Source organism: Urocampus carinirostris, chromosome 14 (assembly GCF_059441175.1).
Source record: "Urocampus carinirostris isolate Australia breed hairy pipefish chromosome 14, RoL_Ucar_1.0, whole genome shotgun sequence".
NCBI lineage: Eukaryota > Metazoa > Chordata > Actinopteri > Syngnathiformes > Syngnathidae > Urocampus > Urocampus carinirostris.
Genome location: NC_142362.1, coordinates 19,900,797 through 20,026,903, shown reverse-complemented (window position 1 = coordinate 20,026,903; position 126,107 = coordinate 19,900,797). Strand labels below are relative to the sequence as shown.

General features: G+C 39.3%; 4 protein-coding genes and 1 pseudogene across 6 annotated transcripts; 2 read left to right on the top strand and 3 right to left on the bottom strand.

Annotated features, from left to right (window-relative positions):
• The first annotated feature begins 20,092 nt into the window (after positions 1–20,092).
• On the top strand, positions 20,093–28,947 carry LOC148352919 (receptor activity-modifying protein 2). Of its 2 annotated transcripts, XM_088352907.1 has the most exons (5): positions 20,093–20,239; positions 25,133–25,195; positions 25,903–25,948; positions 26,009–26,144; positions 27,614–28,947. In XM_088352907.1, exons 1-5 carry the CDS (start codon positions 20,237–20,239, stop codon positions 27,867–27,869), a joined length of 504 nt encoding a protein of 167 aa, XP_088209033.1. In that variant the 5' UTR covers positions 20,093–20,236; the 3' UTR covers positions 27,870–28,947. The 2 variants fall into 2 exon arrangements, with proteins under 2 accessions (XP_088209033.1, XP_088209035.1); XM_088352909.1 differs by lacking the exon at positions 25,133–25,195.
• Positions 28,948–37,987: 9,040 nt separating this feature from the next.
• On the top strand, positions 37,988–38,136 carry LOC148352918 (U2 spliceosomal RNA; annotated as a pseudogene).
• Positions 38,137–43,842: 5,706 nt separating this feature from the next.
• On the bottom strand, positions 43,843–77,197 carry slc4a3 (solute carrier family 4 member 3). 2 transcript variants are annotated; one of them, XM_088353371.1, is made up of 23 exons: positions 77,099–77,197; positions 75,053–75,194; positions 70,392–70,566; positions 68,729–68,976; positions 66,372–66,523; positions 66,103–66,311; positions 60,495–60,640; positions 60,060–60,240; positions 59,840–59,975; positions 55,936–56,119; positions 54,055–54,160; positions 53,587–53,771; positions 53,297–53,516; positions 52,180–52,395; positions 50,194–50,342; positions 49,940–50,134; positions 49,698–49,877; positions 49,486–49,575; positions 49,067–49,233; positions 48,719–48,972; positions 48,457–48,626; positions 47,211–47,384; positions 43,843–44,199 (listed from the first exon to the last, which is right to left on the bottom strand). In XM_088353371.1, exons 2-23 carry the CDS (start codon positions 75,089–75,091, stop codon positions 44,122–44,124), a joined length of 3,654 nt encoding a protein of 1,217 aa, XP_088209497.1. In that variant the 5' UTR covers positions 75,092–75,194; positions 77,099–77,197; the 3' UTR covers positions 43,843–44,121. The 2 variants fall into 2 exon arrangements, with proteins under 2 accessions (XP_088209497.1, XP_088209498.1); XM_088353372.1 differs by lacking the exons at positions 66,103–66,311; positions 66,372–66,523; positions 68,729–68,976; ... (1 more) ...; positions 75,053–75,194; positions 77,099–77,197 and adding an exon at positions 63,063–63,466.
• Positions 77,198–80,715: 3,518 nt separating this feature from the next.
• On the bottom strand, positions 80,716–107,593 carry esyt3 (extended synaptotagmin-like protein 3). Its single transcript, XM_088353159.1, has 23 exons — positions 107,139–107,593; positions 102,798–102,839; positions 102,570–102,704; positions 101,289–101,365; positions 101,143–101,212; positions 99,811–99,900; positions 99,679–99,734; positions 99,483–99,603; positions 98,522–98,698; positions 98,369–98,451; positions 97,162–97,210; positions 97,007–97,096; positions 95,501–95,563; positions 94,445–94,501; positions 91,890–91,961; positions 87,633–87,719; positions 87,418–87,567; positions 85,183–85,478; positions 84,960–85,058; positions 84,758–84,889; positions 82,755–82,860; positions 82,608–82,657; positions 80,716–81,089 (listed from the first exon to the last, which is right to left on the bottom strand). The coding sequence occupies exons 1-23, from the start codon at positions 107,517–107,519 to the stop codon at positions 81,038–81,040; spliced, it is 2,535 nt and encodes an 844-aa protein (XP_088209285.1). The 5' UTR covers positions 107,520–107,593; the 3' UTR covers positions 80,716–81,037.
• A 4,864-nt stretch (positions 107,594–112,457) lies between these two features.
• On the bottom strand, positions 112,458–125,678 carry gjc4b (gap junction protein gamma 4b). The gene is made up of 4 exons (XM_088352599.1): positions 125,503–125,678; positions 119,139–119,411; positions 115,285–116,179; positions 112,458–113,408 (listed from the first exon to the last, which is right to left on the bottom strand). The coding sequence occupies exons 2-4, from the start codon at positions 119,376–119,378 to the stop codon at positions 113,395–113,397; spliced, it is 1,149 nt and encodes a 382-aa protein (XP_088208725.1). The 5' UTR covers positions 119,379–119,411; positions 125,503–125,678; the 3' UTR covers positions 112,458–113,394.
• Between the last annotated feature and the right edge of the window lie 429 nt (positions 125,679–126,107).

The window sequence follows — 126,107 nt, the reverse complement described above, 5'->3', positions numbered from 1 at the left end:
TGTATCACCGAGTCTTGAAGCATTTCTGCGGAATGGAATAAACAGAAAACCTAAAAACCTGAAAAGTATAAGTGAGCGCAAAAAAAACCACAAGGGAGACAAAACTCCTTGGTGTATTTGATCATAAATCGGACTTTGCGTTTATTAATGTCTTTCAGAACGACTTTGTTTTCTCTATTGTCTAACATTTGTTCCTGGGCTTGATTCAAAATAGGGTGATGAGATCATATCTAATTCCTTTTCATATGTTACCCGTATGACGGGTAGTCTTGTGGTTAAGTTTGAGTGCTTTAACGCCACTACCCAGGTTCCATATCTATCGCATCTAATGTCTAGCTAGTTATTTTGTTCATCGATGTTTTTTTGACTGATCAACTATTGCGCAAATGCTGAGGTGTACCGTAAAACCTCGTGCAGTATCACACACGACTTAACACTGTATGCATTTCCAATTTTTCCACGTGTAAGGCGCAGCGGGTAAAAGTAAGTCTGGAAAATATGGTTACAAAAAAGGAATTAAAAGCTATATTTAAAAAATGGGTCTTGAACACTTTCTTAAATATCAAGGGTCCCCACAGATCTGATGACCTGCAGCAGCAGACCGTTCTAAAGTGGCGGTTGTGTTGTTCCAGTGGATTTTAGTGATTCAAAAAATAATTCATATGCACTCTGTTAGGCCGTTTGTGTGGGTGACACTTGGAACCCTTGGTGAAGTTGCTTACAGTTGGGATTCCCCCTCCCCTAAATTCAGGCAGAATTTCCACCTGGGTCAACGGGCGAACAAACCAAAAGTGGCCCCGCCGGCCGTTTGTGAAGATGTCACACTTTGCAAGGAGGAAAGAAAAACATTTGAAACACGTTGGACAAAAAGAGGGAGGGGTAAAGCCACACAGCAGGACACTGGGGGCGTGGTAATTAAGCGTATGGCGGCTGGGGAAGTGGGTGTGTAAGGGTGGGCGGGGATGTGGATCGGGTGGGACCGGAATCAGCCAATCGCATGCCATCTGGAAGTCACGTCCCCCGTGTCATGCCGGAGAGTCCCCGCCAGACTAACCGTCCGGGCCTGACCCCTCGTCCAACTCGCCCCACTTGTACCCCGCCCATCCCCAGCTGAGCTGACATTGAGTCAGAAAACAGGTCGTGATGGAAGTGGACACAGTACGCCCGGGGTGGTCGGGGGGCTGGACTTGCCAAAAGAATGAAGGCACGCATGGGAGGGGGCGGATGGAAAAGACTTTCCTTTTTCTTCCTTGGATGAGAAAGAACAAAAAAGTGACAGTTACAGTAATGACCCCGTGGCATGAAGGGACCAGTTGAGAAGGTCTTGGGTCTTATTCCCTGGGAACAGCACGAACAATGCCGTTGTTTTGTGACCGGAGATGAAAACTAACAAGGGACGGAGAGGTCCGCTTTCACAGACATCCCTTCACATTTTATTTTCCAATCCACTATCCTTGCCAGAGAATACTGAAGAGATGAGCCCTGTTTCTGCCACAAAAAGACAAGGTACACGTAAACGAGAGCAGCGCTAACCTAAATTCTGCGACCAAAACATTGCAAAATAAATCTCATTTGAATGGAAAACTGCTCAACTTTAATGTATCTTTGCTTCATTGTTGCTTTAAACTTGATTTAATACAATCAATGAGACAATGTTTTTGACACCCTTATGACTAGCCACCAATCAAACCCAAGACAAGCTAATCGTGCATATGTCACCCAATGATAAAACAAAAACAGAGCAAGTTTCACATTCCATTTAGCTTTGTTTACCTCTGGATGGGGATATATTAAGGGGTCAGAGAAATAATCTATCCAGATTGAGGAGGACAGGCAGCTCTGTACGCATTGCTATACACATTGTCCAATGTTTTATTTACTGTAGCAGTGTTCTAGTTTGCCCGCGTCCCTGCGTCCTAGACGCATAATTTTTGCTGGTGACGCATAGTGTCAAATCAACGTGCGTCCCCGGGACGCAACATTTTTGCCACAAAATTGTCCTTATTACACGGTTAAATTTTTTTTTGACAAAGATTTACCGCACTCCAAACTTTTCGTCAGGCAGATCCGCCATTGTTGTTTTGGTCTCGCGGTTCGAGTTTTCGTCTGCATGCCGATCTCGGCAAACAAGATCTCGTTGCTTCGAGATTACGTCATTGTTGTGGTGGTTGTCGTCGAGTGAAGGTGAAGGTTAAGTATGCCTCCGAAAAAACAGTATTAGGTGAAAATTAACACAAAATTGGTAATTTCTTCAGTGTCAGTAATAAGTCGAAACATAATGCAGAATATCATAACAACGGCAGGTATGCTAACTTGCAAAGTACACGAGATTCTGAGCTGTTTAAAGAGAATGGCCTTGTGGGAGGGCATTCAGCCAATACTACATTATATCGGCATTTTCATGATGCCGAGATGCAAACCAATAGCAGACCAGCTTTTTATATGACGTTGTCGAATAGCATACAGGCATCTTAACGACGCAACTTGTAATACGTATGGACACCGCAAAACAATTAGTTGACAATTTGGTATACGGTGGAAATGCTGTAGGGAGATGCCAAAAAAATTCCACACCATAAAGTGAAAATGTCAAAAGACAGGGACACCATGTGTCAGGAGGAAACTGGCAGTTTTTAGCTACAAAATCATTTGGAGTGAATCTAGGTCAATTCATACATCTGACAGCGCTTGTTTTCGGCCAATCAGAACGCGAGGCAGACGACAGCCCGCGGCTGCCGATTTAGGTCGGCCATCTTTGTATCATAAACAATGCACATGTTATCCACACACTTGTACAGTGTTTTGTATTAAAATGGTTCAACTAATTGTCTGGGCCAATTGTAATGTAACTTGTAATGCTAGTTCCCTGTCAGGAATGGGCTTGAACCCAGGTCTCGCATCATCTATGATTGACAGGCTGTTGCCTTTAAAGTATTAGAAAATGACCCAAATCATTACTGATGTTATATGTTGTTGGGAATTAATTATTAAAATGTACCGTTTACCAAATTGTTCGAATTAGTTATCCGACTCCATTAACCAAACACAACCTACATTCACCCAAAAATTTATGCGAGCTTGTTTCTTGAGGGAAAAGATGAACAAGAAAGCCGACATTTTCACACAGGGGCAGATTTAATTTTATTAACAAATTAACTAAGTGTACTCCATCGAAAAACGGCCGAATTAGTGTCGTTGGAGTCTCTGTGAAGCCTTTTTCTGAAGTCCTTTAGCTCTCTCCTTATTGGCCCACGTCTCCCCGCTAGGTGGTGTGCCGGCTCCTCCCATGGGTGTGCCAGGGAAGCCCCACTGGTCTCCACCACCTCGCCGCAATGTCTGGAATGTTCAAAACAACACCAAGCGTTTCTACGTCATCAAGGCCCCTCTGCGTCTGGATGTGCTGATTATCTTATCTGCCCTTCGTCCCGTTCCTGCCGTGCCTGTAAACATCATTCTCCACTAGGTTGCACTGACCCCAGCCCATTAAATGTAATTTAAATTGCATTAATGTAATTTGTATTCGATCGTACAAAATCCTTTATAATCCAATGTATAAAATCCTTTAATGTTAAATCAACAATCGAGATGAATACCTATACAGCCTACATTCACAATAGGGTTGGGATGCTATGCTTTGGCCGATACTAATATGGCGGTTTGATTAACATCATAATTATCAGTAATTGCGATTCTACAAGTATTGCTATTCGAATAAATCGATGATTGCGATTTAATTTTCTCTCTTGAAAAACAAGCAATACAGGTCTGAAAAATCACATATATTTTTATAAATCAGTAAGTAAGACAATAAACCATTAGTGATTTTCTAACAATGCACATGAGTCTGTGTCAGTCACGTCAGGAAGCTGACCTTTATTTCAACTGAGATGAGAACATATGTGTACACTGCGCAACACGTTTACAGCAACAAAATGTTATTAACTGAAATGTCAACGTAACACAAATGTGGTCCTTTAATGATCCCATTTACTGTTAACACAGTAAGATGACTAAATGTAGAACTCATACCTGTCAACCTCCAGGGCTCTATGCCCAAACAAACTTTCGTATTTTCCCTTACAAAATACAAAATAACCTTACACCATTTATTTTTTTCAAACGTGTTTATTTACTGTATGTAGTTTAACATGTTATATTGTACATGTGTTTCGTTATTAATTCACATTTTGTTTCGAGATCTTGAGTTGCTCGACATGAATGAGGTTTATTATAAAAAAAGTTCAAAAATACATGCAAATATAATTAAGTAGAATAATACATTTTCTTATTCAAATTATTAATTCATTTTCTGCATTAAATTATTGTTGGTAATATACTGATTAAAGGGATAACCACAAACCTGTCTTTTTTCATTTTCTCCTTTTATGCTTCCTTTTCTTCTTAACTTCTTTATACAACATAATAATTCGTAATATAATGCATCAAAGCAAGTGAGCCGTTTGATAGCTGAATCTCTTTAATGAGTTGAGCCGAAAAAGAGATGGACTTCGTTTCACTACACAACTACCACATGAAATCCGATGTTGAATGATGCATGATGGGAAATCCCTAGGCGGCAGACGCATGTCATGAACCAGAACGGACACTCGGATCCAATTGCGTCAGTTTTTATTGAAAAGGATCGTTGGAACAGGCTTGGGGCGTCGGCTCTTGCTGGTCGAGAGCCTCTTCGGGCGGAACGGCAGCTCCGTGATGAAAAGCGTAAGGTGCAACGTAGCGGGTTGGCCGGGTAAGTCGTAATGTGAAAGTAATGGGTAAGTCGGTGGCCGGGGCGGGAGAGTAGATCGTAAAACTTGTAACAGAAATAGGTCAGGCAACGAGAGGCAGGCATGAATCAGGCAAGATAAATCGTGGGTACCTTGTATGTTGGAGTCACACTCAGAGATACGAGAACGTCCATCTCTGGGCGCTGACAGCTTAAGTGGAAAACACCATCCAATCAGGAAGCGCACCAGATGATTACCCCAGGTGGCTCCACTTAGGTAATCACGACAACGCATACGCACAGTAGCATCAAACCGCTTGCTTCGTTTGCAACGAAAAAAACGATATCCTGATAGAGGCTACCGCGGCGAAGTGGTTTGACCTGACTGATTTGCCGTTTCGTGGTAGTCAGTGTTTACCGAATGGTACACATAATTGACATATTTGCATTTTCCGTACAGATTTTCTTGTACGTCGTACACGTCTTAAAATGCATAATAAACGTACTTTGTACGGCAAAAACGTACAGGTTGACAGGCATGAGAATTACAGTACTGTGCTGTACTCAGATATTTTTTCACATCCCGCAAACTTTTTTCGTATGTATCGTTGTTTGTAAAACAAATGTTCGTAAATTAGGGAGCGTCTGTAGAGCAGCACGCTGTTGTTGTTTCGGCCGCCATATTATGATCCGCTTGTGATAGATGGATACCTTAACTATGGCAGGCGTGGCTTAGCGCTCGCTGCCAGATGTATGAATTGAATTTGATTCCATAACATACCCGTACTTCACATTATAAAATAAAATATAATATATTTTTTAAAAGTCTTAAAGAAATCACGAGAAATAAACTACATATACAGTAATACAATGCCTACTGTTCCAAAATAATCCGGTCTCAATTAGAAATCATGCCTGGGTTCAACAACATACAATAATGCAATTAAATGGCAGAGACAGAATTCATAATTTAAAACGTATAATTACATCACAATAATAACTTTCTTAATGTAAAACAATGAATTAAATCCAACCTGCTAGGTTGTATCCTTTTTTCCATTGCTGACTGGAAAAACAAGGAAATTAGTGTGTTCTTAGCTTACATTAGCGTCAACTAGTTTTCAAAAGTTAGTTTTTTGGGGGAAAATAAATCATTGAGAATATCTTTTAAAAATCAACATTTTACAAAATAGTATAAAATCTCATTTCATCTCATTAGCCGTATCGCTTATCCTCATTAGGGTCGCGGGGGGACTGGAGCCCATTCCAGCCATCTCCGGGCAGTGGGCAGGGGACACCCTGACCTGGTTGCCAGCCAATCGCAGGGCACACAGGGACAGACAACTCATTCGCTCATTCACACCTAGGGACAATTTGGACCGGCCAATTCACCTGAAATGCATGTTTTTGGAACGTGGGAGGAAACCGGAGTGCCCGGAGGAAACCCACGGAAGCTCGGGGAGAACATACAAACTCCGCACAGGAAGTCTGGAGCTGGATTTGAACCCACGACAGGTTCCCATGACATGAACTGTGCCGCACAAGCGCTAACCACTGCGCCGCCGTGCTGCCCAAAATAGTATAAAATAAAAAATAAAATAGAAAACATATACAAACCTAAGCCTTTTTCAGGGTAGAAAAAAGAGCGAACGGACTAGAAAATTCGTTTTTTGTTGTGCGAGCACTTCCGGAATAAGGGTGTCATGTGAAGAAAAATAACAATCAGCTGTCACTAACACAAAATAAGAAAATTCAGCGGTAAAATACCCACAAATGACGAATAAAAGTCAAAATAGCAGTGCCAACAACGGTAACAATGATACAAAAAGGAGATGTGGTCTGTTTTTAGCTAATTAGTATCCACAAGTAAGATAAAAAGAACTCAATAACTAGATTTCAAAAGTTCGTTTCTTCGGAAGAAGTTGATGCATTACAAATATAACAGAATCAACATTGCATTGCCCTTTTTTGTACTTCCTGAATAAACGTGTCATGTTACCAAGATTAACCAGTCACCTGTTAGCAACTGAAAGCAAGGAAATTTAGTGGATAAAAAATAAATCTCTTATAGAAAAATATGACCAATATTGTAGTTTTAAATACGATACAAGAAATAAAATAAGCACAATTTTAGCCACAATAGGATGAATACGTTAGCTAGAACAAAACAACTACCTTTCAAAAGTTCAATATTTGTTTTTCGTTTATTGTTGTTAAGGAAGTTAACCTATTCAAGACCATTAATAAAACTTTAAACTTACAGCTGAAACAGTTTACAGTGTTTAAAATGAAATGAAATGAAATGATCTGCATTTATATAGCGCTTTTCAAGTCAATGACTTCCCAAAGCGCTTTACATTGTGCTTCACATTTCCCAATAGCGGCCGTAATCTGTGCAGCCATGTAAGGCGCTAACCTGCTTATTGGGGTTTCAGTGTCTTACCCAAGGACACTTCGGCATGTAACTCGGACAAGCCGGAATTCGAACTGGGATCCCTTAATCCTAAAACGATCGCTCTACCTCCTGAGCTACTGCCGTTTAACAGTATAAGAGTGCAGTCAGCTTTAAAAAATAATTTGTTTTAATCCTGGCATTTCTTCAAACCTGTCATGTGACGAGACTGAACCAATCAGCGGTTCACAAGGATATTAAAATTAGCAATGACAAAAATGTAAAACCAAGATGCAAAAAAGTTCACGTTTTTTTGTGAGGGAAAATTAGATATTCCAAAAGATGACGAAATCATCATTAAACAACTCCAGTGCTTAATATTTAAACACTAGACGGCGCTGTATTGTCAAATGCAAACAAAAATCTGTGCCACTGGTACACAGGTAGGAATTCCACTGTGTAAAAGAAATACAAATTTAACAAACTATAGTTTTTATTTTAATTTTAATAAAAAAATTACTTTAGTATGACAGTTCAGGTATTTCTGCCTTGTATTCAAATCAATGTTTTTGTTTTTTACTAAACAAAAGTGTTTTGGTACCAGTAGGAGCGACTAAATATTAATCACTGTCCCTTTAAGCAATGAATTAAACTGTAAACATACTACCAGAGACGATACGATGAACAGTAACAAAAAATAACTTTAATTCTAGCACTTCCTGGATAAACATGCCATGTGAGCAAGCTAAACCAATCAACCATTAGCAACATGAATCATGGAAATCTAAAATTAAAACACGGTTTATAAAAGTAGAAATAGTTATCAAACGCAAACATTGAATGAAAAATTTGAATAAATAATGTGAATGAATGAATGCACAAAACTAATAGAGAAACAAAATTAACCACTTATTAACAAAACGAAACGATATATTTGCACACAAAAAACAGCTGAACAATACAATAACATTATACATAAACATAAGTGGCTGAAGGTGAAACTTTTAGGTGCCCACCCCTCTTTTTTTTTCCTTACAGGGAAGACATATTCAAAACCAAAACACGAAAACAGAACTTTACCCCAAAAAGGAAAATCAGAAAACAAGGAAATGACATTTCAAACTTAACTTGTGTCGCATGGGACCTTAAAATGTGATCCCCAAGTAAATCCTTTGAAAAAAAGTTTTCTAAAAAAATTCAAACAAATAATAATATCGCTAGTCACTCGTATTTTAACATTTTGACTAAATTATTCCAAAGTCAAGTTGAACACTTCTCTAGGAGACAAAATATTGAAAATATTGAAAAAATGTTCACCATACGATGGAGAACCTGTTGTAAAAATTTCAGTCTGGCTTCTGATCCCATCTCCGTCACAGCAACGTTTTTGGATCATGAACATGTTTGTATTTTACGTGTTAAAACGCGCCACGGATTTTTCAAGACAAAACTGGCGATATCCTCAGGTGGGTCGGAGCTCGCTAGCGCCTGGGGCTTGCATCGCCACCATCATCATCCTCATCAGGAGTTCGAGGAAAAACATCATGCAGACGTGTCATTTCAAGACAAAGAATTCCAAGTTGACCTTATTAATGGAAGCTGATGCAAGTCGCGACTGGTAATTGAGAAGTAATCATCGAGAACATTTGTAACGAGTCACGGGGAAAAAAGTTGCCGCTGTCATAGAGTCAGAAGTTGAAAGAATAGAATATACCTTTATTGTCATTGTTACAAAATGGGTAGAACAGATTGTGACAAGGAAATTGGGCGTGGCACTCTGGTTTCACATTTAACAGTGAGGATAAAAGACAACAAAGAAGATAAAGGAACAAAGAAGATAAGGTTATAATTTACACAATATTTACACAAGAAATGTGGGCATGTAGGATGTTACATACAGTTTTGGGATCGTATTAGTGCAATATGCGGTAGTGCAAAAATAGTCAACATTGTGCAAAAAATAGTCAACATTGTACAAAGTGAGCATAGGCATGAATACAATTTTACATCTGTAGGTAGTGTGTCTGCAAGAGTTTCAGTTTGTTGTGTCGTGTGTGTTAAGGGTGGTAATGGCTCTGGGGAAGAAACCTTCACTGTGTCTGTTTGTTTTTGTTTTGTGTGACCTATAGCGCTTGCCGGAAGGCAGCAGGTCAAAGAGGTGGTGGCTGGGGTGAGAAAGGTACCTGATGATGTTTTCTGCTCCGCTGAGGTAGCGAGAGCAGGCAATGTCCTCCAGACTGGGTAGAGCGCAACCAACTATTCTCTGGGCTGTGTTGATGACCCTCTGAAGCGTTTTCCTGTCTGCTGCCGTGCAAGGCCCCTATTGGGAAATGTGAAGCACACTGTAAAACGCTTTGGGAAGTCATTGACTTGAAAAGCGCTACATAAATGCAGATCATTTAATTTTCATTTAATTTCATTTTATGACACCAGCAGCTGCTGTTTCAGATGATTTTTCCTGAGCACTCTCAGGAAATGGAGTCGCTGATGGGCCTTCCCTAGCACCGCTCTGGTGTTTGCAGACCAGGAGAGGTCATCGGAGATATGCACACCCAGGAATTTGAAAGAGTGGACTCTCTCTACACAGTCTCCTTTTAAAATGAGTGGTGCTGGGTTCCTACCTTTCCTCCTGAAGTCCAGTAAGTACTTTTGTTTTTGTGGTGTTCAGTATGAGGTGGTTTTTCGAACACCACGTTGTCAGTGACTCCACCTCATCCCTGTACGCCGCCTCGTCCCTTTCAGAGATGAGGCCGATCAAGGTGGTATTGTTGGCGTACTTAACAATTGTGTTTGCAGAAGTGGTTTTGCTGTAGGTTGGGACTCTGATTTCACACCTGAAAGGACTCACTCGTTCAAATTAGAATTGTTTTTAGAATTGTCTGCTGCCTCAGCGGGAGCAGTGTTTAGATAGATAGATAGATAGATAGATAGATAGATAGATAGATAGATAGATAGATAGATAGATAGATAGATAGATAGATAGATAGATAGATAGATAGATAGATAGATAGATAGATAGATAGATAGATAGATAGATAGATAGATAGATAGATAGATAGATAGATAGATAGATAGATAGATAGATAGATAGATAGATAGATAGATAGATAGATAGATAGATAGATAGATAGATTAATCAGCCTTTGTAATTGGAAGCACCTGCAGTGGTCTTCTGATCTCAAACCTGAAACCTGTACATCATTTGAATTTACGAATTAATCTTCTTAATTGTAATTTTGTGCCGCGATAGTGCAGGCTGGCAATAATTTCCAAACTGGACATGGACCAACCAATAATTTTTTGGGGGCTGTGTTGATGACTCACTGTAAGGTTCTGCTGCAATAGCATGAGCTTGCAATTTCCTCAATACCAGGCAAAAATCAGCCAGTTATATGGGGGGTTGAATTGATGACTTTGCTGTAGGATTCTGCTGATATGAGGCAAGCCGCCAATGTCCTCCAGATATGGATAAAGTGCAGCCGGTGATTATTTGGGCAGTTTTGATGAGTCTCTGTCTACTACGGTAACTAAAATCAGTAATGTCATCCAGAATAGGCAGAAAGCAGCAGATCATTTTCTGAGCTGTGTTGATGACTTCTTGTAAGTTTATGCTGCGGTAGCTGGATACATCCTTCAGACTGAGCCAATATCCAGCTGCCCTTGATTTCCTGGGCTGTGGTAATGATCCTGCGTAAGGTTCTTTTTCAAACCCTAGAATTCTGAGTTGTGTCCAGTATTTTGGGAATTAGCATGCCGATGTCTGGTCTGCTTCAGATGAGACACAGTCAGAAACCTGAGAACAAACATTGCTACCATCAGAGCCATGACGAATGCTTAAAATGCTGACAAAGCAAACTAAGCGAACTGCCGCCAGCGTTTCTGACTTTGAGTGTCTATAATTTGGTTATAAATTGAAGGTGCCTCTGAGGGACAAGAGAGCGACGAATAAAATGTTCGGCGAAGCACGCCTACGCTTGCAGACAAAGTGGAAGTCGCACAACTTCAAATTGTCATCTTATTAAACTCGCAGATTGTAGGTTGCTGGATTTGGAATTCCGTTCCACCCCTAGAGGGCACCAAACTGGGGTAGTGGTTGGACAGCGCCCACCGGCGAAAAATCAGTGTCCACACCTGCACCTAAAAACGAATCTTATTTGGTTTCTTTTTGGCCTATTTCTCTCATCATAGTTTATCGTAACTTTTTTCCTTGGTCAATGAGTTTTTTTCTCAACCACTGAAATGTATTGTTTCTTGTTGCTACTGATCGAAACGTTTAGCTTGTTCAGATGACACGTTTATTCTGGAAATTATATATATATTTTAAATCATTTTCCAAAGGAAATACTTTTTGTTTTCTGTTAAAACCATGGAAACCGCTTCCTGTCACGGTTGTCCATGGCGCCCAATTGGCCCCGCCCGGTTGGCGCCAGCTGCGGCTCAGTGACTGACCCTCCTATTTAAGCTCAGTGCTCTCACCCACCCTTTGTCGGTCCGCCAACGAACTTCTGCAGCCGCAACAGGTGTGTTTTGACTCTGTCCTATTTCCTGCTTGTGTTTCATGTCCGGTATCGTTCCCGTCTATTTTGTTCTGTTTAATATCAAACTCCAGTATCATTCCTGTCTATTATGTCCTGTTTAATATCGATCTCCAGTATCGTTCCCGTCTATTTTGTTCTGTTTGATATCGATCTCCAGTGTCTGGTAGCGTTCCGGTGTAGTTTGTCCTGTTTAATATCGATCTCCAGTGTCTAGTATCGTTCCCGTCTATCTTGTCCTGCTTGTTATTGGACTCCAGTACCTGATACCAATCCTGTCTGTTCCGCCCTGTCCGGTATCGATCTTTCCGATATCTGCTCATGCAATTGGTATCGATCTCGTCGGCCTCTGGCTTTCTGTCGTTCCACAGCAGACTGCTGCCTTACGTCTTCCGCCCAACGATCGCCGAATCACTGGCATTTGGGTTAACGTGCATGACTGCCCCATCTCCCGTAAAATAAAGCTTGTGTGAGAAACGTCACGGATCTGGGTCCTCTTCCTGTTCCAGTTCTTCACACTTCCATTATAAGTTTTAAGGTTTTACTTAATGTTAAGACCTGTACAATGTTGAATCATCTTTTAAAAAATGTCTTTACCACAAAAAAACCCGAAATTTTTGCAAGCTAGGTTTCTGTGTGTGAGCAAACGTGTTGATGCTATTGAAGTTAAAGACCGACCTATTTTCTTTATTTTGGGTGTATCTTGGATAGCATTTTTGGCATAGCTATTTTTTCATTAGTCTTTTTGGGGTATTTTTTTTTTACCATTGGGCGGCAGTAGCTCAGGAGGTAGAGCGATCGTTTTAGGATTAAGGGATCCCAGTTCGAATCCCGGCTTGTCCGTGTTACATGCCGAAGTGTCCTTGGGTAAGACACCAATACCCCCAATAAGCAGGTTAGCGCCTTACATGGCTGCACAGATCACGGCCGCTATTGGGAAATGTAAAGCGCTTTGGGAAGTCATTGACTTGAGAAGCGCTATATAAATGCAGATCATTTCACCATTGAATGTCCTTGTTTTCTGTTTTTATCAGTTGATTGACTTAGCAGGGTCATGTGACACGTATATTTAGGAAGTGCTTGCAAGAAAAACAAAGCCTGAATTTTGGTAAATGGTCTGCATTTCTATAGCGCTTTTCAAGTCAATGAAGACCTCCCAAAGCGCTTTACAATGTGCTTCACTCTTACCCATTCACGCACACACTCACACACCAATAGGGAGTCAGCCATACAAGGCGCCTACCTGCTTTTTGGGGGCATTAGGGATTCAGTGTCTTGCCCAAGGACACTAGAACTCCCTGAAAACTACTACTACCCTTGAAACAGCTTTGGTAGCAAGTTTAAAGGGACAATGTGTAATATTTTGTGGTATAGAAAAAACTAAAGAAAATAAACAACAACATGGATTTGAATACTAGGCAAAAATACATGAACTTTCATACCGACGTTAATATTCTTTTAAGGATCTAGAAATAAGCATTTAATTTACATAGTGGAATCTATATTTTAGGTCGCAGCCATGTTTGTCTGTCATCTTGCTGCTTGGTTTTCGATTACATTAGACAAAAGTGCCACCTGGTGGTCAAATATTACACGCTAGGGCTTTAATATTTTATCTAAACTGTACAATGTTGATTTTGTCATCTTTCGAATCATATAATTTCCTCAAAAAAAACAAAGCAATTTTTTCTGTCCGCTGACGTGTTGATGCTGATGGGTTTGTTTCCTTTTTTTAGCAATATCACTCTTCACCCAAACAAAGAAGTATTTTGGATGGCACGTTGGCGTCTTCTGACGTCTTTCCAATTCGTTTTTTAAAGAGTTAAATTTACCTGACCTGTCCAAAAAACGATTCCAAGATAACTTTCACATAAAAACAAAATATGAGAAGTTTTGCTGGATGGAATTAAACGTGACCAATACCGCAGCGATTTGAACTCAAAGCACACAGCTCAGAAAAACCGTGTTTTGTCCCGCCGTCCCGCTTCAAAGCTAGAAAACCACCACATAAACCCGAGACTTCCTGCAGTTTTTGAGGCCAATAGCGTGTCGGCATTTACAGCCGACAGCGACCTCAAATTGTACATTATAACAGTACCTGCTAACCCGGCTAGCCAAATCAAACAAAGCTAACAGAAGACAAACCACACTTTTCTCTCGACTGATATTCGGTGCTCGTTTTCACCTTCTTCACGCAATTTTACAGAAATGTGTTTAACATGGGCGGCTACAGTAAGCTACGAGGTTAGCCCAGGTCGCAACCCTGGTTTCAGAACATGAACATATTGTACGCAACGATGTGGCTAAAGACAAACAAACATGAGACGGTTTACTCAATCCCAATCATAGCTTAAATAGTATCGTCAAAAATGAGTTGTAATTGTAGAACTTTTCTTTGTGGACCATATTTAGTCTAAATATAGTCGCTTTTATTGACAACCTACCTAATTTGGTGAAAATTCAATCTAATTGAATATAGTCGGTTTTGTTTGAAACCCGTTCAATTTGGTTCTTAATATAGTCGCTGTTTTTTATTAGCCGTCCAATTTAATCAAAATTTAGGTCAAATATAGTCGTTGTTTATAACCCGTCTAATTCGGTCCAAATTCAGTTCAAACATAGTCGCTCTTGTTCACAGCCAATCAGTTTTGGTCCAGAGTTTATTGAAATATAGACACTGTCATACGTGTCAACCTGTACGTTTTTGCCGTACAAAGTACGTTTATTATGCATTTTAAGACGTGTACGACGTACAAGAAAATCTGTACAGAAAAATGCAAATTTGTCAATTATGGGTACCATCCGGTATACACCGACTATCACAAAACGGCAAATCAATCAAGTCAAACGAGTTTGCCGCGGTAGCCTCTATCTCGGTATCGATTTTTTTCGTTGCAAACGAAGCGATCAGTTTGATGCTACTGTGTGCATGTATCTGCCGCCTCGGATTTCATGTGGTAGTTATGTAGTGAAAGAAAGTCCGTTTTTTAGACAACCGGCTTTTTCGGCTGAACTCATTAAAGAGAGCCGGCTCTCAAACGGCTCACTTGCTTTGATGCATTATATTACAAATCATTATTGTTGTATAAAAAAGTTAAGAAAAAAAAGGAAGTATAAAAGGAGAAAATGAAAAAAGACAGGTTTGTGGTTATCCCTTTAATCAGTATATTACCAACAGTAAGTTGATGCAGAAAATGAGTTCATAATTTGAATAAGAAAATGTATTATTCTACTTAATTGTATTTGCATGTATTTTTTTCCTTCTACGGTGAACGTCCAAGCTACTAAATTTTTGAACTTTCTTTATAATAAACCTCATTCATGTCGAGCAACTCAGTATCAAAATGTTAATTAACAATATATATGATATAACGAAACACATGTACAACATAACATGTTAAACTACGTGCATAAACACGTTTAAAAAAAATATGGTGTAAGATTATTCTGTATTTTGTAAGGGAAAATACAACATTTTGTAAGGGCATGGAGCCGTGGAGTTTGACAGGAATTGACTGTTGTTCAATTTGGCTCAAATGTAGTCCAAATAAAGTCGCTGCAGTTTATAACCATCCAATTTAGTCCAAAAGTAGTCGCAGTTGCTTTTAATCCATCCAATTTAGTCCAAATTTAATCCAAATAGAATAACTCTGTTTAAAACCCATCTATTTGTGTCCGAATTTATTTTAAATGTAGACTCTGTGATTTTTAACCACTCCATTATGATCCAAAATTAGTACAAATATAGTCGCCTGATGTTTATAACCCACCCAATTTGATCCAAATAAAATCAAAATAAAGTTGCTGTTGTTTTCAGCCCATCCAAAAACCTGACAGCTGAATAGGCGACATCAGGAATGAAGAATTTGTACTTTGTCAATTCCTACAACAGCACTTGAGTTTGTTACAATTGTGATTGTACTACAATCGGGTCCACATTTGTATAACATCCATCAAAAATTGGAAAATTCTGTGAGTGATCTTGTAGAAAATGTCACTGTGTTTTGGCTGCTCAACACCGGATAATATAACGTACCGAAAACACATTCATCCCATCACACAATCGGATGCATGCCAACAAGCATTATTTCAACTCACGCGTTCTCAAATCTTGCCTAAATTATAACTTATTGTATCTGGGCTTGTCCTCGTGCAAAATTTTAGGTCGTTTGAGGACGCAACCTACTCATACTCCCTTACAAGCCAATAAATGAGCTTGAGATTAAGCCAGGTTTCTATGAAAACCAGATGCTGAAATTAATGGACATCCACTTTATAGGAGGTGGGGATCAGACTATAAACTTTTAATTGAACAGGAAAAAAATGGTTGACTCTGTCAAATAGAGAACCGGTGTTTTGCAATGTTAAGTGTGGTAGATGTGGATTTAAGCACGGAAATCTATTGATTGTTGTTACTGCTAAACAATTAAGAAAGAAAAACAGTTACTACAATTGGTGTTGATGCAAAAAACAACATTTTAGGCCGCGAAACAGCCTTAAAGTAGCAAATAAAGTGAAAAATGCTCAAAAGATTGGAGTGGTGAAAACGAAGAACCCTTGGTCTGGTAGGGTAGGTCACTTCTGGCTGGGTGTCATTGCCTCTGGTTACCTACAAGTGCAAGGACAAAGTCTGGTTTAAAGGTTGGTGCTACCCTTGGTAGGACTTGGATCAAAAATGTAATGTCTGATACTCTTATACAGTATGTATTGCCCCAGCCAGTATATATATATATATATATATATATATATATATATATATATACTGGCTGGCAACCAGTTCAAGGTGTCCCCTGCCCACTGCCCGGAGATGGCTGGGATGGGCTCCAGCCCCCCCGCGACCCTAATGAGGATAAGCGGTACGGCTGATGAGATGAGATGGGAGATGAGATGAGATATATACTGTGTATATATATATCCAGGGTTGGGTAGGGTTACTTTAACTGGATTACTTTCCAATTATTTTTGGATTACTCCAATACCAAATATGCTAACAAAAGTCAAAGGAAACTAAATATGAATAAAATTATGACTCACAACACGTGGTAAGCGTTCTCTCCTGGCTTTGATCTCTTTGATCTCCGGCAAAACTAACGTAAAATGCGACAGAAACAAAATGAAAATAAATCCAAACAGCTTGCCAACATCATTTTTGCCGATCCATGTATTGCGTTACTCCCCAAGCCTGCACAAAATTTTGTAATTTGATTCATATTTAGTTTATTTTGTCTTTTATTAGCATATTTGGTATTGGAGTAATCCAGAAGTAATTGAAAGTAATCCAGTTAAAGTAACACTACCCAACCCTGTACATATATATATATATATATATATATATATATATATATATATATATATATATATATATATATATATATATATATATATATATATATATATATACAGTACCTCTGAAAAGTGATGGGTCCCAGGGACTCGCATGTTCAAAAATCTATGGGTCCCAACAGATATCTGTGGGTCCCCAAAATTTAGTGTTATATTGTAATCGGCGACAAATATATAATATAAATATAAAATATAATATAAATCAATATATTCATTCAGTTTTAATCATCACCGTTTATTGATAATAGAAATCAGTTATCACTTCAAGAGTTTTCAGTTCACAAAAATATTGTACATTACACAAAATGATATTGCTGAAACATTAGTCTATATATTCATGCAGTTTTAATCATCACAGTTAATTGGTAATACAAGGCAGTTATCGCTTCAGGTTTTCAGTTCATGTATTCTTTGTGGTTTGCTGTCCCGCCACAGTTGCCTTGTCAAGGTCCAATAGCAGCAACGGAATTTCCATAGCTAATTTGTGGTTTTCATCGTCGCGGTGCCGATCGAATGTGCTCTTCTGAAAGTTCGTATTGCGAAATGATTAATGCAATCCAGTTTTTTTGTCACGCTGGGTACACTCATCCCAGAGCATGTAGCCTCCATTATCATCCTCCTCATAGCATAACCAGGAATATAATTGAGTCAATTTTGGCAAAAAAGTCCTTCTCTTGCTAGGAGTATTCTTTTGTTTATTTTCGGTCGCTTCAACACACGTGCTTTCCTTGACGGAATTATTGCTGTTGTAAACACGCTGCATTATGTTTCGACTTATTACTGACACTGAAGAAATGACCAATTCTGTGTTGATTTTTACCTAATCGTGTTTTTTTGGAGCCATACTTAACCTTCACTCGACGACAAGCACCACAACAATGACGTCATCTCGAAGCAACGAGATCTCGTTTGCCGAGATAGGCGTGCAGACGAAATCTCGAACCGCGAAACCGAAACAACAATGGCGGATCAGCCTGACGAAAAGTTTGGAGTGCAAGAAATCTTTGTTAAAAAAAAAAAAGTAATCGGGTAATAATGACAACTTTGTGTCAAAAAAGTTGCGTTCTGAGGACGCATGTTGATTCGACACTATGCGTCCCCAGCAAAAATTATGCGTCTAGGACACGGGGACGCGGGCAAACGAGAACACTGTATATAAATATATAAATATATATATATATATATATATATATATATATATATATATATATATATTTATATATATATATGTGTGTGTGTTTGTGTGTGTGTGTGTGTGTAGTAGATACACCAGTTGGATTTAATTTACTTACCTTTTAACATTCCAATCTGGGAAGTCCTGGTCCAGACTTCTGCTTTGTTTGTAGGTCAACCTTCTTTATGTTTGTTGATCTAAAGTGTTTAAGTCCAGTACACAAAAACCATGCTTGAGCAAATTATGCTTGTCATCCACCAACTCCCGGGAGTTTCTTTACTTGACAGTTGATTCTTAATAACCTTTTAAGCTTTTACTTTTCAGATCTGGTTAGTCGGGTTCTTCTGTAATGTCTGGATCTGGTACACATATCATAATAGTTTCAAATAAGGAAATCATACAAGAGACATGTAGTTGATGGTAGGTAGGTCTACATTCTAACAGCTTCACAAACATTATTGACCTTTGCACTCATCGCACTCATTCTGTTTCCATTAAGTTGTACTTTCTAGGACAATTTTTCCTTTGCCGAGTCATGAACTTTCCCTTCCTTGGCGATCATTTGTGATATTCAAGAAGCCTCACAAACTTTTCTTCATAGAATCACAAAACAGAAAAACCACAGTCTTCTGAGGCTGTTTTAACAAGAACAACTACGAAAGCCTTGCTGCGATTTGTAGCAGTAGTTAAAAATATTGTTTTCACATAGACCGATGTATTTGACCAGAAACGCATGGAAAAACAAAGCCATTACGTTGTGGTTTTTCTTCGGGTTGGGACGAGAACGTGTTGACTTCCTGAATTCCCGATAGTGAGACATGAGATTTTTTTTTTATACTGGATTGTCTGTTTATTCTTCTTTACTTGCAATCAGAAAAGTTTCCTGGCATTTTGGGAACATATAAAATAATGGCAGCGTGTTAGTGCCGAAATTAGTTGTTACGATCCAGTGCAAATGTAAAAAGTTGGTTGAGTTCCTGGAAAGGGTAGAAAAAATATGTTTGGTTTTTTGGGTGTCAAAGGAGAACCAAAACAAGCTTCTTCAAAACCATGCTCTCGTGAAGAGGCATGACGATTTTATGACGTCCAAAAGTTGTCCCACATTGAACTTAAGATGGTACAGAAATGGTAAATGTTGGGGAGTTCAAAACTCTTTGTGGCGATTTACATTTTTATGAGAATACAATCAAGTGCCCAAAGACAACTTGGATAGGTTTTAGCACCCTAGCAACCCTCTTGGGAACAATTGTTTAGGAAAATGAACAGAATGACACAACCATCTAAGGACCCTGCAGGAAATGTCTGGATTGCTGTTTTGGATCTGTGCTAACTCCAAGGCCCATGTACCGGGCAAGGACCCTTCTGTGCCAGATTTCAGTGGCAAAGGATCCTTTGCTGTTTTCGTCCCTGGTTTCGAAGGTGAAGATCCCTCGGCCTCCTCTGTCCCATTTTGGGGGCAGAAGGCTTTGGACGATTGATTCCGTTTCGGTGGCGAAACAACAACCTGCTTTCTGCCTTCCGCTTTCCTGGGACTGTTTTCCTGTTTGTTTTTGGGCCGTCTGGCATCCGTCCCAAACAAGGCTAAGAATGTCTGAAGTGAAACCATCAAATGGGACCATGAGTCAATTGCAAATATCGTCCAAAAAGAAAAAACTTTCGTCCAAACTCTTTAATTCCAGACAAGCAGAGGATGTTTCATTTTGGACATTGGATTACCCAAACAAGAGCCAAGACACCAAGATCCAAACTTCAAAACTTCTGGCCCGTCTAATTTTGTACCCTATGGGAAAGAAACTGCGAATAGGCTGAAAATAATTCAATCGGCGAGAAGGGACACTGAGGTCCAGGGGTCAGCCTGGGGGTGGGAGGGGGTCTGCTTATAGAACATGACTTGATGTAGCATGGGAACAGTTTGGCCTGATCTGGGAAAGGAAGCAGGGGGACTAAAGAAGGCCTGTTGCGCAATCAAATTAGCTTAGCTGTGGAGATAACAGCAACAGAGGCGGCGACCCATCGGACATCTGCTGCTCTTCCAGGCTGACCAGTAGCGAACGACAACCACTGAAATGGTAGGTTGACATATTCTTCTCTGTTATTCGACTTGGTGATTTTACTCAGATTTAAACCTAATCTGATGTATTTAGTCTGATCCGGTACCTTTTAGACACGATTTAGTCCAAAATAGATGTAAAATAGGGTTGTGTTTAGCTAATTTGATCTAGACCAAATGTCTAAAAACAGTTGTTGTTGCGTTGAGTTCATCAATGGCTCTTCGAATTTTGCCCTGAAAAGTCTTTTATTTCATTTTCACTTGGACAAACCAAACATACACGTCTTTTGCATGTTAATTTTTGGCTAAATCTGCTCTCATCCATTTTAGATATGATTTAGTCCAAAAAGGGGACTAGTAGACTTAGTTATTGTCAGTCTATTATGGACCAAATTTAGTCCAAAAAAAGTCGTTTTCCTGCCAAATGTGGTCCAAATTTAGCCCTCAAAGAAGATTTTTTTTTGTTTCCATTAACTAAAAGACATAATTTGGGTGGTATCTGTTGAACGTTTTTTTATACAGTTTTTGCTGGCCGGGTTTATCCCTGTAAACTTGTCTATAAATAATTATTACCAATTTGTTCCAACTTTATTCCAAATCTACTCATAGTTGTTCGTATCCCATCCAATTCTATCCAAATATAGCTGTGGTTTATAATTAGTCCAATTTAGTCAAAATACAATCACTCTTGTTCATAATTCTTCCAATTTGGTCCTAATATATTAGCTGCTTTATATAACCTGTCTAATTTGGTCCAAATTCAGTTGCTGTTGTTCATATCTTGTCTTTGTTATCTCAAAAAAATAACTGCTGTAAATTTTAAGCCTTTGTATTTGGTACAAATAGAGTTGCTTTTGTTTATAACCTGTACAACTTTGTTCAAATATAGTCCAAAATAAGGTGCTGTTGTCTATTGACCATTTGCACACACGTGACCTAACCATGTGACGACACCAAGACGGATGGCAGTAAACCGTAATAAACATTACGGCCTGTGGGTGAGGCCATTAGACAGTAGACAACAACAACAATAATCTATACTTTTCAAATCCATTGGCAATGACTAGTCAAATGAATATTAGGCAGCTGTTGGGTGAGGTATGTCATCCTTTCGGAAAACACAAAGAGTGATATTGACAGAAATTGACGATAGCATTAGCATGACTAGCTACCGACAAATAACGTATTCCTCCTGACATATTTAAGCATCGAACCAAATCATCCAGTCTGCCTGAGTCTGTACTCACGATTTGTACCACTATATTGGAATTGGAGTATCCCCAAACACCAGCGCTGATCTAAAAGCTTATGGGAGTCTAGATGCCGGTTCTCCAAAAAGTGTCGGGATCCCCATCTATACAATGGACCATTTGAGTTAGATTTAATCTATTAAATTAACTTTATATTGTTTACCTCAGATTTTTATTTCATCATAATGTTTACTGTTTATTTTTTATTGCACTTTAAGCGCAGGATAAATCTGTTGCTGGTGAGGTGCAATAGTTATTAAATGTTCTATAACACAACTACCTGGCTGTTCTTCTCTATTCAGCAGCCTCAAATACTGCCCAGAAAATGTCCAATTATTTGACATAAAGTAACGGATATAGTTACTTTTTTTGGTAACTAGTTACTTTTGTTATAGAGTAACTCATTTACTAACTCAGTTACTTTTTGTAAGAAGTAGTGTGAAACAATAATTACCGTAAAATTCGAACTATAAGCCACGACTTTTTTCCTTAGCTTTCAACCCTGCGGCTTATGCAACGATTGTACCAATTTATGCTTTAGGGCGGATTCCTTTTTATCTGTCAGCATTACCGTGTGTTTTGGAGTAAATATTTTACAAGGTTGGATCATATGGATTGTCCTTTATGCAACAAAGCCAGTTTTGCAGACATTCAAAAAAGGTGAAGACAGCCTATGGGACATAGTTGTGAGTTACGCGGGCTTTATAGTTTTCGGGTATGTTATTTCGGACTGACCGTGATGTTCATCTGATGAGTATATTTTGAAATATCTTGAATTCCAAGAGTTTAAGCATTCCAATGATATGCTACATGATGTATTTCAGTGACTGGTGACATCGTACAGACACGTATTTGTTTATCAAAAGTCCGGTGGTCCATCGGAACATTAATGGGTTGAGGTACCGTATATTTTTAAAACTTTCTGAGTACCATCTGTCATAACCAGAACAGGAGGAGGACCCAGATGCGTAAAGTTTCTCACACAAGCTTTAATTTACGGGAAATTGGGGCAGTCATGGACGTTAACACAAACGCCAGTGATTCGGCAATCGCTGGGCGAAAGAAGTAAGGCAGCAGTCTGGCGTGAAACAACCGGAAGCCAGAGGCCAACAAGATTAATACCAGTTACACAAGCAGATACCGGACAGATGGGGTCGATACTGCGAGGACGGGACAGACAGGATTAATATCAGACACTGGAGACTGGAGTCCGATAACAAGCAGGACGAGATCGACGGGAACGATACCAGACACTGGAGATCGATATCAAACAGGACAAAATAGACGGGAACGATACCATACACTGGAGATCGATATCAAACAGGACAAAATAGACAGGAACGATACAGGACAGGAAACACAAGCAGGAAACCGGACAGAGTCAAAACACACGTCTTGCGGGTGAAGAGGTTCGTTGAGGGTGACAAAGGGTATGTGAGAACACTGAGCCTAAATAGGAGGGAAGCCAATCAGTCAACAAGCTGCAGCCGGCACCTAACGGGCGGGGCCAATTGGCAACCGTAACACCGTCATTCTTTGTAAATAGATCACGTTTCAATGTGGACACATGCGATATATAGTCTGGTGCAATTTATGTATGTACGAAAGGGTTTTATATATATATTATTGTATTATTTTATAATATTCTCACAGATGTATATAACCCATCCACTTCTGTCCAAAATATAGTTGCTGTTGTTTATAACCCGTAGAATGTGGTCAAAATTTAGACTAAAATTAGCTGCCCTCGTCTAAAACTTGTTCAATTTTGTCCAAATACAGTCAATGCTGTCCAATCACAAAAAGTTTTAGAGACTCAAAAAGTCAATGTATTTTTTTATTTTTTTTTTTTAGCAAAAGGGCTTGTTTTGGATGGATAGTCTCTGAGAGAATCATTTTATTTAGCAAATGAGTTTTTCTGTACATGACTTCCACTGCCCGAGTCACGAGATGTGAACGGGCCTCCCGAAAACCCATCTGTTGACTTTTGCTTACCAAGCGGAACCGCCGTCCCTGGGGAACGTGCATCTGCTGGCAATTTAAACAACACATGCATACATTTTTTTCACCACTCACATATGGTTTGACGTTCTGCGTCAGAGGAGATACGTTCTCAGGAAGCAGGTGGCCATCAAGTGTCTTGCTCTTCCACCTTACATCCGCAGAAGTCACGCTCGTGTCTGTTGTGATTACCAACCGTGTTTGAGTTTGATTCCCAGATGAGCTCGGTTTAAGAACGAAAAAACATGGAAAATCAGAGCTTGTTTCTCTCTGATGGAAACAATTTAAAAGTAAATCCACTCATCCATTCAACATAACTGGAACACCTTCCCTTGTGGGCCACTGCCTTCCACCCCTTCGGCTTATTTAGGGTCGGGTGGATGGGACTGCATCCTCAGCAGGAAAGGCCAGACCTTCCTGTCCCGAGCCACTTCGTTCAGCTCAACTGACAGAATCCCAAAGCGATCCCAGGCAAGCCTAGAGAAGTAGTCTCTCCAGTGTTTCCAGGATTGCATAAGGGCCTGGATGACCTCCCAAGGGAGGTGTCCAGAAAGATAACAGATACCCTAGCAACCTCAACTGTCTTTGGTCAACAAGGATGAGCAGTGGCTTCATATTAAATCCAGGATCCTGTTCTTTGGGTCACAAACCAAAGTTCTTGACCAGAGGTAAGGGTAGGAATGTACACTAGTAATTTAAGAGATTTGCTTTTTGGGTTCAAATGGTTCTACACCACGATGGACCGGTTCAGGGTACGAATGAGGCATTCACTAAATCAATCCGTCTGTCGACCCTGAGATGCTTGAGCTCATAGTCTTGGTAACAAAACCTGGATTTAATTCATTACTCTAAAAACGCATGACGCCCTTTTTTTTGGTCAGGGACCGTGATCTTCATCCCAGCCGCTGAGCACTCACCTGAAGACCATAATCTCAGATTTGGAGGTCATTATCTTTATCCAAGATGCTTTATACTTGCCTGAGGACCATGGTCTCAGACTTGAAGGTGCTGATCGTCATCCCGGCCACTTCAAACTCAGCTAAGGACCAGGCTAGAAGGTGCTTAACTTCCTGCCAGTCGTATCACACTCTTCTGAAGACCATGGTCTCAAACTTTGAGATGCTCATCTTTAATGCAGCCGCTTCACACTTGACTGAGGACCATGTTCTCAGACTTGGAGGTGCTTATCTTTATCCGAGCCGCTTCATACTTTGCTGCAAGCCAGTCCAGTGAGAGTAAAAGATCACAGCTTGAGGAATCCAACAGCACCACGACATCTACAGAAAGTTCAAATGCTATCCAAAAAGTTGTATCCATAAAGGTTATAAACAGAATTTCACGACATAGAATAAAGAATACCGTAAATTCCGGACTATAAGTCGCTACTTTATTCCCTAACTTTTAACCCTGCGGTTTATTCAGTGATGCGGCCAATTTATGTAATTTTTCTAACGGCCGTCAGCGGCGCTCGAGTGTTGCTACCATTAACTGCCCTGTCAAAGCTATATTATTATTATTAAAGATTTGAAAACTCTCTCAGTGTACCGTCTTTGTTTGTAAATATGTGTAACCCATGTATAATATGTATTTGTAACTGTATATTTTTGTTATGTATTTATTTTTATTGATTTTAGACACTTATTCTGATATGTTTTGCACAGGTGAACGAAAAAGGAGGGGCGGAACAAACGCGGGGTGCCGAGTTTAAGTGGGGACCATTAAAGGTGAGGGACAGACAAGAAAAGAAGAGGGGGTAAAAAGTTGGTTAAAGAAAAAGGAGTTGCGCGAGTAAATGTGTTCATCTCATATATCTTTCCCACCCTTACCTTTGGAAATATACACTTTTTTCCTTGGATTACTTTCAACGGGACCCGGACTCTGTCAGTCTGCATCAAACCTTAAGTACCGGTATCATTTTCCGTTCATTTTGCCGGCTGTGATTTTTGGACTGTGGACTTTAATGAAGGACATTTAGTTTCAATCCCGGGCTTGAAGTCGGGTTTGGGTGATTTTGTGTCTGTGTTACATGTTTAAATGTGGGCTCAGGCGGCTTATATACAGGTGCGGCTTGTGTATGTACAAAATCGGTTTTCCCCTTAAAATGTGGTGGGTGCGGCTTATAATCAGGTACGCTCTATAGTCTGGAATTTACTGTATACACTACTAGTTTGCTGTCGAGCAGAAATGACTGACTCTAGTCCTTGAGTGCCACAGCTTTGCACTTTTTAGAGCTTTATATTGGATAAAGCAGCTGACTCAAATCATCTACATTTTTTGGTGGGGGGAACTTGTTTATGGATCCAATATGTCCAGAATGAGAACCTTCTAATTGTTGTGTGTTAGGTAATCTAGAAAATCTTGTGAATACCTTCAAAACCAAAGCAAAAAAACAAAACAAAAAAAAAACAGATTATGTTTGTTCTCTCAACAGATAATTTTGACTTCCATCCTGCTGATGTTGGTCTTCTTCTGTCCAGGTAAGCCTAGGTGAACCTAAACCAAATTAAAACCATTTCTGATTGGATGTTGTACTTCAGCGTCGTCGAAAACAACAATGCGTTCGTGTGACAAGCTGAAGTTCGACACTAATGTCCACCCCTGCCGCTCGGCTTTCGACAAAAGCATGGAGAAAAGTGGCTACCAGACAGGATGCGCCTGGCCGGCTGTCAAACGGTAATGTGCTAAAACACTCATTGCTATGTATCTTCTCCTTTAGGGATAAAAATAACCAAATTTGTCAAATAATCACATTTTCGGGAGTCTTTTTGCGGGAGGGAATGCAGCCTCTCATACTTCTGGACAGACGACTTACATACAGTTGACTGAATTCTGTTGCCAAAATATTTAAAATCAACTTAACATAGCTTTTTTTGATAACAGTGGACCCTCGAATAGAGCGACCTGGTCTTATGACATTTTGACTTTACAGCATTTTCCCCGGTATACCAGATCAAGATTTTGTGCGGCCTAAAATTTATCATTTTTAGATGCCTGGCTGCTATTGGTCAAAATTGATGTGCTATTAACTGAAATACTTCCCAGAATGCCTTTCTTTTCATTCAGTTCAGAAACTTATGTGATTCATAAAGGTTTTGTGAGTGTACTGTATATATTCGCAATGAGTCATGTTAGGAATTTAAATATTAAAATGTACCGTTGACCAAATTGTTCGAATTAGTTATCTGACTCCATTAACCAAACAGAAGCTGCATTCTCCTAACAATGTGCGCTTGTTTCTTGATAAGAAAAGATGGACAAGAGACCGGCATTTCCACACGGGGGCAGATTTAATTTCTTAAATAATTTAGCTAAGTGAACTCCATCGAATTAGCCGAATTAGTGTCGCTCGAGTCTCCGTCCAGCCTCCTCTGCGGATCTTCTTTTCTTCTCTCAAACTGCGTCCCTCCGCAAGGTGGTGTGCCGGCTCCTCCCATGGGCGTGCCGGGAAAACCCCCACGTGGGGTCCAACTCCTTGCCTCGATGTCTGGAGAAACTCAAAAAAGGAGAGCGTTTCTACGTCATCGGGACCTTGTTCTCCAAACATTGCCTGCCGTCCCCCGTCAAGAGTCCTGTTATCGAAATTCCCTAGCCAAAACATTCCGCTTTCGGATCAGCGTGACTTGTCATTGAACTCCAGCCTACCCGGTGAAAATCTTCATTACACTAAATAAATGTAACTTGGCTTTAATCGTATAAAATATTTTATTGTAAAATGTATAAAATCCTTCAGTCCCAAGACTTGAAGTGCTGCCAAAGGGGAAAGCAAAAACATGATAACCATGGAAAAGCTTTCAATTACCAAGAAATGCAAAAAAGACCTCAGAGCAAAAATGTCTTCTAAGTGCATAACCATCCACGCAATTGTAAGTTTTAAAATAAGTTTGACTATGAACCCCCCCCCCCCCCCCTCTCTGCATCCACCCACTCACTCCACTTTACCAATTCAAGTCACATCGCACCAAAGCTAAATAAAGCCATTTGCTAATTGGCATGGGTTTCTTTCCCTCCCTATTGATCTATTTCAGACGCCGATCCCCAATTTAGAACAGATTCATGTCATTTCCTGGGGCTCTACTGTATGTTTTGATTTTTGGTAGTCTGTTTAGGGTTCGGTCTAACAACTAAAATCTCTTTATCCCCAGCTTCTACTACGACCTGAAGCTATGCGTGGACTACTGGGCCAACGTGTCTTTGTGTCGGGGCCAGCCAGTGGATGAGCTCTTCAAGGAAGTCCACATCTGGTACTTTGGTTCCTGCGGGCAGGTTCGGGACCCTCCGCTCGGTGTAGTGGTCCTCATGAGCGCCCCTTTGATCATGGCCTCGCTGCTCATGCCTGTGGTGTGCGGCAAGCTGGCTACGTGGAAGGCGGGGACCTGCCATGCCTTACGGAACTCCTAAATATTCGAGTCTTGTCAGAAGAGCCAACCTGGGGGGAGTGGCTAGAGAACGCCCGAATGTACCTAATCAGTCTCCCTACCTACTTTTTACTATTCCAGCAAATTCTGCTGTCGGTACGATCAATAAAATGTTAAGTTTTAAATATTAAAATGTACAGTTTACCAAAATGTTCTATTTAGTTATCTGAATCCATTCACCAAACACAACCTACATTCACCTAACAGTGCGCGCTCGTTTCTTGAAGGAAAAGATGGACAAGAGACCGGCATTTCCACACAGGGGCAGATTTAATCTCTTAAGCAATTTAACTAATTGTACTCCATCGAATATGGCCGAATTAGCCGAATTAGTGTTGCTCGAGTCTCTGTCAAGCCTCATCTCTCTCGTTCTCAGCCTTTCTTTTTCTCGTCCCACGTCTTTCCACAAACTGGTGTGCCGGCTCCTCCCATGGGCGTGCCAGGTAAGCTACCACGTGGGCCCCACCATCTCGGAGAAGAGCGTCCCGGTGTCTGGACCAACCAAAACAACTTCTCCAAACAATGCCGGCCGTCCTGCGTCAGAGTCCTGTCATTAACAGAACTAGACAAAAAATTACGCATTCGGATCAGCGTGACCTGTCATTGAACTTAAGCCTACTCGGTGAAAATCTTTATTGCACTCAATAAATGTAACTTGTATTCAATCGTATAAAATATTTTATAGTCAAATGTGTATATATAGATAAGACAATAAGAAGGTGAATTATAGAAGTACAGGCGTTTAAAACAATTAGGCGCAGGTGAGCGCTCTCAAGCCACACCCCCCATGTTGTTGCCCTCTAAGGGAGAACTGATGTGCCACACCCTGACACTACATTGTGCAAGTAACTCTTTTTAGGCCCAGGCCTTCAGTACTTGCGTGTTTTAACTGTACTGTTAAGTCATATAAATTATTCAATAAACATCAACGGAATTTATTGATTCGAAGAAATAGTTGTTCGTTATCGACTTTTTGATAATAAAAAGTAGTATTCCTTTTTAAATACTTATTTTTGCTTTCATTCATCACATCCTTTGGTCATTCATCACATTACAAAAAATATCTTAACTAATCGCCAGAAAACACTTCTCTCACCTTTAAATTTGAAAAACTTAAAGGGAGTGTGTGTCCTAAATGACAACAAATGGTCGTTGTGGATTAAAATGGTGCTGAAGCAATAGAAGAATACAGCCTTACAGAGGCCCAAAGGCAAAATTCTCAAACCTACTTCCTGATTTTGTGAATCAAGCACAACTGTGTGCGGTAAGTGGCCAATAAGTGTCATGATTGCCGATTGAGCGCAGCTGCAGCGACTTAATTGGCGCCAACAGCCCGGACAGCTGATTGGTGGACACTCTCTTTTTAAATCCCCGGCTTCCTCCTGGAAGCCGTCAGATCGTTACGCGAACTGTTGCCTTCAGCTCAGTAAGCCTTTTCGTCCGACTCCGTTCCTCTCCTGCTTTTTCTGCCTGATCTTTGTTGCCAACCTGTTTCCGGACCTGATTACGCCCCGTTCTGCCTGCCTTTTACCTGACCTGTTTTGTCCCGTTACCTGCCTGCCTTTGATCTCCAGCCCCGGCCAACGACTTGCTATTCCCGCATGTTTCCGATCCTCCTCGCTCGACACGGAAGTGCCACTTCCGCGTTTCCGCCACCTGCTACCCATGTTCGTCAATCCGCGGATTGTGGAAGCAAGCCTTTCTCTCCCTCTTTTATCAATAAAAACTGAGAAAACGAGCGCTATTGGGTCCCGTCTCCGTTCCTGGTTTGTGACAATAAGCCTTAATTGGGAGAAGCTAGCTAGGCAAAATCCTAAAGATATTCCATAAGTTGTGCAATATAATTACAAATCTCTAAACCTAAAACCATGTTCATAAAAAAGAACATGTGTTTTTGGTCGATATCTGAACTAATAGTGTTTTTTTGAATTGAAGTATTTTAACACCACTCGGAGTTGCTGTATCATACACACTTATTTATGATTTTAGGGGGTTCACTTTTGTCCCACTGACAAGAGGGAATATTTTTGGGGGCGGACGTGATAATAAGACACATTTTTGCGCTTAAATAGGGTCCCATCCACCTGTTCCAATGAATAGTGTCTCCTTGTTTACATTCCTCGTAAATCAGGAGTGCCACATTGCTTATTTTGGCTGAACAAGTCAATTGACGAGAAGCCTTCAAAAAATTGACAATAGAAAGAGAAAAGATCTCGTTTTAATGTGTTTTCATTAAGGGAAACTATTTTTTGGGGGGTCGTGTTCTGCAATTCCTGTCCTTTCATGTTCTGTGCTGTGATGCATAAATAGTTCTAGGATGTAGAGAAGGGCACTCAAAGCTTTCACATCTTAGCTAATCATTGTTTTTTTCCCTCTGGACATTGCTCCTCCTGATCACTACATCACTCTTACTTATCTCTTTTCATGTTTAGAGCCGCCCTGCAACTGGCTGGCAACCAGTTTAGGGTGTCCCCTGCCCACTGCCCAAAGATGGCTGGGAGGGGCTCCAGCACCCCCGCGACCCTACTGAGGATAAGCGGTGCAGATAATGGATGGATGGATGGATGTTTAGAGCCAGTTAACGTTCTAAAAATGATGTTCAATGGTTTGGCACTTGTGTTATCTATTATTCTATCTACCTTGGTCATATCCCTCAAGAGGTGTGACCGACAGCAAAACAAACACATACAATAACAAAGAAAATAAAAGGGGGAAAAAAAACATATTTTGGGACCATGGCCAACCTCAAAAAACCCAAATGCCCAAACACTCAAACAAGTTAAGCACCTTGGCACCTAAGTTGGCCATGCTTTTGTCCCTCCAGATGAAACAGGACACAAGGAAGCGGCCATGTCACTTGGGTCAGGGTGACACAACACACTCTTTTGTTCAACAGCAGGGCCCGACAACTTGCACTGGTTTACCCCTACCGCATCATACAGGTGCCCTGTCCATCCCTTAGAACGCGCCCAAACATCCCACTATCCTTTTACAACACCTCACCACGCATTCTGTCAAAGTTTGAGATTATATCCTGCAGTTTCTTACTTCTCTGTTTTGTTCAGTCAGCCCAACATATCCTGTTGTATGCTTTTTCATGTTTTTTGTTCAGTTAGAGCCGCTCAATGTAATTTCCTGAGTTAAATTTGTTTTGACAAACCTCGAGTTAACTACCTTTCATGTTTTGCTCAGTTAGAGCTAATTAATCCCTCACTATATTTTGCAGGGTCTTGTTTTCACGTTTTTTTAGACGTGGTTAGTATTAGACCTAAGATTTATGGCCCGAGCCCGAACCCGAACCCGAACCCGAGGCAATTTCGGGCCGGGTCGGGCCTGAAATGTCAGTCATACGGTCGGGTCGGGTCGGGTTCGGTCCTGCTTTTTTTTTTTTTTTTTTTTTTTTTTTAAATTAATTAATAATTATAAATATATGTTCATTAAAAATATATACTTAAACTATGTATGGATACTAGACCAAGGAATACTTTTTATAAAATAAATAATTTGGATAAAACGGAGAAGGAGCTGTAATTGCTATTTTTCCGACTCCTATGCAAATTCCTCCCCCCCTCCGATTTTAAATGAAAAAAAACAACAATTTGTTTACACCGCGGGATCCAATGCAACCAGGGTTTCATTCACAATAAAAAAGACATTACATACGGATATTATAGTAAATCAAATAAATATTATTTGTGTACAATTAGTTGTGATTGCGGAAATCATAGCGTACAGTGACGTTGGTGACTTTTCCATCCGCATTAAGAAACGCATTTTGTAAAATACGATCGCGCTTTATTGTTTAAATAAACGCGTTATATAGACTAGAATCTCCCAATTATTATAATTAGCTCGCTTTATTTTGTTTTAAAGCGTATTATATAGAATACGATCGCTTTTGTCGGAAGCGTACATTGACGTTGGTGACATTTTCATCCGCGTTAAAAAACGCAATTTGTAGAATACGATCGCGCTTTATTGTTTAAATAAACGCGTTATATAGACTAGGATCTCCCAATTGTTATAATTAGCTCGCTTTATTATTTTAATAAGCGTTTTATATAGAATACGATCGCTTTTGTCGGAAGCGTACATTGACGTTGGTGACATTTTCATCCGCGTTAAAAAACGCAATTTGTAGAATACGATCGCGCTTTATTGTTTAAATAAACGCGTTATATAGACTAGGATCTCCCAATTATTATAATTAGCTCGCTTTATTGTTTTAATAAGCGTTTTATATACAGGGAGTGCAGAATTATTAGGCAAATGAGTATTTTGACCACATCATCCTCTTTATGCATGTTGTCTTACTCCAAGCTGTATAGGCTCGAAACCCTACTACCAATTAAGCATATCAGGTGATGTGCATCTCTGTAATGAGAAGGGGTGTGGTCTAATGACATCAACACCCTATATCAGGTGTGCATAATTATTAGGCAACTTCCTTTCCTTTGGCAAAATGGGTCAGAAGAGGGACTTGACAGGCTCTGAAAAGTCAAAAATAGTGAGATATCTTGCAGAGGGATGCAGCACTCTTAAAATTGCCAAGCTTCTGAAGCGTGATCATCGAACAATCAAGCGTTACATTCAAAATAGTCAACAGGGTCGCAAGAAGCGTGTAGAAAAACCAAGGCGCAAAATAACTGCCCGTGAACTGAGAAAAGTCAAGCGTACAGCTGCCAAGATGCCACTTGCCACCAGTTTTGCCATATTTCAGAGCTGCAACATCACTGGAGTGCCCAAAAGCACAAGGTGTGCAATACTCAGAGACATGACCAAGGTAAGAAAGGCTGAAAAACGACCACCACTGAACAAGACACACAAGCTGAAACGTCAAGACTGGGCCAAGAAAAATCTCAAGACGGATTTTTCTAAGGTTTTATGGACTGATGAAATGAGAGTGAGTCTTGATGGGCCAGATGGATGGGCCCGTGGCTGGATCGGTAAAGGGCAGAGAGCTCCAGTCCGCCTCAGACGCCAGCAAGGTGGAGGTGGGGTACTGGTATGGGCTGGTATCATCAAAGATGAGCTTGTGGGGCCTTTTCGGGTTGAGGATGGACTCAAGCTCAACTCCCAGTCCTACTGCCAGTTTCTGGAAGACACCTTCTTCAAGCAGTGGTACAGGAAGAAGTCCGCATCCTTCAAGAAAAACATGATTTTCATGCAGGACAACGCTCCATCACACGCATCCAAGTACTCCACAGCGTGGCTGGCAAGAAAGGGTCTAAAAGAAGAAAAACTAATGACATGGCCTCCTTGTTCACCTGATCTGAACCCCATAGAGAACCTGTGGTCCCTCATCAAATGTGCGATTTACAAGGAGGGAAAACAGTACACCTCTCTGAACAGTGTCTGGGAGGCTGTGGTTGCTGCTGCACGCAATGTTGATCGTGAACAGATCAAAGCACTGACAGAATCCATGGATGGCAGGCTTTTGAGTGTCTTTGCAAAGAAAGGTGGCTATATTGGTCACTGATTTGTTTTTGTTTTGTTTTTGAATGTCAGAAATGTATATTTGTGAACGTTGAGCTGTTATATTGGTTTCCCTGATGAAAATAAATAATTGAAATGGGTATACATTTGTTTTTTGTTAAGTTGCCTAATAAATATGCACAGTAATAGTCACCTGCACACACAGATATCCTCCTAAAATAGCTAAAACTAAAAAAGCCCCACTCCAACTTCCAAAATATTCAGCTTTGATATTAATGAGACTTTTGGGTTCATTAAGAACATGGTTGTTGTTCAATAATAAAATTAATCCTCAAAAATACAACTTGCCTAATAATTCTGCACTCCCTGTAGAATACGATCGGGGGGGGGGGGGGGGGGATTTGCATAGGAGTCGGAAAAGGGCACAACACGTCAACACCCCCTTAATGAAAGTGCTGCGCTAAAATCTTAAGGACGTACTACTACTGCTGCTGTGGATTATGGCCCAATGATCAAGTCGTCAAAATGACGGACGCCCTTAAATGTTTTCGCTACCTCGAAAAAAAAAAAAACGTCAATGACAGATTGTCGCTTAATGTAACATCTGCGGTGCAGACACAGAAATATAAAAGATGTAAATGTTTATACAGTTTTATTTAACTTAGGCCTAGATGTTGTAACAAAAGGCAGAGTTTAATTTGTTATCATAAATCACCCCTCCTTATAAATAAAATATGTAATTTCGGGCCCCTTTCGGGCCGGGCCAGCAAATCCAGTTAATTAGTCGGGCTCGGTCCGGGTCGGGTTTAATACCCCTCGGGCCTGCGTCGGGCTCGGGTGCTTTTTTTTGGCCCGATCTTACCTCTAGTTAGTATTCCAACAAAACTAGAGGTGTCAGCTCTTCATGTTTTGTTCAGTAAGACCGAGATGGTGTTCCAACATGTCCTGTTGTGTCTTCTTTTATGTTTTTGTTCAGTCAGAGCCCGTTAGTGTCAAATCCTGTGTTGTCTTCCTTTCATGGTTTTGTTCGATTAGAGTTGGTTAGTGTTCCAACAAATCGAGTTGTCTGCCTTTTATGTTATGTTTGGTTTGTTCGGTGGTGGTGATTCATGTAACTGAATTCTGAAGATCTAAGTCAACTTATTTCGAGGAGAGTTAGTGTTTCAACATATCCCATGGTAAGACACCTTTAATATTTCAGTCAGCGCGAGTTAGTATGCGTTCCAACATATCCTGCCTCTGCTTCATTTTATGTTTTGTTCATTTAGATCTAATCATAGCTTTGATGTCATTGAATCTTAGTCAACATCCTTTAATCCAGGGGTAGGGAACCTATGGCTCAGGAGCCATATATGTCTCTTTTCATGAGTACATATGGTTATGAAATAAAATGTAACTATGGCACATCTCTCTGTAGCGTTTCAAAATCAAGTGATTTCATCCCGATTTTGGTCCATATAAAGCCGAAGCAACTTAAGGCAGAAGTTCGATAAGAAACAGTGCAGTCTACACCGAAAGTGATATGCTTATCGTTTGCAGTAATTTGTGACATTTTTACCAAAGAACTTTGCATGCACATTGTTTTGAAACCGTTATTAAGGACAAATTTCATGGAAAAAAATTGCCTCAACACTCTTAACTGAAGGTAAAAGACAAATTGTAAATGGCATATTTACATTGATTTGGGACACAGGATTTTAAGGCATTCAGTTTTCTAGCCCTGCTATAACTTTAAAAGGCTCTTGACATTTGTTTTCGTCCAGCACGTCGGCTCAATGTCACTGTTGGGTGTGTCGTTATGTGCATCGGCGTAATAACTATACTTTGAAAATTGGAAGCACTTTTTATAGTCCCTGTAATGAAAAGCCCGACGCCATCCTCTGAGTCGAACATTCGGCAGATGTGTCCGACGTTTTGCTTTGCACAAAACGCTTTTTATTTTTTTTAATGTCAAGTGTGAACTTTCCAAGTTTGATTCATGAGCAACGTTGACTTCGATTTGAAAGGGAACCTGTAAATGATTAACCCACTCAGTGCCAAAGACGGATTTCCCGTCAGTGGGTTTGAAATTGAAAGAATGTCAACAAGAGGAATAAAAGCCACATTTTGAATATGAAGTTAATGGTTTATGAGAGCTTTTTGAAGCATTGAAGCGCAGTTTTGCCAATAATTAGGTCGAGGAGCTAGCGGTTTAATATACATTTCTGAAATAATAATAATGTTATTGCTATGTCGTTATGATGTATTCACTAGGTTGAAATTAACAGAAGTAAAGTTAAAATAGACTTGATCAACCACTCAAATTTCCTAGAAAATCACAATCACCCATTACTGGCTATGTCCTTCCAATTTCAAGCATTCACTAGCAACATTCTTTTACGGAGAATGGAGAGCCTGCAAACTGATACTGTTCCTTTAAGAAGCTTTTCCCACTAACCACAAAAGTTGGCAATTTTCACCAGTCCCTACCAACTCTAGCTAGTCACTCTTTTCAGCTGCCATGGATGTATTTATCTCTGTTAGTCTTGTTGTTGCTGGCGGAGAATACTTACAACCAAGCCATCCATTTGGTTTCGCCAAGTCCCCCCATTTAGGCATCTGCTGTTTTTTTCCAACTGTTTCCTCCTCTAGTCAGTCATGTTAGTATTTTGGTTGCAGGCAATGGCTTGCCGCTAATCACTATTGTTAATGGTAGCTGCTTCTTCTTTTCATTGTCACTTGACTTCCATAGCTAAGTTCTGTGATCGAGTGACTTTTTCCTCAACATTTCCTTCTCTAGCTATTCATTTTAGCCACTATGCTGTAGGCTACAGCTCATCACTAACCACTATTGTTATTGTTAGCTGCTCCTGCTTTGTCATTCTATGTCACTGACCTTCCACAGCTGACAAATACGATCAGGCATCTACCACCGTTTTTCTATCAGTTCCTTCTCTAGCCACTTAGGTTAGTCACTTGGCTGCCGGCTACAGCTCACAGCTGCTATTGTTATTGTAAGCTGCTTCTGCTTGGTGTTTCAGTCTCATTTGCCTTCTGCAGCTGAGTTCCATGAGTCAGTGACTTTTCTTTTCCTCCGTTTCATTTTAGGGCCACACATGTTACCCACTTGGCTACAGATGTTCAATTCTTGACTCGAATGCAAAACTTGAATTAGCATGGCCACTTAGATTCCACAACAAATGCCGAGTCCCCATGATTAAAGCATCCTCTAAATTTTTACACTGTTTCCTTCTCTTGACTTTATTTTAGCCACTCGGCGGCAAGCTACGGCTCACTGCTATTGTTATTGTTAACTCTAGTAGTGAATTATTACACACTGTCACTTTAAGGCCCCAAAAGTCTAAAATCAAGAAACACCCCAATAGCTGGAACCACACTCAAGCATTTTTCCACATTGACGAATCATTCTCTCCAGATGGACCGATCTTTGTTTATATTATGTTAATCACCTTCAGAAAGTCCTTAAACTTAAGTACCCTAAAAGAAGTGGTTGAATATTTCTCGTTTAAGTACCGAAGCAAAAAAAATCTCCAGGTTGGCTTATCAGGGACTTTCAATTGTTTTTGGAGGACCCGTAACAATCTTGCGCTAACACGTGCAAGATGTTCAACGCATTTGAGCAAAGTTCAAGCTGACCTGCGGATATCATTTGCATCCATGCGAGATACACATCTGTTCAGAAACCGACATTGGGTCTCGACCAATCGTAAATCGGCTGTCAGCACTCGTATCCAACCTGGCTTAGCGACGAGTCCGAGTCCGCATGCTCATGTCCCAACAAGACGGTTTCTCACGTGAGGACGGAATGGTGGCTATTATTAGCGCTGTCGCTAATCTGCCCTGTCTGCTTGTTGAAAGTTGAAAAGAATCAGGTTATGTTTCTTTCAAGCTTGAAAAATGTGGGGCCCTGTCAACGTTTTTTCTAGGTTTTTGTCCTTCTTGTGGACCACCCACTCGGGCGTCTTTGATTTCGAAGCTCTTTGTTTCAACAAAACATTTGAGTATGCACAAATATGTCAAACTACTTGTTCATATATTTAACGTTTCAAAATATGAGGTCATTTATTGACATCAAAGTTTTTGCTGGAAAAATGGGCAAAATGTTATTTAGTATCATAAAAGACCAATGGCTAGTTTTTTTGGGGTGGAGAAAAGACCTCCAGGATACAGTGACTCCACCTTATGACATTTTCAGTTTGCAGTGGAGATTGTTTTTCGGACCCTCTTTGCGACATTTTCCCTACTATACCACATTAATAACAAATTATTTGGTATGCCCAATAATTTCATGAAAATCCCTATATGCTATTGGCTGAATTAACTCCTATAATGCCTCTATTCTCTCCATTCAGAATTGTGTGTGCTTTGCAAAACTTGTCAGCAATACAATATTGTATTTTTGTACTGCATATATTTGCTCTGGGTCCTAATGCTAAAGGAAGAAGTAAAAACGTGATAACCATTGAAAGAAAGCTTAATGTGGTCAAGAAATATGAGGAAGACGCACAAAACGTTACCCTCACTAAGGAATATGGCCACAAGCAATACACGACCCCCTCAATACAGCAATTTAACTTTATATAACATATCCCGGAGGTCTAACGTACTTACCTGGCAGGGGAGATACCATGATCATGAAGAAATGTAGCAAGGCTTTGATGCTAGGTCCTTAGCTTGGCCTTGATGCTAAGTCCTTAGCTTGGCCTTTGCCATGATCTTTGATTTTTGCATTCCGGAGATGGAATAAGAGCTTGCTCTGTCCACTCCACGCATCGGCCCGGTATTGCAGTACCTCCGGGAACGGTGCATTCGCAATGATCGCAGCAAGGCTTTAGGGCTAGGACCTTAGCTTGGCCTTTTGGCTGAGAGTAAGTGTCCCGGCTCCTAGGCTTTGTAGCGTATTATGAACTGACCGATAACGGATAATGGATAATGAATAACGAAGATAGAACAATAACCCTTAAAAACCCCAAAACCCCCGTGAAACAGTTCAGGGATGGTCCGATTTAAAAGTGAATTGATTAGAATTCGGGCAGCACGGCGGCCCAATGGTTAGCGTGTGTGCGGCACAGTTCTGAGGTCATGAGATCGAACCTCCTGTGTGGAGTTTGCATGTTCTCCCTGTGCTTGCGTGTGTTTCCTCCGGGTACTCCGGTTTCCTCCCACATTCCAAAATCATGGATGTCAGATTAATTGGCTGGTCCTAATTGTCCCTAGGTGTGAGTGAGCGAGCGAGTTGTCTGTCCCTGTGTGCCCTGCGACTGGCTGGCAACCAGTTCAGGGTGTCCCCTGCCCACTGCCCAAAGATAGCTGTGATGGGCTCCGGCAGCCCCGCGACCCTACTGAGGATAAGCGGTGCAGACAATGGATGGATGGATGGATGGATGATTGGAATTCTTTGTACCAAATATTTATTTTTATTATCATTTTTTGTTTTGGACAAGCTCAATGTTTATCAAGAGACCTTGTAAATAACCCCAAGTTTTCACTTTAGGGTGTAAAATGAAGACCATTGGGAACGGTTTTTCATGTACAGTAAACCCCCTGGGATACGGTAGCCCCACCTTACGATGGTTTCACTAAACAAAGTGGAATGTTTTTGGGGCCCCTCTTTACGGCATTTTCCCCACTAGACAGCACCAACTGTACTTCTGGTGATCTTCCCGAAGACCCGTAACGGTCTATCCAACAAGAAAATAAAAAATATACATACAATTATATTTTAACACATAAATATTACAAAATAAGTTGTAATTGTACAGAATTTGTTTTCCTGAAGAGAAAAAAAGTAATTGAAATATCAAGTCATAAATTCAAGTAAGCAAAATGGGTGCCGTGAGCTTTTATTATTTTGCCGTAGCGCTATCCAACAAAGTTATACTTCCCCATTTTCCTTACTGAGAAAAAACATGTTGAATGCAAAGAAAACTAACGCAAAAATGAAGTAATCTATTCATGTAAAATGGCCGCCCTCAGCTTTATTTTTTAGCAGTAGCTGCAAACTTCGTCCTCGTACTTCCTAATTTCCTTGTTTACAAAAAATGCTTAATCCGAATTGTTTTTGTCAATAGATTCTTAAAAAGCAAAGAAACCCCACTCTGAGGGGTAAAATGAAGGGAAATCTCATTTTTAACACCTACTTTGAGTGAGTGGGGTCAATTAATCAGCTTGATTTTTACTTTTTTATTCTTATTTTTTAAGTAAGAGGTAATAAGATGAAGAAAACATGACTTTGCAATGACTTTTCCTCAAGATATAACCTCTAGAGACTCAAAATCTTTTTCTGCGCTTATCTTCGTATCCCTCACAGCTGTTCTCCTAATTCGCCGGATTTGTTCGACACGATCTTTTTTCCAAACACGGGGCCCGGAAAGACGCAAACTTTAAAAACTTTTTTTGTTTTAACGTACGTCATTGCTTGGACGCGTGTCAGCCGTCGTTAGCATTTAGCGTTAGCATCTAGGAGGGAAATCCAGCAACACGTGTGTAAGCTTAGCCGATGTCGGGCCGTGTTTTATTAGTGACAGATGAGGAACGTGTGCCGGAACAGATGAAAGAGCTAGCATAAATAAAAAACATTTGTGTTGTTTTTGGGGCGTATGAAAAAAAAGGGCTTTTAATTCTTTGCCAACGCCTCCTTTGCACATAATCTGCCATTTTTTTTGCATGACGTCTTGAACAAAAAAAAAGGAGAATAAAGTTCAGGTTTGCAAGTGTCGAGTGTTTACGTAGCGCCTCAAGTGTGCGCAAACATACGCTCGGACTTAAGGTATTTCTTTTTAGCAGCAGGGTTTGAATTTACTCCACAGAAAAACAATTGAAATAAAAATAGTTTAACGATAAACCAAAAAAAACATGTTTTAACATTCGTTTTCCCAATTTAAAGGAACAGTGTGTAATGAATCACCACTATAGATCATAGTAGCTTAGAATGGAGCTAAAGCTTTTGGAAGAAGAAACTACGGAATCTGAATTTGCAAGCCTAATTTTGAATTTTTTTTCAAGTAAGCAAATTTACATTTAAAAAAAATTGAACAGGAAAAACAGAGAAGTACTTGAAAATACGATAATAAATTAATAAATATAGAAATACACACATAAACAAGTCTCGTAATAAAATGCCCCCCCCAAAAAAAGAATTCTCCACAAATTTCTGAAAAACAAATCGTAAAATAAGATGAAAATATTTGAAATGAGCAAAAAAATCAAGGATTAAAGATAATGTATATTTCAAATGTATTATATATAATGTATATACTTTTTTCTTTTTTAAAAATTGTTCATTATTTTTCCTGTAAAATAAGGAAAAATATATTCCTAAAATCAGCAAAATTGCCTGACTGGGTAGATTTTTCAATGTTGTGTTAAATATATTCTGGCTAACTTTAGCAACTAGCTACTAAAACTTTCAATCGCAAAGTTCAGCAAAATGAGTGGCTAAAGAAGGAAACAGTGGGGGAAAAGCACCGCATTGACAAGGTAACTTCTTAAAACGGTAATTCAAGCTTCCATAAACGTAAGATGCCGGCCATCATTAATTTGTGATATATATTTTGTCTAATATCTAAACCTTCCCAAAATATTTCATAAAGACAAATCATATAAAAAGTGGAATTGAAGAGAAATTATCTTTAATATAGCTATAAGTATATGTTAATTAATTTCACGCCATTTAATAGTATTTATTTATTTAGTAGTTATTTTGAATGGATTTTTTTATTATTTAATATTAATCATTTTGATTACTTAGTTACAGCAATTCCGAAAAATTGTAAATTATTTACAAACATTTTTATGAATATCTCATAAAGACCAAGTAAGCTGGATATACCTGGAGAAGCTCAAAAAAGCTCATAACTGGAGTTGGCTAACTTTTGCGTCTAGCAGGAGAAGTTTCTAAAACCCTAAATCACAGAGCTCAGCAACATGGCTAGAGAAGGAAACAGTGGTTAGGTGGCTAGTTTCTCAAAATTGTCATTATACCTTAGTAACCGAGCTTGATTCAACTGGAGCAGATAAAAAAAAGAGCTCGTAGCTGGAGTTGGTCAGAGCTGGCTGACTTTAAAGGCTAGCGGGAAAAGGTACTTTAAAAGCCTCTTAAAATATTGAAACTTTCAAGTGTAGGAAATCTGAATCACATAAGTGGCTAGAGAAAGAAACAGTAGAGGAAGAAAACAGCACCAGACAAGCCAGCTTTGCAAAATGGTCATACGGGCTTCCCTAGTCGCAAAATGGCTGCTAAACATGACTGTGACGTCAATTTCTCAACCTCGCAGTTTCTAAAATTATATATATATATATATATATATATATATATATATATATATATATATATATATTAGGGTTTTTTTGGGTGCATTGACGAAATGAAGCTAATACTTTTCCTAGCTTTTCATGAAATAAAAGCCGTACAATTTTCAAAGGCTTTCCAACATTCATTATTAGCATTGTATGTTTGCCCCAAGCCTACAGAGTAATTAAAGAGCCGGTACAGTAGTTACTGTTTCCTTATGACTTCTGGGAAGAAAGTCTCACACTAGTTCGGGGAAGTCGAAAGTGCTGCGTGTGTTTTTGTTGATTTTTATGTTTGTCATGTTGTGTACTCTCTGTACTGTCTTTTTTCTCTGCTTTAATTTGTGATCCATCCATTATCTGCACCGCTTATCCTCAGTAGGGTCGCAAACTCCACACAGGAAGGCTCGATCTCATGACCTCAGAACTGTGCCGCGCACGCGCCAACCACTGCGCCACCGTGCTGCCCTTAATCTGTGTTGTTGTCTGGTAAATTTGGTATTTCATGGTTGTGTTCTATGAGCGTCTTTTCATCCTTTCATGTTTTGTTAAGTTTAAGCCAGTTGGTGTTCCAACAAAATCTGCGCTGTCTTACTTTCATGTTCTTGTTCAGTTAGTTTTTTAGTGTTATATTTGGCCTGGATATTCAATCTTTCACTTTTTGTTCTGTTGGAGCAAGTTAGTGTTACGTACACATATCCCCAGTTGTCTTCCTCTCATGTTTTTGTTCACTTATCGTGATCCCTCCATTTTCATGTTTTGTTCAGTAAGAGCTGGTTTAGGTCAGAACATTATGCTCTTATACTATCTACATGAGTGTACTCCCTGTGTCCTCCCTCTTTCCTGTCTTGTTCAGTTAGAACCAGTTGATGTAACAACAAATCCTGCGTTGCCCTCTTTTATGTGTCGTTCATAGAGTATGTTAATGTTTTGATTCCTCTACTTTCATATTTTGTTCATTTTGAGTTGGTTGCTGTTGGAACATTATGTAGTTGTTCTATCTACAGGTGAGCATGCTCCCAGTCTGCCTCTTTCCAATCCAGTCCAGTCGGAATTATTTGATATTTCAATATGTCATCCTTTTGTGTTTTGTTCAGTTAGATCTAGTTAATATACCAACATATACTGTGTTGTCTAATTTTCATATTTTGTTCAGTTAAAGCTATTTTCTGTTGCAACACAACGGCGGCAGTGGCTCAGGAGGTAGAAAGCTCGTCTTGGGATTCAGAGATCGCAGTTCGAATCCCGGCTCCTCCGTGTTACATGTCGAAGTGTCCTTGGGTAAGACACTGAACCCCTAATACCCCTCAATAAGCAGGTTAGCGCCTTACATGGCTGCACTGCCGCTATTGGGCAAATGTGAAGCACACTGTAAAGCGCTTTGGGAAGTCTCGACTTGAAAAGCGCTATATAAATGCAGATCATTTCATTTCATTTCACATCTTGAATCATCTTACTTTAAAATTGTGTCTACAGTTAAGAGCAGTTAGTGTTCTAACTTAATCTGCGTTATCTCGCTTTCATGTTTTGTTTGGTTGGTCTTAAAACATTATGTGTTTGTTCGGAGCCCAATTTTTTCTCTACTTCCTCACTTTTGTGTTTTATTCTGTTAGAGCTAGATGGTATTCATGGTTGTCTCTATTTAATGTTTTGCTCAGTGTGAGCTATTTTGTGGTCTAATATGTCCAGTGACTTTCATGTTTTCTCAAGTGACAGCTGGTTGCTGTTCAATCCACGCGTATGTTCCTTCTGTGTTTTGTTCAGTTTGAGCCAATTGCTATTTCAACTAAAAAATGTACTTTTTAGTGTGAGCTAGTTTGTGGACCAACATGTCCTGTATAAACCTCATTCATGTTTTTTTCAGTTAAAGTTAGTATTCCAACACATCCTGCGTTTTCTTCATTTAGAGCTTGTTATGTAGTTGTTCAATCCTTTCTTGAGTATGTTTCCCGCTGTTCTCTTACTTTCTTGTTTCATTCAGTTAGAACTAGTTAGTGTCCCAACATATTCTGCTTTGTCTTTCATGTTTTTCTTCAGTTAGCATTCAAGTTCAGACATATCTAACGTTGTCTTCTTCCATGTTTTGTTCAGTGCGAGGCCGTTTGTTTTTTAACATAGCCTGCATTTTCTCCCTTTATGTTTTGTTCGTTTTGATCTAGTTAGTGTTTTAAAATAATGTAGCAGTGACATGTAGTGAAGTCTGTATTAAAATAATTTTGACACCTAAATCCTGAAGATCCTGTGACACTTTATTGTTCTGTTTCTGTACACTGTTATCAATTCATTTCCTCTAAATAAATACTTTTTTCTGTGTATACATTTATTTACGCTCGCATGACATTGTTTTTTTTTTTTTTTGGGGGGGGGATATAAATATATATTATCCATATATTGATTTTAGACATTTTCAATATAGATCTATTTTTGCCTTAAGATTTTCCCGCCAAGTCAAGGCGAAAGAGAAGAAAAAAAAGGAGAAAAAGAATAAATAGTTTTCTTGACTCGATTCACACCAGCATGTGAATTTCATTGTACTCGTCTCGTCCGTCTTCGTCAAAGTTGGGCGAGTCTTCGTCGCAATCCAGCTGCGGGCAAAAAATATCGTAATTAGCAAAAACATGCCAAAATATTATTAATGAATTTTCCAAATTATAAGCCAATACTTTGCGGTCAGTATACATATTTTTTGGGCCGTTTAATTTTATAACAAAGATTCATAGGTGGTCGAAAACATGCCTGTAACAATCGCAATGCTGCCAACAAATTGACCACCAGAGGGAGCTTTAACTAGACACATTTCCTATTAAAATAGGATTTATATCAAAAATAAGCCTAATTGTCTCATTGATCTCATTAGAGATTGTTTTGCTTATTTGAAGTATTTGTATGACCTTTCTAGGTAATACACTATATATTGTTCATTCATTCATTCATTCATTCATTATCTGCACCGCTTATCCTCAGTAGGATCATGGGGGTGCTGAAGTGGGCAAGGGACACCCTGAACTGGTTACAAGGCACACAGAGACAGACGGCTCACTCATTCACACCTAGACACAATTTGGAGCAGCCAATTAACCTGACATGGATGTTTTTGGAATGAGGAAGGAAACACCCGGAGCACCCAGAGGAAACCCACACAAGCAGGGGGAGAACATGCAAACTCAGCACAGGGAAGCTGGTAGCTGGATTTGATCACATGACAACAGAACTGTGCCACGGCCGCGCTAACCACTCAGCCGTCGTACCGCCTATATTACAATATGTATTATTATCATCGAAATCATTGACTATCTACTAGGAAATAATTTTTTTTCTCATTTTAAGGATGACTTTTCTTACTGTATTTAAAGAATATTGTTTTGAAATAAGCTAAAATATACCTTAAATAAGAAATAAAAATGCCAGCTGGGTCAAATATTCCGTATTGTCCCTTTCATGTTTTGTTCAGTTACAGCTTTTTAGTATGACTACAAAATATTTCATGGGTTGGTTGTCGTCATGGCACTCTAATGGTTTTGTCCATGTGAGAGAATGTTTTAGTATTGTCTCTAATTTCTAATTTTTAATTATGTGAGAGCTGCAAGACCCTGTGAGAGGGTCCAATATTTAGTTATTTGTCTTATTTACATATTTTTGTTCAGCTACAGCTAGTTAGAGTGACTGAATTAGATTTTATGGTCTTGTGTAATGGCAATCTCATTGTTATTTTGTCCCTAAGTGGCATGTTACCTGTGTAGTCTCCCTTGCATGTTTTGTTCTGTTAGAGCTGGTTGGTGTTATATGAGCAACGTTTTCTGCCAGTGAGGTAATCTATTTTATGTATTTATGTATTTGCAGTGTAGTTTTCTGGTAGCTACACTAACAATTAATTAATTTAAATGTACTTTTATGGGTTTAAAAGTTAAAAAATTATTAGTCAAATATAGGTTAAATAAGTTAAAACTTTTTTGCATTCATGGAATGTCAAGTAGACATTTATTGTCATATGAGAAGTATGTTTACATTTTTTAAGTGCCAAAATGTTTACTCCCCATGAGAAATAACCATTGTGAAATATCCCTTCAAAGCTTTCTTTAGAATTTGTTCAAAAGGGACAAGATGTCAGGCTGTTGCATGGAACGACGTAAATACAACACACCCCAGTAATAGAGGTCTTCTAAGAAGAAAGCAGAAAACTACACATTTGTCATGAAGGAATTCAAATTCAAATATTTGCTTACCCTTACTATAAACCCAAGCCCTATCCACTTACACTAGCCCTAACTCTTTTCCTATTCTAACTCCCAAGCCCTAGCCCTACCCAAGCCCTAGTCCTAAGTATTCTCCTAACTAAAACCCTAACCGTTAGTCCTAATCTTAGTCCTAACCATAACCCTACCCCTAGTCTTAACCTTATTATTCCCTAACCCTTAAACTCTAACTCTACTCTAACCTTCTAACCCAGGGGTCGGGAACCTATGGCTCGCGAGCCATATATGGCACTTTCTATGAGTATCTGTGGCTCAGAGACCAATTTGATTGCATGCAAAATTTCTCCATCTTGTTTAAAACCGGAGTTGTCTATCCTATCAAAGTGCACGTAAAGCCAAACCAAAGCTAAACACGAGAAAAACACTTCGCAGTATATATAGGGCACGTTTTTCACTACAATTTACAGTCAAGGTGTCACACAAAAAAGGGGGGAAAAAAACTCGTTTTGGCTGTACAACGCTAAACAATCCTTTATTTAAAAGTTCACTATATAATCTGTGTTCAGTGTTCAGATACTTTATGATGAATCCACAGAACTGTAAATACGCCAAAACACCGGAAGAGAACTTAGTCATTTGATTGGGTGAGTGGGAGGGATGGGTGGAGCTATGCAAAAAGTACAAGCACTCCTTCCCATCTCTCGCCAAAGGTAAGCACATAAGGCTCCCTATTCTCAGAATGTTGTGACGTTTTTACAAAATAAATGCTTGCATCTGGTTTTGAAACCAATATGTATGAAAAAAGGGTCAAAAGGAGTTTAACCGATCTTGAGTAATTGCAAGAAAGAGACAAGTTTAAAGTGGTATGTTTGTTGAATTTGGGACAGGGGCTCTGGCATTATTCTCTTTTCATAATTTTTATCAAATCATCAAAAATAAATGTGCTGAAGACTAAGCTTTTGTCTGGGGCGCCGGTTTAGCAATTTAGTAAATTTGTCTCATAATATATGGTGTGGCTCTTTCCCAAAATAAAATTAATATTTTTTGCTTTTATGGCTCTTTGAGTCAAAAAGGTTCCCGACCCCTGTTCTAACCCATATCCATAACCCTTAACTAAAACCCTAAAACGTTAACCTTCTAACCTTAGCTCTAAACGTAGTCTTGATCCAAATTTTCTGCCTGTGTGGAACTTATTTGAAAGGGAAAAACAATGTCAAGATGTCTCGTGGAACGACACATATACGACACACCCCAGTAAGTGTCGTTTTCCAAGAAGAAAGCTAAGAAAGTTCAATATTTGCTTTTGCTTTCGAGGCGTGAGCGTTTGACTCGATCGCATCGGCGTCAAGTTGCGCGGGGATGAGTTTTAGGTTGGGAAAGCCCCCGCCCGCCTGGGCACCCACCGCCTGTAGTTCTCGGTCCTGGAAAATCCTGGAAAGGACCAGGCGACGTAGTGGAACCGTCATGATGAGGACAAAGGGGAAGGCCAGGGATGCGGCTGTGGACTTGACTACCCACAGGGCCACGATGCAGCCCAGCTGGATCAGGGTGAACAAGTTCATGCGCCAGGTCTTCACCTGCACACAAATAAATGGACCAATGACAATCCGAGAAAGTCTTCATCATGATTTTGGCCTTGGACCATCTCTCCCTAGAGGGCAACAACCTGAGGGAAGTGACTGAACTGTGCACACCGGCGTATAATCTCTGCACACCTAACCTGAATAAGTCCAGGCGTATTCATTTATTCGTCGTTTTGATGTTGGTGTCCTCTCTTGGGTGCCTAAGTAAGACTGTCCAAGGTCAAAGGTTTTGTCATAAATTAGCATTAACTGCACACAATTTTGTTCTATGTTTATCAGGGACTTGCGTACAATTTTTTTAGAGACGTGTTGTTGTGTATGTCTAGATCAGGGACTTCGAGACGACTTTTTCGAGGCCAACATTTGTGAATGGAGACCAATGAAGGTCAAGATGGAGAAAAGTGGTTGAGCTTCTCCATAACCCTCGAAAATCCAAAACAGTACTAGAATCCAAACCATCACAAACAGGGAAAACCTTTTGCAGTTGGACAAGCACCAAGACCTGAAACCGTGGACCCAGTTCGGTTTCACGCTGAATCAAGTTCTGCTGTCATACTTCTAATGATTCTTGAAACTCTTGGACAACATTTTCGAGACCAAAATTTTTGCATGAAGGCAATTTAAGATGGAAACGCGTGGTTAAGCTTGTCCATATCATGGACTTTGATACAAATGTTTTGAGATGAGGCTCACAATCGACACCTGTCGTTTCTTGAGGATGTGAAACAGGAAAAACTGTATTTGCTGTTGGAAAAGCACCAAGACCTATCGCGTTGTTCTGCTGGGTCTGGTTCTGTTGTGGTACCACTAATAATTAAAAAAATGGTTTAGAGTTTGAGTTCAGACTCATACGTTTAAGATCTTAAGATTAAGAGGTTCTGCAGTGTGCGGTGCAGGACCACCAGGCTCCGCAATAGTCTAGTCCCCCTGGCCATTAGACTGTTAAATGGTCAATCTAACATATAGTTAACTTAAATCTAAACGGCTGCTAATCTGTCTTTTTGCACTACTGGCAGTTTTTATACAATAAAGTAGATCTGAATCTGAATCTGAATCTGAATCTTACCTTTGTGACATAAATGTGGTCCGGATGATGCTTAGCCGGAGTGACCATGAGTGTGATGCGTTCGTACAACTGGATCCCCGTCAAAGAAGTTACCCCCATGTAAAGGAAAATCCCAAAGAGCACCGCCAAAGGAATGAGTCTAAGCACGTCCGTCATCACGATGGACATTCCTGGAACAGAAAAGATCAGAGTTTTTGTAACCAGTTGTGGACTGAAGTCATATATATCAGGGATGTTTCTCAGTTGCCGGTCATCATTTTACCAACAAGGATGGCAACCAGAAGCCCGGTCAACCGCTGCTCCTTGACTTCCTGGATCATGGGTTTCTCGCCAGGTGCAGTGGCCTTGCTCATGACGGTGAGGGCATTGACGTGGGTGACGGAGCGCACTGTGGCTGCCGTCAACCATGGTAGACCGAAGAGCGGGCAGAAGGCGCCCAGGATAACAATCAGCAGCAAGTCCAGGTGGAATCCCGAACCCTTCACCAGCCGGCGCTCCTTTTTAGACACAATCAGCCTAGAGGAACATGGAAACACCAAATCTAAAATCTAAAGAAATTGACTTTTACCAACTCCTACTGAGCAGGGAAGCCAGCTTAAAGTCCACTCACGAGGTGATCTGCGTTTCCATAAAAATGAGGATGAAGACAAGAAGGGCGGGAACGATGGAAGCTCCCATCATCCAGGTGGGAAAGGGCTGCTTGTCACCAAAGGGACTGATGAACCAACCTCTCTTGTTCGGGGAAGTCACTGAAAAGCCCGACGGCACATTAAGCTTCTAGAAGAAAGCCAAACACAACACAAGAGGTGAAAAGACCCCTCGAGGTTCAGAAGGTTTTGGTTTAGTTTTTGCTGATAGCATTCCAGAATGTTTTGGGAAGAAAGAAGACAAAGATGTTTGTGACAATTAGTAACATAATCTAAAATATTTTTTTTGCTATGATTTCTTTTTTAGTTTAATTGGAACGCCTGAAAACTGTTTGCAACATAGCTGTCTTACGTCCAAAACCCGCCTTGAAGATCAATTTACCTGTGTGTAAGTGTCAGTGATGGAGTAGTCTACCAACACAGAAACTAAAATTGAAATGGGAATCCCAAAGTCCCCAATGATTCTTCTTGCCTGAGAAGAAAAAACAAAGAAAATGGACTCAAGAGGACTTTGGATCAATTTTAGCAAAGTATAGATCTGGTAAAGAACCTGCTTCTCTTAGGGCTGGGTTAAAATTACACCTAAATGCTTACCTTGCCACCTAAAAAACGACTGTTTCTAAACTTCCTGAGAAAGAAAGCCACAAAGAACGTCCCCATCATGAGGACCAGGGACAGCAGAGCTGTGTTGGGTTGGTTTTGGGCATCCTGAAGCTCAGTAGGAGGAGTAGCGTCCCCGGGATACCAGGCCATCAGGGGATGCTCTTGAAACACCTGAAGCACCAAACCACGGCCAGTCAAAAACAAGTCCATCCGAAAATCTGGTCTCCACAGACCTTTATGAGCTTGGAGAATGTCTCGTAGATGAAGATAAGGGAGATCAAGAAGGCGAAAATCTCTTGAGTGAAGGGTGAAATAAACCGGACCAGGAAGCTCCCTTCCGCCGCCACAATCAGCAGGACGATAAAAACCAGCCAGAAACCGATCCACACTCGACCCGTCAGGTACTCGAAATTGTAGGCCTGGCAGAACTGAGGGGGAAGATTCATAAAGATGCAGGTCTGAAGCCTCTGTTGGTATCTAGTGCTACCTTGTAAAAGGCTTCCTCAAAAACCAGTAAAGGTCCAGAGAATCCGATGATGAGCAGAGGCTGACCGGCCAGCAGGGAGAATATAACTCCTATCGTGGCAGTGGAAACTATCAGCTCGGTCACTCCCATCATGCCCTCTGTTTTCTCCCCTGCAAGATACAAAAGACAGAGGTTTTGGATACTTATTCTTCCCCCTCCTGTCACTGTATCCATGCTTTCCTCATTAAGATATGGAAACGTATACATTTTTGGGTGCTTTTGGTTCAAACACTGTTTTTTTATCTGTGTGGTTTTGACAAAACTCAGATCACATTTGAGTTACGTATTCTCCCCCTTTTGTCATTTTTTGCATGTAATCCTCATTAAAATATGGAACACTTTAAATGTTTGCATTGTTTTAGTTTGAGTATAGACACGTTATTTTCATCTGTGTGATGTTGACAAAGATCAGATAGTAAATGAGTTAAAGTATTTTCTGCACTATAAGGTGCAGCCCCAAAAATAGTCTTTTGTCACATATTTTCCATCCATAAAGCGCACTGGACTGTAAGGCGCGAGAGTAGGAACGTCATCAAAACAGTCCGATAGGTCAGTCAAACTTTATTAACCCTTGAGGTTTCAACTGCTGAGAAGCAAATATGTGCCCCAGACTTCACGATGTCACCAGACACTGAAATGTGTCATGCAACTTTTCATTGGAAAGCTTAAACTCTTGTAATTCAAGGTATGCTGACCATTTAAAAATATACTCCTCGGAGAAACATACCAATGAGTCGAAAACAAGATACCCAAAAAAATATAAAGCCAGGGTCACCAAAGATATTGTTTTGCAGCCATCACATTTGATGTTCTCCATCCGGTATGTAGTAAATCAAACCGTATAAAATATTTACGTACAAAACACACGATAATGCCGACAAAAAAACTAAAAAAAAGCCTAAAAGCATCTCTGCATTGATGGATGTGGCTTGTTGCTAGATGCCTGTCTAGCCCGATAATTCCCATTTACAATCAAACAGACAAATACATTTATTTTCTCTACGCCGTAGACCAACCTAACTTGTGATTGATATCTTTTTCGGTCAATTGCAGACTTTGTTTTACCCCGCTTTAGCCTATATAAGCCTGTAAATAATAAAAAAGAACCCACCTCTTTCACCTTTGAATAACTTTAGCCAATAGTGACCGATTCAAATGATGATTGACACATTGGTTAGGAAATGAAAGGCCGGTATATCTATCCCAGCATGCACCGCGCACTTCTTCTACAGAGGAAAATCGTGTCGCAGCTGCTTACCGTAGTTGCGAGACCTGTTGCGACTCAATATTACATTGATCCACATATAAGGCGCACCATATTATAAGGCGCATGGTCAGCTTTTGAAAAAAATTAAAGACTTTAGGTGCGCATTACAGTGTGGAAAATACAGTACTTATTCCTCTCCCTTTTATCATTTATGGCATGCTATCCTCATTCAAATTCTGAAACATATAAATGTTTGGAGAAATTGGTTTCAAATCAGCTTTCAGTCTCCTTAGGAGGAGGGTTCCCTTACTTACTTATTTCCCTTCTGTCATTGTTTGCATCTTATCCTCATAGAAATGGAAACCTTTAGTAATTCAAAACTCATCTAAAAGAATTCATCAACTTTATTATTCAGATAATAATTGACCCAATATTTAAGACAAACTCACTCCCTAAGGATTATGTGACTGATTACTGGTTTTTATCTGTTCTTCTAATGAAACTATGAAAAAACTCATGTAGTGCACCGGAAGGTGGGACAATCTTAATATAAACATTTAAATTGTCTCTTAATTAATTCATCATTTGTCCAAATTATTGATTGACCCAAAATTCATGACATATAATGGTGACCAGAGAGAGGGGCTAACTCCTGAACTCCAGATTATTAGACTGATTGAGGTTTTTCATTTGTTCTCCTGATAAAACTATTGAAAAACTAACAGTCAAGATTAGCTTACCTAGAAGGCCCCCAAAGGTGATGGTTGGAGACAACGCAGCAAAGTAAATAAATATGACAGCAGCAACACATTGCATGTCGACGGCGTCTTTTAGGTCGCTGACGTAGTTGGGGTATCGGCGCCGGATATCATGAATCAGCCCCCCAAAAGGAATCCCTGAACGCTTTAACGGGTCCACTTCCTGTTCACCATCGTCCTCCTCCTCTTGAATCATGTCTAGGTTAAGAAAAAGTTCAGTCAGGAGGTAATAGGCGGTAATGTAAAGATATGGCGCAACACCTTCCCCAATATGATGCCAACCAGGGGGGCACATCTATCTATATTCTGGCTTCCCACTTGCAAAATGTGAAAATGTAATTGAATTATCCATCCATCCATCATCTGCACCGCTTATCATCAGTAGAGTCGCGGGGGTGCTGGAGCCCATCTCAGCTGTCTTCGGGCAGTGGGCAGGGGACACCCTGAACTGGTTGCCAGCCAGTCGCAGGGCACACAGGGACAGACAATTCGCTCGCTCATTCACACCTAGGGACAATTTGGACCGGCCGATTAACCTGACATGCATGTTTTTGGAATGTGGGAGGAAACCGGAGTGCCCGGAGGAAACCCACGCAAGCACTGGGAGAACATGCAAACTCCACACAGGAGGTTCGATCTCATGACTTCAGAACTGTGCCGCACACGCGCTAACCACTGCGCCGCCGTGCTGCCTTCAATTGAATTATCTTGTCGAACATTGTATACATGGCACTCCAGGGTAAACATGTATTAAATAATTTAAAGGTAGAAAGAGATAAAAGGCTATCAGGGTAAATAGGCAAAACCTATTTACAATGTAGTTTTTAGAAACTGGTCTAATTTATAATAATTATGCGATGAGAAGTATAGTGCATAGTCACAATAGTGCAATGAAAAGAAGCGCAACAACCTTTAGCAGCGACAAAAGTTCAAAATAAGTCAGAAGGTATATGTTTTCACAAAAAAAGAAAGAAAAAAAAGAAAATAAGTTAAGATATGTTTTCACAGTTTTGTGCGCCCATTTAGGGTGGTGATTCCCCTAGGAAGAAAAGTTCTTTACCATAAGAGTGTGGGAGATTCTGAAGATTCCGTGGCTTACCTTTGTCGTTCTGTTCCATGCCGGATGAAGACAGGTGCTTCTTCAGCTCCCTTTCCTTGCGCTTGCGCAGCATTTGTTTCTGGAAGTCGGCTACGGTCTTCAGCAGGTCTTTGCCCGCAACGTCCGACGGCGGGATGACAATGCTGCAGTCCAGGAACTCATTGATACCGTTTAGGAGATCCTGTCTGTTGTCTGCAAAGTATGCCACTTCATGGAAGTTCTAAAGAAAAATATCCACTCAAAATTCATTTTTTTGTACAATTTTTTACCAATTCTGCTTGGTTTCACACCTTGTCAGACATGAGCGTGGAGAAGGAACGTCCGATCTCATGGTAGTCCACGTTGGATTGACTGGGACCCAGCAGGACAAAAAGAAAGCGGACAGGAACCGGCACCTCCAATACTGACTCCAAAAGCACTGCCTCGTTCAGGCGGACAAAGGCCATTGCCGGCTGCTCCAAAAATTCCACGCAGCCTGCCCGTACACAAACCGAAACCTCAGTGCTTTGTGTTCTCTCGCTAAATCTGTTGCTCAAATTCCAATGGAAATTTCCGGATCAAAAACGTTTAATGGATCAGGGGGTATACTTTAGGAGGACTTGAGAAAAACGAAATCCTAATCGAAATTCAGGAAGGCCCGAAAAAAAGTTATCATACATGGTAAGGTGAAAACGTAGTAACGTAATAAGTGTCCTCGGGGTCTACTACTATGGTTTTGTCCAAAAGCACTTAAATTTGTACGTGGTCCGAAAGCTTACCAACTAGAACAATGACAGCTTCAGCGCCTCTCGGTATCTTGGCGAGGAGTTTCAAAGACCTGGCGGCCGCCGGGTGGGTCTCCGGAGATACGGGGTGGAGAGATTTCTTGGAGCAAGAACAGAACACAGATTATCCCGGTGATTGTTCTGAGCACCTTGAGACCTATTACTGGATTTTATCGAGCCAAGAGTGCCGTTTGCAGTGATATTACTTTTTGACCTCATCAAAGAAATTACAAATTCACAGCTCGTGTATCAAGAACACTTCAAAAGAAGTGCTGGGGCAATGACTCAGAAAATAACTTGACATGTTGGGTGATGTCGATGCTAACATCGAATATTAACGTTGAGGCAGATTATTTTGCGGGATTCCCGTAAAAAAAAACTTGTGCGTGATGTGATGTCCACTGGCGAGGTTTTGACTTCTTTATGGCGTTTCAACACCTCCCCTGTTTTCCAACCGGACTCAAGCCTCTATTCCAGAACACTGAAGACCAAGATCTCATTAGCAAGAACTTCTTTCTATGCTTAAAATATTTAAAAATATAGTAAAACGGAACCTCAAGTTCCTATGAGCCCTTTCACTAGCCCTTTTTCCACTGCAAGAACTTTTCTAAGCGGTTTTGCATGCACCAGAGTACGTATTATTTGGGGCATGTTTTCCCGGAAAAAATGGATCCTGGGAAAGTTCCAGGCGATTTGGAGTACCACCTATCTACTATGTTCTCCTTTTGATGGGTACAATTATCAAGGAATGTTCAGGTACTGATAGGGGGAAGGATCAGGATCATCATTAGCCACTTTTACACAGTATGATCTTTTTGAAGAGGTTTTTTATTGTATGTATTATTTTAGACGTGTTTTCAACCCAAAAAAATAGTTCCTGGCTATTTTCCCCTTTGCTATTGGAGTGCCACCTATCCAGGGGGGGTCTTCTATTGAACACCCTGAACACTGATGAGGTGATGATTGATCAAAGCTGATAGGTTGGTCAAATTTCTGGGCCTTGTAAATACTTAGAGAATTTACAAATGTCTGAAAGGAAGTTCTTGCAAGTTGTTCCCTTTTCCAACAAGCAACCCATGAATATTGCAGACAAAGAACTCTACCAGTAACCTGGAGTTCCAAATGAACTAAACCCATTGAATGACGTAAGCATTGGTGAAAAAAAAGATGCATACTCCTCCTGTCCACAGTGTGGCATTAACTGAAAATCCCGTGTCATTTTTTGGGGAAGCGAGTAGTGACATGCCCCAAAATTGCCCAACAAATCAGTTTTAATTAGTGCATCCCTCTCCCAATGGACCGTTCAGGGTGCTCAACAGAAGAACCCAGTGGGTAGGTGGTACTCCAAAGGTGCATCATTCCCAGAAACGGACTGTTTTTGTAGTTGGGAAACTCACACAAAATACGTACTCCTCTACATGCAATAATCGTCTAAAACTTCCAGATGTGGAAATTAGGCTAATGACTCACCCAGAACTGAAAGTAAACTAGGAACTGAATACACACTGAGTAACGAGACAAATAAGAGATACCTGATCAATCCACTCAAGGACAAGGGAGCTGACTGACCAACATCAGGGCAGGGAAAGACCAAACAAGTCAGCCTCCCGACCCCTGAATGGTTCAGGGGGCTCAACAAAAGACCCTAGTGGTTAGGTGGCACTCCGAATCCACCTGCGGTTGTCTTTCCCCCAAAAGTATTCTTTGGTGAAAAGCACAACCAAAATCAAAAATTTCCTGTAGTGGAAAAGGGGATTTAGTGGGCCGACTATTCTGGAACGACAAATCAAGAAATCTATAGGGACTACTGTGATCTTTTAGAAACGTCTAAGGGTATATGTCTGTGGAAAATCACTTTCTAATGATGCGACTTACAAACAGGCTGACGAATACTTCTTGTTTGGGGTCGTACACAGGTCCTTTCCCGTCCTGGTGTTCCTCTGTTTCCTCAGCGACAAGAGGCAGGTTGGTGTCCTGGATGTGGTTGTGGTTGAAACTGCCGTGGAGACTGGCAGACGATTGGTGGCGGTGGAAACGGTGCTTCATGTCGCTTGGGTGACTGTGAGAGGAATGTTGAAAAATTGGATCAGTATTTTTGAGGTGATCATCGACATAAAAATATAGAAAATATTTTGCTAAAGGGCTTGTGAACTTGTGAAAGGCAAGTTATATCTTGGTAATAGTAATAGGTTGAGGCCCGCCACCGCCCAGAAGGTGCCAACCGGACGGAGTGGCCAAACCATTCAAACCATTTAAACCTACCTCTTATAACCCGCACCTTACTCAAATCTGGGACACCCTTTATATTGACTGCGCTAGCAAGCCTGGACCTTCCTAAGCGCCCATTTTCTGGCTCCTTGGTTCTGCAAGCGACCAGCTCTGGACTCGTTGAAATCTTCCAACCAAAAGTTTTTTCCCAGATTGTTTTTATCGACTCTGCCAGCCGGGATGTTTTTTTTAATTGCCATTGTCCCCTCTTGTTTGTGTTTTTTTTTTCGTTTTCATCTCAGAGACAAGTATCCAAACAAGACATTTTATGACTACATTTACTTTGCATTGCAGATTACATAATGCTCATTTCATGTGTAGAACGTCATTATGTTTTTGAGTGTAATTGATTGAATTTCTTGGTTTTGGTTCATTGCTTTTGTTGCAGCAGGTCTTGTAGGTTACTTTGTTACCTGTTTTTGTTGACGACCACCTTTTTAAAATGACCCATATCTCTTGGTCGCTGCAAATGGGACCTTTTATTGTCGCCGGCGACTTTAATCAGGCATGCTTAAGGACTGTACTTCCCAAATTCATTCAATACGTGGACTGAGCAATTAGGGAAAAAACACTGGACCGCGTGTACAGTAAGATCAAACATCAAGTTGGATTCGGCCATCTCTGTCTGTCCCTCACCCCCTCATACACCCACCATCCGGAGGAAAACAAAGCCTATGCAACAAGGACAGTACAAACATCTTCTTTGTTCCTTTATCTTTTTGTTTTCTTACCCTCACTGTAAGATGTGGACCTGGAGGGCCACTTCCAATTTCATTGTCAGAATATATTCAACCCATGTTGTAACAATGACATTAAAGCTATATTCTATTCTATTCTAATGTGGCGTGACAATCAAAAGCGAGTTTCCAGTAAGGTTGTGTCATAAAACTAGTTTTTTTTTACTTTAAATGAATGACTTGCACTATGTTTTACTTTTGCAGAAACAGTTTATTAAGAAAACAAAAGCGCAAAAAAAAAAAAACATCCGTTACGGTAAGGGTGTGGAAAAATCACTGAGGGTCGCATGTACTTCATTGTTTTTTTTCTGCTCCAAAACAAAGCTCCTACAGAGGTTTGCGCCAATTTAGCGTGACAAATTAGTGCCCTGCAATCATCAAATTGAATTGATGAGATATTTAATTAAAAATTGCCGAGTACTGTAGTTTCTTGTGTGAAATCGATTTGAAATTGCAATCATCAATTTCTGGGGCCGTTTACCCCAAGATAACTTGAAATTAAGAGGACAATTAAGAGACACTATTTCCACTATGTTTTTACAATGTTTCACTTACAACACCTTGGAAATTGTTTCATTTTCTTTTGAATAAATCAATAAATTAAAACACAAAAAAATGCTATTCACCTTGTTCTAACAATCAAATTTTGTCCACCAAGTTCAACAGGGAAACCATTAGGACTACAAGATCTGTCCAATACGATTTGAACTGCAAAAAAAAAAACCTGATGAATCTTTAGCGTGGGCCGAGCAAGCTAGCGTCTTAACGCTAACGGCATGTGGATGTGTTTCTTTCCACGCCGTAAATCTGATGTCAGTCTCATAATGACGCTAATGACGGAGCTTCGGTTTCCCCAAGAGAAGTTCCAGCGATATGTCGGGAATTTACGCGGAAAGGCTGACGATGACTTGGAATTTTTTCCCGATCGGGCGCAAAAGATGTTTATTAACGCCCCCGATTGGCAAAGGACGAATCCCGCCTTTGTATTTGGACAAGCATCAGTTGCTTTTGTCCCGCTAATTCTTTTTGACAGCATCAGTGTGGCTAATGTATTTCCTGACGTAATCTTTCGGATCTATACATACAATCAATTTGAACTACAGTTGTTGGGTTTTTTTTGAAAGTCAATGGGCAGGGAGAGCAAATGAGTCACGTAAATTGCATTATAGCCGGACAAACTTAATGGAAGTACCGATGAGGTCAGACCTTCTGGCAGCCATTGTGAAGCGCAACTTTTCTAAAGAATTATTTATGACCACGTTTGGGCTAGTGAAACTGCACAGGACGGACTTCAGGTTACTATTAAACCACCAACAAATATCTTTTAATCTTTTTTTGGACCAGACCTGGGTACTTTGGTCATCGAAGGCCTCATGTGCTGCATGATTTCGGAGGTTTCCTTCAAACCAAGTGATACAAATTGTCAGCTTCACCTGTATTGGAGCAGAGAAACCTCAAAAACCACGCAGGACACGCGGCCCTCGAGGACCACAGTGACTTTGTCTGTTTTGGACAAATGGTTTTGGTCTAAATCAGGTCTGATTTGTCGTCATTCTTCCTTGTGCTTTTCAGCACTTGTTTTTGTTTGCAACACTTAATACGGCAATACCTGGTGGTCAAATATTATACAGTGTCCCTTTTCCGTGAAGCATGAGTTAAAAACTCGATCAAAACAAAATAGCAGAATAATGGCCAGTAAAAGAAAGCGTAAATTTGTCCAACTATTAATTTGACGCTGGCACACTGTTGGACCTAAAAAACGCATATCAAGATGCTGCATGAGCCACCATCCGCTGAGCCACTTTGATAATAGAAGTAGCTTTCCAGCGGTCGCAGAACAGTTTCAACATCTGCGGGAAAGTTGGGACTGCGAGCCAAGTCGTGTCAAAGAAAACATTCTGGAAATTCCCACTGTGGCTTCCCTGTGTCAGCATAACCCCAAGATTAAGGAAGCTCCCAATTTCTTTTTTTCAGGAAAAAGTAGGACCGCTACCCACTCTAAAGTTTGAACAAGTCTGAGATCTAACAACTTCTGTCCGAAGTTGTAAGAACACAGATGCACTTATGGGATTGTCTTCTCATTACACACTAAAATGTGCACTTATCCATCGGTATTCAAATGTACTGCAATGAAGGGGTCACTAGGACCTGGATCTGACAGAGCCCTACAAGATTTGGGTAATAGTTTTTGCCCGTACAAAATGGGATTGAACTTCTGGGATCAAATTGTCTTCTCAATATACACTCAAATGCGGCGATAGCCAACAGTATTTGAAAGTCATTCGGTAGGAGGTATGAAACTAGCCTAGGTTACTTCTAAGTAGACCAGAGTCCCTAGACCAAAAAGGCAGTCAGGCAAGGGGAAAACATAAACAATGCCACATCTTCCCCGTCCCCCAGCCCTTCACAGGGAGGCCGTTAGCTGGAATTAAGTCCTGAACAATGAACTGTAAGGCAGACGTGCTAACCAGTTACTTAAATGTGTTGTTAGACGAATGTATTTAAAGTCATTGAATAGGGGGGTCTCTTGTGCCTAGTTTGATGGAACCCTACAAGATTTGGTTTTCGACCGTGCGACCTTGGATTGAATCCAACTGTCTTCTCATTCTATTCATTTTGAAACTTTTGGGGTCCTATCGTAAATAGGTCCTAGTGAAGACAAATCAGAGTGCCTAGAAAAAAAAAAACAATTGGGCACCGGTAGAACTACGAGACTTGGGTAACAACTTTTAGTTCCTTTGTGAATAGAAGGCAGAACCCGCTCGCTACCAGACCTGTGCTTGAGCAGCAGAGCCCTGAGAACGCAGGACCGGTCCTCAGCCCGGATTTGATCAGAAATGATCATGGTCTCCACCACTAGATGGGCAATTCCTGGAAGAGAGTTCTGTTCCAGGTCCAGAAGAATTGCACCTTGAAAGATGTAGATAAGTGATGTTTACCAGGTCTATGACAGACAAACAGTTCTGATGGACAAAGGGTCCTAGAGTCCTTTACCGTGCGTGATGGTCCGCCGAAGCTCTAAAAGACTGCGAAAGGAAAGCGATGCCACGTGAGGTTTTCCCCAGCGGTCCGTCTCCTCTTCCACGTCCTCCTCGAACTTGATCCAACGTGCACGTTCCTTCCAGCGCATTTCATGGTCCTTCTCCACGATCAGCTCGTTGAGCTCCACAAACAACTGCGGGTCCAAAGCAGAACACCGATGGGGTTTTGAATATTGCTGTGGACTTTCAACCATGACTAAGACTACTATGACAAAAAAGCAGAGTTCTGTAGCCCTAGTCCAAGTCCCTTACTAGTTGGGACTAAATTCTCACACGGACTAAGTCATGTGATCTGAGCCCGCTACAGTCCATGAGTGTGGGCCCGGTCATGAATGAACCGCTTCTACACGGAAAATCAATCTGAACTGTCATCGATTGCACCACAAACCTCATGGGTCTTCTTATCCGAAGCTCGTTTCTTCTTCTTCAGGCTGGACAACGGCGTAGAACTGTTGCTGATCCGGCCCATCTGAAATCGGGACGACTTCTTCACTAAGTGCCGTCGCACTCCGGGGTTGTCTTCAAATCTGTGACCTAAGGGAAATAGAGAAAAGATCACATCTTGGACAAAGGAAGCAGGATCTGGGACATTATTTCCCCCATAGAAGGTGACAACTTGGGGGGAGTGGTTGGAGAATGCCCACTTGCACCTAACCAGTCTTTACACATGCATTTCATTAGGCCAGTTCTTTATATTATCTGATAACAACCGAGTTTGTTCCTTGTCAGGGTATTTTGTTTTGAGACCACTTGTTAGTTTTTCTTTGTTTGTTACTTTGTTTTTAAGTCAGCTGTTCAAAATTGTCACTATTTGAGCACCCCTATCTCAGTTCCTGCTTTCTTACGTTAGGTTCCACCCGCAAATCATGACAAAAGTATCCAAATAAGTACCAAAAAAAGGTTAATATTTTGTCCTGAAAGTAGGTTAATTCGTGAACTTAGAATCTCTTGAGACGGCATTTCTCGTATTTGACCAGCTAAGAGAGTTGATGAGATTACTTTTCCAGATGTGATCTGGATACACCATAATATAAAATCTGATTCCTGTACTGTAGACCCTCGGGGTACGGTGACCCCACCTTTCAATTTTTCCACTTTACCATGTGCAATAAGACGTTTTTTGGCCCCTCTTTGCGGCATTTGTCCCACTATACCACATCTACTAGGATTTTTGTGTGCCCAAAATTTGGGGATGTCTTGTTACATCTCTAAAATGCCTGTCTGCTGTTGGCCAACATCACATGAAATGCTGGTCTGGTATTAGTTTGCATCATGAAAATACCAATATGCTATTAGCTCAACAAACCTCCACAATGCCTTTCTCACTGTTCATTCAGTTCAAAATCGTGTGTGCTTCATTAAATTTTGCAAATCTGTGATACAGGCGTCAAGAGGAAGGATGCCTCTCGTCTCAATAAACTGGCTAGGAAAGCGAGCTCTGTTGTGGGCAAAGAGCTGGACAGCCTAACAACAGTAGCTGAGAGACGAGCACTGAAAAAGCTAAGGTCAATCATGGACAATCCATCGCATCCACTACACAGCATTATCTCCAGACAGAAGAGCAGTTTCAGCGACAGACTGCTGTCACTGTCTTGTACTACGGACAGACTGAAGAGATCTTTTCTTCCTCATGCAATGAGGCTCTTTAACTCCACCCGGCAGAGTAAAGGCCCACATTAAACCACACCACCTACATTGGATATTACCGAATCTTACTGCAATATGTATTCTGTGAAGCACTATTTAGTTACTCTATATAACACGCTACAGTGGGCATTTGCACGTCACACTGGGTATTTGTATATTGTATTCTTTTGGCTTTATTATTGTACTGTTCTCAGCTCAGGGATGCTGCTGGAAATGTGAATTTCCCTTCGGGGATGAATAAAGTATCTATCTATCTATCTATCTATCTACAATCATGTATTTTTTTTGTAAAGGAACAGCAGTGACATCATCAGGTTTCTTAAAAGCAAAGCATGTCTAAGAGCATTTCTGAATACAATCGTATTAAACAAATATGGCAAGAAAGTCTTTCTTCTCTCCGATTGGTTTAGAATCCTTATGTGATTGTTTGTTTGCGTGATAAAATACAGTTTTTTTTCACTGCTATAGTAAGCAAGGCGTGCAGTAATGCTAAAGGGAGAAATAAAAACATAATAACCACGAGAACAAACCTTGCGATTATCCAGATAGATAAAGACACACGTATGGCTACCCGACGATCAGGACTATTATGATAAATAACGCTTTTCTGGCAAAAGAGACTACTGAGTTGCAATACTCAATAATAGTGGTACGTGGACGTTTTAAAATATGTTTTCAATTAGTTTTCAGTCCTGTCTCCTCTGCAACAACCTGTGACTGTATTGTAACAGCTCAAGTCATATCACACCAATGGCAAATCATATACATTACTTAACATGTAATGTATATTACATACAAGTAGCACTTAATATCTAGAATTTTTTATTTTTTTAGGCTTTTATCTGGTGTACTGAAGGTTCAGAGCTACTATGTGGCAATTTCACTTCACAATCCCCACCTTGGACCAACTCATGTCGTATGCCGGGGCTTTACTGTATAAAGTTTTTCTATCATATTTTTGTTTTGTTTTAAACAAACTTGCATATCACTCCTGATCTCGTCACCTTTGAACCTTTTAAACCTAAAAAAAAAAACTGTGAACAGGAGGAGCAGAGGTTGGTTGCCTCAATTGTCAATGAAATGTCTTTCCGCTCCAGCAGTAGCTTAGCCCTAAGCCAAATACATGCCACATGATCAATGGAAACGCGGAAACAGCATCGGTGCTCTAACGGATGCTCCATTTGTTCAATAACGAGTAGCGATACTGTATAATGTGCCCCATAGCATTATGTTGTCAGTGGAAAGTCCCATTCATTGATCACGGGGATCAAAATAGAATCGAGGTAAAAACATCCTCGAAAAAACTTACGAACAGTCTCCTCCGGAGAACCCAGTTGAGTGTGGATGGACTCCAGCAAATCATAATCGTCAAAATCGAAAACAAACTCTTCAAAGTCCTCAAAACCCTCCACCATGGAAAGCGAGCCGTGGTGCTGGGTCTGGTGCTGCTTCGGTGTGCCGGAACTGGTCTGGAAGCTGTCTTTGGTTCCATCGTGGTCACTGTCAGCTCGCTTTTCTTGTTCGTCCACGTCCGTCATCTCCTGGCAGGCTTCAACGCTAATCCAGGACCTGGTTTAATGTTTTTGCAGATCTCCGCATGGGGAGAGGAGCAACACCCCAAACCAAGTCCAGAAGAGTCCAGAAAGGTCTTGCTCTTGTGTCTGATCCGAAGCTACTGTCAATGTTGACTTCGGACGTCGCCGCATAGGACAGATTGGGTGGAGTTTTGTTTTGGGTTTTGTCCACTCGTATTGATTTTCAGGCTGTGCCAGATCAATCGATGGTGAGTGGATCAGAGTAGCATCGATACTACGATTGTTTTGTACAAATCACTTCCTCTTGATAATCAGAAAGGACGGTCCTAAATTAAAAAGTATTAAATCCGCATTTACGAACACGAATCTTGTAAACCGACGTTTCCATTCCTTTTTAGTTTTTAAGTTACTTCCTAAAACATCAAAAATACTTTTAGAATCGAGCCTGCTTTGGTTCAGAACCTCGTGTAATGTGGCCACACCGTGGTTGGCCTTTGGGTCTCTGAGGTCTTGTTAGGAGAATAGTGGTGGAATATCTTTGTATTTAGAATAAAGCTGACACAGGCATGAAATCCCAGACTATCCTATCCCCAGCCGCTTCATCCATCTAATTCAACAGGATCTTGAAGTGCTCCCAGGCCAGCCTCAAGACATAGTTACTCCTGGATTGTCGTCTGGGCCTTCTGTCAGAGAGATAGGCCTACAACCCATAGTACAACCAGGGGACAACAGCCTTAGAGAATCCCAGACTTCTTTATACCAAGCTACTTTGTCCATCTCATCTAACAGAATCCTAAGCATTCCCAGGCCAGCCCAAAAACATACTCTCCTTAGGCGTACCTAGGGACATGCCTTTGACTCGCAGTTCAAACAAAGAGCTACAACCTCAGCAGGAAATCCTAGACTTCCATATCCCCAAAAACTTCATTCATCTCATTCGATGAGATCCCGAGGTCTTCCTAGGCCAACCTCAAAAAATATATCCTCACCGGTTGTCCGGAAGGCCTTCTGCCAGACGATAGGCATACCTCCCATTGTAAAATCATGGGGCAACCGCCTTAGAGAGGTCATCCCCAGGGCCTTCTGTTAAAGAGAGATGCCTTGTAGACCTTCTCCAGGAAGGCGTTTTGACCAGATGCCCCGAGCCACCTCAGTACAATCAAAGCTGGAAAAAAGGCAGCTGTCTGAAAGTCATGTGACATCTTAAGTAGAGAAGAGTCTTGGCGGTTATTTTCCCAATGAAAATGTCAGCCACGTACATATGGATGCGGTCGTTGTGAACTAGTGAACCGAGACGGTCTTTTTCCAGACCCAGAGAAAGGACTTTCTCCGAATGAAGATAACCAGGGACTGGACATTACCCGGGCTGTCACTATGAAGTATCGGCAGCCGGCAGCACTGAATTTAGTGGCTCTGTTTTGTGTAGCCCGGCAGTCGATGATTACTCCAGTCTGGCAAGGCAGGAAAGGCCGGAGGCGGGGTCGCCGCTCAAGGGGAATCGACTACATGCTCAGTTAATAGCACCTCTTTTCCTCTTTAGCCACTAACACTTTCCCTATGATATTTTTAGACATTTATTTTCTATATCTTGGGTTAATCTTTACTCATTACTATACAAATGTTGTGGGTGCCCTTTGTTTTCATGTGCGCCTTATCATCCAAAAACTTGGGTAAGATCTATATAAATGTCGAAGGTAAATATCTAAATATTTTCTTAAGCCATTATAGAACTACAAAACAACTACCGCAAAAAATAGACCCTGAATTTGTTGATTAATTTCAAGGGTGTGATATAGCTGTTATTTGTAGTTTACAACAAGGATCCTGATGTCAGTATTTTGGAGGTGTGCAATGGAGCACTACATTATTCCAGGAAGTACTGTGCTGTTTTCCCATCCCTATATCCGTTCTTTTACGCATTTCTGGAGTAAGGCTCCGGGGTCAGGGAAGCCCAGACCTGCCGCTCCCCGGGCACTTCGTCCAGCTTATCAGAAGGGATCCAGAGGCACCCCAGCCCAGCCCAAAGAGAAAGTATCTTTAGCCTGTCCTGAGTCATGCCTGGGGTCTTTTGCCAGTTAGGTATGCCTGGAACACCTTTAGAGGGTTAAGGAAGCATCCTTACTAGTTGCTTGGGAAACTTAAAATGGCTCCTTTTAACCTAACTATGGTGGAGGAGTTTGGGTGTCCCAATGGTCCTAAGAGGTATGTTTTCTGGGGCTTCAAATCCGCTGGTAGGGCCAGTCATGACAAACAGATGAAGCACCTATGATGTGCCCCCTCTTGTACCAAGCCTCGAGGTGGATTCCGTTGGCGAGCGCTTGCAATCCTGGTTCTATGCCTTCGGGGTTCACCACCTGAGGGAGTAGCCAAAGGGATCAGGTGTGTAGAGACTCAGGTGGCAGTTAAGAAAGGGGACCTTAAAGAAACAGTGCCTACATGGGTACTCATTTCCATGGGCCCACCACCTGTGGGAGGTGCCAAAGGGTTCAGGTTTTCTAGCGACCAGGTACCAGTCATTGGAACTGATCTGGTCAAACAGATCTCTGGCAAAGGTCTACATGGGAACTCCTTTTCATGACCCACGACCTGTGAGAGCAACCAAAGGAGTAAAGTTTGTAGAGACCTGTGCGGCAGTCATGGGAGGAGGGGGCGTCGGTGTGCAGATCCTTTGGCAAGGGACTACGTGGGTACCGCTACCCTTGGTCAAGTGTGTAGAAAAATGGGCAGAGTCAAAGAAAGGGACCTGGGACTGCAGTTTTTAATGTGGTTGATTGGATTTTGGTATATTTAGCGCTGGCGTTCGAGCTGACTCACTTTTCATGTGGTCCAAGTCGACGCTGGCCAACATCTGCGCCTCGGCCTCATCCGTCGGGACCTGCTGGTAAACAGCCGTCTCTGTCTTGGTCAAGCTCCCAATGCAAATCCTTTCCCTTAGGTCATAGTTGCAGCGCTGGGCCCCCGCCAACCGATGGTGGGCGGGTTTTCGGCAGAACCAGCCAGGGTACGCTGTGGCGCTTCCCTGGCTGACGTGACATACGAGTTATTAATGCTAGGACCGAAACCTAAAGGTAGATAATGATTACCTGCTGATAGAATCCTCCCATTCCTGACGGCGGACTTCGATGACATCATGTCCCCCAGACCAAAGACCACCACTGTGTTTTGTTTCGTTTTCTGTGTGGACGGTGATGGACAGGACAGCTAACTCCAAGTGCTCTTGATTCTCCAGGCTAAACTAAGAGCAAGGACAAGATGGAGGTCAGAGGGTTGCAATGAAGGCCACTAGCTCAAAAGAGTCAACAGCTGTTTCAAAACTAAGTTGAACAAGTCATCCGTCAAAGTGTGTAATTTCAGATTTTTTTAAATAACCCAATTTTTCAAAGAAAATATTTAAACTAGGGCAGCACGGCAGCGCAGTGGTTAGCGCTTGTGCGGCACAGTTCATGTCATGGGAACCTGTCGTGGGTTCAAATCCAGCTCCAGACTTCCTGTGCGGAGTTTGTATGTTCTCCCCGTGCTTGCGTGGGTTTTCTCCGGGCACTCCGGTTTCCTCCCACGTTCCAAAAACATGCATTTCAGGTGAATTGGCCGGTCCAAATTGTCCCTAGGTGTGAATGAGCGAATGAGTTGTCTGTCCCCGTGTGCCCTGCGATTGGCTGGCAACCAGTTCAGGGTGTCCCCTGCCCACTGCCCAGAGATGGCTGTGATGGGCTCCAGCCCCCCGGCAACCCTAATGAGGATAAGCGGTACGGCTAATGAGATGAGATTTAAACTAAAGGAACGATTTTGAGCAGGATCAACAGAAATTTAAATTTCAGATGAAGTTGTGTTTCCGATATAGAACAAAACAAGTTTAAAATTTAAATGAAGTGTGGCTTCTAAGCATGATTTTTACACAGAAAAACTGTCACAAAAATGACTAATTGACAAAATGTATAATCTCAGTATTGGGTTTTTTTTTCGTTTTTCCAAAAAACTGGAGTTTTCAAAAAAAAATTAAAAGAAAGAGTGGATTATATTCTGTCTCAACTGCTGTCACAAAAGTGATTTGAGAGCTGTCAAAATGTGAAGTGCCATATTTACAATAGACATTAACTTTTCAAATTAAGTGTGACTTCTGATAAATGTCTTCAAACTGATTCAATCGATTTCAGCAGTCAAAATGTGCTATCTCCATGTTTTTAAATACCGTAAATTCCGGACTATAAGCCGCTACTTTTTTCCCAAACGTTCAATCCTGCGGCTTATTCAGTGATGGGGCCAATTTATGTAATTTTTCTAACAGCCGCCAGCGGCGCTCGAGTACAAAAGGTAAGATTTAGACCGGTGGAATATATGCGCCGAGGAAAGCCTGCAACTTCTTAGCTTGTGCACAATTTAAATTAGCGTAGACATATCCTCACCATGTAAATTGCAATAAGAAAGGTACATGACGCAGCTTTCAAGCTATAAGCAATCGAGCAGTCCGATAAAGAAGGAAACAGAGCTACTGCATGTGAACTTTGCTTTGCGAGTGTGTTGCTAGCGTGTTTTGAATTAAGGAGCGTGGGACGATGTCTATATGACAAAGTCTCTTCCCCATGCTGGAGAGGACTACTTTGAGGACATCAGTTATGAGGAGGAAGATGAGGGCGGTTTCCCGTTGGTTTGATCAAGTATCGTATATTTTTCTTAACATGCACGTTTACTGTGTTGCGAGCGTGTTCCTAGTAGCGTTTTGCTACCCTTCACAGGCACGGTTTGGGATGAAAGTTATATTATTATTAAAGCTTTGAAAACTCTCTCGGTGTACCGTCTTTCTTTGTAAATATGTGTAACCATGTATAATATGTATTTGCAACTGTATATTTTTGTAATGTATTTATTTTAGAGACTTATTCTGATATGTTTTCCACGGGCGAATCATAAACGGGGCTGAATGGAAGTGGAGTATAGGTAAGACGTGTTTGTGGACGCAGCAGACAATAGTGGATATATGTTTTTCCCACCCTTACCTTTGGAAATATACATTTTTTTTCCTTGGATTATTTTCAATGGGACCCGGACTCTGCAGGTCTGCATCAAACCTTAAGTACCGGTATCATTTTACGTTCATTTTGCCGGCTGCGGATGTTGGACTGTGTATATTATATTCAGTTACAATCGCGGGTCGGGTTTAGGTTAATTTTGTGATTGTGTTACATGTTTTAATGTGGGCGCATGCGGCTTATATACAGGTGCGGCTTGTGTAAGTAAAAAAGCGGTCAACCTCTTAAAATGTGGTGGGTGCGGCTTATAATCGGGTGCGCTCTATAGTCCGAAATTTACGGTACTCTGGTTTTGAAAATAATGTTCAAGATAAAGGATGGTATCAATGCAGAAACAATAGCTGTCACAAAACAAATTCTTACAATTCAGCTAGTGCGTCATCTTGGATCCCGGCTTTCCGTTCATATATTACCTTTGCTGGATCAGCAGCTAACTGGGCGTCCTCAACTAACTTGGTGTTCTCAGCTAACTGTTGCGTGTTGTCTTGGTCCTCATTGTCGTCCTCGTCGACCTCTTGGATGGTCGGCGTCTCTTCTGATGGGGGCAGCGACGTTTTCCTTTTCCGACGTCGTTTTTTGCAAACCCGTTTTCGGAATCGTTGCTGCGCCGGCAAGCGCGTGGACAAAGGGTGGTGGGTGTGGTGGACCGTGTGGCGGTGGTCTGGGTTCACACAAGCGCAAATCGGGTCATGGCCTTACATGGTTTGCTCAGATAGACTTAGAGCTAGGTAATTTTCCAACATATCTTGTGTTTTTTCCTTTCATGTTTTGTTCTGTTAGAGCTGGTTGGTGTTGTAACAGTATGGAGTTGTTCAATCCATTCAGGAGTATGATTCCATACGTCCTCGTTAGTTTCCAAAATATTTTGTGTCATCTTATTTCATGTTTTGTTCAGTTAGAACCAGTTGGTATTCCAACATTTCTACATTCTTTTCGTTTCATGTTGTGTTCATATGGTATTCCGATACACTATGTATCATGTCCTGCATTGTCTAATTTCATGTTAACTCACATAGAGCTTGTAAGTAGTGTTCCAACATATCCTGGTTTGTCTTACATTCATGTTCTTTCCAGTTAGATCTGGTTGTGTTGGAACATTATATGGTTGTTCTATCCATGAATGAGTATGTTTCCTTGCGTCATCTTCTCTTCATTTTTAGGTTAGTTGGAACTAGTTGGTATTCCATCATAGTCTGCACTGTCTCTCCTTCATGTTTAGTTCAGTGTGAGCTATTTTGTGTTTTAACATACAGTGCATTGCCTTACTTTCATGTTTTGTCCAGTTGAAACTGGTTGGATTTATAAAATATTGTAATTGTTCTATTCACACATGATTATGATCCCCTTGTCCTTTCTTTTGTTTTGTTCTGTTAGAATTATTTAATATTACAACATATCCCGTATTTTATCAACAAGCTGGTTAGTGTTCCAACATTATATTTAATGGTCTGGTTTTGTCTGACTTTCAAGTTTTTACCTGCTAGAACTAGTTGGTGTTCCAACATATACGTTGTTGTTTTTCGTTCATGTTTTGTTCAGTTAGAGCTAGTTACTGTGACAATGTTGTATTTCATTGTCTTGTCGTCATTGCACTCTAGTTTTTGTCCCGTCTATGGTTGGGAATGTTTCTTGGGCCCTCTAGTTTTCATTTTCTGTGCTGTCAAAACTAGTTTGTGATCCAACATAGCCCGTGTCATTTTCTTCCATGTTTTGATCATTTATATCTTGTTAGTGTTTCATCATGATGCAGCAGAGGTGCAATAGTCAAGCCTGTGTGGGAGTAGCTTTGAGTACTGAAGATCCTAGTAAATTCCCTTTTGCTCTGTTTCTATACACTATCTGATACAGATTCCTTGACTGTAAAAAAATAATTTTCTAAAATTTGATTTAAATTTGGGGCCACATTTATGGTATTGGCTAGTCCGGCCGCACTGGATCATGACATTTAAGTGGATTGTCTGTGTCCACTCCCCCTGCAAGCTAACCCTGCATGTTTGTGGCGTTTTTGTGGATTGTACCCAAATGCGTCCAGGAATGAATAGCTTGAAAAAAAAAATTTTTCGTGTGTGGACGTACACTCAAAATCTTTTTCGGTGTAGTTGGGGCCAATGCGGTCAGCACTGGTGGACGCCGACTCGCTTATAATGTCGGCAAAATATTTAACTGACAGCGCAGTGTGCCAGTCCTCGTCCTCGCTTTCTTTCTGGTTGGCAGCCCATTGTTCTTCCTTGTCGTCCTCTTCCTCTACAACCTAAAAAAATAAAAGGTAAATACAAGGTTCATACCACTTTTTCACGGCCAAATTCAAGAACTTTTTAAAGGACTCTTAAAGCAAATTTTCCAATTTCTCCAGTGCCATTAAAAGAAAGAATCCAGCGTGAATCGTTCATATTACAGAATCCAAAATATATCAGCATTTATATGTCACCCAATATAGATGTTGGGTAATATTTAGCTTATATTTTCAGTTGCAGAAAGTTCTTCCCATTTTAATTTGCCACTGGGAAACGCTACCATAATAAATGTCCATAATAGATACTTAACCCTTGTACTAATACACATTTAATGGTGCCCTGTTTAGGTGTAGCATGCACCTGTGCCCTCTTGGGTGCAACTCGTAGGGGGCGATGATGCCTAATAGGACAATGTCATACAAGCTAATGCCAGCTGCTGTTAATCATGCAGAAAAAGAAGTAATGTCAGAAAGAAATGCATTGGCAAAGCCAAGCCACCAAAAAACAGTGTCGACTGGATTTTCAAACCGATTTGTTGACAAACATAGCAACAATTTCAAGCATTTACAAACACTCAACCCAAAATTCAAGCACATATCAATCCCCGAAAACACAACATTAAAATTCAAGCATTTTCAAGGATTTCAAACACCTGTACAAACCCTTAAAATACAGAAACTTTTTTTTTAAATGTCAAGATTATCCCAATAGAACCATATAAACTGTCCGTCTCTCATTCTCTGACAGATATTTATTTATCTTTTAATTGATTCATCAAAAATAGTAGCTGTCATGTAAAAAATATTTATGTCCAAAATCTTTTTTTTCCCAGTAGGATGAAAAAAAAATTTTTTTCCTGAAATAAATGTTGTTGTTTTCTGCTAACTTATTTTGTTTTTATTTCATTATTATTATTTCTTTATTATTAAGTTTTGTATTTTTATTGTTTTATCCTTGCGTTATGATTTAATCATTTCTTTTTTGCTTTAAATCTTTATTCGTTTATTTTCTTTTATTCTTTTATCGTCATTTATGTATGTATTTTTATTTTAATTTATCCCTTCAATGTTTTTGATATTTTTGATTTTATTTCATTAGTTATTTATTTCATTTTAATTTCATCATTATAATTTTTTGTTATTCTGGGTGGATGTGTTGTTAGGGCGCAACCTCCCCATGAGGAGTTTGCATGTTCTCCCCGTGCTTGCGTGGGTCTGTTCCAGGCACTCCGGTTTCCTCCCACATCCCAAAAGTATGCATGTAAGGTTAATTGGCCGGTCCAAATTGTCCTTAGGTGTGAATGAGCGAGTGAGATGTCTGTCTGTGTGTGCCCTGTGATTGGCTGGCAACCAGTTCAGGGTGTCCCCTGCCCACTGCCCAGAGATGGCAATGATGGGCTACCGCACCCCAGCGATCCAACACCCTCATTTTATATCATTTTTATTTTTATCCGTTAATTATTTATTGTATGTTTTCTTCAAAAATATTTTTTTATCTTATTTAATATCATTTTATTATAATTGTATTTACTGTTATTATGTTGTGAATTTCCTTTGTTTTATTTTGTCACTTTAAATTCTATTTTATTTAAATTTGTGAATTGTTTGTTCTTTTATTTTCATTTATTTTATGGGTTTTAATTTTGTTCTTTTATTTTTAATGCATGTTATGGATTGTAATTTGATTCATTCAATTTCTAAAAAAATATATATCAATTTTTAAATGATGATTATTTAATTTTATGTAATAAAAATTTGGATTTATTTTGTATTGTTTTGTGTTATATTTTGCTGCGACGTTAAGTTTGCCTCGTTTCAATTGTAATTTTTCTGTTTGGTCAATGCTTTGGCGCTCTCTAACGGCCACATCTTGCAAACATCCAAGAGGAAAATATAACGAATAGTTAAGTTTCCTTTCGTCTAACGATCTGTAAAATGCTTTCATTTTTGTCGTTTGCTTTTGAAAAATATTATTTAACTTTAGAAAAAAAAGAGCTAATCATTTTAAGAGGACTTTCAAACGTAAAAGGCAACTTTTTACATACATTTTTGACCAATAAAATAATTTTACTCTTAAATTTCATGCTCATCATATCAGCCGGTAAATTGTGTGCTGCGGTATTGTCTAAAAAAAAAATTTTAAACCGTGATTTTTTTTTTAATTGGCAATAATTGACACAAATAAAGCAGGAATTGTTTTTAAATCTACCAGGGATTCTGTTGGATGCCCGATTTTTTTTAACAACTCATATGAGTCTAATGCTTTGCTGCTCTCATATTTCTTTTCCATCAAATCATGATGAGTGATGCAGGGACAGGAAGCGTTGAAAGCCATTAAAAATCTTTTTACTGGTATGCTTTTTCTCCTCCCCCCAAAAATCTAAAAAAATATATATTTTTTAGGCCTGTCAAGTGAGTTTTCGTGTGTCTCTGTGGCAGATGGCGCAACTCTCACCAATCAACACCCACGGGACGTGTTTAGTGCAGTGAGGGAATGGAAATAATAAAACATTTTGAGCTCACAAGTTTGTGAGTATCAGGGGATGTTGCAAACAATTGATGTGCTCCATTTTCTGGTATACATATCTCATACCTGTCAACCTGTACATTTTTGCCGTACGAAGTACGTTTATTATGCATTTTAAGACGTGTAAGACGTACGAGAAAATTTGTACGGAAAAACGCAAATTTGTCAAATATGGGTACCATCCGGTATACACCGACTATCACGAAACGGCAAATCAATCAAGTCAAACGAGTTCGCCGCGTTAGCCTCTATCTCGGAATCGTTTTTTTCGTTGCAAACGAAGCGAGCGGTTTGATGCTACCGCCTGGGGATTTCCCGTCATGCATCATTCCGTGGTAGTTGTGTAGTGAAAGGAAGGCCGTCTCTTTTTAGAGAACCGGCTTTTTCAGCTCAACTCGTTCAAGAGAGACGGCTCTCAAACGGCTCACTTGCTTTATGCATTATATTACGAATTCATACCTGTCAACCTGTAAGTTTTTGCCGTACAAAGTACGTTTATTATGCATTTTAAGACGTGTACGAAGTACAAGAAAATCTGGACAGAAAAACGCAAATTTGTCAATGATGGGTACCATCCGGGATACAGCGACTATCACGAAACGGCAAATCAATTAAGTCAAATGAGTTCGCCGGCATATAATTTTTTTTCGTTGCAAACGAAGCAAGCGTATGATGCTACTATACGCATGCGTCTGCCGCTGTAGTGCCTAATTTCGACTCCCCTGGAAAATCTTCCCCCCCTCGCGTGTTCGCGCATTCTGCTGCGCTTCCGACAATAGCAATCGCATTCTATATAATACGCTTAAAACAATAAAGCTATTGTCGGAAGCGCAGCAGAATGCGCGTTTACGCCAGGGGGGAGGATTTTGCAGGGGAGTCGAAATTAGGCACTACACATCAATGGTTGATATTGTAGTTTGGTTTACAAAATAGAAATGCCAAATAATGTTTTCCTTCCAAAAATATCTTTATTTACAAATTGAAATGTAAAGTGTTATCAATAGATATTTTAGTTACGCTGATTACAATTGTTCTTGTTTTTTTTGGTTGTTTTTTTTAATTAAGAATATGTACAGAATTATATAACGAAACACATGTACAATATAACATGTTAAACTACATGAATAAACACGTTTGGAAAAAAAATGGTTTAAGATTATGCACACCGTATATAAATCACTTTTGAGAACTGTTATGCACTCTACCGTAAAGCTTATTATGCTGAAATAAGCTTTAGGGTAGAGTGCATAACAGTTTCAATACGAGCGATTTGAATAGAGAAAGGCAAAATAAACATGTTACCTGCTCAAAAGTGATTTGTATACGGCGTGCATTACCGTTCGATTACATTCACAACAAATACAAAGACGGAATGGTTTAAGTTGTATTACATTCCCAACAAATGCAAAAGGAAGTGGTTTTGGTTATATGTTTGCTATAACATTCCCGAAAAGTGATATAAAAGTGAGAGAAAACCAGGTAAACGTGGTTATAGTAGCGAGGGGATGCAAATCTCGGCAGGGATGCATTTCTCGGCATAACACCGGCCCAAATTATCCCTATTGTGAATGTGCGAGTGAGTTGTCTAACTCTGTGGTCCCTGCGACTGGCTGGCAACTAGTTCAGGGTGTCCCCTGCCCACTGCCGGAAGACACCTGGGATGGGCTCCAGCACCCCCGTGACCCTACTGAGGATAAGCGGTGCGGATAATGAATGAATGTATTTTCATTCATTTAATATTTTTGTATTAGGGCAGCACGGCGCCGCAGTGATTAGCGGGTGTGCGACACAGTTCTGAGGTCATGAGATCATTCCTCCTGTGTGGAGTTTGCATGTTCTCCCCGTGCTTGCGTGGAAGCATGAAAACTCCAAACAGGGGGTTTGATATCACGACTTTAGAACTGTGCCGCACACGCGCTAACTACTGCACCGCCGTGCTGCCTGTGTAAACAATTAGAAAGAAATGATGAATTTTACCCTCAGGTTAATCTCAGGATCAGGACGGCCCACCGCCATTGGATGAGGCCCGATGGGCGGGAGGAGGCGGGGCCAACCGGAAAGGGGGCGGGAACAGCACTCAGCCCTTCTCTTTGACGCTTGGCCTTGGAGGTGGCATTACCTTCACAAGTAAAAAAAATTATATATACTCATTTTCTTTCTGTCAAAATTAAGAAAACTACGGCCACAAACGGCCCAATAGTTTTTCATTGTCACTACAAAAAAAACTGCAAAAACCATATTTGAAAAAATGATTTTTGTTGCTGCTCTTGTTCTGTACCTCAAAGAAAAAATATTATTGATCGAACATCATTTACGGCATTGTGTACATTCAAATGATTTGAGTGTAAAAATTAACAATTTTGAATGAATCCACCAATTAATTAATATTTTGGATATTGAGGTTATTGTTAGCTTCTATCATTATGTATTGTGAAATAAGCATGGTTGAAAATGATTATATTTGTCTGTTATATCGTTTTATTATTACATTATTTTCATTGTACTATATATATTTTTCTGAAATCAAATAAGAATAATCATTTTACAGTAATCTATCACCTGGGTAAACAATTCATATATTCATATATTCATATGATATTTTGTAAAAATAATGTTAATGTTAATAATATTGTTTCTAAATATTATTATAATTATTATCATTATTATTATAATTAATAATGAAAGTTTGGGATGAATCTACCTTGGTACATATTTTTTATATTAATATTATTTATTGACATCATGAATTTCGAAAAATATATACAATTCTAAAAGATTTTTATCTTTTTTCTCAAATCACAGTATTTTCTTTGTATATTCAATCATAATACATTTTGCAGGAATCCACAAAACGTGTAAATAGTTTTCATATTTAGATATTTGCTTGGTATTATTATAGATTTCAAAATTATTATGATTACAAAAGTAATATACCGTTAGTTGTTAAATATATCTTTGTTATCTTTATTATTATTTTAATTGAATGATAATAATAATTTACCGAAAAATCCACCTAGTTATAAATCATTTCTTTTTTTTGAAATTTTTCTACATTTTCAAACAACCTTTTTTTTCTTTTTTTTTCTTTTCTAAAAAAATATAAATGCAGAAATCCACCCAGTTATAAATCGTTTTTTGATGATATCAAATTTTCATCCTGTGCGGTCCTTCTTAAGATTTCTTCATTTACCTCATGTTGAGGTTTTGAGTTTTTCCTTGCCCTCATGTAGGTTTTAGATCAGGGGATGGTGTAGTCTGTAGTCTGCAATAGTATTTGGTCTGTGCAGCCCCTTGAGACTCTTTGTGATAAAGGGCTGTACAAATAAACTTGACTTGACAAGTAATATTGCTCCCCATGGTAAGGCGCCCGCTTTGAGACTGGGAGGTCGGTGGTTCGCGCCCCGGCCGAGTCATTCCTAAGACTTAAAAAGTGGTCGGCGGCGCCCTCTGTTGGCTGCGGCTGCATCGGCTCGCTACAACGGGTCAGGTGCAATCGACATTTCGTTCTGTGTACATTGTTACACAGAATGACAATACAAGGAAATTATTATTATTATATTATTATTATTATTATACCCTCACACCTTCCCCCTTCTTCATCACATACAGGTAAGAAAATAATCCCGCCTTCATGTTTTCATCTGAATTCTTTGAGCACATCAACAGTGACGTCACCATCATCTTTAACGTCGCGTCATACCTGACCTTGCAGGCACCCCACTTTCGTATCCCGGATATGCACGTGCACGTTTACACCACGTGCACGAGCAGACGTTGTTTCACAATTATTTTTATTTTTACGCCACATCAATTATTCGTCTCCATGTTGCACATCGACGACGCAATACGTCATGGAAATCCCTCGTTAATGCTAAAAAAATAGCATCGAATATGCTAAGCTAGCATTCTGCAACAAATATATAAATATATTGATAGATATAAGGCTAACATTTCGCGCACCATGCGCGTCCCCGTGTGCGCACTTCTCAGCCTATTCTTTAAAGCGTGCATTTGTTTTCCTACCTGAGATGTTTTGCAGAAGAATCTGCAGAAAAAATAAAACGGGAAATTAGAGAAGGGAGCTGCTCCAATAAAGCAGCCTCGTGGGCGAGCTGGTATATATTTTTTTTTTTTGTGGACCGGTTGGCAAAAAAAAATGATCGTGATCACGTGACCGTGGAGGACATCATGCAAGCAAGGATCGATTAAAAATTGTTTTCTTTGTTATTTGTTTATTTCTGCGGCAAATAAAATGGTGAGCGTGCATAGTAACGACAACATAATAATAAGAATTGATAATCATGAAATGGCTACTTTCATCTTCAATGCCGCAATGCTACCAGGGTTGGGTAGGGTTACTTTAACTTGATTACTTTCAATTACTTTTGGATTACTCCAATACCAAATATGCTAATAAAAGACAAAAGAAACTAAATGTGAATAAAATTACTAAATTTAGTACAGGCTTGGGGAGTAACATGGAACGGCAAAAATGATGTTGGCAAGCTGTTTGGATTCATTTTCATTTTGTTTCTGTCGCATTTTATGTTAGTTTTGCCGGAGCTCAAAGAGATCAACGCCAGGAGAGAAAGCTTACCACGTGTTGTGAGTCATCGTTTCTTGTACATGATTCAATTGTTTGTTTGTTTGTACATGATTCAAATTGAATCGTTTCTCCGGCGCCGTCACGAATGGCAGCCACTCCAGCAGCTCCCGTGTTATTTTCGATTGTTCTCAGTTATTTTCGATTGTTCTCAGCTTAGGGATGCTGCTGGAAAAGTGAATTTCCCTACGGGGATGAATAAAGTATCTATCTATCTATCTATCATTTTATTCATTATTAGTTTGTCTTTTATTAGCATATTTGGTATTGGAGTAATCCAAAAGTAATTGAAAGTAATCAAATTAAAGTAACCCTACCCAACCCTGTTAGCTACTGTATCTTTCCAACTTATTTACCTTATAAATTGACAGTTAAAGCGGATCCCATGAATATAACTGTAGGGCAGTGAGTGAAGGGTGCCACTGGGGGGCGCGCTTTTACTTTCTATTGTTGTGATTTTCCTCAGGCAATTAAAGCAGGTGTTTATTTTGTCCTCATCAACACCCCTTATTTTGATTTCGTCTACCTGTGCCGCCATTTTCACGTCAGTGTTTCTCTTGATTTTACAAGGTGAGGACCTTATTTGTTGTCTATGTAAAATACAATTTCAACATGCTGCATTTGTGATTTATGTTATTAACTTATGCTGTTAAGTGACAGTGCCACGTTTTGTTGTGTAAATGTTTGGTAGAACGTTATATTTTTGCAGACACGTTATGAATCAAAGGCTGTACTTTTGTTAGGTCAAAAGTGGAAAAACTCACTTTATATTGGCCGGTAAAGAGAAGGGTTACATAACCATAAACTAATATTCAAAAATATATATATTTATAGAAAATAAATCAAAATCGGATAGTGTACAGGAAGGATGTCAAAGTCAAAATTTGACTACAAGCTGAAAGGCCTTTTTCAATGTTAAAGTGCCCCTTCAAAAATAATTATTTGTGAAATATGTTTTCATATACAGTGGAACCTCGGTTCTCGACCATAATCCGTTCCAGAACCCTGTTCGAGAACCGATTTGTTCACCGAAATCATTTTTCCCATTAAAAATAATGTAAATCGTTCTAATCCGTTCCAACACCTTGAATGTTTACCATGAATGTTTAACGTAAACATGAAGCTAACCCAGGATAATCGTACTTTTGCGTTATCGTAATCTTCCGTACGAAAGATTATGCTAACATGAACGTGTAAAAATAATAAAATCAGGTCGTTTACAAGTCATTTAGCACCACAGGTGGCTAGCGCTTCATTTGAAAGGGGGCTCCGTTCCAACACCCTGAATGTTTACCTCGAATCATAAAGCTAACCCAGGCTAATCGTACGTTCGCGTTATTGTAATCTTCCGTACGAAAGATTACGCTAACACGAACGTGTAAAAAATAAAAAAGATAAAGAAAAGAATAATGAATAGGATTTCTTACCTTTGTGGTGGTCAGCAGAAGGCGCATGCTGTATTCCCTAGTAAGATCGGAAACTCTCACACCTCTTTCATATTTAGCTATATGTGTCTTTCTTAAAGGCAATAGTTGTACGAACAACTTTTCTTTTTTCACCTGTCCTGCTTGCACCGACCTTCTTCGGAGGCATAGTTAGGGGCTAAAACACTTCGTTCACCGATATTAAAAGCGAAAGCAAAAAGAGGCAAGTGCGCACGTGATAGAATAGATAGAATAGAATAGAATATACCTTTATTGTCATTGTTACAAATGGGCTAACATATTGTGACAACGAAATTGGGCATGACACTCCAGTTTTACACATAGTGAGGGTATGAGCAAGAAGATAAAGGAACAGAGAAGATAATGTTATAAAACAAGGGGAATAAGGCTATAGTTATAATTTACATGGTATTTACACAGCAATGTCAGCATGTGGGATGTTACATACAGGGTTGTCGTGATAACGTTGTATCGTAACGGTTGTGCAATATTGCATTTGGTGCAAAGTCATCATGGTGCAAAAATAGTCCGCATATACATTGGTGCAAGCATAGACATCATAGTGCAGCATAGACATCATAGTTGGTCACGAGGGGTGGGGGGCGATCTACACCCGTACGCCGCTCAGCATCGCACTCTAGCATACGCACTCACACATTACCGGCGTTCGAACTCCGAATTTCTGACCGAACAGCGAAGCAAGAATTTCTCGAAATTTTTGGTCGAACACCGATTTGTTCGAACTGAGAGGCGTTCGAAAACCGAGGTTCCACTAGTTTACAGGCTGGGGTCGTCGTTGCTGTCATACACTTTCCGGACAAATTTCAACATGTTACCTAGCGTTCTCTTTTATTGATGTTTACTATTGTTTGTGTACTCTAACTCAATGCAAGATCTATTCCGCCCTGGTCATCCTGGAAGGGGGATTACCACTTGTGAGGCCCCTTCTCAAGGTTTATTTTTTCCTCACGGTGAGTTTTTCCTTGCCCGCATTTTGGTTTAAGATCAGGTAATTGTGTCATTGTAATCCTGTGCAGTCCTTGGAGACATTTTTGTGATTAAGGGCTATAAAAATAAATATGACTTGACTTGACTAGTGATATGTTTTGTTATTTCTTGGTCTTTTTTCATGATTCCATATTTATTCCCTATGCTTGATCTATAAAAGTATAATTTACTGACCACCACAAAGTTTTTTATTAATTTATTTTAGTGTTTTCAAATGCCAAGGAGATGCACTTTTGAAAACACTTCATTATATTTTCATGCTTTTTATTTGAGTTTGTTCCACAGAATAAAATGTCCAAGACTGATGATTCCATACTTTTTGCTAGGAGTTTTAGTAGGAAGTAAAAATGTGTCTCAATTTTGACATGAAAAAAAAATCCAAACCTTTAGATTATTCTTTTGGTCATTTCTTGGATTTGTATTTTTTCTTCTTGGCATTTATTTTTTACCTGACCCATAATTACCTTAATTTTTTTAGAAATGTATTTCATTAGTTCTTTTTCTGTTTATTATTTATGTCTCAATATGATCTTTTATTTAGATTTTTTTCTCATTCGTGGCCAAGAAAAATAAACTCCACAAAAAATATTTAAAGTACTTTTATTACACTTGCACATTTTCAGTGTAATTTATACAATCTCGAAACACTCTCATACGGATTTCACAACTATGATAAATTAGCTTTTTTAAATCACCGAATTACCTTTTTGAAGCTTTGCCCTAATCCAATGACAAATAACCCCTGAAAAAAATATATATACAGATACCAGTATTTAAAACAACAGCGTGTAAACCAAATTTTATCAAGAAAAAGAAAAAGTATTGCTTAAATTTGTAACAGGAACTCAGTTTGTGTAGAATTCAAACGGCAATTCTGTAACATCTTCATGAACGTTAGCTTCCGCGCTAATGTCGGGAACTGCTTTCACTTTTTGTTCCTTGTAAAGACAGCTTGTACCTTAGGGAGGAAGAAAATAGCAAATAAATAATGATTTACATCTAGGGATGCACCAAAATGAAATTTGGGGCTGAAAAAAAAAAATCACACTTATTTGCACGGCCTTGCTAAAAAAGTTTACAATAGAAAATGATAAATAATTCACTGGTATATTACTACATGCTAATTTGAACAGTTTCATTTATTAACTTCTCATATAACAAAAAATCATTTAAAAAAAGACCCAGTCAGACAATGAAGTGATAAAGTAAACCTATTGACATATGAAAAACTGTAAATAAGACAAGAAAGTTTTCCCTACTTTGAGAAACGTTGCGATGGAAAGTAGTTTTTATCTAGCACACTGCATAATCTCACTCTCATCTCATTTGTGGATACATTTTTGTGGCATTTTAGCTTTTAATAAACAGGAGTGAGTAATGACAAGAAAACTGGAGTAGAAGGCTACTGATGATGATGGTGCGGTAGTAGGCGCAGTCCAATGCAACAAACCATAACTAGGTGTCAACCGATCGACTTCAGGGAAGAACGAAATGTATGTCACACACAAAGTACGTGTTTACGAATAAAAGGAGCACAATTGCAGTTAGTTAGGTATGTTGTGTTAGCATGTAAACATTAGCCAAATTCTGGCTAGCATCTAACAAAAACTGCAGGGACAAATGGATTGAATGTCCCACATATTTTGTGCGTTTAGGAATTAAAACGGCTCAATCATGTTAGCATATAAACATTATCCAAGGTCCAACTAGCGATAACAAAAAAAATCATAGACGGGATAATTGAATTTCATTCAAAGTATGCAAAGTAGCTCTGAAGTGTTAGCAAGTTAAACATTAGCCAAAGTCTGTCTGACAGCTAACAGAAACTTTAGCGGCAAATGGACTGAGAATCACAGACAAAGTATGTGTTTACGAATTAAAAAGGCTTGATTGCAGTAAGTTAGCTATGCCGTGTTAGCATGTAAATATTAGCCAAAGTTTGTCTTGCAGCTAACACAAACTTCGGGGGCAAATGGAATCAAAGTCACACATAAAGTATGTGTTTACAGATAAAAATGCCTCAACTGTAGATAGTTAGCTCAGTAGAGTTAGGTTATAAACATTAGCCGAGGTCCAGCTAGCGCCTAACAAAACTTTAAGGGACAAATTGATTGAATGTGTCACACAAATGACCTGTTTACAAATTAAAATTGTTGAACTGTAGTAAGTTATCTCAGTAGTGTTAGCATGTAAATATTAGCCAATGCTAACAAAATCTTCGGAGGACGAAAGGACTGAACATCACACACAGAGTACGTGTTAACAAATTAAAACGGCTCAACTGTAGCTCTGTAGTGATAGCATTAGCCAAAGACCAGCTAGACTTGGAGCCATAGTGATACGACTTGAGAAAATGCATTTCTGAAAGCTTATTTGCAAAGTTTGCTTTTTTGCTCTCTTTCAAAAGAAACGATTGTGGAGGTAAAAATTCGGTGCATCCCTATCACACAAAAAGTTTGAAGAAAAAGTCTCATACCAGTCCTTGACACCTTTGACAAGATCTAGCTGGGCCAGACCGATCAGCACCTGTAGACAGAAACCAGGTAAAGAACTCAAACTCAACCGGCCCGTATAGTGTCGCCGATAATGAAAATTTCAGCCAATGCGCAGAAGCTCCACTTACCATCCCGATGTCCTTCCTTTCACGAATGTGGAACATTCTGTTGTTTTTGACCGCCACGTCTAACGTACGTGTCAGGGCTTCCTCCAAGGACACATCAAACTCGAACCTGCCGACAAAGGGGGGAAATGTTGTGGGAAGCCAAGCAACGGGGAATGGAGGGATGTCGAGGGGAGTCGGCAAACACACGAATGGGAGAATTTTTTGGAAAAACGGGGGAATGTTGTAGAAAACAGACCAGAGGGGGGTTGTGGTAACTCAACCAATGGGGTAGGGGCAATGTTGTGGTAAACACAGCTGTTGTGAAAAGTCGCCTAACGAGCAAAGGGGGAATTTTGTGGACAGTCAACCAGGGAGCCAAGAGAGAATGTTGTTGGAAACTGGGGGAAGTCAACCAACGAGCAAAGGTGGAAAGTTGTGGAAAATAGACAAAAGGGCAAACGGGGGAATGTTGTTGGAAGTTGACCAACAGACAAAGGGACGAATGTTGTGGAAAGCTGGTAAACAGATAAAGGGGGGGGATATTACATGAAACATATCAAAAGGGTAATGTTATAGGGAGTTGACCAACAGGCAAAGGAGGGAATGTTGTGGAAAGCTGACCAAAGTACCAACCGGAAATCAAGTAGGAAGGGAACACACCGACAGAGGGGGAAATGTTGTGGGAAGCTGGGGAACGCAGTAATGTTGTGGGAAACCAACAAACACACAATGGGGAATATTGTGGGAAGCGGACAACCAAACAAAGGGGACGAAGTTGTGGTAAAACCGCAAACCGACCAAAGAGGGAATATTGTGGAAATCCAACCAACAGGCAAAGGGGGAATGTTGTGGAAAGAAGACAAACACACAATGGGGAATATTGTGGGTGGCGGACAACCAAACAAAGGGTAGGATGATGTGGGAAGCCTACAACCACAAAATGGGGGAATGTTGTGGTAAAACCGCAGACCGACCAAAGAGGGAATATAGTGGGAAGCCGACCAATGGGCAAAGGGGGAATGCTGTGGGAAGTCAACAAAAGAGAAAATCGGGGAAATATCGTGGAAAGCCGACCAACAGGCAAAGGGGGAATCTTGTGGAAAGCAGGCCAAAAGGGGAATATTGTGAGAAGCCGACAAACCCACCAAGGGGATTTTGTTGTGGCAAGCTGGCAAACAGAAATACGGGGTGAAGGATTTTATACATTTGACTATAAAAGATTTTATACAATTGAATACAAGTTGCATTTATTGAGTGCAATGAAGATTTTCACAGAGTAGGCTTAAGTTCAATGACAGGTCACGCTGATCCGAATGCGGACTGTTTTGTCTAGTTCTGTTGATAGCAGGACTCTGACGCAGGACGGAAGGCATTGTTTGGAGAAGTTGTTTTGAGTTTTTCCAGACATCGCGGCGCTCTTCTCCGAGATGGTGGAGCCCATGTGGGGGCTTCCCTGGCACGCCGATGGGAGGAGCCGGCACACCAGCTTGCGGAAAAACGTGGGCCGAGAGAAAGCGGGAGAACGAGAGAGGAGGCTTGAAAGAGACTCGAGCGACACTAAATTGGCTAGTTCAGCCATATTCGATGGAGTTCACTTAGTCAAATTGTTAAATTAAATCTGCCCCCGTGTGGAAATGCCGGACTCTTGTCCATCGTTTCCATCAAGAAACTAGCGCGCATTGTTAGGTGAATGTAGCTTGTGTTTGGTTTATGGAGTCAGATAACTAATTTGAACAATTTGGTAAATGGTACATTTTAATATTTATTCCTAACAGGGGAAAAGACCAAAGGGGGAATATTGTGGGGAGCTGACCAAAAGACAAAGGGGGGGAATGCTGCGGGAAGCCAACAAAAGGGTAAATGGAGGTAATGTTTTAAAAGCTGACCAACCGGCAAAGGGGGGATTGTTGTGTTAAACCGACAAAAGCGTAAGGGGGGTAATTGTGAGGGAAGTGGACAAAAAGACAAAAAGGGGACTGTTGTGTGACGGTTCAACAACAAATGGGGCAACAGCGACAACATACTTCTCGTCAAAGACGGGATTGACCGTCCTCTTCTTGACGTGGGTCCGTTTACGGTGCCTCCACGTCTGGTCTGGAAGAAGATACAGGCGCACATAAGAGTCGGTCCCGTTTTCGCTGCAGGGGAAGATGTTCCTGTCGGAGACGTAGCCGCAGTGTTAGGACGCAATCAGAAGTGGGACAAGGTGATGGGGGTTTACAGTACCTGCAACCGTTGACCTGTACTACCAGTTTGTTCCTCAGGGTGGCGTAGCGAACCGTCAAGTTGATCTCGCCCAATGAACCTTGATGTTTGCGGATCACCCTACGAGAAAAAACAAGGGTCTTGTTAGGAAAGGGGCCAATACGTTGAGTATTGACTAAATGTGCTTTTTTTAAACTGTTATTTCGGGCCAGTTCGTCCCGCAGGTTGTTTGACACGGACTCACTCAGGATACGAAGCCCCGTCTGCCAGATCGAAGCGCGAAGACGCCAGCGCGTTTTCCGACAAGAGGCTGTGCGAGTCGTAGCGCCGCATGCTAGCGGTGGCAGGTGACGCCCTCAAGGCCTCAGAGGCCAGATAAGACCCCCGCCTGTGGGTGGAGTAGTCATCCAGGTGAGACACCTGAGCGTCGGGCACGTCAGCAGGAAGTCCGGATGGGGAAGTGGCAAAGCTCGTCTTGTTTGGTCCCATCTGCTGGTTGGGGATGATGGGCTTGGGTGGCGGTTGTTCCAAGGTTAGAATCTGAAAGGCGCAAGAAAACGACATGAGACAAGTTTGGGTGCCATCTTACTAATGGGATTTTTAGGGGGGAATTGTTTCCTTCTCTAGCCACTCATGCAAGCCACATGGCTACAATCTAGGGATTGCTGCTGTTCCAATTGTTAGCTTCTCGTTGACAATAAAGCCTGCTTCGTCCTTTAGTGTCACAGGCCTCCTAAAGTTGAGTTCCGGGATTCAGTTATCTTATACTTCTTTTTCCACTTTCCTTCTCCAGCCATTCATGTCAGCCACTTGGCTGTAAGCTTTGGCTAGCTTCTATTATCATTGTAAGTTGCTTCTGATCTGGCCTTCACTTTTACTTGCCTTCCACAACTTGAGACCTGTAACTCAAGGACTTTTATCCTTTTTTTCCACCGTCTCCTTCTCCAGCCACTCTAGCCACTTGGCTACAGGCTAGGACTCATTGCTAATGTTATTTAAGCTTAAATTAGGTTTGCTCTTGCAATCTTGTACTAGCATTTTCAGTACCTTCTCCTGCTAACTGTTGGTTGCCACAAACTCTTACCAGACCCAGCTATTGGTGCTTTTCAGCCGCTCAGAGTTTACCAATTTATTTTACAAAGTGCTATCTTTCTGGTATCAATATTGTATTTTCATCCAATGCTTATGCTTCAGCATCATTCTAAGCTAAGATAGTTAATTTTTACACACTATACCTTTAATGAAAATGACTTCGGTGAATAAAGCGTAGTGTAACCTAGTGGTTCTCAAATAGTGGGGCGCAAGGCTTCGTCAAGGGGGGCACATTTGACCATGGGAATTTTTTTTTTAACTGTCTGAGAATAAAGTGCAATTGCGCCTCCACTACATTAGGGGGCAGTGTCCCTCTCATTGGCAGAGGGTTTTGTTTAAATTTAGCATACACACTTTGCAAATAGCACAAAGTATGAAGGGAAGACACAAAGTGTAGCAGTGAATTCGTGAAAGAAATACCCTACAGGGATAAAGGGACAAGACAAGTGGAGAGAGTCTGGGATAAAAAGAAAAAACAAACCTCCTGAAAGCTAAGATAAGGAAGTAAGAGGTTCTCTTCTTCCTAAGGGGTGCATGGCAGACAATTGAGAAGCACTGGTCTAACCCAACAAGACAGAAACAGAAATGGTCGAATCTCAAAAAGATTTTCAGAGTGCGCGAACCTTTTTCATGGACAAATCCGAGCACTTTTTAAGGACTCAAAGCCAAAATTCCAATTTCTTCAGTATTATTTAAAGAAAAAAAAATCCAGTGTGAATCATGTGTTTTGCAGAGCCACTAATATGCGATTTACATTTGTGATTTTTAATCTTGCATGTGCATTTATCAAGACATATGATACATAGTTTTAGAATAAATCCCGAATATATATTTTTTGAGACAAATCTCTCCTCAAATAGGTGTTGGGTAAAAATGACAGAAATATGTCGTTTATATTTTCAGTTGCAGGAAGTTTTTCCCATTCAATTTACCGCTGGGAAACACTACCTCAATTTGTTTGCATGGGCCATAATAACTGTCCATAATTGACACAGAATCCTCGCACTTCGACACATATCATACAGCCCTGTGTAGGTGAGCATGCACCTGTCCTCTTGGGCGTGACCCATAGGGGACGATGATGTTATATAGGACAATGCCGTACAAACTAATTCCAGCTGCTGTTAATCACGAGGGAAGAAATGCAATGCCAAATCCAGCAGAGAGCAGTGTCAGCGTCATTTTTAAGCAGTCTTGTTGAGAAACGTGGCAACAATTTCACGCATTTACAAGCACTTCATCCAAAACTCGAGTCCTTTCCAGTCCTTTAAAATACATTAAAATTCATTAAAATCGAGCATTTTTAAGGATTCCAATCACCTGTATGAACCCTGGATTTTGTCGAGTGAAAATTGGAAATATTTTTCGGAGAGATGGCGCCCCCTACCCTGAGTGTGGCCTTGAGTTTGATCTGGCTGTTGGCTCCCGACTGCTCCAGTAAGAATCGCTGGTCAAGCATCATGTTAGAAACGTTGAGGAGGCGACTAAGCGGCAAGCGAAGGATGCCAAGTTGCGTCTTTTTCTCGTGTTCCTTCACCTGCACAAACACAAAGTGTTAGGCCCCGCCCTTCCACTACAAGCCCCGCCCCCTCGCTGTCACACCTGCACAATCAGCTGTTGCGTTTTCACGTCGTGAACAAAAAACGTGAAACCTTCCTCCCAGTGGGGGTCTTTGCTGGAAAAGGCAACCTGTAGAAAACAAAAAGAATTTAAAATAGCGTATTTTATAGCTTATAAGGCGCACTTTAATAGCCCAAATTGGCCAGAGGTTTAAAAGTGCGCCTTATAAACTGCTGCGCATTATATACAGCAATATATGGAGAATAATTTTGGAAATGCATAGTAACAATTACTGTAATTTCTGCACGATAACAAAAAAAAATAGTATTGAATTGTCTTTACTGTCTATGATATCAATGTATCCTTTGGGTTCTGAGCAGACAGCAGAAAATGCCATTACAGGGGCAGGTTGAGTGTTGGGTGGGCGACTGTGATAGGCTGGTGTATGCTGTGAAACAAACAGCGGATTATAAGGCGCACCCCAAAAAATAGTATCTTGTGATATATTTTATCGTATATAAGTCTCATAGGACTGTAAAGCACACAGGACTAAAACCTACAGTAAGAGCTAAAAGCAGTGTATACAACGGGTATCGAACAGAGTACGCGGCGGTGAAAGCAGTGATACAGATGACATAAGAAAAGACATTAGATTTATTTCATAATCACATACTCACGCTTGAGGTATTATCTTGGACCCAAACGCAGCCCAAAATTTGAGCCAGGTTCAGGCATAAAATTATTAAATTGGGCTTCTCTCACAAGTTTTATTTTTATTTTTTTTGTGGTGGTGGATCTACACAGCATGCACCTAGTTTTACTCAAGTAATTATGTGGGTGACTACCTTTAACTTCTTCTTGAGTGATGTTATTCTGGAGTAACTGTACTTTTACTTATACTTCGGCTCCTGGTCATGTTGGGCTGGGTTTTAAGGCCTGATCTCATCTCTGGCGGTGTCAAAAACTAATGTTTGAGAAAGGAAAAAACAGAAAGTGGTCCTGATAAAAGATATAAATAAGCTCGATGATGAAAACAACTCTTTGGTGTATCCGATAAGAAATCGGACTTTGCCTTTATTTACATATCTCAGGACGACTTTCCGTTTTCTATAACATTCACTCCTTGCACCTCGAGTAAAAAAGTGTGATGATGAGATAAAACTGAATGCCTTTTCGTGTGTCATCTGTATCACTAGTGGTTTAGTAATTACGTTTTAGCGCCCTCAACACCACCATGTTCAACTCCCGTAGCATTAGACCTAAGATTTATGGCCCGAGCCCGAACCCGAACCCGAGGCAATTTCGGGCCGGGTCGGGCCTGAAATGTCAGTCATACGGTCGGGTCGGGTCGGGTCCTGCTTTTTTTTTTTTTTTTTTTTTTTTTAAATTAATTAGGACTAGGACTAGGATCTCCCAATTGTTATAATTAGCTCGCTTTATTGTTTTAATAAGCGTTTTATATAGAATACGATCGCTTTTGTCGGAAGCGTACAGTGACGTTGGTGACTTTTCCATCCGCATTAACAAACGCATTTTGTAAAATACGATCACGCTTTATTGTTTAAATAAACGCGTTATATAGACTAGAATCTCCCAATTATTATAATTAGCTCGCTTTATTTTGTTTTAAAGCGTATTATATAGAATACGATCGCTTTTGTCGGAAGCGTACATTGACGTTGGTGACATTTTCATCCGCGTTAAAAACGCAATTTGCAGAATAAGATCACGCTTTATTGTTTAAATAAACGCGTTATATAGACTAGGATCTCCCAATTATTATAATTAGCTCGCTTTATTGTTTTAATAAGCGTTTTATATAGAATACGATCAGGGGGGGGGGGAATTTGCATAGGAGTCGGAAAAGGGCACAACACATCAACACCCCCCCAATGAAAGTGCTGCGCTAAAATCTTAAGGACGTACTACTACTGCTGCTGTGGACTATGGCCCAATGATCAAGTCGTCAAAATGACGGACGCCCTTAAATGTTTTCGCTACCTCAAAAAAAGAAAACCGTCAATGACAGATTGTCGCTTAATGTAACATCTGCAGTGCAGACACAGAAATATAAAAGATGTAAATGTTTATACAGTTTTATTTAACTTAGGCCTAGATGTTGTAACAAAAGGCAGAGTTTAATTTGTTATCATAAATCACCCCTCCTTATAAATAAAATATGTAATTTCGGGCCCCTTTCGGGCCGGGCCAGCAAATCCAGTTAATTAGTCGGGCTCGGTCCGGGTCGGGTTTAATACCCCTCGGGCCTGCGTCGGGCTCGGGTGCTTTTTTTTGGCCCGATCTTACCTCTACGTAACATACATTGTTTTGCAATTTAGGTCAGTGATAATTAGCGATTGATCGATGATAGGCACACTTTCAGATTTCTGGTTGATTTATTATTTTAGATGCTCCTTAGAGTTTGGAAAATGCAGTAAATCCCACAGCAAAATGTAACTGTTTTTCCTTTGAGAAAGAGTGGTCTCTTGTGGTTAACGTGTTAATTGTACAATAGTGCTAGTTACATTCCAACCAATGATAAAAGAGGTTTTAATAACCAAAATGCAATAATAGACATTTTTTTCTGTCTTTATCCAATTTTTAGGGCTCTGTCAATTATTTAAGAGCTTTTTATCCAACAGTATGCATTTCTTTAACTTTGTATGTTCAATAAAATAGATATAAATAATGTTTGGGTCACAATAATTTGTGATAATGTAAGGTCACTGTTCTGCCCTTGAGAAACATATAGAGTTGCCGTTGAGTGCCCTCCTGTGGTTAACATGTTCATTATTTGTTGCTGAAAGGAAACGAAAGAGAAGCGCAGAATTTTTGATTGCTCATTACAAATCTTCTTTTGTCCCTAAGTATGAAACATTTTGTGATTACATGAACAAAAATATTCGTTTACGGCAACATTTTGTACGAAATGTCGCACTCGTGTTTGAGTTGTTGCTAGCATGTCTTAGCTTTGAATGCATCTGTATTGTTAGTAGGCTAACAGGCCTTTTTAGAAATAAATATAACTGGGAAGAGAATGTTTGTGCAATCGCACTGAGATTTTGTGATAGCCACTTGAAAAAAAAAAGAAAAACCTGGGTTAAAAATGGATAACAAAAATAGACCAACCTGATACTTGGGTGGATTTGACTGAACTTCCTGTGTTGTTTTACATATACAACAAGCACAAAAAAAAAGAGGTACTGTATTTTTGTTTCCGATAAAATACAGAAAGTAAATTGGTTAATTTTATGCTAAAAAGTTCAGACCACTTTGTTTGGAAGAACCTGAACAATTGTGTCAATTTGTGTAAAACCAATCAGAAAAAAATGGGTCAAATTGGGACAGTGCCGATTTCTAGGGGCACTTAAATCCCCAAATTGGCCAGAAAGTGTGCCTTATATACGGCGAATTACAGTGAATACAATTGGAAATAGTAAAGATAAAATTATACTGCATATGGCAACTGTTCCACCTGTGTGAAACATATAGACTGGTCATAAAGTCCCTTCTTGTGGTTAACATGTTATGTTTGTTGCTAAAATCCTCATTGGTTGCTGCTGGGGACAATATTTGGTAGTAGTATAAAAAGCTCTGTGATTACTTGAGTAAGTTTTATCTACGAAAGGCTTTTGTACTTTTGTTTGAATTGTTGTTAGCATGTCTTAGCTTAGCTTAGAATGTATGTGTATAGTGAGCAAGCTAGCAGTCTTTTTTTGTGAAACGCAAGAAGAAAAGTTGTTCGCTAGCTGTCTAGTTAGCAAAAAAGGGTGAGGACAGCACTGTGCCCTTTTACAGTTATCAACAAATTCCTTCATTTTAGTGGGTAAACCAGATGTCCTAATGTTAATTTATGTTCTAAGAAATGAATTGATTTAATTCAAATTTATTGTTTTTTTTCTTAGGCAACCCTAGCCCTCACTGTACTATAATTTCCTCGTGCATTCTAGTCTAATAATAATAATAATTTCCTTGTATTGTCATTCTGTGTAACAATGTACACAGAACGAAATGTCGATTGCACCTGACCCGTTGTAGCGAGCCGATGCAGCCGCAGCCAACAGAGGGCGCCGCCGACCACTTTTTAAGTCTTAGGAATGACTCGGCCGGGGCGCGAACCCCGACCTCCCAGTCTCAAAGCGGGCGCCTTACCATCTAGGCTACTGAGCTGGTATGCGCCTTATATATGAAAATTATCAAACTATTTAGGGGGGGTGCGCCTTAATATCAGTGTACCTTGTAGTGGAGAAATACGGTACACTCTCTGATGTAAAAAAAAAACATTATTATATAGCGTACCTTGCTTTTCCGAACATTGTCGTCGATGGACAAGTGGACAAAGGAGCTTGGGCCTGCATGTTTTCTTGTCAGCTGAAAAATTAAAACAATCAATAAGAGTATTAAAAACATGTAGGAAGTGGGGTTTAGGTTCCAAAATGAACCCTTGAATGCGGCAAAATCCATGAAGTAGAAACCATTTGTTATTTACAATTATTGTAAAATAAAATTATCAATTATACACTAAAAAAAAACAAAAAAAAACCTATTTACATTTGTTTTCACAAATAACTAGTATACCATTAAATAAGAATAAGTGGGCAGACTGTTTAGCCAATCAGAATGCAGAAGACAATGCAGGATGCAAATTCGTGAGGTAGTTAAACTGAAAAAGTAAACTGCGTTGTAGCGCGGGATTACTGTAATTTTATTTTGAAAATCCTATTGATTTTCACCACTTGTACAGAAGACAGCCAGGATACTACGGTACATGAATCTAGGGTGGGGAAGGCAAAGTGAAATTACCATGTAGCCGGGGAAAGAAACCTATGCTAGTTAGCTACGGCTTTCTTATGCCCTCGTACCTCAGGTCAAAAAATTAAAAGGAAAAAATATTAAATAGTAATAAATGTGTATATGATAAAATAGCATTAAAAAAACACAAAATTAGTGGAAAAATTATATTTGATTTACTTTTGGTGAGACAATACTCGACCTAGTCCAGTGGAGTAGCAGGTGGATGCAGAAGGGGGAGAAGACTAAACGAATATCAAAACTTTCACCAGCGAGGAATGTCATGACCTTAGTATAATGTTTTGCTTCAATTGCCTCCTTTTTTTAATATGAGTCCCAATAGCCCAATGCTTACGACCATGTAACTTACTTCATGTTTCGTTTTCATGGTTCCAATGTTTTAGCTTCTCCTTTTAGCATTACAGCAAGGTTCCAGACTCATAGGTAAACCCTCTTTTTTAAAACGAAAAAAAAAAAAAAAGATACCAAAAAACCTGTATGGCGCTAGTGAGGACAGGCGGTGCAGAAAATGAAAGAATAGATCAAAAACATCAATGTCTGGAATGAAATAATCCCTGCAAATTCCATTTTAGAGTTGACTTTAGCATTAGCAAAACAAAGCACAATTCGTGTTTATATTTACAATTTGTATTCATGTATCTGTTGTTCTCCTGTTTTTGCTTCTCCCTTTTGCATCTTCCATCCAATATTCTGAACTAAATGAGGACAAAAGCATTGTGGGGGGTAATTCAGCCAATAACAGGTTGATATTTTCAGGATGCTGGAACGCAAACCAATAGCAGTCCAACATTTTATATGACGTGGACCAATAGACAGGCATCTTTAAGGCGGAATTCGTCATATGTGCAAACACCGCAAAGTTAATAATTTGTTATTAGTAATTTGTCCAGATGTAAGGTGAAATCCTTATACTGCACGTCATAAGGTACCCTGCGGGTCTACTCTACTTGCTTTTAACCCTGTTTTCCTCATTTTCTGTGTCCTACGGGTCAAATGACCCATTTTCACTAAACCCTCAAATATAAGCAGATTATCTATAATTTAAACCCCAAATTTCAAATAGCTTGAAAAAAAATAGTTCTTCCTCCTTATTTGTATTAATATGGCTAAAGGAAAAGTGGAAACATGCTTGAAATCAGTTTTGGATGTGTTTTCCTTCATTTTAATTGACTTAAGTTTCTTTTTTCCTTAAAATAAGACTGATCTAAGACCACCACATTGGTCTCGATTACATCTGCTACCAGTTGATCATAGACAAATCTAAAAATTTGATTTCAACTCTATTGACCCGAAGACAAGCTTTAATTTTTTTCTTGTAAGGCTTACATAAAAATTTGGATAAAACCACATTTCATTTTTAACTACTGTTGAGATTAATAGAGGAAATGTATCAAAATCTAAGGTTGAAAAATATATAATTTAGTGGATAATTGGGGAATTTTTAACTCAGTGTTGGGTCATTTTGAAGGGTTATTTGTACTTTCAGTAAATGTCCAGCAGGTGGCAGTATTAACTTGGCACGGAGCAAGCTTTTCTAGTTATGATAACAGCTTTTTTCTATTTTTCGGAAGAAGGGGATTGATAAAACAGAAAAAAACAAGCTTTTTTTAAAAACTTTAATTCATTATCTGCACCGCTTATCCTCACTAGGGTTGCGGGGGTGCTGGAGCCAATCCCAGCTATCTTCGGGCAGTGGGCAGGGGACACCCTTAACATTCGCACCTAGGGCCAATTTGGACTGGCCAATTAACCTGACATGCATGTTTTTGGGATGTGGGAGGACACCGGCATGCCAGGAAGAAACCCACGCAAGCACGGGGAGAACATGCAAACTCCACACAGGAAGGTGCGATCTCACGACCTCAGAACTAAAATAAAAAATCAAACTAAAAACATACACAACATGAGAGCTTTTAGTGGAAACAAAACAAGTAAGAAGGAAGTAAAAGTCGCTCAAAGTATGATCGGCGCGCAACGGAAAGACAGGAAAAACCGGCTTCGAGATAGAGAGCAATATCCTGAATCGATGGACAAAAACGTACCCGACCTTCTCTGCCGTGCTTCTTTTTCTGGTGATGCTCGATCTCGCTCATGTCTTTCTGCAGACCACAAAAAGAACATTAATTAAGGATGGACCGATATGGGTTTTCGGGGCCGATACGGCTACTGAGTATTAAGAGGGGGCCAATGACTGATATTTGGAGCCGATAATCATTCACTGTAAAAACTTGGCGTAATCAATTTTTAATAATGCAAAAATAGATCTCTACTAACCCCCTGAAACTTTTCACAGTAAATAAATCAGAACCAACATGACTAATCTTTCACGTACACTAAAATCTAACCGTGCAAACTGACAATCAAACGAGGCTTTGCAGCAGCTCGTATAAAAGAACATAAAAACATATATAGCGCCCCTGATTTTTTTTTACAAGAATACAAATTTCAATACAACCAACATTACTTAAATTAACAAAAAGTACATTGGAATTTTGACGGAGCTCACAAATTAAAAAGTGTGGGCATACCTGATTGACAAACGAATGTTATGGTAAGAGCTAATCTCTCACCCTTTCAATTTAGCGTGTATTTTATGCTCTCTCTGAATCACAAACACGCACGCTTGATTGACGAACTGACGAAATTATAATGATATATCAGTCTGAACGTGATTCCAAAAAAGGTAAACTACAATTTTTACCCCATCTCTTAATCACACACACACGCTTTTCTACCACAGCGTTTTTAAAATCCCAATATTATCACCGGTCTTGATTCACAGGCATGTTTGGACTCGGGAGTTAGCAGAGATGCCTATGTTTACTCCGCTCCAACATCATTCTTCCTGCTTCAGTGGCTCCAATCAGACGGTGCGGTGTGGGTAGCATCCAAGACAAATGGCAGGAAAGAGGGAAGTAGAGGCTTGGCTCCATCTGAGCCTAAATAACCCAGTTTTAAAAATATTTACTAAGCCTGTCGAATCAATAAAAATATCCATTCGATACCCATCAAATTCCCAAATGTCCGTGCCGATAGTCGATCGACCTCTCATATCAATGCATTATTGCAATAAAGAGAATGAAAGTCAAATTTCTTACCGGGAGGTTGGAGGCATTGTCCAGGTACACGGCTAGCATGGCACAAGCGTAGCCGTCGGAAGACTGCGAGAAGAAAATGATTACAAATTATTTTCATTTATTCAAATGTATTTCTCCTAGCTTTTTAAAGTTTCTTTTATTATATTATTTGCTCAGGTATCTATATAATTCCATTTTTCTAATAGTACAAGTTGTATTTATTTATTCAATTATGTTCACTTGTTGTTTTACATGTATTTTTCAAAAATGTATTCAATTATTTTAAATGTATCTGAGCTTATTTTATATTTTATAGAAAATTTATTTTTTAATAACATGTAATGATTTATTTTAATGTTTTTATTTGTTGGTTTGATTCATTTTTTTTATATAAATGTAATTATACATTTTCTATATATATTTGTTTATTAATTAAAATGGGCCATTCTTTTTTTCTTTTTTTTATTCTTTACTTCAAATGTTTTTAACCACTTGCAGTTATTCAAATGGAAAAGTGTGCAATATTTAGTGCCTCCTGGTGTTACAAAAAAAACTTTCATTAATTGATGTGAGTGCCCGGCAAAAATAAATGATAAAAAAATAAAAATAATAAGGGGTGAGACATTTGTATTTCTTGTACATAGTAGAATCCCTTCCTAGAAATGACCACCATGTTTGTCTGGCATCCTGCTGATAAAAACCCGTGCCAAGAGCACGATGTGTTTGCATTAGTAGACAACAGTGCCATCTAGTGAAGAAATATTACACACTTTAAGTTTAACGAATTGTAATATTTATTCAAAGTGTAGATTCTAATTTATTGAAATGAACTAGTTATATTTATTCAAATGTATTTCTTCATTTGTATTATTATGTGTTTCGATTTAAATATGTGTATATTATTAAATGTATTCATCTGATATTTAAGTTAATTTATTTTTTTACAATATTAATGTATATATTTTTTAATCATCAAACCAGTTCATTTAAATGTATTTTTTTATTTAAATGTATTTAAGTTTATCAAATTGTATTATCTATTTCAATTTATTCAATTGATTTCATAGTTATATATTTCCTTATTATTTAAAATATATTTAATTCATACATATTTTCAGATTTCAATTGATTAAATCTTGTTATTTATTCAAAATATTTGTTATATTTTCAAAAGTGATTTCTTTTGAGAAAATGTGGTTGAATTTATTAGTTTAATTGTGTTTTTATATTAAATCGTATATTTCTTTTTTAATGTATTTTTGTATTTAAATTGTATTATTTGCTTACAATTTTTATTTACAAGAGTGATTATTTTGCAAAAAATGTGTTTGACCTCATCATTTGAATTGTATTTTTGGTATTCAGTTGCATATTTGGTATATTAAGTATTTTTGTATTTAAATTGTATTATTATTCAAAATATATTTATTGACATTGTTTTTAAGTTCAGAATTGATTTATTTTGCAAGAATGTATTCAGTTCCAGGATGATGAATAAAGTATTTGATTTCTGTTTTTTGTTTGTACCTCTTTGAGAAGGGAGGCGTCGCTTTGCAGGGAAAGCCACTGAAGCTTCAGATGAACTTGTCCGCTGTCGACGTCCTCCAGGGGGAACCACTGAGCCGCAAAACGCCACAAAAAGTTTGCGTTTTTATTCCGGAATAAGAATCATGCAGCCTCACCTGCTCGATCTCTTTCTCCTTCTTCACCTCCCCCAAATCCAGGTGAAAACTGTAAACAGAATGTGTGAATCATTTAGCAAACTTTCACTTTTTTGAACAGTTTCCTTCTCCAGCCACTTATTTGGCTGCAGGCAATTTGCTTGCTGATATTTTTGGGTTAACTGCTCTATGTAAACAAAGCTTGCTGCGTCCTTAAGTGTCCTTCGCCTTCCACAGCTTAGTCCCACGATTTAGGATTCTTCCGCTGTTTTCCACAGTTTCCTTGTCTGGCCACTTTTGTAAGCCACTTAGCGACAGGGTATATGCCTTGTTGCTAGCCACCATTGGTATTGGTAGCTGCACTGTGTAAACAAAGCTTGCTCCGTCCTTTAGTGTCATACACTTTCCACAGCTTATTCCCACAATTCAGGATTGTTCCACCGTTTTCCACCATTTTCCTGTCTAGCCACTCTTGCGAGCCATTTGGCTGTTATTGATATTGTTAACTGCTCCAGTTTTGATCTTCAGTGACACTCGCCAACTTTAGCAGGCATCTTCCACTTTTTCATCTACTGTTTCCTTCTCTGGCCACTCTTGTCAGACACTTGGCTGCAGGGAATGGATTTTTACGATCCACCATTGTTACTGTTAACTGCTCTGTTTTAATAAAGCTCACTTTGTCCTATCATTCACCTTCCACAGCTGAGTCCCATGATTAATGCAACGTACTTTTTTCCAATAATTTCCTTCTCTAGCCACTCTCGTTAGCTCCTAGGCTGCAGGTTATGGCTTGCCGCTAGACACTATTGGTATGGTTAGCTGCTTCTGCATTACCTTAAGTGTGACTCGCCTTCCATGACTGGCATCTTCCAGTATTTTTCAACTGTATCAGTTTGTTGCTCCAAAGCTAGCATCTTCCACTTTTTTACACCGTTTCCTCCTATATCACTCTTGTTAAACATTAGGCTGGAGGCTATGGCTTGCAGCTAAAAGCTATCGTTATTATTAGCTGCTTCTGCTCTGACTTTCAGTGTCACTCGTCCTTCACAGTTAGCGCTTTACACTTTTTTTCTCACCATTTCCTTCTCTAGCCACTCATGTCAGCCATTGGGCTGCAGGCTATGGCATGCATCAAAACACTATTCTTATTGTTAGCTGATACATGTCAATAAAGTTTTAAAGACTCATACTGTACGTCAAAGAAAGGAGTGTGTCCGATTGTACCGACCTTCCGATGAAGTCGTCTTTGTCTGTGTCTTCATCATAAATCTCCAGTTCCAGTTCTTGTCCCGGCGCCTCGTGAACGACAAACTGAAAACATAACCTTGTGGTAATTCTACACAATATGAGATCATGTAGCCGGACGTGGTCCAGTTTTTACCTCGTAGCTCTCGGCCCAGGTGGGATTCAGGTTCTCCTTTATGGTCTTGCTCTTAACGCTGCGGTCCCCCACTCGCAGTTTTGCGTAAGGGTCTGACTTACCCTTGATCATTCCCAGCATATACGTGTCCTTGGCCAGAAGGTCTCGCGCCGCCACAAGGTGGACCCGAACCACACCCTAAAAGACACATGTGATGCATGTAACTTCGGTTATTATTTTTTTAAGAGTAGATTTTTCCCTTTTATTTATTTCTGATTATTTTTGATTGTTTTCCTTCTTTATACCTTTTTTATATACATTATATATAAGTTATCAGTTTTTCTGATTTTTTTTCCAGATTATTTTCTTTTATTTTTTTCTGTATATATTTTTGTTTTCCATATTTTCTAATTTTTTTATTTTTGCTTTTTTCAGATTATTACTTTTGTCACACTTCAAAAACAAATGTTTGTTTTTCCAGGATATTTTTTCCTATTATAAAGCTAAATTTAGTGTTTTCCTGATGTATATTTTTGTTTAAGATTCTGCCCTTTTTATGATTTGTAACATTTTCTTCAGTGTTTTTCCATTTATTTATAAAATATTTTTTCAGAATTGTTTTTCAGCCTTTTTTCTGTTTTTCCTCAAAAATATATATTTTTTTTCCTCTGATTATTACTCTTTTGGGGGGCATTATCACAACTTTTTAAATATTTCTTTTACAGTTTTTTTATTCAATTTTGTATTTTTTATATATATTTTTGTTTCATTTTTAGAATATAATTTACCCTTTTAAAAAATAAAATAAACATACCAACAAACAGTTTTTTTCGTGATATTTTGGGGCAGGATTGTTTTCATTGCTTTAAAAATAAATCTGTTTTTCAAAACATGTTTCTTTTTTTTAATGATTATTTCAAACGATTTTTCCCTTTTTTTTTTCCCTGCTACCCGATGCAGCCCCACCCAGACCCCCACCCACCCTTGGGAGCGGGAACCTCATCTGGTCGACTTTGACTTGGTCAATGAGCGGAAAACACATCCGGTTGGGAAGCACCATGAGAGAGGCGATGATGTCCATCACCGTGCCCTCCGACAAAGAACTGAAAAAAAAAAAAAAATCACATAAACAAATATGTTTCAGCCCAAAGATGGGAATAGCCATCATTCTTGTTTACCTGAAGGCCGGGCTGTCCAGGATGTTGGTCATGCCGGTCCAATTGATTTCCAGCGTCTGAACCATTGAGAGGCCATTAGTGCCCGTTAGCCGTCGCACATTAGCGTTCATACGCTAAATCCGACGGACCTACCGGACGCTGTATGAAAAAGAAGGTGACTCCGCCCACAAGCGGCACATCTCCAATCAGAGGCTCCAGAATCACTCGGATCATCCCCTGAAGCTGAAATGTTCGAACCGACCGCGTTAAAGCGTACTATAGCCGTCATTCCAAAAACTTTTCTGTTTTACATGTTTCTATAGCTACCACGTGGCCTGAATCAAAGCCTTTAGGTTGTCAAAAATAATTACGTAAAACACTAAAAAGTTTTGGAAAAAAACCTAATCAAACAGATAAAAATATCCTGAAAATAAGCAAAGAAAATATCTGGATGAAAAGGTTACATGGAAAAAGAAAAAGGCGAAAAACTGGAAAAATGTTCAACAAAATATGGAAAAAAGGCAACAAAAAAGTTAATGAAATCAGGAAATAAAAAATACCTCAGAAAAACAGAATATTCCCCCAACCGCAAAAAAACTAAAATCCTAGAAATAAGGAATAAAGTAATTTAAAATTCTGGGAAAAAAGGATTTTTTTCCCCCGGAAAAAAAGTAAGAAAATGTTCCTTAATTCTGGAAAAAAAAGCGAATTCCCCCTTCCCCCTCGAAATGACCCAAATCTCTCAAAAAAGGCAAAAAAAAAAAACAAACACAAGGATTTCAGATATCTGAGAAAACAAGTTTCCCAGAAAAACAGGAAAAAGTTCCAAAAAAAAGAAAAAAAATGTTTCAAATGTCAAAATAAAATATTCAGAAAAAACAAATATTCCCAAAAATTGAATTATATTTATTATCATTATTTTTACTAAAACGTTATTTTTAAAATCTGAGAACTGTATCTAGAAAATCTAAAAAGACACTTTCAGAAAACTGAAAACAGAAAAAATGTCCAGGAACCCAGAGGGGAAAAAAAAAGTAATAATCAGAAATTAAGGCATTTTTTTTTAAACTAAAGAAAATCAAATTTTTTGGTAAAACTAAATTTTTCCCCCAAAAAGTAAATATTCTGAAAGTCAGGAAAGACGTTTTTTTTTTTTTAATTCCCGAAATAATAATAATAAAATAGGAAAAACAATTCTGAAAACCAAGCCCCCTTTTTAAAAAAAAGTCCAAAATCAGGTGTGTATTATTTATCTTTCAATTTAATCCAATACGTTTCTGTAGGATTGCTGAAAAATGTACTATTAGCTCCGCCCCCTTTACTTTAGCAGGAAATCAATTGGGTTCAAAAAAAGATATATTTACCATAAATAATCCCATCATAAAATAATCGAAATTTATAAATAGATTAACATTCTTAAAAAGTATTGAGAAACAATAAACAATCATGATTCTTTTATTTATTTTCTAAAATTTTGCAACTCACTTTAAGTCCTTTAATGCCAGCCGTGATGGCCGACTTCAATTCGGCATCAATGTCCACGTCGCTTTGGTAGCTATGCAGGGGAAAAAAATGTCAGAAAGAGGCGGGGTCTGACAAAAAGGGGCAGGAGTTTTACAAGCCACACCCACTTGATACTCATGTCCAAGATGACTTCCCGGTGGTCCACTTCGTGCGTGTACGCTTTGATGTTGACAATACGCAGCGGCTAAAACAACACGTTTACGCTAACATTAGCACAAGTTAAAATGGTAAACAAATTGGTTTGTTGCTGAGCCTTAGTAAACCGTATTATTTAAGTTTATTTGACCAAAATTAAACCTTTGAAAAAGATGGGGCAGAACGGCAGGAGCTACAGCACCACCTACAGTCTATCTGTGCATGCAAGAAGACAAATTGGCCAAAGGTAAAGACATTGTTAAGCTGAAATCAGTAAACTGTATTTTTTTATTTTGCTGAAATTGAAATTTTTAAAAGGAGAGGGCAAAGGGGCAGGAGCTCAATCACTACCTAGCGCCTATCTGTGCACCCAATAGGACAAATTGGCTTAAATTAAAGACAAGTTCATTTAAACTGACCCCAGTAAACAGTTTTTTTTTTTGTTGATCTCAAAAATTTTTCAAAGGAGTGGGCAGAGGGGCATGAGCTCTAGCACCACCTACAGTCTATCTGAGCACCCATGAGTATAAGTTGACTAAAGTTAGACATTTTAATTCAAACTGACCCCAGTAAATTGTGTTTTTTTTTTAATTACACTAAAATAGAACTTTTCAAAAGGAGAGGGCAGAGAAATATGAGCTCTAGCACCACCTACAGTCTATTTGTGCACAAGGAGGACAAATTAGCTAAAGTTAGACATTTTAATTCAGTTGACATCAGTTTTTTTAGTAATTGTCAATAAAAATTAAACTTTCCAAAGGAGAGGAACATGGGGCAGGAGCTCTAGCACCAACTACAGTCTGTTTGTGCACCTGAGAGGACAAATTGGCTAATGCGAGACATTTTATTTCACTTGACATATGTTTTTAAGTTCTCGTCGATAAAATTGAATTTTTTAAAAGGAGAAGGCTGAGGAGTATGAGCTCTAACGCCACCTAGACTCTATTTGTGCACCCACCAGGGCAAATGGGCTAAGGTTAAAGACATTTTAAAGTAAACTAACCCCAGTGAACTGTGTTTGTTTATTTACTACACAAAAAAATGAAATGTTGAAAAGGAGAGGACAGAAGGGCATTAGCTGTAGCTTAAGTCTGTGCAACCAAAATGACGGATTGGACAAAGTTAAAGACATTTTCGATTCAAGGGACCCCGGTAAACTGTTTTGCAGGTTATTTCACTAAAATGGCAACGAAGAAGGAGCTCTAGCACCACCTAGAGTATCTCCGTCCACCCAAACGGAATGAAGAACTGACCACATGTCCAAAGTGGATCTTGGTGAAGGTGAAGGTCTTGAGCTCGGAACTGGACTGACGGACGGCCGCCTGGATATTTTCCCGCAGGAGTTTCTCCATGAACATCCCAAAAAAAGGCCATGCTTGATCCAAGACCTTGAAATAGAATAATTTTTTTTTTAAAAAAACAGTCGTTGGCCCATTTCGAGAAGAAAGACGAAGATTGACAGGTTCTTCAGATGAGGTTACCTTGTTAACCCACTCCACTTTCTCCACATCAGTGAATTGGACCTTTAATAAAAGCAAACAAAAAGACATAAGAGTTATATGGAAGGTTTTCTAGCCACTACAACTGCAAACACTATTCCGACGAACCTAATTATTTGCAAAAACTAAGAAAAAACATATTACAAAAACGGGAAAAAAATTGCTAAAAAAAAAAAAAAACATGGATAAGTATTTTTTAAAGGAAAATGAAAACAGAAAAAAAATAAAAATAAAACAAATTTCGAATTAAAATAGAAACACGGAAATAACTGTTGTTCTATGAAAAATCAAAAAATATTTAATAAAACACAACATTAAAACAATACTTAAAAAATATATTTAAATAGTAATCAATAGTAAAATGGTAAATGGTTTGCATTTATAAAGCACTTTTCAAGTCACTGAAGGCCTCCCAAAGCACTTTACAATGTGCTTCACCCTTATTTAGAATAACCCAATTAATGTAATTAATTATGCATGGTACATTAGATTGATTAGAATACCCCTGCATAATATTGGGGATAAATAAACTATTGTTACCAGAGTAATTCCAAAACCCCAATGACAATACAGTACACCACTGGGATACGCAACCCTGTTTAAAGACATTTTCACTTTATGCGGAATGCTTTTTGACTCCTCTTTACAGTATTTTGCGCTTTTCTTCCACATCAAGAACCAATTATTTCACAAACTCAAAATGTTGAAAATTCATGTTACGCATTGTTTCATATGACAAAGTGCCTACAAGTCTATAAGATGCTTATGGGTCAACATCATATAAAATGCTATTGGTTTGCCTCATGGTATTATGAAAATGTTTATATGTTAATGACTGAATTACCTCCCACAATGGCTTCCTCTCCATTCAATTCAGAATCTTTTCTGCCTTGTAAAGACTTTGCGAGTCAGTGATACAATACTATATTTTCTTCCAGCTACGAGTCCTGAGACATGCAGTGATGGTAAAGAGGCGAGTAAAACATAATGACCATAGAAAAGAAACTTAATCAAGAAATACCAAAAAGGCACATGAATCGCTACCCTTGCAAAGTTGCATGGCCGTAACCAATCAACAATCGTGACTATTGTTAAAAATAAGTCGCTGAATGAAATCTTATAAAGGGCAAAACTATTCTCATCGGTGGAAGCTTTAAAATCAGTTTCATTTTTAATCCACTGTTCCCTTCTCCCTCTGTATCCTATTGTATTTTTAGATTTTTTTTAAGTGAATGCAGTCTGTAGAATTGGCTCTATGTAAATTTAGAAAAAGAATGATTCAAATATATAAATACATAAAATGTACCGTTAACCCAGCCTCCTTAAATTATATATTTAGGATATAAACTACTTGTATTTTGTCTTAAATGGTTTCAATCCAAACTAGTCTAGTTAGTATCTTTAAGAGTTTGAGAGTTGAATAAATACATGCACTGATAATCTGAAGCGATACTAAACCGCAGAGAGCAAAAGCAAAACAAAGACAGAAGCTGAGATGAGAAAGATAATTTTCTTCCAAATGGGCCTTAAAGTCATAAAGTCGTAAAAGGAGTCCGCCATAAACGTTTTTTCATTATTGGAATTCTCAGGAAATAAAAATACAAGCACTCCTCATTTTCAACCCTGCCTATTTACCTATACTTTAGAAAATAGTTATGTTTTTGAGATTTAAAACTGCATTAAAAAAAAAAAAAAAGAAAAATCGTGACTACAGGGATCCAAAGGTTCTCCACATGTATCAAAAATAAATGCAGAAAAAGAAGAATAAAAAAGACTATTTGTAAAAAAAATACTTTTGCAGAACAAATTTTTCAAAAGAGGTAAAATAAAAAATGAATATTTGTCCAAAAATTAGATTAGCAAAGAAGTAAAATATAGAAGAACATTTGCAATAAAAAGGAATATTAGCAAAATAATTTAAATCTTTAAAAAAGTGTTATTTCCAACTCTATTTATATATATGTAACGCGATATTTGCCCAAAAATTAGAGTGTTTTTTTTTTAATCGTGTTTTTTTAAAAGGTATATTTACCCTCAAAATAAAAAAGGATATTTGCAAAAAGGGGGAGTACTTGCCCTTAAAAATGGAAATTAGAAAAAAAAACTGAAATTTGAATAAAAAAAGATACATATCAAAAAATAAATATTTTAAAGATGGTAATTATTGCAAAAAGAATAAAAAAGGTATTTGCAAAAGGGGGCTTTCCCCCAAAAGGTACAAAATGACGAAAATAGGGACATTTGCAAAAAAATGAAATTAAAAAAAAAAATGACACAAAAGTTTTTTAAAAATACATTTGCAAAAAGAGATACTTCTCCCAAAAAATTAATTTTACTTGCAAAAAGGGGGGTACTTGTCCCCCCAAAAAAAGAGATATTTGCAAATAATGAGGAAATGTTGAAAAACAAAAACAGAATAAAAAGAGAGCTATGTACAGCCTTAAAACTTATTTAAAAACTTTCCTCTTAATCAGTATATTACCAGTATTAATGTAAAATTGTGCACAAAATGAGTTAATATTTTAGAATTTTACTAAATTATACTAGCCTTTATCTTTTACTCTACCACAAGATGACGCTGTGTTGTGTGACTCGTTTAAACCTTTCATACTATGCAACTTTAACGTCAACTTCAAGAATCTTTGGAAAGAAAACAACAAAATATTACTTAAAATCATTGACTATCTGGTGCAACAACAAATACGCCTTGTAATGAAAGAATTAACTTCACATTAGTTATGTAAAACACATTTAATGACAGCACAAGAAACATAACTTTAAATATTTAGAGATGTACACATTTATTTTAACCTTTCCGGACCAATTTTCAACATGTTACCTCGTGTTTACTATGTTTGTGTATTGTAATGCTATATGTATTTCACCCTGGTCACACTGAAAGGGGATTACTACTTGTGAGGTCCCTTCTCAAGGTTTCTCTTTTTCCTCATGTTGAGGTTTTGAGTTGTTCCTTGCCCGCATGTTGGTTTAAGATCAGGTAATTGTGTCATTGTAATCCTGTGCAGTCCTTTGAGACATTTTTGTGATTAAGGGCTATAGAAATAAATGTGACTTGAACCTTTCATAACACAGGGTGAAATGTGTCGGTCGCGAACGAAACGGATCAATTAGCCGCTTCGTTCGCAAACGACACGTAAAAAATTCAGACTGGAGTGAAGGCGTCGGTGTAAACTGCATGGCCCGCCACCAGTGTTCCCTCTAAGCTGCGCACGTGCGCAATTGCGCACTGCTCGCACATTCTCAGTGCACAAGAAAATCTAGCCAGCGCACAAAAATGAGGGCTCAAAATTACAAATTAAGAAGCGACTTAAGTCAAAGTTACAGTGCATGAAGGTAAAAATACACGGGTTCCCCTGGCGTTGTGTCCTAAATGTGATATTTTGAAGTCAATGTCGAACGAAGTTGAAAAGTAAAGTTAGTAGAGTTTGTCGAGAACCGGCTTCTTCGGCTCGGCTCACTAAAAGGAACCGGCTCTTCTGGGTCCTAAACGGCTCTTCAGGTTAGTTTTGCTTCTTTAATCCCAACATGACCAAATATTATGTAAAATTATGCACAAAATGACTTAAAGGAAGGAGGGAATAGAACAAAAAAAGAAAAAAATACCAAAATGAAAAAGTAGTGAAAAGCTGAGAAAAAAAAGAAAAAGGAAGAGAAAAAAAGAAGGAAAAATTTAGAAAAAAGCCAGAAAAAAAGAAAAGAAAGAAATGTAGGAAAAAAGTAAATAAAGAACAAAAAGCTCGGAAAAAATAACCGCAGTGAGATTTTTTTAAAGGAGTTTTTAAAAAAGTACAAAGAACACAGAAAAAAGAAGAAAAAGTTTGTGTTGCATTCAAATAATTTCCAATGATATCAAGTGAATCTTGTTGCCAACATTGTACTTTCACTAAAAAATGTGATTAAGTACGGTTCTGTATCTTACAACCGACTAAATAAGCCCCCAAAAATGTTAATATTATGCGACAAAATATATCAGGAAATAAAAAGAAATGGATATCTTGTGAAAGAATTGTAAGAACAAACGACGTTTGTAGGCCCGTACAACCTTTGCAATAGTACAAGAGTCAATTCATTCAAAAGAGAAAAATAATTTTGTATTGCCGTAAACTCAGCAAAATGTAACTCGAAGTCAAGTTTTGGACATGTTTGATAATTATCTTGCCACACTTAGGATTATGGTTGCTCACTGTTGTTTCAAGCGTTGCTCACAGACTTTGTGTGAACGCTCAGACTCGTGGAAAATTACAGGGAACATTGCCCGCCACTGCTGTCTTAAAAGAAGAATGAAATATTTGCGGTTCCTACCCATGAAGCCATCTGAAGAGAATTCTTGAGTTCCGTATTGACCACCTGCGTCTCGTTGTCCACGAAGTCGATGGCGGTTCCGATGCGCAAATCTTTCCATTGCCGGTTCTTTTTCCACCAGGTGAGCATCAACATGCAGAGAAGAAGCCAGCTCACACTCAGGCCCAGGTAGCCCGTCAGGTACACCGGGTAGAACACCAGCGCCCATCGGATAAAGTACACAAAGAACTCCGTCAAAATTCGGTTGACGGAGGACGGGCTCAGCTTCTCCGAACCGGCGGCTTCTACTTCGCTCAGGCCTTCTGCCATTTTGTGGTACTGCTCCAAAGGAACCCCGTCGGGTCCCGAGGTTCTTTGAGTAAGAACCGAAGGAGACGCCATTAACCGTGTTTTGGAAATGGACCGGGACACTTCCGCGTTCGGAGAGGGGCGGGGCCGAGGACACACCTGAGCTCGTTTGGGTGGGGCTCAAAAACACACGCACACGCTCCGATTAGGATTCAAAATATTTAGAACTCTTTATAGTATATTAAGAGCAATGAAGCATCCACTCATTTATTCATAGTTGAAAGAAATCCCCCCCCCCCCCCCAAAAAAAATAGAATAAATGTAACGGGTGTAATAATAACTTTTGTTTTATTGAAATTCCTGCTGAAATATGTGTATAGTTTTTGGTAAGTGTCCTGCAATGATGAGTCCAACAGTGCCACCTGTTGGTATGGGGTAAAGTTTGGTTTTGTCTTTTGACATGTGACCGGAAGGCGGGGTTTGTTGGCAGTCTAACAGCGAGCTGTCAACGGTAAGACATGATCTTTTGGTGCTCCACAAAAAAGTTAATTTTAAACATTATAAACACAGCTGACAAATCTCTCAACATGCACAGTAATGTGATTGATGTTGTCAAGCTGTTTGGATTTATTTTCGTTTTCCCCTTGTAGAGATCAAATAGATCAAAGCCAGCAGAGAAGCTAATGTTGTGACTCATTTCATTTGCAGGTAAATTGTACCTGTTTTTATACTCATTATTGTTATTATTTCTATTTTCTCATATATATAAAAAGCATGATGTTGATTAAAATTCAGACTAAAGAAAAATATGTTGAATTCATTGTAAACGTTAAAAAAAAACACTATACGATCTTTTGTAAAAATGTATTGTGATATTCTAAAATGTATTTAAAGTAAATTGAAAAGAAAGCTCTTTGATATGCTTTGGACAGTTTACAGAGCGAGCTGCCAACGAGATCAAAGAGATCAAAGCCAGCAGAGAAGCTAATCGCGTGTTGTGACTCATTTCATTTGCAGAAACTATAATAAAAACCTCATCATCCAGTCCAGCGTGAATGTGGATCTTTGGTGGGACAGGTACAGCGCGGTTACATAAATATAAACAAAACCCAATTCTAGTAAAGTTTAAAAAAGCCTAATAAGGCAGTGAAGCCCTCAGAGAAAATGCTCCATACACAAGGTGAATCATTACCTCGACTACGTCATCATATGGACAGAAAAATATATTACATGCTTGTGTAAAATATGCTCTAAATGTATATTACATTTTGAAGAGTGCATGAAGAGAGTAACAGAGTAGTCATGATTATTTGGATAGCCCTTAATCACAAAGAGTCTCAAAGGGCTGCACAGACCACAGTATTGCAATCCACAGACTATTATGACACCATCCCCTGGTCTAAAACCTACATGAGGGCAAATAAAACGCAGATATTGTCAACATGAAATATAGGTTATTCGTGTGCTATAGAATAGAAGTGTGTTTTAAGCTTAGATTTAAACATTTCCACTGAGGTTGCAGATCGAATCTCAGGGGGCAGAGCATTCCACAGGACCGGGGCGCGAATGGAGAATGCTCTCGAACTTGCGGATCTCTTCTTGGCTCTTGGGATCACTAGTAGACCAGAATTTTCAGAACGAAGGCTCCGGACTGGGACATAGGGGTGAATTAAATCTGAAAGATATGAGGAAGCAGTCCATGCATGATTTTGGATAGACCAACAGAACTTTAAAATCACATCTTAAGCTAACAGGGAGCCAATGCAGGTTAGCTAAAATCGGGTTAATGTGATCAAACTTCTTGTCTTGGTTAAAAGCCTCACTGCAGCATTTTGTACCAGCTGAAGGCTCTTGATTTTGGGCTTCGGGAGACCGGAGAGTAGTTCATTACAGTAATCAAGACGGGAGGTGACAAATGCATGAATTATAATCTCCGCATCCGACTGAGACAGCATAGGGCAAATTTTAGCAATGTTGCCAAGATGGAAAAAAGCTGTTCTAGTCATAATCTTAACGTGTGTTTGAAATGACAGAGTAAGAGTGTATCATAGACAGGTCTATGTTACTTTGTGCTTGTGCAGCAATTGAAAAAAGGAAGATCAACGTGCTAAGTCATTATTATGTAAAAACAATATTTTTTTTCTTTCTTTTTTGTTTTGCAGAAAACCTGCTTTTGAAGAATAAAAACTCTTTCTCAGGGATGTGTAAAGATGTGTAAAGTTTATAAAGAATTGGAAGTGCATATTTCAATTATTACCAGTGCTGGAGGGAGCCTTAACCACCAGTCCCTAATTTGGGGGTGCTCAAGCACCCCCAAATACAAACCAGCACCTCCCCAAAAAATTAAAACTGTTTTCCTTAGTAAAGGACAGGATAGGTTTAAATCATACCTGTCAACGTCCACAGCTCCATGCCCTTACAAAATGTTGTATTTTCCCTTACAAAATAATCTTACACCATATTTTTTTTTCAAACGTGTTTATTTATGTAGTTTAACATGTTATATTGTACATGTGTTTCGTTATATCATATACATTTTTAATTAGCATTTTGTTGTGAGATACTGAGTTGCTCGACATGAATGAGGTTTATTATAAAAGTTCAAAAATTAAGTAGCTTGGACGTTCACTGCAGAAGGAAAAAATACATGCAAATATAACTACACGTAAGTAGAATAATACATTTTCTTATTCAAATTATGAATTCACTTACTGCATTAAATTATTGTTAGTAATATACTGATTAAAGGGATGACCACAAACCTGTCTTTTTTCATTTTCTCCTTTTATACTTCCTTTTTTTTCTTAACTTCTTTATACAACAATAATGATTTGTAATATAATGCATCAAAGCAAGTGAGTCGTTTGAGAGCCGGCTCTCTTTAATGAGTTGAGCCGAAAAAGACTGTTCTCTAAAAAGAGACAGACTTCCTTTCACTACACAACTACCACATGAAATCCGAGGCGGCAGACGCATGCGCACAGTAGCATCAAACCACTAGCTTTGTACCGAGATACAGGCTACTGTGGTGAACCCGTTTGACTTGATTGATTTGCCGTTTCGTGGTAGTCGGTGTATACCGGATGGTGCCCATAATTGACAAATTTGCGTTTTTCCGTACAGATTTTCTTGTACGTTGTACACGTCTTAAAATGCATAATTAACATACTTTGTACAGCAAAAACTTACAGGTTGACAGGTATGTTAAATGTAGTGAAAAACTAGCAAAATATCCATCCATCCATTATCTGCACCGCTTATCCTCAGTAGGGTCGTGGGGTGCTGGAGCCCATCCCAGCTATCTTCGGGCAGTGGGCAGGGGACACCCTGAACTGGTTGCCAGCCAGTCACAGGGCACAAAGGGACGGACAATTCGCTCACTCATTAACACCTAGGGACAATTTGGACCGGCCAATTAACCTGACATGCATGTTTTTGGAATGTGGGAGGAAACCGGAGTGCCCGGAGGAAACCCACGCAAGCACGGGGAGAACATGCAAACTCCGCACAGGAAGGTTGGTAGCTGGATTTGAACCCATGACCTCAGAACTGTGCCGCACACATGCTAACCACCGCTCCGCCGTGCTGCCCTGTACCTTATAGTATACAACTGTAAATAAACCTATGTAATACCTAGACTGGCCAGATTTGCTACACTGTGAGGGCCAACTATTCAGCCTGCCATTGTAGTCTTTCAAAAATCCACTCTCCATGAAAAGTTTGCAGTGCTTGACGATCAGACATCGTAATTCGCCTTTGTAGCATTTCCATCCGACTTGCAGGCTCTGGTGAAAAAGGTTAAAACAGCTTCCAGTTCCTTCACTTTTTCACAGAATACATCTCTAGCCATTTTGTACACAACATGTTTGGTCGGGCCATGCCTTTTAAAATCATATTATTTGAAAACTGCCAGTCTCTTTGCATGTCAGGCAGAGAGAAAAAACACTCCAATTTCCGCGGGCCAATAGAATTTTAATCACGGACCGTAATTAGCCCCCTGATATGCCTGTTCTAGGCTATGCAAATGAAAATGTAATATTCGCATTCATTATTTTGCACGTTACTGCCAATGTCATTGTATATTTTTCTGATGTAGATGCAACTGGGGAAAGTCTAAAAAGCTTTACCTCAAATATTTTCTCCTTTATTAATGCTTGTAAGCAGGAAACACATTTGACAAGTTAAAAAAAAAAGAAAACATGATTAATACAAAACCCAGGTACAAATTAAGAGACAGTGGTCCCCAACAGAATGGGATCGTAACAATGGCCAGACAACCTCTTCTGTTGTCAATGTAAAAAAATGGAAGAGTCAATTGCTGGTGTGGGGACTTTTTAAGAACAGGTGGGCACTCTCCAGCCACTTCCCCCAGATTCCCACCCTCTAGGATCAAACCGGTGCGCCATATACAGTCAAACAAAATCTATGTTCTCCAGGTGAAGTAAAAACTTTCAACAGTGTTTTTTCTGGAAAAATGATTTTATTTTATAAACAAGCACAAAAAACTATCATTTAAAAAAATACGATAGAAAAACTTTTGAAAAAAAGAGCATCATTTTAACATTGAGATGACTAAGATGGCACTGAGTGGTCTTACAAAAATTGATTCACATTGTGACCATTTGGGAGCTTTGCAACTTTTGCAACACTGACACAAATTTCCCTTTATAATTTCCAGACAAAACGTGTGCTGTTGTGTACCGATTTTTAGAAAGAAAGAAAAAGTACCAAAAAAAACCATTGTACCTTTTTCCCCATCGGGGATATCCAAAACAGCAGTAGGGAAAAAAAGCACTGGAGGCTGTTGATAAAAGGGATATTGGCAAAATACATTTTAAAAATGGATTTTAGCAAGGATAAAAAGGAATGTATGCAAAAAGGGATATTTGAAGAAAATCTAAGATTTGAAAAAGAAATAATTGCAAACAAAAAGGGTGTGTTTGAAATAAAAGGGTATAAGCCCGAAGCTGTGAAAAAAGGAATATTTGGAAGAAAAAAAGGAATGTATGCAGAAGGGACAATTGCAAACAAAAAAAATATTTGCAAATAAAAAAGGGGATATTTGCAAAAAATAATAAATGGGTAAAGGCCCCAAAAATATAGAAAAAAGGATATCTGCAAAGAATTCTAAATCAAAAATATATTTGAAAAAGATAATAAAATAAAAAGTGATATTTGCCAAAAATGAAGGGACAGTTGCTAAATATTCTTAAAATGGGATATTAGCAAAATAAAAGGGACTGCCAACAAAAACTGCATAGTTGCAGCAGAAATTTCAATAAAAAGTGATATACGCTAACAAAATTGACCATTGAAGGGGCTAATTTGCAAAAAAATAAAGTTAAAGCTATCTGCAAACAAAAATAATTGGAAAAAAAATGTAGCTTATCCCTGATTCAATCGGACAGGTGGGATATGGGAAAACAGCAGTAGGAAAAAAAAGCCTGTGGGTACAAATAAAGAGTTTTTCAAGCATTACCCAGGTTTTTTATGTCTTTGGAAGAAAATTTTGCAAAAAGAGAAAAATGGAAACCCTGCTGTGTTCATCCAGTACCTTTTTGTTTGCTACCTCAGCTGTGGACTAATACTGGTTCCACTTAATAAAAAAAGAACGAAAAAAATAAGAATTAAAGGAATTCCAGTTGTATAGCTGAGATTCATTGGACTGACTTTCCCACAGTTCCGACCTAACTAGCTCCAAGTCTTGTATAACAAAGATAGATATTTCATATAAAAAACAAAAAAAGTAGCTGCCCTGAGGAAGACGAACTCGGTATCACAAAAAAGCACTTTGGATCTTTTTTTGTCTCAAGTCAGGTCAGGACTTTCGGACTCTTCTCCTTTTGGACCCGAGCGGCCGTAACACTGATGTTGCTCCAACTGGTTTTGTTCATACTAGACTGACAAAGACGCTCTTGGACTGGTGCCGATCCGGATCTTAGGTCCGCGTTCCAGTGTCGGCCAATGGCTATGCACGCATACCTGCAGGGAGAAATATCACAATTAAAATATTTAAAAGGCTTTCAATATTTCCTTGGATTTGTAATACATCCAAAATATTTAGATTGGATTTGTTAATTGCATTACAGAAAATTTATTATTATAGAAAATTTAATATCCTGACAGTACTGAATGAACAAAATGTAATATTTATTAACTCCCTTTTGTTTTCTTATGTGAACATATATTTTCAAAACAGCACATAGCCAAAAAAGCTAGCTTGACAATAATCTAGAAAGGTAAACGAGTAAAATAAAAGAACTGAAACCATGCTAGCTATCCAATAGCCAGATAGAAAACTAAAAAAAAATAGCTTCTAAATAGCTATTTAGAAGGGAGGCAAACATTTAGCTTGATAAATAGCAAAAATGTAACATGTTTGATAGCATGCAAAAAATGTGTAAAGCTAACTTCAAAAATATAAAAATATAATATAAAAAGGCAGGAGCTACAAAGCTAAAAGGGTAGCCATGAATCTAGCTAAAAAAACTGCACATTTTTTGCTGTATTAAACCTATAGGAATTTAGTTTGGATTTTCCTGTAGAATATATCAATAAAAGATGAATACATACATTTGTTTAATACATACCTATATTCTCATTCTGTTCTCTAAATTATTCCTTAAAATATTTAGCAATGTATTTTTTGTCCATGAATCCCGTGGATTTTCTTTTTGAATTTCTAAAATAACTATGTTGTTATTACTTTGTTGCTATTACCAGGTTAATTATTAATATCCAGGGTTGAATATATTCAGTCAACCAATAAAATAATAATTTTACAAGATAACCACAATGATCCAGCACTGGTGAGCTATTTTCAGAACAGGTTCCAGGCTCTACAGCTGTCCTTAGGGGGCAGCCTAGTGTCCGAGGGCAACCACGTTGAAGACCCCTGGTATACAGTAATACAAATGTCTTTGCTCATAATAGTTTCCCCCCTTTTTGTAGGATCCAACATTGCTTTAATGTGGGGAAAAAAAAAAAGAATAACAAAAAGAGCTAAAGAATGCTTCTGGATTGTAAAGACGTTTTTCTTTACTAGCCTCGCATTTTTTTCTTTTAAATGTGAAAAAAAAAACCAATTCTATATCAAAATTAATTTTAACAATAAGTAATCGAAACAATCTACTATAATTGTTTATTTCTGCAATTTTTTTTCTAATGAGAAGTGCTAACAACTCTAAAAAAATACAAAAGTACATTTTTTTGGGGTAGCACCTGATATTTTAAAGGGACAATGTGTAATCGTCTCCCCCCTCGTGGTCTAAAAAACTTTCTTCCAGTAAAAGAAGAAAAAAAAACCACATTGATTTGGAATACTAGGCAAAAATACTATCATACCAATGTTATTTTTCATAAAGAAAAAAGATCATAGGATTTAAATCGTAGAATCCCTACTAAAGGTTGCTGCCACGTATGTCTTGCTGCTTTGCTCTGCGGCTCTTGTTTTCGTTCGCATTATACTATACAATGCATCGAGTAGTCAAATATTACACATTGGGGCTTTAAGGTTAAAAAAAGATGCAATCCAGTGTTTTTGGGTGGGAGGTGGTTCTGCATCTAACATTTTTTTAATCAATTTCCCCATCTTTATTCCCTGTCCTTTAATTTCTAATGAGAAATAAAAATCTTTCTAAAATATAAAGACAAAAATACAGTCTACAGTTAGGTGGCGTGGTTTTAACTGTGAAAAAATAAAATTAAAACACATGGAAATTTTAGGCTAAAAGATTAAAAAACGATGGTTGTGGATTATTTAGAATTTCCTTCTACCATCATTTCTCTATTTTGTTTCTGAATGTAAAATAAAAATAATACTAATTCGAGCCTCCAGAAGAAAACAGGTAAGCCTCACCTTTGTCAGCCGCCCCCGTCTGCTTCTCCTGGGCAAAGTTGAGGCGGTTCTGCTCAGCGGCTGTCCCGTTGGACTCGGGACTGCTGCTGCGCGAGGGGCTGAGCTCCTCGTTGTGGTAGGCCAAGTCCAGATGCTGCTGGGCCAACTTCAGGTGGCGCCGAAGCCGCTCCAGTTCCCGCGAGGACGCCTCGTCTCCGAAGGACTCCCTACCCGAGTCTGCCAGATTGTCCCGGAAGACCGGCTTCCCCGACGGGTCTTTCTTCAGCGCCGTGTGATAACCGGGCGGCGCCGAGGGCTGGCGGGAAATGGAGGATCTCTGGCTGGCCGAGTGGCGAGGAGTGGGTGGTCGTGGCCTGCATAGGCAATCTCGGATTCCGCTGATGCCCAAGTGAAGGATCTCCAGAACAGTAAAAAGAAGGCAAAGTGCGCTGACGGCGTACATGATGAGCAAGAAGATGGTCTTCTCGGTGGGCCTCGAAACGAAGCAGTCCACTGTGTGTGGGCAAGGCGAACGGGTACAGACGTAGGATGGCGCCACCTCGAGGCCATACAGCACATACTGTCCGAAAAGGAAGGAGGCCTCGAAGAGGGCCCGCGAAAGCAACTGGAAGACGTAAACCTTCATGAGGCCGTCTCGCTTGATGCGGCGGCGGCCATCGTGTTTCTTGCAGGGTTTCTGTTCCACTTCCTTCTCCTTCTCGGGTTCGATCTCCTCCAAAATCATGGGGTCCTCCTCGCCGTTGTCCTCAGCTTCCTCGTAGTCGCGGTTAGCGCCGCGGCTAACGATGGGCATGCGTTTCCGGGCCGGCGGCCGGTAGTCGACGTCCTCCATGCGGGCGATTTTGTGCATGGCGAAGCCAAGGTACATGACGGTGGGCGTGGTGATCATGATGACCTGGGAAGGAGAGATGCAAGCATTAGTCCACATTATCCAGAAATAATTAGAATACAATACACAATACTTTATACGAGCACTTCTAAACATGAACATTTTAGTATACACGTTTTATTTACAACAAAAATCATGCTCTCTATATGAAGTCATGAAACACAGAATCCCCAAAAAACTGCACAATAAAAAATAGAAATCTTAACTTTTCAGTGCTAGAAAAAAACAAATACAAGAACCATTAACTATTTACAATTCAACTTATAACCAATGTTAACCGAAACAACACAGAACCTCTGAAAAGCACATAAAAAAGACAATTAAATTAAAAGACAATGTACAATGCACAATGTTTTGGAACCATTAATATTCAGTAAATAAAATGAGTCAAAAAAGACTCCTTTTTGTCCTCCATCATGCAAACTCTATCGAACCATTCCTGTGCAATGTGCAGCTAAAGCAGGTCTAATGCCTGTTTGCATGTCATCTTTACAACTAGTGGTTTAATGGTAAAGTGTCAGCTCTTTCACCGTCTCTACTCAGGTTTGATTCCCCTTGCATACAATATTTATCATGGTAAATCAATGTATTTGTTTATTATTTTTTCAATTAATGCATAATGTTTAAGTATTATTGTTATGTAAAACCATCCATCCATCTTTTGCTCCGTCTATCCTCGCATGGGTGCGCTGGAGCCCATCCCAGCTATCTTTTTGGGCAGGGGGCAGGAGACACCCTGAACTGGTTGGCATGTAAAACTTTGTATGTAAAATCTTATATGGTAACATATAGAATTATTGTATGAATGATCTATTTTATCCACCCTATTCTGTAAGAGATAAGGCGCACACACAGGTTAATTATGTAAACTTTCACATTTCAGCCCAAATCAGGGTTTTTAGGTGTGCCCTTTACTCCGGAAAATACTGTAAGTATCCAATGATTTGACATATGGTTTCAGTAGTCAGCAGGGATGTGATTTGACCAAAGTGAAATTATCTGAAAATTAGCGGGGGGGGGGGGGGGGGGGGGTGTGATTGCTAGCTGGGGGGGGGGGGAAACCAGGTAGGACCAGGGCAGTGCCCTGGTGGGGGGAAAAGTGGGGCGAAGCCCCCCCCCGGAGCTCATGGGTTTTTTTAAGTACTTTCAATGCACTCAGATGACAAAGAAATAGACAAGACAACAGCATAAATTTTCAATGTATATTGAACTATCCCATATAAAATTACAGTTTAAGTCAACTCAAAATCAGTCAATTAGCTACAAACCATTGGAAATAATATTTACCATGCAATAAATCATTTAATCAATCATTCTTAATACATAATGGATAACAAAAACATAAAATACCTCATGCAGCAAGCTCTGATAAAAACACAATCATGCATTCGACTAAGATCATCTCTGTAACTGCATACATCAAGACACTCAACATCTTGAAACCTAAAAAGTGCAAACATGCAGCATTCATTTGAGTTTGTGTCAATGATTAACCATGTTATTAATATTAAGTAAATTATGTACCATAATAATATCGTGGCCATTAAGAAAATCAATGGTAGAATATCATACAAGTACTTAATTTAAAAAATATAAATACTGACAATAGTTTTGATTACTATTAGGCTTAATAATATTTTTAAATTTCCTAAATCATATTTTAAATGTAATAATTTATTTCTTTAATAGCAGCGTATCCAAGTATTTGATAAATGAAAGTACAATAAGTATAGGCCCTACAGTAAAGTGTTGGTGTAATGTACACATGAAAATCTATTATTGTAATTGTTAAATATTTATGGCCATTTTTATTACGTTATAATATTTTCGAAAAAAATGGGAAAACTGTCAAATAAATTTGAAAAGTTTACCACCTACCTCAAAATTCACGACTCTATCAGCAACTGGTACAGGTTGTTGGGGTGGATCACGTCTCTTTATTACCGCTTCCGATTGTGATGTCAATAAGGGATGGAGGCCGTAAAGTTTTGGAGTTTTCGTTTGGGCACCGAAACTTCCAGCGATGGAATAATTTGTCGTTCTTGACTGGAGTTCTTTCACGTGTTTTTTGCTCTTTGCGTGACTTTCAAGAGCTTTGAAACCTCTCCCACCATAGTCGATGGTATCATGACACCAAATGCAAAGTGCTTTCCCGGCACGATCGATCTTCCGAATAAAGTCATTGAACAAATTCGTCACAGTCTTCTTTCCAACATTCGTAGATAATTCCTTCTCCAACCAGTCCCATCGAAACTTGTTTTTTACAATCTTATCAATTTCTTTAGCTCGCGGAGCATCTTTGCGTTCGATCACGGACATCTTTCTTTAAACACCCGGCAAAAACGTGTGAGAAATGAACAATGGCACACTCCTATAACAAGCGCGTTTATTGGTCAACACGAGACTTCAACCAATCGCAAGTACGTTTCATTTCAGTTACGGAAACACTCAAATGGCATGCTGTCGAGACGAAATCGTTTTTTTTTACCAATTAAAACACCGGAAATTTTAAAATTTTATTTTTGGAGATAAAAAAAGCGGAATTCCGCGAATTAGCGGAAAAATCACATCCCTGAGTCAGTGACTAGAAGACAATCTAGTATCTAATTGGGACAGTAAGTTACACACCTCCTGAAGGACACAGGAATGACAGGAGGGAAATTTAAAAGGGCAATAATAGACCTGGCAGAGGAAACTGAGAAAAGCAGGGGAAAGAACACCTAAACCCTGAAAACAGCCGCAGGGGAAGGGACATATTTCAGCTGCAGGGGGTGACAGGGAGACGTTCCTGTCACTGCTCCTTCACCGGGAGACGTTAGAGTGATTAGAGGAGCGAAACGTTGATAATAGGTGGTTCCTAGCTGACGACCCTGCAGCTGAGCCATGGGCACCGGAGGAGGTGTGACAGACAGCAGCACCAAACAGTAAATACAAAGTACTTGTACTTTAATAGTCGCAGGCCTACCTGGAAAACCCAAAATCGTATGTGTGAGAGTGGCGCAAAGGCATCGTAGCAGACATTTTCGCATCCGGGCTGCTGCGTGTTGCAAACGAATTTGCTCTGCTCGTCGTAGTAGATGGACTCGCCGCCCACCGCAGTCAACACGATGCGGAAAACGATGAGAAGCGTCAACCATATCTTGCCCACGAAGGTGGAATGGTTAGAGATCTCGTCCAGGAGACGAGTCAGGAAACTCCAGCTCATCTTGCCTCAAAGATATGCCTCGCTTCTCCAGTTCTGAGGGGAGAAAGAAAAGACAGGATTCAGATTTCCTTTTCTGCACAAATTACAGTAAATTCCGTACTACAAGCCACTACATTTTAACACTGCGGCTTTAATGTGGTGCAGCCTATTCTATTTTGTGCAGCTCTGAGGAAAATACCGAGCAAAATTGTCAAGTCGTTTATTTATATAGCCCTCAATCACAAGAAGTCTCAAAGGGTTGTACAGACTACTATTACACCATCCTCTGATCTAAAATCCACGTGAGGGCCAGGAAAAACTCTAAAACCTCTGCATGAAGAAAATGAAACATTGAGAAGGGGCCCCACATGAGGTAATCCCTCTTCCAGGATGACCAGGCTGCAATAGGCGTTGCAAGGGTTTCAACAGACAATACACAGACATCAACATGAAATATAAGTAATAACAGAATGTACGGTTGACAGCCTAGCCTAGATTTAAACACTTCCATTGAGGTTGCAGATCGAATTTCACTAGACAAAAATTGTTGTTGATATCGTTTTTATCTATTGAAATTCTATGCCAATCAAATACAGATTTTTTGACAGAAATTATTTTTTTTATTTACCCAAATAGGGTTACAGTTTTCCCTCTGACAAAAGCTCCGAAAAAATAAAAAAATGTATTCTGAATCTCAATGCCCATCCACACTATATTCAGTCAGGGCCGCTAGAAGGCGCCATTGTATTTCACTCAGAACAGTTACTTCAACGCCTCAATTACATTACTTCAACGCCTCAATTACATTAGTCTGTGGTTTTGAGAGCATTTAAGATTCAACAAACCTAAAACTGTTGTATAATTTACCTTACAACACGTGCACATTATGACATTTCCACATTGAGAATCACACCCAACTCAGTTTCATAATTTGCCCAGTAACACATCTCACGTGCACTTTGTTTTCTAATCTTGTGGCAACAGTTGTGCAAGAATTATTATCGGAATTTGATAATTAATGGTTTCCAAATGCCAAAACCTGCTGCAAGCAGAGTTACAAAGATGAATGAATGAACACCGTAAAAATAGAAGTATGAGAGTCAGATTTTTGAGTCAACGAAAGGCAACTAAGAATTGCCTTACTTAGATCTTTAGACATTGGGAATGAATCAAATCGCCTTTTATGGTCTTAACTTGCCCAAAGTGAAGTCATAAATGGGGTTCTTAAACCACCCATCACTGGCTGTCTTTCGGACTTCGAATTTGGGCTTAGTCAGGTCTGGTCCATTTTAGACATGATTGAGTACAAAATTAAGGAAATTTGTAGCCAATCAAATTCTGACATAAAATTTGAGCCTGGGAAGGTTCTTCTTTTCAACTTCAACTTTTAGATGAGAAAATCGGCAACTAAACTTGGGTAGTGTTTAGCCCAATACAGTACAAACTTTGTTCAAAAACAATAATTATTACCTCATGTAGTCTTGAAAAAAAAATCTAACAGCACATGTTTATGTTACTTTCTGGACAGATTTTATTTTATTCTGGCTCATTTCTTTAAAATTCTATTTTTGCATGGTTTAACATGATCAGGCAGCATTGCCATTATAACTTAAGGTCCATAAAACTGGCACTGGCTGCTAAACTGTTTAGCATTAGCTGCTTAAGTGACAGTAGCAGCTAAAGCAAAGCTAGCCACAAAAAGCATTAGTAAAATTATAGTCTAAATCCAGGCCAGATGCTGCAGGAATATAATGGAATATGCCCTGAGAAAATCTTTCCATTTTATGCAAATCTTTTGTTTTCACAATCTATTATTGTTATATTGCCAACCCCTATTTAAGTCACTGCAAGTACATCTTCCCTTCTCAACTTTCCCTACTACTTGAACAGAACTTTGGCGTATTTTTTTTACCTATTTTGTATGTCTTTGTAATCGGTTTTGGGTGGGATGGGAAAGCCTGATTGTTGGTGTTCCATCGACTTTTGGTTGATCTCCCTAGTGCCAAAAAACTGCTTGTTGCGTGACCAGTCTTCCAGAGATCGCATAATCCCTGGGGCGGGTGTTTCAGTTTCTGTGCATTGTTATTATAATCAAAGGAAAAGCACAAAGGGTAATGAACGCCCCACCTATCTTTCACAAGACTCATTTTACGCTTTGCAACGGTCAGCTTGTTTACACATCGGAATTTTGCAAAAACAAAATTCCAAGGACGTCCCCTCTACCTGAGAACCAAAATTCAACTATGAAACTTAAACTCCTCTGTGAGATCCAAGTTTAAGATGTAAGGACAGCTACCAGACTGACAATCATATTTCAAAATAAGGCCATTTTCAGATGTCATTTTCAAAAGTAGACGTCCAAGTGTCCACACTACACTACATTGTCATCAATGACAGTTAAAATAATCCTATTTTCAGGGAACGGTTATGCAGTTTCATACATGAGGAATCTAATCCGAGTCACAAACAAACAGGCTGTGCCATCTCTTTCATAACTTTACCCAGACAAGGTAAGGGACACCAATTAAAAATAGTCTGCGTTACTACAAATCAACTCAACCGGTTTTACAGCGTAGCAAATGTGAGCACAGATTGGGGAGGGTGGAAACGTTTACATGCAGGCAATAATCAGATACACAAACTCCACCTTATTTGATAAAAAGCTCTCTCCCTCCCTCTCCCTCTTATATATACACATACATACATACAAAAATAGGTCTAGGATTAAGCAGAGCCAATCCCACCGTGGACAAAATTATGTATTTTTATTTGGTCCAGAATTCGGTATATGTAATTTAAATTTAATAGCGCTTAATGTTTTCACTGTTACCAAATTTAGCTCAGTGAAAATCTTCATTGCACTCGATAAATGTAACTTGTAGAAATTGGCCTTTTTTTCAACTAACATTTCCCCCCAAACCAAGCAGGTGTTGAACGGAACTTCGGCATATTTTAAACTTGGGTTCATTTCTGCTGGGGGCGGGGATATGCTAACATCATTAGCTTAGTGAGCAATCCCAAATCCACGAGCAGGTAGGCTATGGAATACAAACGTCCTAAATAACAAGAGTTTTAGACCTACAGTACTCAACAGTTCTGATTAGTTTGGGTGTATCAGCGTTCATAAGGTAACAGTGAAACTCTCCTATGTATGCAAAAATCAGCAAGTTTATTACTGAAAAAAAAAAGTCTAATCAGCACCAAAAGCACAAAAGCCTATATATAGTGGAATTCACAGTTGTATCCATCCATAGTTATTGTAAGCCTATGCTACCAACAAAGCGTGTTGGCACAAAACGAGAGAATGGAGCCCACTTCGATGAGTGACATGGGTTAATAATGGCAGCGAATATATTCATCAAACAACAAAAAACTAAATGCGGAAACAATGTCTATTTGAGTCATGTGGCTGTCCCAGCTTCACCCTTGTAATCGGAATACTCAGAATAGTCTCTAAGCATATAAACAATTCATAGGGATTGCTCTACAAATCCGATATTCCTTATCCAATACGATTAAAGACTGCACGAAAACATACAAAGATTTTTTTTGTGCTTGCTCTTAGGGAAAGGAAATCTTAAAACCTTATAGGGCCAAAGTGACTCGATGGCAGTACATCATCTCCAGTGTTTGTACTGGCCCGTTCCCCAGGTATGAACAGGACGTTTTCACACTGCGAGACGCTATTTGAAGATGGATCAAAACCCAGAAAGAATTCTCGAAGTGCTGAGCGTGCATTTGACGTTTATAGAAGATTGGTGGTCATTTTAACTCCTCCGGGAAAGATTTCACATGATCTAATTTATCAGAACTTTGAAGAAACAGTGTATACTGTTTAGCACCTCCAAGTGGTCATTAAAAAATTAAAAAATGACATAAAAACCAAACAAAATGTGTGGTATAAAATTGCATTTTTTTATTTAAATATTCGTAGCAATCTGCATTCGTTTTATGTAAAACGATCCTCACCTAGAGGAAGCTGACATAATGCCAGCCACCTTGCTGCTTAAGCTAACCTAAAAAACAAAGACCCTGCGAAAGACCATGCAAAAAAAACATTTTTAAAAAAAATGCTGTAATTGGGTGAGTTCAAATCTCCTCAGTTTGTAATCTTCCTTATGCTTTGTAGCTCCCGTTTTTGGTTGAACGACAATTACAACAATTAGTAGTCAAATATCACACTCTGCACCTTAAACATTCTCATCCAATTTTCAGCGAAAGAGAAATAAATAGCAACAAGTGAAAGTCCTGAATTTCAAAGCAAAACAGCGAAGCAGATGTTGTGGTTTTTCGCATGCCACTAAGATCCAGGCCAAGATAAAACTTTGCAGCTGCTGATTGCTAAAAAACTTTTTAAATGTGTTTAGTTTTTAAATATAAAAAGTAAATGCATCTTTGGCAGAATTGTCCTTGTATACTGTTAATCATTTTAAATAGATTCATGTAACCTGAACCCAAAGAGGATTTTTTAATAGTATTAGAATTGACTATATTGACATTAAAATTGAGGTTAGACTTGACACTTCCAGCATAGAAATATCACAAAAAATCCTCAAAAGAGGAAAAAAAGATAATGGGAAAAACTATGTAGGTCAGGAATATATTGAACAGGGATAGCCAGAAAGACAAGTCAGAAAGACTAATAGATTAAAAAAATGAGAGCAATTACTACTACCGCCATATTTTCGCCCTCGATATAAATTCATGAATACATTTTACCAGAAAGGTAAATCAATGCAGATAATTACGTTTACTACTAATCTTCCAAATAACCAATCAACCGCTCTCTGAGACGGGGGCGGGACTTTGTACAAAATACCGCCACGCAATTGGTCTCAATTGCTTATAAAAATTAGAGCAGCTTTTCTAATTTGAAAAAGTATTATTTTGAACATCTATTACAGTTCTATACAATTGTTTTAAATCTATTTTAAAACATGCCATTGTAGATCAAATCCACAAAGCACTTGTAAAATTAAAAAATAGATACATTGGTCAAATATCGCCATGCCAGTTGCGATAAATTTGTAACACATTCTCGCTCCTATTGTTGACAACATATGTAAGGAGCCGAAATAACCACCGTGTAAGTTATATATTATACATTTTTAAGTATTATCGTTCCTTGTTCTTTAAAATTATTAAATTTAAAGACCCGATTTGATTCACAACATATAATTTTCTTAGGGCAATATGGCGCTCGTTTCTCTCTCGCGAGAAGTCGTTGAACTCTCGCATGATTTGCCGAAAATTGACGCCAGGTGGGGAAAATGCCGGTCAAATTAGTAAAATTAGTCACCACGAAAATATTTTGAAAACACATCTTGGAGTGTCCTGATAATCGCAGGCAAATAAAGTTAACAGTGAAAACAGAAAAGTCATGATGACTTTCGTTTAAGTGTGACTAAGCGTTGAAGCAAACAAGGAAAGCAGGAAAAAAAAAAAAAAGTGTGATGTGGCTCCCACATCTGGGATGTTGGTCAAGAAATTCCTTCTCATGACGTCAAACTCTGTACTTCTTTTTACTTTGTTATTATTGTTAACCTTACTTGACACGAAAACTTGTGTTGTTGACTTCTTTCACAAATCAACTGAGACAGAAACGCATTTTTTCACTTTACGAGAACTCCCAAGACGTTCCTCGTGGTCCATTTGTTTGTTCCACGTGTTCTAATTCGCAACAGAATTGCTCTAAGTCAATTATTAAGTCAAAATGGTATTAACATGACTAAATAAAGTTGACAAAAATGGGGGTATAATGAGATGGATAATGGGATGCAGCCCCGTTAGCACATTTCTATCGTATTAAGATACAAATACTGTACGTAAAATTGGAAAACACGTTAATTAGCGTACAAAACACCATTATACAGTAACGAATTTTCTTATCTTGAAGTGAAAATGTTTAGTAATATTTAAAATGTAGCCAACGATATGTTCATATTTGAAAAAAATCACCCAAATCGCTTGGCGCTTAATCTTGGTAGGTTGCCAAATAGTGCGTCTTTTTTATTTTTTCTCTTCACAAACTTGAATTTCGGTTAAAGTCTACTCTTCAAAAGTGACTTTTAATCAATAAAACCGACAAGTTTTCCTCCAAGGACCAAAGATGCTGCTTTTGTTCGCTTAATAGTCCAAATCTTACCCTGAAATTGCGATGCTGTCGCTCCGCGGCGGACGTTCTTCTTCTCTTTCTTTGTCCCTTTAAAAATAAAAAAATAAATGTTGCCCACGAAATACTAAACGTTGCTCAAGCCATCCGTTGCGTCGTCTCGTGAGGTTTTGTGCGACTCGGCGGGCTCCAAACAAAGAGTGGAGGAGGGTGCACCCCTCCTTTTTTGCACCTCCTCCTTTCTCCTCCTCCTCCTCGCCTGCTGCAGATGCACCCCCACCCTCACCTCCTGATGCAACATGAAGCTCTTTTTTCCACATATTCCCCCCAAAACCTATGCCAATGAGGGCGAATATCCCAGTATACTTTATAGTGATCGGAGAATAATTGTGGAATCAGAATCAGTAGTGCACGAAGGAGGCGTGTGAGTGGTGGTCCACAGCAGCCCTTGAACACGTTACAAATGATGTTCACCAAACCAGCAAAAAGTGGTTGTAAAGACGTTTCAAAGTGATCTTTGTTCATGCATACAATTAAATAACATTATAAATTATCATACATCAGAAGGATTTTTTTTTATTCATCTTTGGTTTGGCGTGACTTGAGCGGGTACAGTGGAGTTAATGGGTGGATGCACG

Bases quoted from the DNA above. Each gene is read 5' to 3' on its own strand.
- esyt3 (XM_088353159.1), bottom strand. From the start codon at position 107,519: ATGGCGTCTCCTTCGGTTCTTACTCAAAGAACCTCGGGACCCGACGGG. The intron at 98,699-99,482 runs GTGGGTGGGGGT...TGTGTCTTTTAG, and splicing joins TGAGGTTCCCGCTCCCAAGG to GGTGTGGTTCGGGTCCACCT. The intron at 97,211-98,368 runs GTCGGTACAATC...TTCTGTTTACAG, and splicing joins AAAGACGACTTCATCGGAAG to TTTTCACCTGGATTTGGGGG.
- gjc4b (XM_088352599.1), bottom strand. From the start codon at position 119,378: ATGAGCTGGAGTTTCCTGACTCGTCTCCTGGACGAGATCTCTAACCAT. The intron at 116,180-119,138 runs GTAGGCCTGCGA...TCTCCTTCCCAG, and splicing joins TACGATTTTGGGTTTTCCAG to GTCATCATGATCACCACGCC.
- LOC148352919 (XM_088352907.1), top strand. The intron at 25,196-25,902 runs GTGAGGGACAGA...TTCTCTCAACAG, and splicing joins TTAAGTGGGGACCATTAAAG to ATAATTTTGACTTCCATCCT. The intron at 25,949-26,008 runs GTAAGCCTAGGT...GTTGTACTTCAG, and splicing joins GTTGGTCTTCTTCTGTCCAG to CGTCGTCGAAAACAACAATG.
- slc4a3 (XM_088353371.1), bottom strand. From the start codon at position 75,091: ATGGCGGTGGGCCGTCCTGATCCTGAGATTAACCTGAGG. The intron at 70,567-75,052 runs GTAAAATTCATC...TTATTTTTTTAG, and splicing joins ATCCTGAGATTAACCTGAGG to GTTGTAGAGGAAGAGGACGA. The intron at 53,517-53,586 runs GTGTGAAACCAA...ATTTTTCTTTAG, and splicing joins CCACGCTCATGTCTGACAAG to AACTTCCATGAAGTGGCATA.